General features: G+C 38.3%; 7 protein-coding genes and 1 long non-coding RNA gene across 9 annotated transcripts; 2 read left to right on the forward strand and 6 right to left on the reverse strand.

Moving 5' to 3' along the window:
- The first annotated feature begins 559 nt into the window (after positions 1 to 559).
- Positions 560 to 14,803, forward strand: LOC592954 (deleted in malignant brain tumors 1 protein-like). Its single transcript, XM_030978861.1, has 8 exons — positions 560 to 772; positions 4,803 to 5,135; positions 6,407 to 6,727; positions 7,254 to 7,559; positions 7,967 to 8,050; positions 11,594 to 11,908; positions 13,965 to 14,283; positions 14,722 to 14,803. The coding sequence occupies exons 1-8, from the start codon at positions 706 to 708 to the stop codon at positions 14,801 to 14,803; spliced, it is 1,827 nt and encodes a 608-aa protein (XP_030834721.1). The 5' UTR covers positions 560 to 705.
- Positions 14,804 to 28,018: 13,215 nt separating this feature from the next.
- On the forward strand, positions 28,019 to 50,493 carry LOC583227 (serine/threonine-protein phosphatase 2A 65 kDa regulatory subunit A alpha isoform). Of its 2 annotated transcripts, none has more exons than XM_030978383.1 (14): positions 28,019 to 28,174; positions 31,772 to 31,862; positions 33,153 to 33,253; positions 34,027 to 34,259; positions 34,852 to 34,999; positions 35,932 to 36,090; positions 36,633 to 36,818; positions 37,755 to 37,840; positions 39,609 to 39,831; positions 41,075 to 41,135; positions 41,923 to 41,996; positions 44,057 to 44,280; positions 44,930 to 45,021; positions 46,597 to 50,493. In XM_030978383.1, the coding sequence occupies exons 1-14, from the start codon at positions 28,094 to 28,096 to the stop codon at positions 46,602 to 46,604; spliced, it is 1,767 nt and encodes a 588-aa protein (XP_030834243.1). In that variant the 5' UTR covers positions 28,019 to 28,093; the 3' UTR covers positions 46,605 to 50,493. The 2 variants fall into 2 exon arrangements, with proteins under 2 accessions (XP_030834243.1, XP_030834242.1); XM_030978382.1 differs by lacking the exon at positions 46,597 to 50,493 and adding an exon at positions 46,487 to 46,572.
- Positions 50,494 to 55,263: 4,770 nt separating this feature from the next.
- On the reverse strand, positions 55,264 to 57,850 carry LOC100893803 (zinc finger protein 570). The gene has a single exon (XM_011664166.2). The coding sequence runs from the start codon at positions 57,442 to 57,444 to the stop codon at positions 55,390 to 55,392; it is 2,055 nt and encodes a 684-aa protein (XP_011662468.2). The 5' UTR covers positions 57,445 to 57,850; the 3' UTR covers positions 55,264 to 55,389.
- Positions 57,851 to 62,690: 4,840 nt separating this feature from the next.
- Positions 62,691 to 66,776, reverse strand: LOC115921401 (uncharacterized protein K02A2.6-like). The gene has a single exon (XM_030978862.1). The coding sequence runs from the start codon at positions 66,774 to 66,776 to the stop codon at positions 62,691 to 62,693; it is 4,086 nt and encodes a 1,361-aa protein (XP_030834722.1).
- Positions 66,777 to 85,391: 18,615 nt separating this feature from the next.
- Positions 85,392 to 99,048, reverse strand: LOC414056 (complement related-short precursor). Its single transcript, XM_030978386.1, has 11 exons — positions 98,871 to 99,048; positions 96,810 to 97,013; positions 96,019 to 96,225; positions 94,236 to 94,426; positions 93,796 to 93,913; positions 92,681 to 92,872; positions 90,240 to 90,425; positions 89,351 to 89,593; positions 88,140 to 88,256; positions 86,182 to 86,325; positions 85,392 to 85,655 (listed from the first exon to the last, which is right to left on the reverse strand). Exons 1-11 carry the CDS (start codon positions 98,941 to 98,943, stop codon positions 85,552 to 85,554), a joined length of 1,779 nt encoding a protein of 592 aa, XP_030834246.1. The 5' UTR covers positions 98,944 to 99,048; the 3' UTR covers positions 85,392 to 85,551.
- Positions 99,049 to 108,718: 9,670 nt separating this feature from the next.
- Positions 108,719 to 114,267, reverse strand: LOC589704 (SPARC-like protein 1). Its single transcript, XM_030978384.1, has 5 exons — positions 114,155 to 114,267; positions 112,935 to 113,126; positions 111,326 to 111,511; positions 110,743 to 110,985; positions 108,719 to 109,066 (listed from the first exon to the last, which is right to left on the reverse strand). The coding sequence occupies exons 3-5, from the start codon at positions 111,468 to 111,470 to the stop codon at positions 108,984 to 108,986; spliced, it is 471 nt and encodes a 156-aa protein (XP_030834244.1). The 5' UTR covers positions 111,471 to 111,511; positions 112,935 to 113,126; positions 114,155 to 114,267; the 3' UTR covers positions 108,719 to 108,983.
- Positions 114,268 to 123,704: 9,437 nt separating this feature from the next.
- LOC100891686 (coagulation factor X) lies at positions 123,705 to 134,972 on the reverse strand. The gene is made up of 4 exons (XM_030978863.1): positions 134,749 to 134,972; positions 132,615 to 133,697; positions 130,269 to 130,421; positions 123,705 to 123,859 (listed from the first exon to the last, which is right to left on the reverse strand). Exons 1-4 carry the CDS (start codon positions 134,948 to 134,950, stop codon positions 123,705 to 123,707), a joined length of 1,593 nt encoding a protein of 530 aa, XP_030834723.1. The 5' UTR covers positions 134,951 to 134,972.
- Positions 134,973 to 135,740: 768 nt separating this feature from the next.
- Positions 135,741 to 137,936, reverse strand: LOC115921511. The gene is made up of 3 exons (XR_004062921.1): positions 137,777 to 137,936; positions 136,342 to 136,476; positions 135,741 to 135,889 (listed from the first exon to the last, which is right to left on the reverse strand). It is a non-coding gene; the product is annotated as an uncharacterized LOC115921511 (long non-coding RNA).
- Between the last annotated feature and the right edge of the window lie 6,243 nt (positions 137,937 to 144,179).

Consider the following 144,179-nt stretch of genomic DNA (forward strand, 5'->3'; position numbering starts at 1 on the left):
TATATAGATCATGATTGAATGGTCATCTTGGATTTCTAGGTGTCCTGATGGCCATAACCCATTTAAGTAATATGGATGGATTCTTCGACCCCAGAGCCAAGGCATAGACACTAAAATACCATCACAAAGATGGATGTATCACGATTTGTCGCTAATTTAAAGTATTAGCGGCCCACTTAGACGCCATTTTGAAGAAAAAAGAAAAACAATTTTCGGGGGTTCGATTTTTTTAGATATTTAGTTTGTGTTCCTGATGTCAAACACTACCGAAACCGTTGTAAAACCATTTTTTGCAATATTTGGGCCGAACCCCATATTGACCCGAGTACCTGTTGTTGTTAATCTACTATCATGGCTCTGTGTTTTGATTTTTTTGTGTGTAATGAGTCTGTATGTGCAGACTACAATGTAATGGCAAAGTTTCTTTCCTCATATTTTGTTTTGAGTGTAGAGCATGCACAGTATCATTACCTCTAAGTATATCTTAAGTGGTTTGGCATTTTGATAATTTTCCCATTCCTCCAGATTATTATAACGCGTTGAACTCGATTGAGGAAATAAAGACTAAAATGTATTTAGTCTATTCTTGCCTTCACATCCTTGCTTTGATGGGCTGATAAACATCGAACTCGACCTTTCGGTAGATGTCTTATAATCTTTCTTTTTTTAATCAGTCATTCGGCATCTGATCTGATCTGGATTTTGATGAGGATGAGGATGAAGGCCTTGGTGTTTTATCCCGTGGTGATTATAATCGCCCTGAGCATGAGAAGTAAGTTTTAGTGAGAGTTTTGGTTATGAAATTATGTCAGCTATCAGTCCTATACGTGAGCTGATTGGGTTTGATTTTATTTATCATACGGGCAGATTTCTTTATTACAGGAGTTCTATTAAATCAAAGTCAGATTTATTAACGAGCAATACAACTACTTTTAACTGTTGATTACTGTTGTTAGTTAGTCTTGATTCCTCAATATTTAGTTTAATGTAAGATTATATCCTATTGATTGATTAAAGCTATTATTTATCGAATTAACGATCAAATAAATACGTGTATATTCCTTTTAACAAATGGTTTTGTTTATCACAGATGTTAATGTAAATATAAACCAACGTGCGTCACATTGACAAAACTGTGTAACCATTTAGCAATATTTCATCCTCTAGCAATTTTGCCACATTATTGCATGATCTCTGAAAGATTGACCTGCATATAATGCAGAAAATGATTTTGATTCGTCTAGAAAATAGAATTACTCACCTTCATACCATCAGTATTTCGTTCTTTAAATCGGTTAGTAGTACACGGCGTAGCTACAGTGGGGAGGTGCCATTTTAAAGGAGAGATTGGCCAACCAGGTTTGAGTTGGGCACACAAATATTGCTAATTTGTTGGGCAAGCACATGCGAATACTCGATAAGCTATCGTGTGACCAACCGGGGTGAGCGAACTGGCTCACAGTCCCAAATACACAATGACGGTCACCCAACGTTTGGTATTCAGAAACATTCTTGTCCACAGCCCCCATGTTTTGTAAACCCTGAGTATGCCTGGTATGTGGTGTTGAAAGTTATATGATATTGTTAAAAAAAAACAATTTAGAATCCCTGAAAGTACATATTTGACGGTTAGTTTCATTTCGGATATAGCTACTTCCGATATTGAGTTCCTTGATTTACTCGGGTAAAAATTCAAGTGCAATTCAAACTAAAAATGTTCAACAATGTTGGCTATAAATCGGACACACTCACGAAAATATTTCTTTAATCCCTTTTCGGAAAAATTAAATCTTGACTCATGAATGAAAGATAACAATAATTATCATTTTGTATCGAAAATTACTTTGTCTAATGTATGAGTAGTAGTAGTAGTAGTAGTTGTAATAGTAGTAGTAGTAGTAGTAGTAGTAGTAGTGTTAGTAGTAGTAGTAGTAGTAGTAGTAGTAGTAGTAGTAGTAGGCCTAGTAGTAGTAATGTGTGACTGTAGTTGAGGTCGCTGACAAAAAAGAGATAATATAGATTAACATTGAATCCGTTTAACATCGATTCCTCAATATAGACTGTAATCCCAACATACAGTGAAAGGGTCACTCATAAGATTAGGCGCTAGAAGTGGGGGGGGGGGGCAGGGGCAGGGGGTGCTCGCCCCCAGTAAAGATGGTTTGTATTTTGTAAAATGAAAAAAAACATTAAAAGAATAAAACCTGTATTGAATCATATATAAAATACATTCCTTTCAAAGAAAGGGAAGGTTAACTGGAATTAAATTTCCTAAACATTCCTGTATTTATCAATTGAGGTTTCTATAACAGCGATACGCTCATATATCGTGGAAATATTGTAAGAGGATGAGAAGCTGTGTTTTTTATTAAAGGGGTGAGAAGACACGAGCCCCTGAACACGTACTGATAGAGGGGGGGGGGTATTTCTAATTGGATACCAGTGATTTACAAATGTTGCTGAAATAACATGATTTGTAGGTATTTTTTGCAATTTTGTGTGAATCATACCTTTGTATGCATTTGTTGAAAAATTGGAGATCTCTAAATTTACAGTCGGGCGAAAAATATGCTTATTTAGAAGCCTTCATGTCAGGGCCAGCAGAAAGGCGGAGCTCGGGGGCTCAAGCCCCCCCCCTCCCGCCTCCATTAGTAAGAGAGAAAATGAATGACCTGCCAGTGTCACAAATTAGGTATCAAATATTGTCATCTGACCGTAATTAAATGCCTAAAACCTCTGAGCCAACCAGGGCGGGTCCCTGGATGCTCATCTGACCGTTTTCAATGCCTAACAACCCTGAGCGTCCGGGGCTCAGTCCCTTGATCCCCGCCGGGGTAAAGCCCCTGGACCCTAGGCCAATTTACGCGCACAACTAAATCCTCTCTTTCACTTTCACAACAGGGCGGCCGTGTGATAATGAAAGTAAATCCTTATTCTCATACTGTCATACATCCAATCAACATGTTCATACTACTTTAAATTGGGACTTTATAGACTGCCGTTACAAAAAGCATTTATGTACTATGATTTTTAAGATATTAAATAATTACACTCCGTCTTATATGTCAAATAATATCAAATATCGCACGTATAATTATTTATTTCGCTCGTCCCGAAATCTAGATCTCCCTAAAAAATTGCAAAAGAACATTCTTCTAGGGGGGGGGGGGGGCGACACAATGTAACCAACTACCAGAATACATCCGAAATGTAACTCATTAAGATCCTTCCATACCCTAATAACTGATTATTTTTCTTAACACACTTCCTTAAACTCAAATGACTTTTGCATAACTGTGTGTGTGTGCGTATGTGTGGGTGTGTGTGTGCGTGTGCGCGTGTGTGGGTGTGTGTGTTCGTGTGTGTGTGTTTGTGTGTGCGTGCGTGCGCGCGTATGATGTTATTTTAGAATTTTGTTGCTTTGGTATTTTTAAAAGCTTGTATTTATGTTTTGTTTCTATTATACTTTATGTTGCTTTTATGTTAATATTGTAGTGTAAGAAAGCCAAGGAAGAACAGAAGTGTTCTATAAACATTGCTGAATTGGGCTTCCCACCGGTTTTTGTCTATGTACATGTATAATTATTTCATTTTGTATATTTTACTATGTATAATATTTGTATCTGATTTCGGAAATATAAACAACAACAACAACAAGCATGTGCAATGCATTAATGCAGATAGTAGTTGCCTACATTACTGTATTACCTATGTCTATGTGCAATGTTCGCTGAGCTAAGACCAAACTAAATTTTCAGGCTTATAATTTGACATTTAATAATTAAGGATGAATCAATGTTTCAACTATCCTCTTTGCCTCCAGATTTGACTTAAAAAAAGCCCCATAATTCTGAATGCTCTGGATACAAGGAAGTTTGGTAAAAAAAAAAAAATATTCAGTCAAGATGTTTTTCTTATCACTTCAGATGGCCACTTGACTGCGTTATCATAATTTCGAACTCAAGGTTTCAGTACTTTGAATGTACATGTCAATCATAATTTTAACCTTTGACTTTAAGGGAAATATATGACCTTCACACATGAAATTCTTCATGATTTGTTCATTCAAGTTATAAAAGGATAAATATGCACATTTCCAACAACTTTCATTACAGATAATAATAATAATAACAACAATAATAGTAAAATTAATAATAATATAGAGTATTTGTAATGCGCCAACTCCACATGACTGTGTTCGAGGCGTATGGAGAAGAAAAACTATAAGTACACAAAAATACACAAAAAATGAACAACAACAATGTGAAAGTAAATTTAAATCTGCTGGAAAGCCGCTTTAAACAAATAAGTTTTGAAGGCATGTTTAAAGCAATCTACACTTGAAATATAACGAATATGTTGTGGCAATTGATTCCATAGGTGAGGTCCAGCGTGTGCAAATGACCGATCCCCCAGGATCCTTACTTTTCGGAACAACAATCAATTGAGAATCGGATGTTCTTAAAGCGTCTAGGAGGATTATAAAGCATTAACAAATTAGTAGTAGTACTAATGATAACAATAACATTAATAGTAATTGCAGTTGTAGTAGTAGTTTTAGTAGAAGTAGTAGAAGTAGAAGTAGTAGTAGTAGTAGTAGTAGTAGTAGTAGTTGTTGTATAAGAGGTAGTACCTATAAAAGTTGTAATAGTCGTGGCAGTGGTCATAGTATTTAATAGACGTATATAGAAGTATTGGTATTATTATTCATGAAAGGGAAATAAACGTAGTCCACTGATTCTAGGCACTGAGAGTCTCTCTTTTTCAAGATGGATTCAACATTCTTTCTTTTGTCTAACAAGTTCCCTGTGCCTTTGGTCTGGATGTACGTCTAATTGGAGGACCTGACATCTACAGTGGTCGAGTAGAGGTTCGTCATAATGGTGTCTGGGGTACTGTCTGCGATGACGGGTGGGATATCCAAGCTGCAACAGTCGTCTGTAAAATGCTTGGCTTTGAGAACGCATCGATGTCCACTGGTTATGCATCATATGGCGAAGGCTCAGGCAGTATCTTCCTGGATAATGTTCACTGCAGTGGACTGGAGACCGATCTAGGAGAGTGCAGTCACCGTGGGTTTGAAGTTCATGATTGTCAACATAACGAGGATGCGGGCGTTGTGTGCTCTCGAAACGGTATACCAATCATTCTCTTTTAACAATAGGGCTAGCTGATCAGACCCCAATCAAAACGATGAACTATATGCATGGTATAATCAATTAAACTAAAGATCCAAGTGCATGACCACATTTAAAAGATTAACACGTTGCAGTTCTGCATATAAATCATTCCGGACACTGATACACTTCTGAACGTAAGTTGCATCAATGAAGTAGAATAGTTAGCGTTTAGATGATATCGTTAAAGTCGAACCTAAAAACAATAGTAACTGAATTATTATTCTAACAATAAGACAAAGGCGTTGAGTGCATGTCATAAACTTACACGACTTTCCATGCCTTTTAATGATAATAAGCATAATAATAGTAACATTTATAAAACTTTAATGCTTATGTTTCTTAGCGCTGTACTATAATTACCCCGGCATTGCCCGAGCGGCCCAGGTGAGGCGTTCCGGCGCTCTGACACTGGAGGAATTTCCTCCTACCAGGTACCAAATTAGCTTACATCATCTGGGTGGAGAGTGGCAAACGCAGATAAACTTCTTGCCAAAGGATGTTAGTGCAAAAGTGGGACTCGAAACGTTTATTGTTTACTCATTAACAAAGGGGGAGCGATTTGGGAGCGAATTATCATTATAGTTAATGTAGTTATTGGTGAGCTCTAACCGGCATGTTGAACATATTAAAATACAAATTGTGACGAGGAGGTTTATATCAACATTATGTCCTCGAAAATATGGATACAAAATCAATTCTAGGCTAATGGCCGTCTAAGCTCTCAAAGATGGCGACCTTCTTCATTCCTGTAAGACAAGTCAGAAATCTTAGGTGTGATTATTTGTGTATCTATATTCTGTAGCTTAGTGTTTCCATCCCTTGTATATACGGTACATTCTTTTTATTTACGTTGCCATATTGTTAATGTATGTATTTTGTTCACTATAGGGCCCCGCTCACAAGCTTAGCTTCTAAAGAGTAAAGGGGTCCTAAAACTATTCATTGTTTATAAAGTAATCAAGTTAATATAATTTTGATTAATGTACTATTACCAGTTTCTTTTTTATGTAAAATATTACATGTTTTGTGTGGTTTTGAATGAAATGAACTTGTACTTGAACTTGAAATGAAGTAATGGATCAATAAATAAGTACACGGCATTTAGCAGGAACCTTTTTCCTGCCATGGCACAGAATCACATGCTTAATACGTGTTAATTACAGTTAGTCTAATAAGCCTAAATACTTACAACTCCCGCCCCATTATTTATTTATTAATTTGTTTAGATCCCGATCTTCAAGTTCGTCTAGTTGATGGACAAACCGCCTTAGAAGGTCGCGTTGAGGTGGTCTTTAACGGTTCTTGGGGAACAGTTTGCGATGATTTCTGGGACTTGGACGACGCCAGAGTTGTATGCAGAATGCTTGGCTTTCAGACCGCAATGAGAGCAGTCTCAAGTGCTGGATACGGTGAAGGTTCTGGAAGCATCATTCTTGATGACGTCGAATGCCTTGGGACAGAACGCAACCTTGCTGAATGCTCCCACAATGGATATGAGATTCATAATTGTGTACACAGCGAAGACGCTGGTGCTGTCTGCGCTAATGGTGAGATATTATTCTTGTACTCATACGGATTATGTAAAGTAAAGCGAAGGCAGAGGCAATTTATTCCTGGATCATTATCCACAGCAGTGGACCGGATACTGATCTAGGAGAGTGCAGTCACGATGGGTTGAAAGTTCATAATTTTCAACGTAACGACGATGCAGGCGTTGTGTGCTCTGAAAACGGGATACCAATCACCGTCTTCTAGAAAATATGGATGCAAAATCATTTTTGGTGAATGGCCGGCTAGGCTCTCAGGGATGACGACCTTCTCCATTCCTGTAATGTATAGACAAGTCAGAAATCTTAGAGCATAATTATACTGTGGATGAATGAGGTAATGAATGAATTAATAAGTTCACGCAATTTAGCCGGCAAGATTTTCCTGCAATGGCTCAAAATCACATTGAAATGCTTAATACATGTTAATTACAGTTAGTATAATAGCCTAAATACTTACAACTCCCACCCCCACCCCCATTATGTATTTATTCTTTTATTCATCATTCATATAATTTTATGCAAGTTCGTCTAGTTGGTGGACGAACCGCCTTAGAAGGTCGCGTTGAAGTGCTCTTTGAAGGTTCTTGGGGAACAGTTTGCGATGATGGCTGGGACTTGAACGACGTCAGAGTTGTATGCAGAATGCTTGGCTTTGAGACCGCAGTGAGAGCAGTCACGAGCGCTGAATACGGACCAGGTTCTGGAAGCATCATTCTTGATGAAGTCAGATGCCTTGGGACAGAACGCAACCTTGATGAATGCACCCACAGGGGATATGAGAATCATAATTGTGGACATAGCGAAGAGGCTGGTGCTGTCTGCGCTAATGGTGAGATACTGATATACTCATACTGATTATACAAAATGTGGCGAAGGCTCGGGCAGCATCTTCGTACATAATGACCACTGCAGAGTGATCTGATCTAATGAAGTTTGATCTAGGAGAGAGCATCCACAATGGCCCGAATTCTCAAAGGAGGTTTGTCGACAAACCTTGGTTTTCGTACGTCATATGACGCATTTTACGCGTTTTTTACAAACCTGGTTTGTAAAGAATAAAAGGAGGTTTGGCGAAACATAAGGAGGTTTGAGCTCAAACCTTGGTCTGAGCTCAAACCTTGCTTTGTGAATTCGGGCCAATTGCGTTTGAAGTTCATAATATTGTCAACGTAACGAGGATGCGGGCGTTGTGTGCTCTCAAAACGGCATACCAATCATTCTCTTTTAAATGGATAGCTGATCAGATTCATGATTCTGGACATAGCGAAGACGCTGGTGCTGTCTGCGCTAATGGTGAGATTATGCTCATGGAACTCAAAGGTTTTTTAAAGAGGGTGACGTATTCAAGGAAAATCCAAACTTAATAGAATACTCGCCTGAAAAGAAAGCAGGAAAAATAGAGAAGCATACAGACTGGTGAAAGTTAGAATGAAATTGGAGAAAAAGAAGAAAGTTATGATTGTTCGAAGTTGTAATCCTCAAATTTACCGAATCGCTAACGTCTACATTTGTTTCAACTCCCAAAATGACTAAAGTATCCTTTTGTATTCCAAATGTATAACTTAGGACGGTCTTTCTCTTTTTTAGAGGACCTATAATAATATGCTATATTTAGAGTAGTTTTCCAAGGGAAAAAGCACCATGTCAACGTCATAATCCATCACAAAATTCGTCGCTGTTTTCACGAAGTGACGGTAGTGAAAAAAAATTGCATTCACTTTGCGTTACGATTTTCCTCACTACCGTCACTTCGTGAAAACAAGAACGAATTGTTTGTTTTTATAATCTATCCCATTCAGTATGACTTTTGTCTATTCTAAACTAATTCAATACTATATACCTCGCTTCTCATAAATTATCTTACACTGCTTATGCTTTAAAAAAAAAAAAGCTGTCAATAATGGCGATATGTGTTCTCCTAAAGTCAGTATGCTTTAAATTTCCTTTATTAATGGTTCAATATATATCAATTACATATTTATTGTTCTTCCACTAAAGGGCTATATACTTTTCTAAAATTGTTATAGCTAAAGTTTTTTCAGCTTACACTAAAATAATCTTTTACCTAGCGATTTGTTCACGTTATTTCATGATCTCTACGCGATTGACCTGCTCATGATGTCTAGAATTACTCGCCTTCAATCCATCAATATTTCGTCCTTTAATACGTTTTATTACAATGGCGTAGCTTCAGGGGAAAGTGCCATTGTTCAAGAAAGATTGACCAACCCTGTTCGAGTTGGGCACGTGCATACTGCTTTGTTGGGCAAGCACAGGAATAAAAAAAAATACGTTTCAATTGTGACCCGCGGGAGCACGTGCCCCCTTCCCCTCTCCCCTTCTCGTGGTGGCAAAAAAAAAAGGATAAATAAAAGGCGAGGAAAGGGAGAAAGGAAAAGGGGAAATGGATGGGAGGAGGAGGTGCCTAGACCACCTGATATTCGTTTTTGTTTTCTGAATGAGGCGACGTCCGCCCCTCCCAAAATCGTCAAAATGTCCCAGAAGCATTTAGGTTATATAATTATCGGTGTGCTCTAACCGGCATGATCAACCCCCTCGTCACAAATTCATATATTATATGAATTTGTGACGAGGGGTTGATATAAACATCCTGTTCGCAATAATATGGATTTTAAAAAAAAATCAATTTCTGACGAGTGGCCAGCTAAGCACTCAAGGGTGGTGACCTTCTCGACTCCATTAATGAATAGACAAGTGAGAAATCCAGATCAGGGGATAATCATAAATGGGGAGCGATTTGGGAGCGATTTATCATTGTACATTTAGGTCATATAGTACTGTTCTCGGTTAGCTCTAACCGGCATGTTGAAACCTATTTATATGAAATTTGTGACGAGGAGGTTGATATCAACATCCTGTTGGGGGAAAATATGGATACAAAATCAATTTTTGGTGAATGGCCGGCAAAGCTTTCAAGGATGGCGACCTTCTTTACTCCTGTAATGTATAGACAAGTCGGAATACTCAGGGGATGATGATAAATGAAGTAATGGATCAACCAATAAGCACACGACATTTAAAGATAAACTTGAGTTTTGGTAATGCGATTGCATTGTGAAAGAAAAGGTGTGGAATGGATCGGAAAAGTTGATCATATAGCATGTAAGTAATGGTGTGTATATGGGACAACACACATGGTGTCGGGGCTAGTACTACCCTGATTTCCTTATCTTTCTATGCTCATTACTCAGCCAGTATACATTTTCTTCCAAAATTGTTTGGCACATGACCTTTATTTGTAATCTTGAACATTCAGTGTAAGTTTCGTTAGATTCTGTGAGAATTCATTTTCTTTTTTTACCAGAACTCAAGTTTATCTTTAACGAGCAAACATTTGCTGCCAAAGCTCAAAAACATATTGAAAAGCTTAATACATGTTGATTAGCATTCACTCTGGGGACCTCCCTCCTGCCCTTGCTCAAATCTTTAAAAGAAATAACAAAATTCACAGCTATAATACTAGACAGGCTTCTGCTCTCCATTTACCATATATGCAAGGACAAGGACTCTGAATACTCTAATGTCCACTGGCCCCAGGTTCTGGAATTCACTTGTTACTACTATAACAAATGCTTCAAGTATCTCAGTTTTTAAACGTAGACTTAAGCCATATTTATTTCACAAGTATGTCGATGACACATTAATGTGTTAACAAGCTTTATTTTTCGTGTACTGTAGCATATTTAACTCTACTCTCGATCTATTTTTTGTTATTTCTTGACTTTGACATAATCCCCTTATCCTTTTTCTTTTTTCTTCTTCTTTCTCATCGGTACATATACCATATATTCCTACTTGTCGTTCTTGACCTCTGCACTCAGAGAGCAATAACTAATTAATGTCTCGATTTGGTGTCAGCTTGGGTTTGTCCATATTAGATCGCCCTCCCATGGGTGGGTTGATTTTTGCTCATAATGATACATTTTTTTTCACATATACGGTGAGTTTGTTAGCTCACCCGGTGTGATGGGGATGTGTGCATCTTTAGGTATACTTGTTGTAGTCATCCACGCTGTGGTCGATGCTTCGTTTGGTAGTTGTTCTCTGAGAGTATTTTGTAAATAGTTTTATATATTCCATATTATATCCTGCATCAAAAATTTGTTGGCTTCTGATTGGTTGAGAGCTCGTCACATGACCAAAAATATTTGAGCTATTTTTAGAAAGTACTATATGAGAGTACTATTTTGGTTTACTATTTGGGAGTTGAAAAAAAAATGTGAATTTTTTTTTTGAATTGAATCAATTTTTTTTTAAAATCTTAATTCAATGAAAACAAAATATTTTAAATCTTTTTTAGATAAAAATTGACATTTTTTTGTTCTAAATTTTTTTTTCCCAAAAATGTTTTTTTTTTTTAGTTTTTTTTTTTAAATAAATTTTTGATGCAGGATATAAAACAAATATACCATGCCTTCTATTCGAGGTACTGGTTAAACTATGGGCCTCGGTGACTCCAAAAGTACCATTTGCTTCGGGGCTGCGCCCCTCAGCAAATAGTACTATTGGAGTCACCTCTTGCGCATAGTTTTAACCAGAACCTCTCAAGGCAGTGTATATTTGTATATTAATTTTGTTGTTGTATTCATGATCAGTTATCTTTGTCACATCATATGAGGGGGCCTTAACTTAACAAGCTGTGCTTCAACCAAGGTCTCCTCGTCTTTCTGTATTCTACATTATACTGTTATGATTATAATCTATTATATTTTGTCACATGTCTTTTCTGGAAGACAAATAAACTTGATACTTGATACTTGATACTTGATTACAATTAGTAAAATAAGCCTAATACCTACGACTCGCGACCTAGTATTTATTTATTCTTTTATTTAGATCCAGATCTTCAAGTTCGTCTAGTTGGTGGACAAACCGCCTTAGAAGGTCGCGTTGAGGTGTTTTTTAACGGTTCTTGGGGAACAGTTTGTGATGATTCCTGGGATTTGAACGACGCCAGAGTTGTATGCAGAATGCTTGGCTTTCAGATCGCAGTGAGAGCAGTCGCGAGCGCTGAATACGGACCAGGTTCTGGAAGCATCATTTTTGACAATGTCAGATGCCTTGGGACAGAACGCAACCTCGCTGAATGCTTCCACAATGGATATGAGAATCATGATTGTGGACATAGCGAAGACGCTGGTGCTGTCTGTGCTAATGGTGAGATTATATTCATGGAATCCAAACGTTATAGAGGGGACGTATTACAGGAAAATCCAAACTTAATAGATAACTCCCCTAAAAGAAAGCTGGAAAGTCAGAGAGGCATGTAGACTGGTGAAAGTTAGAACGAAATCGGACAAGAAGAAGGTTATCGGAATCGTTTGAAATTGTAATCACTGTATGGGTACGTCAAATTGACCGAATCACTAATGTCACTGTGACGTGTTGCCGGTCAATTTTCCCATTTGTTTCAACTCACAAAATGACTAATACATATTTTTTGTTTTAAGGGTCTTCTTTATTTATAGAGGACCTATAATAATATGCTTTATATACCTCACTTAAGGAATCCAGCCATCTGATTGGTCGAAAATGCATTCATAAACTTTAACTATTCCTGTAAAATTCCCGGTAAAATTCCAAACCCATGTAATAGTTCTAAAAAATAGTTCTAAAATCCCAGTAACCATGGTTACCGGGAAAAAAGTTCAGTCTTGGTGAAATACCCATAGGTTGACATGTTAAAAAATGGTCTGAGCGATCGAGGATACCGTACGTGTGCGATGAATTGGTCGGTAATTTCAATACAATTGCATTTCGATCGATCTTACCGACAATTTTATCTTGCATTGTTTACATGAAGACGAAAATAAACTTCCAAAAACAACATCTGCCGATAGATCTTGATCTAAGTTGGTGCCAATGCATTGCAAAAGTAAAAGAAGGGCTTTAATGGAGCTGCCTTGAAGCATCCAGCACGCGAAGCCGTTTTCAATCCATTTTAATGTATAGATCAGATAAAACTGCAAGATTTGGTATCAATGCGCAATGGCCGAGCGGTCTACGGCGGTGATTTAAGTCAAATCATCGTTGAGGCGCTAGAGATCGAGTCCCATCTTCGACAAAAGTTGTTTGATTTTTATTTTTTATTTTTTAGTCTACTCTCAAAGATACACTCATGAAAAACAACCGTGCAGATAAACTAGATAAAGGCCAAGGTGGTGTCATAAGTTGAGTCTTTTTTTTCGGCATATGAAAGTATTAATGACTGCTTTAATATTCGAGAAATAGTTGTTTTTATACGCTCTCGGGAAGGTTACAAGTGGGCTATTGCCCTCGGCACGCCTCGGGCAATAGCACGATTCTAACCTTCTCTTGAGATTATAAAAACAACTATTTCTCTCAAAGCAGTCATTAATACTATACTATTTAGAGTAGTTTCCCAAGGGAGAAGGTACCATGTCAACGTAATGATCCACTGACCAAATTGATTTTTAAAATCCCATTCAGTATAGCCTAACTTTCGTCTATTCTAATGTAATCCAATACTATACCCCGTTTCTCACATATAATCTTACCTGCTGACGTTAAGATAGCTGTCAATAATGGCGATGTGTTCTCCTAAAGTCAGTATGATTTAAATTCCATTTATTAATGGTTCAATTGATATCAAAGTGTATACATTTTCTTCCATTAAAGGGCTATATACTTTTCTAAAAGGGTTACAGCTAATAGTTTCTGAGATTTCAAAATTCTGTCCAGCATTTTAGCCCTATATACATTCGCACTTATTGCATTTATGATACGAAATTCAACTTCATCTTCTCTTTGATTTGTCGTCCCAATGATAGTCTCTTTGATTCATGAATATGTTATGTATTTTAGGAACAATAAATTTATCACTGGTACATGTATTAGTATTAGTATTATTATCATCATCATAATCATCACCATCATCATCATCGTTATCGTGATCATTGATATCATCATTATTAATGTTGTTGAAATTGTTGTTGTTGCTGTATACGGCACCTACGTCATTTTACCTTTCAGTATATCTGGTGAGTTTATCACGCTGATAGCCATACCTGAATCAGACAAAACACCAAATGAAAAATGATGTATTTTTTAAAAATGTCAACATATTATGTTTCACAATTCCATAACACATTTTCTAATACTTAGTAACTTGGGGGACATGCTTTGAACTTCCCCATGTGTGTGTCTCACACCACGGTTTGCTAATCTTTTAAAACGATCTGCTTTTCATTAGACACCACGATTGAGCATTTTGAAGTTCGTCTTGTCGATGGAAGAAGCAGGAATGAAGGAAGGGTTGAGATGTTCTACAACACATCCTGGGGGACGTTGTGTGGTGTTGGATGGGACTTGAGAGAAGCCGACGTGGTATGTAGAATGCTGGGGTTCACGGATGCTTCAGACGTGCTACATAATGCAGCGTTCGGTGAAGGAATCGGAATGGTCTTTCTGGAAGGTATCTCCTGTCTTGGATCAGAGAACATCCTGATTGGCTGTGTCTTCACATCTTTGGAAGCGAACAGCTGTCCACATAGTCAGGATGTCGGAGTCATGTGCAAAGGTACAGGTAACTGCAATGTTGTATTGTGGTCCTCGTCAGATCTTACATGATCGCAAAGACTTTCATTGAATGAACTCGTGTTCGGATAAGGGCATACGTCATTGTAGTTTCAAAAGATCAATGATAAGGGTAGGTAGATTTTTCGAACGTTTTTGCGATTGTGTTGTGTCAGGACTTCTCTCGGTAGCTACTAAGGTACTGAATGATGAATAATGTAATCAGGCACGATGGAATTGATTATAAAATATCCAATAATTGACATCCCCACTCCCCCCTCCTTCGAGGGTGGGGGGGGGGGGGAATATCTTGCCAATCTCGCCAACATCCCTACATTTGAGATTAAGAAAAAATGTTATAGGATTGTTAGCGACAAGATCATAAGCACAAGAATAATGTATTATAATGAAGCTATGTATTATTTTTCTTGCAGGTGCTTTGATATCGAAGGCCAAATTGACCCCAACATCCTCATTGGGACATCCAGAACATGTCTATCATGGTTCGACTGTTAATTCAGTGTCTTCCGCTCAAAACAGTCGCACAATCTCTCCTGTCTCAATAGTACTTGGAGCAATCTTGGCGGCGTCGTATGTACTGTTCCTGCTGTTAGGCCTCTATCGGTGCCATCGACTTAGAAAACTAGAGAGGATGACGATTAGTGACTCGAGTGAACAGCCTACTTCAAAGGGAACAGGTTCTCCTAAAACAGCATCAGCGTACCTTAATCTCACCTCACCTCCTAGGAAGTCCACAGAGACCCCTGGAAATGAAGCTCCTGGTGAACTGATATACATGAACTTGGAGGTACCAGAAAACATAATTGGGGGAGACCAGGTTTACACAGATCTGTCGTTTACGAAGGGCAGTGATCAGGAAGGTCCCAGTCCCAAGTATGAAGCTCCCATGAAGCCGCCCGTTGGTCGCAAGCCTAAGTCTGGAAGGCTTGGATATCCAGACAGAATCGACCTCTCACTCTTGACCCAACATGACCCCATATATAATGAATGTGACTGATTATAATAATGATTATTGAAGGAGAATTAGGAGGACGATCGCAAAGACTTTCGAGGAATCAGCCGAAGGCACTCTCCGATACCTTGTCAGTCTGCGAACATTACAACCATGTATTACGCAATCCTAACACGATTCCCATGAGATATATGTATAATAAGGTATTGAAATTGCCTTTGAGCTGGTTTACCGACAGTCTAACAGATTATGTTTTCCAGAAATTATAGCCGGAACCGTTACAAAAAGCTCTATCGCGGGATAATTTCCCCGGAGAGTCCGGATACAATAAGAATGTCTAAAATGGCTTTGATTTCATATAAGGTTTCCCGAGAGGAACATGCTTAAAGCTAATCTTGAGCTCTGGTATTTGCATCGTATGTCAAGAAAACATGGCTACAAAATGTTGTTAATCCTTCAGCAGATTGATTGTATGAACCAGTAAAATAGCATCAACCTCTAAAAATAATTCTGATAATCATCTTCGATGAAATCCACATCTCTCAATTGCACATAGTGACCTGTGTTAAGCACAGGATGTCGGGCCTGCTTACCTTGATTTCCTTATCTTTCTATGCTCATAACTTGGCCCCATACATTTTCTACCAAAATCGTTTGACACATGTTATTTATTTTTAATCTAAAACATTCAGTGTAAGTTCTGTTGGATTCCGTGTGAATATATTGTGTATTATTACAAGAACTCAAGCTTATCTTTAAGTTCGTATCATTATATGATTGATATGACTTTCGACCGAGTTAAACTTAATTTGTCCAGAAACAGAGCCAGGTAAGAAAGGAAATGATCTACTTAAAATATAACATCTTCCTCCTCGTTTCGAACTCGTAATAACAAGAAATTGAGGTTCTTTAGAAAGACTGAATGATAATATATTCTATCATGTGGACTATGAAAATGCTTTTGTTTGTTGATATATTGCCTATCTAAACATGTGTACAGATATGCAAAGCATGGAAAAGAACGTTAGGAGGTACACTAAATATACGTACTACATCGATGAGTCCACATTGAGAAAAGTGGTGGCCTGTCACTTTTGAATCGACAAGTTCTCTAGTCCATTTGTAATTTTCATGATATTAGTCCTTCGGCGTCTTCTGATATCCCCATCCCCTCTGACCATCCTAGATCCTGTTGCATAATTTTTTTTTTTCATCAAAGAGTTGTTATTTTAACGCCACAATAGTTGACTTGATATAATATTTGGAGTGCAGTGTATATGTAGATCATGTATTTGCATAAAACATGGCTCAATTGACTTATAACATATTTGTAGGTAAGTTTTACAACAGTCTTTTTCATCAGTTCTTTGTAGTCGCAAATTTGTTGTTTAATGCTATAGGATTTGTGCACTATGTGAGCAGGAAGGGAGGTCAAAGAAAATAAATATTTAAACAGATATTGATGTGTTAATTGTGACCACGCACAGGCATGTATAAAGCACAATATGCTCCTCTTAAAGTACATGTGTATAATGCAATACGTACATGTTTGTAGCTTGTGAAAAATATGATGCATGGAAGCTACATTTTTAGGAATGATTAGCTATTGTTAAAAGTAGATTGTTCGAATTTGTTAACATTACAAATTGTCGAATTGTTTCTACAGTATTAATAGAAAACGCGATAGTTTATGTAAGCCTAAACTTTGTTTCATTTGTAACCTGATTATCATATAGGAAGGTAATTGTTTTAATGTTTGCACATAGTATGCGCAACGTAATTTCATATCATATATTTATGTAAAGATTTTTATTTATAGAATATGTGATTTTGCCACGGCACCTTTGCAATAAATTGAACAAAACGTCAATTTCCTTGTTTTGCCTTCGATTTATGTGTTTCCTGGCCTTTCAACCCATATGGGGTGTATGGGGGAAGACAGTGGGAGGGTGATGTGAGGGGTAGCCGCGAGTGTGGGTAGGGTGGAGTAGGCCTCACGGGTGTGGGTTAGTTTAGGATGGGTGAGGGTGTAGTGAGTGGGAGTGGAGTGGAAGTAGGAGTGTGGGTTAAAAGGGTGGGGTAAGTGGTAGATGCATGGGTATGGGAGGAGTAGAGAGGCGTGGGTTAGTTTGGGATGGGGGTAGGGTGGGGAGTGTTAGGCAAGTACGTTGGTAGGAGTAGGTGAATGTGGGATAAGTTGGGATAAATGAGGGTGGGGAAAGTGGTAGGTGCATGGGTGAGAAGTAGAGAGGTGTGGGTTAGTTTTGGATTGAGGTTGTGTGAGGGTGAGTGGTAGACAAGTACGTTGGTAAGAGTGATTCTGGTTTAAGTTGGGATAAGTGAGGTTGGGGGTGATGGGTGGATTAAGAAGGCGCGTGTGCGTATGAGGTTTAAGGGTATGGGAAAGGGTGTTGGGCATTCATGAATGTAGCAACATAACCATGGGTGTGAGTTATGTGTGTGAAATATGGCCGAGGGAGGGGGCCGGTGAATGCTGATGGGTGAGAATGAGGTACTGTGGGAGATATTGTGAGAGAGGGAAATGGATTGGTGTGAGTGTGCTCTGAGTCTGTTTTGGGGTTGATTAAGATCTCCCTCCCCTTACTCTCTCTTCTCCCCTCTCTCTCTCTCTCTCTCTCTCTCTCTCTCTCTCTGTCTTTTTCTCTCTATACTTCATATATCCTCTTCATCCTCTGAGACGAAATAAATAAATAAATAAATAAATCAAGGAGGTAAAAGTCAAATGAAGTATAATTCGTATAATTAATCTGCAGTATAAATTAAAATGTTGTTCGCCTAAATTGATAATTCGTAATGTGAAACATAACATAAGAATGCATCTCAACGCTGTTTGTTTTAACGTTCCTCAACATGTGAATGTTTATTCTCGACGCCAGACCAAAACAAAATATCCCGGTATTCCTAATTTCACATTTGATCTATTTAAAAAACCATTATTTTACAGTCTCAATCAAGATGTTGGTAAACTTGACTTAATTTAAGATTCTTCCCTTAAGTACCTTATAACATCTAATCCGTTGCTTCCTAAAGTTTTGTGAAGCAAAGGGTGATCCCTCAGATGTAAATGTTTACTCTAAAAAAGCGGAAGTCGAAAAAAAAATCTTCCGGTATTCATAATCTCACATGTCAACTAAATATATACACTCATTCTTTTAAGTCACAATCGAAATTGTGGTAAACTTTATTTGATTACAGATTCTTTCCCAAAGTAGCCTTATAACTTCCCGTAATTTTGTAAAGCAAAGGGTGATCCCTGAGATATAAATGTCTGCTCCCGACGCCAGTCGATAACAAATCTTCTGGTAGTCCTTATTTCAAATTAAAACTATAATATAGACACACATTCTTTTTGCGAGGCACATGTTCAATATAAATGCAAGAGCCCGGGCCCAAAGCTTCCCCACCCTTTAAATGTTAACTAAAAAAACTTCCGGTATTCGTATCTCACATTTGAACTATTAATATATAGACACTCATTATTTTACAGTCACAATCAAAATTATGGTAACCTTGACTTGATTTAAGACTTTTCCTCAAGTAGCCTATAACATTTTATACGTTACTTCCCCTAATTTCGTAAAGCAAAGGGTGATCCCTTAGATATAATATTATAAATGTCTACTCCCGACGCCATTCGATACGAAAATCTTCCGGTATTCGTAATCTCACATTTCAACTAGATCCCTCAGATATAAATGTTTACTCCAGACGCCACTTGATACAAAGTCTTCTGGTAGTCCTTATTTCACATTAAAACTATAATATAGACACCCATTCTTTTTCCGAGGCACATGTTCAACATGAATGCAAGAGCCCGAGCCCCAAAGCTTCACTACCCCTCCCCCATAATAATTATAAGAATAACAAATTACTCTTTAACAACCACTTCCACTTCCGTCTCTTTAGCTAGTGCACCACTCTCAAATGTTCTGGTAATTAGAAAGGTCCAATGCAGTGGGAACGGGCCACTCGCTGCATCCTCTGTCACAGCATGTGTTATCAGCTAACTTCTGATGATGAGGATGATGATGATGATGATGACGATGTTCAGTGCGTCGCGGTACCATGTCGTAAGGATGATCGCGCGGAGAATTAGTGGAACCCGATGGGTGGTATGAATCATCAGTGAATCTTCCATCTGGGGGTGATGATGTTGTCATGGAAACCAATATCTTCAGATCATTACCCGGATCGACATCAACCCACGGCCCACCGGTATGAGAAAACTTCGTCACATCAAAGTACTCGTGATTGATCGGAGACCGAGAAGCATCGTAGTCGTGGTCGTGTGGGTGGTCGTGTATCAAGGCGTTCGTTTCGATTGTCATGGACGGATGATGTGTGGAGCTGAGGGGAGCGTTGATGTACATGTCCTGGTAAATTAGGTCGCTTGGAATCTCGTCATTACCGCGCTCATTGCAGTCACTCCGATTCGACTCTGTTTCAACTCTCTTCGATGATTGCTTGAAAAATTTCTTTCTCATCCGACTCTGCCGACGATGTCGACGCTGGCATCGGGATATTACGAACGCACAGCAAATCAGGATGATGAGTATTGAAAGTATGATTGTTATCACCTTATAAGGAAAGATGGTTGTTGTATTGTCCTGGAGTTGAGTGGGATCTAGCGTGCATTGGTTGCCATCCTGCATGCCCTGGGGAGATGATGCTGATTGGTCTGTTGTTTGGGTTGAAAGGTCAGCGAGACTCCTCTCAACTATGTCCTCGGTAACATTTGTTGCTATAATATATAGATAAGTACAAAATGATTTTTATTGGTCCAGATTATCTTCCTGAATACAATACTAATTATGGGCATGATGGGGGAATCCCCGTTCCTCGGTATAGTGGTGCACATGTGCATACAACGTACAGAAGTGCAGAACAAAAGATACAATACAATACAATTTCCTTAAGAAAATTAATAATTAAATTAAAATTAAGTTTTACTCATCCCTATTGCCATGCTCGTATAAACAGTAATGAAAGATTAAAGGAAATACAAGTTTCAAATTGGTATTCATTGGATATATTAAATAGCATGTAAAATAACAGGATTAGTATACTCCTTAATTTTGATATTATAAAAACCACTCACTAAATTCATCTGTTGCTAGATTTGTTTCGGTTGTCCAGCGCTTGACTGAAACAAACCAATCAAACAACAATATTCAATGAAACAATTAGATAATCAGTAGGCATTGGACAAAAATTGGAAAATTAATTAAGTTGGGGATGTGATATTAGATGCAATTGGTAAAATAGGCCATGACGTTAATAAATTTCACATTAAAATAAGTAAACTGATTGCTCGACTGAAAAGAAATCGTGACATATAGATAACATGACACTTTAGATCCAAAACATTTTAGACTTTCCATCACGATGAGTGTTTTTATCTTCAAACCTTCTCGAATTTGCTTGCTCGCTAATTCATCTCTTTGCAGTTTAACGCCTGCTTCATTTAGGCTTACTCGATTTCTGATTATAAAAAGCCAGTTACCATAGATGATAGAAATAATTCAATCAATAGGTAAGGGGCGCAGTAGGTCTAGGTCTCTTTGCAATGGCTTATACATTCTTGTCAAACTAGGTTCTGTGTGAAAGTACCCCTCTTTTCGACGACGCCCCCCCCCCCCTCTCAGTTTGTGAACAAAGTTCCATGGCGCCTGGATCAATGTTTGCATATAAAACGTTGGCAAATAGTTTTGAAAATCACCTGAAGGGCAATTTCAATACCCTAAATAGAATTATGTTCGGATGAAGTATACGTCAGTGTTTGTTTGTCCGTTTCACCTGACTGCTAAAACAACATTATGTATGCTGTTAATAAGCAACCAGTGGACCGATGGCTTTATGTCACCTCCGAGGGACTTGGCAATGAGGATTAATGCCATACCAAGAGGCACTTTTGACTAATTAGTTTCGAACCCGGGGGCCGGGACGCGAATTTGCGATTCCCAAACCATTCAGCTATAGGAGACTTTATGAGCAACGTGATTGGTCGAGAGAAGAAATAAATATTACGTCATTTACTGCACGCTCGGGCTCGCTCACAGCTGACACAGACACACAAACACTCACAATGTTAGTCTGCAAGCACAGACTCTAATTTGGCACTTTACGAAAGATATCATGTCTGAGGGAAGTCTATCTACATGAAATGGCCTACTGTAGTCTCACGATTCAGACTCTGTATTTTGCACAGGTATGTGCCTGCAAACTACTCACATGCCTTAGAATTCTGCTACTGAAGGTGTGTATCAGTAACGCATAGAGAGAGATGGGTCAGTGAGACTCGAGGCGAGAAAAAAAAGTGACGGGAATGAGAACACTGACTCAGGACTGCACATATACGCTATGTTGTTAGGTACAATGCACTTCACACGCGAGCTAGCTACAGGCACATACAGGCCCACTGTTATCCATTGTTTATGTGCAGCCCATTCATGCAAACATCTTTCCAAAAGTCATAGACATGGATCTGATCATGGCGACTTTATAATAAAATAATTAAATACAGGGTCTAAATATCTACTTAGTCTACATGCAGATTTGGAAAATCATTTTGAAGATTTGATGGTTCACTCGGACTTGGCCCCAGACCACTGATCTCTACGGAAAAATCGTAGAGTTCAGTGCCCCAGACACATTCGCACCGCCATGATGAGATGGCTCGCGTCGATGTGGGCGTGTCTTTATAACTTTTTTAACCAATCACGTTGCTCAAAATGTTTCCCATAGCTGAATGGTTTGGGAATCGCAAATTCGCGGCCGGGACGTCCCGGTTACGAGACCACTGCTCTAACACTGAGCAACCGGGTAATGTTCGCTCATGTCAAAAATGTAAATAGACAATCAAAGCTGTAGAATCGATTTTCAATTTGATTATTTATCGAAAATCTTTACAATCTTGTTATAAGTAATCCCCCTGCATGGTACTGACTTGCCTTCATAAACCTGTACATGCGTCCTGCCTCCACACAGCTGAAAATTGCCAAACTGATGTGTACCATCGCACGGTATACCACATAGGTTATCACATGCGCGTGTGTCTGCATGGGGCTGATCACATAAGAAACTTCCACATAGGCAAACCATTCCATGACGAAGCCCGGCGAATGCGCAGTTGGTCTTTGCGCATCTGTTTGTACAGGTAGTAATATCCATGTTTGAGTTGTTGTAGATTCCACAATCTGAGATTAAACAGCCAGAATGGTAGCAGCCGAGGTATGGAAACTCTGATAAATGAAGATATGAAGATAATAATAATCAAGATGAATATTCTCCTCCTTCTTCTTCCCCTTTTACTTCTTCTTCATCATCTTCATCCTTTTCTTCTTCTTCTTCTTCTTCTTCTTCTTCTCCTTCTTCTTTTTCTTCTTCTCCTTCTTCTTTTTCTTCTTCTTCTTCTTTTCTTCTTCTTCTTTTTCTTCTTCTTCTTCTTCTTTTTCTTCTTCTTCTTCTTCTTTTTCTTCTTCTTCTTCTTCTTCTTCTTCTTCTCCTTCTTTTCTTCTTCTTCTTCTTCTTCTTCTTCTTCTTCCTCTTCTTCTTCTTCTTCTTCTTCTTCTTCTTACTCTTCTTCTTCTTCTTCTTCTTCTTCTTCTTCTTCTTCTAGATAGCTTCTTCTACTTCTATTTCATCTTCTGCATCCTTTTCCCCTCTTCTTCTTCTTCTTCTTTCTATTCTCCTGCATGCTTTTGTAGCTCATAAATAGAATGGGAGATCCATGAAGCACAGCCGGGTAGAAAAGCCGAGGAAAAAAAAGTAATACTGAGCATATGAGTGAGAGTTTACACACAGCACGCCTATAGTGTCCCTTTATATAAAAGGGACACTACACGCCTACTACACCATACCCCCTCAACGGCCAAATATGAACCCCCTCTCCTCTTCGGTTATCTAAGAAAACATGTAAATATCATACATGTACAACCATCAACCCCTTATCCTCCCCGCCAAACCCTGACCACAATCATAATATTCATCATGACTAAAAAATAACACCACCCCAACTAAATTTATTTGAAATTAATCATTGGTATGATCGAATCTCGGTTTAAGAGAAAATGTAAACCTCATACATGTACAATCATCAACCCCATCCCCCCCCCCCCCCCCAAAAAAAAACCCTGCCCACAATCCCAATATTCATCAAGACTAAAAATTACACCACCCTAACTAAATTTGTTTGAAATTAATCATTGGTATAAATCTCGGTTATCTAAGAGAAAATGTAAATTTCATACATGTACGACCCTATCCTCCCCGCCACACCCTGCCCACAATCAAAATATTCATCACGACTAAAAAAATTACACCAACCTAACTGAATGTATTTGAAATTTAATAATCAATGGTATGAACATTGATCAATAGCATATTTCGTTATATTTTGTAATTATTTTTGAAATAAATCTTTATTCAGATACAACATCACCGCTAACATCATCATATTTATAACAAGCACTTCATATTTTAGTATGTGACTATATCATATACATTGCAACTAATTTGGCACAGACGATATATACAATTTCAGGACACTTTCTCACCTGGTGAAGATCGAGCGCCAAACTTATCATCATAGCAATCATCAGTCTCATTCCCCGATGCGAAAACATGGTTCGAACGCATGTGAAAAACAAGAATAACGACCAGTATAAATACTCTGGCCATCTTGTCTCAGGAGTTCTTCATAATTATTACTAGTGTTGCTTTTGACGTGCCTCTTATACGGAAAGTAAATATTCTTCAAAAATAGAATAGAAAGTAGAATTAAATGACAGCCTCTCATATTTTGTTTCCAATCCATTGTCATCGAGCAAGCTCGTATTATGAATAGGCACGTTGGATGTAAGTCTAGAAACAAAAAGTCCATTCAATGGTGTATCCAGGATTCTGGGGTGGAGAGGGGGAGGGGGGAGGGGGCAGAAGTCCGAACATTTTGTGACAAGGAACAACAACATCAAAAGGGGGAAGGGGAAGGGGAAAAAGAAGAAGAGGGAGAACAAAATGTGGATCCGATCCGCCGCAGTGACTGCACATTGATGAGATCCCTGCCAAGCATCTGAGTGAAACAAAGACGACTTATTTTTATCACGTATGGGTAATTTGTAAAATGTGAGAAACGACTGGGTCTATTGCAGTAAAAGATAACTTTTCTTTGAAATTTAAAAAATATTGCGATAGCATAATGGGAGCTGTTATTCTGTGAGTGAGCCTCTACAACCATCTAAAATCAATATCAATGAATTCAACATACACAAGATCTCTTCAGTGGCAGATCCATCATTCTCTGGCAGAGGGAGGGGGGGGGGGGGGTACAAGTCCAAAAGTTCCTTAACAATTAAGCAATATAGATATGGCCTATTATGATGGTAATACCAAAGTCGTCAGGCTTTGGGTGTGCGGTTTCGGCTCAAACATTCTCTGACAAAGTAATAAGGGGTCACAAGCTGTCTTCTTCCTAGTCATTTTCGGTCTTCTTTTACTTTTTTTTTTTTTGGGGGGGGGGGGGGGATTGGGAGCACTTTTCCTGTGCCCTCTGGATCCGCCATTGCTGATCAAGCCTCAAACCTTATTGTAGATGGGCCCCGTGTGGAAAGTAAAATAATTTGAAAGCTTGATTGGTTTTCACGTAATGCGATTCAAGGCACAACCTATCAAAATACAAGCAAACCGAACATGATTAATAGGCAACTTCAAGGAAGCCTCCTGTACACCATAAACCTAAGAAACATTCTGGGAAGGAAGATTTTTTTTCTCCCCCTTATTCTTTTTATTCTTTCTTATTTATGAGTGATTAAGTGGATTGGTTTCATATCATAATTGCTAGGAAACCATTTTAAGAGTTGTAAAAAGACACGCCTCTCATAAATCGGACGGGTATTCGTTTTTATATCAACTTTCACTCAGCAAGTAAACAAAGGCCTAAACAATATGAGCACAATTATAACAAAAACGGAGCGTTTGTCTCCAGTGGGGGGGGGGGGGGGGGGTCGAGGGGCATACTAAGTTTATAAGGGCGGGCGGGGACCACTTTATTCATCGTTTTGGGGGCTTGAATGGGATAGGACCGTTGTTCAATTTCTTGATTCTTCTTGATATAGAAAATGCTAATTCGTTATTTCGTGTCTCCCTATGTATAGTTATGCTAATTAATATCATATTTTTCTTTTCCCTTCTTTGATTGTGAAAAGTATTAAGATAAATATAATTTATTATCATCTCTGTATTAAATCACTGAAGAGGCATGTGGTAATTACGTAGATTTTTAAAATATATTTTTGTTTTTTGTAATTTTGACATTTGCACACAATCATCTTTGTTACACTATAATTTTGATTTTTGTTTTCGCTTTTTTTAACAAGTGGTAACTTTGAGATTTATCAATTTGAAACCGATTGTCACTCATCCACACGTATATAGATAAAACACATTAACGATTAAAAACAAAATATTAGTGGTTGTAGAGTTTTTTCTTCTTCTATTCTTCTATTTATTCTATTATTTATTTATTTATTCATCTATTTATGTATTCATTTTTTTGTGTGTGTGTGTGTGGGGGGGGGGGGGAGGGCTCAAGCCGACATTTCTTTAAGCCCCCCCCCCCCTACAAAAAAAAAAAAATCAAATCGCCTGGCACGTGTAGAAAGGAATGCAAGAACACCAAGCCCTCCCCCCCAAACCAACCCCACCATTATTCTTCTAAAAACTTCTTATGCCCCCACCTCTCCCTCTCTCTTCCCCCTCCAATAGCAGTTATAGTGATTTTATGTGAGGGGAGGAGAGGGGGGGGGGGGGTGCTCAAGGCCCCATATTTCTTCTAGCCCCAAATTTATTTTCACGGGACACATTATAGAAAATTAACGTAACTCCCAAAGCCCCCCTCCCCCCCCCACATATCTAGAAGCGCTCATGCCCCTCCCCTTTTATTGAAGAGATTGATTCCAAAAGGAGCTAAATCCATATTTTATAAAAATGGATTTATTTGTCTTAAAATAATGATTTCCTACATGGGGACAAAATGCACTATATCACATTCGAAAATTTTACCAGGAAGTATAAATAAAAATTAGGTACAATATCATGTTTCATTCCAAAAGGAGCTAAATCCAAATCGGTTTCATTCCAAAAGGAGCTAAATCCACTTTGAGTAAATGACCTTTTTTATTTCTCCATTTTCCCTTTAGCAATGTCATTGTTATACATGTTAAAGGTGTCGCCCTTGACCAATAATATCTGATAAGAAAACAAATCTACCAGTTATTTCTTATTTTTACTAAATTTTTAGATTTTGTGGATTTAGCTCCTTTTGGAATGAAAATGTGATATGTTGTTTACTTTCTTTTTAAAAGGTTTTTTTAGTTGTGATTTCACTATTATTTAAAAGGAAAGGTTTGCTACTAACTTTGAATACATTTCAGTGACTTTATTGAGAAAATATGAAATTTTCCAGGTACAATATCATGTTTCATTCCAAAAGGAGCTAAATCCACGAAAACAAAAAAATTAAAAATTTAGTAAAAATCAGGAAACACTGGTAGATTTTTTCTTATCATATATTATTGGTCCAGGATGACACCTTTAAAATATATAACAACATTAAGGTCCATGGCTTATGGGAAAGTGGAGAAATAAAAAAGGCGATTTACTCAGAAGTACCCAAAGTGGATTTAGCTCCTTTTGCAATGAAACTCTTCGTTTGTCTCTCGACCTACCCCCCCTCTCTCTCTCTCTCTCTCTCTCTTTCATTAGCTTACCAAGTTTTGTTTTGTTTTGTAGCATTCTTTATTGCATTTATTCAGTACAAAATATAAACATGAATCATACATCTTCATTGATTTACAAAACATATCAACATGCAAAAAGTAACATGTCAAAAGTTCCTCTCTTTTTTACGATTACTCGGCACTTGTTTTAATATGCCTATATATTCCGATCACCCCATTCCGGGGGCGTTATTTTCTTCTGCGGCACGGATTGGGGCTTTTTTGAAAAAGGGGTCTTGATTTAACCCTCACCCTAAAAATTTCCCATAGGCTCAACACGCACCTAACCCCAATCTGTGCCGCCGAAACAAAATAACGCTTCCGGGGGGGGGGGGGCGGGCGGGGGGGGGGGGGGGTGCCGTTCAAGCTTCCCCTGCCTGTGTTTACGGTCATTTAGGGGGTTCTTTTCTCAAAGTAAAGCTCATTTTTCACAATTGGGGGGGGGGGGGAGAAAAAAAGCGGAACCATGTTTAGGGATATTGTTGAAAATGGGACCCATGTTTAGGGATTTTTTTGTGTGAAAAAGTGACCCATTAGAGCTGCACACCCCCGTATGTCTTAATATGTGAGTCCCCCCCCCCCCCCCCCCACGGGTCCCATTAAAATGATGAGAAACTTTCCTTTTGCCTGAATGCGATGTGATTATATAAATATAATTAAAGTGAATTTCATTCTATAGGCCTAATAAAATTTTCCTTTTCTGAGCGATAGATAGATGGATTATATTTATAGGAGTGATATTTTGTCTTTCAATGTTGACCTGATTATCATGATAATAATATACCCTTTTGTCGAGGTCTTCCTTGCTTTCTGCCCTCTCCCCTAAGTCCTCCTCTCCCCCTATACTTCCCCTTTCATAATCAATTTCATTCCTGTTGCATTTTGATGCAGATGTGTTGTGTATGCAATATGCACGGAGTTCAAATTGCGTTACGCATTTAAAAACGAGCGTGCGCAACAACGCACTCGCATGCATCCGGGCGACTTCATTATTTGAAACCCGTCAAATCGACGATCACCGGCGAAAAAACAGACAAAATGGCGTCAAAAGAAACAGCAGATGACTCCCTGTATCCCATAGCTGTGCTCATTGATGAGCTTAGAAATGAAGATGTACAGGTAAGACGCTCTACTGTTCCATATCACCCTAAATTATGAAATTTGAGAAGAGTATTACCCTGTCGCTGTGCCACACAGCTAGACTCGACTTTACATGTTCACTGCCTATTGAATTTGTGTGTGTTGTTATGTGCAAATTGATCGAGCGCGAGCTTGTCTGTACTGAGTCATGTACAAAGTCAAGCGAAGTTTCAGGAACACCGCAGTGCACAGGTGCATGTATCATCATTATCATCATGTGTGGGATGTTGCAAACTTTCATTTTCATGTCGAACTGAAACAAGAGTTCACATCATGTTAGACTGCACATAAACAAAATTATCAGCACACCAGTTTGTTGATGAAAATATTGTGAATGAACTTAAAAGGCCACTTGCATTTGTTTTAATTTATAGTCGGTGCACTGCACGCCTGACAACAGATGAGATTGGCAAGAAGATTTTTTAAAAAGGTCGAAATGAAAAATGCTCATGACATGTAAAGAGACATGTGGAGTGAAAGAGTTGTCTCATTGTAGCATGGCACAATATTGTTATCAATTCAAAATATGATAACAAATTGAGTCTTGCCATGTCAGTTCACATTGTCTTCCAGTAACTTAGAGTTAGGCCTAGTCTAGACTTAGTTGCAGAAAAGATGCATCGGCCATCGCCTAATAATATTATGGCACTATAGTGACGGGGCGAAATATAATCTTACTGGGCCTAAATAACTACGGTTAACTACGCAATATGCTTAAACTACTATAATAAGGGTTTATCCTACCATATGCTGATAACTACTCGACGACGTCTCGTTGCAGCACCGATGAGTGGAGCTCCACGAAGCTACGTTGAGATCCAAAGAGACGGGCAGACGGCAGTGTTGTTGCTCGCATGCAGTCTCAAGTTCAATCTGCCATACCCAGTGAAGGGTATGATCGTGGAAACTACCGCGGGTGTCGCCAAATGCAGGACTTGCGCGCATATGGGTTTATACCCGCCAGAGCTCAGGCTGAATCACTACAGCACTCTGGAGACTCCCTTAATTTTGAGATTGGAAACGTAGCTTAAAAAATAAAAAGGACAGAAGAAACGGGACTAACAACTAGGCAGTTTTGTCAAGTCCATTCTTTTTCCCTCTCAGATGTCAAGACTAAAAGAGTCAAATTTGTTAAATTGTTCTCACATTTTCTCAACAACAAAAATGCTATGAAAACAAAATTAGATGGTGATTTTTTTTTTAAAGACGGCCTAGATGGGTGATTTTTGTCACAAGAAATCTGCTTATCACATCAAGTGATAAGCAAAGGGGCATCGTTCACTGAGTTGGATAGGGGATTCTTCTATGTGACAGGTGTACATGTAGGATTTGGGATAATATTTGGGTAATTTACATTTACTGCAGAGCAATTACCTCAACTTTTACTTGTAGAGATAAAAGTTGAGGTAATTGCTCTGCAGTAAATGTAAATTACCCAAATATTATCCCAAATCCTACATGTACACTTGTCACATAGAAGAATCCCCTATCCAACTCAGTGAACGGAAATACGCGCCGCTGATTGGCTGATAGCGCGACCCTCGCTTGTCTGCTAGCTGCGAGGCATGGGCGATTCGCTACACTGTGCGCGGTGAATTGTACCATGTATTGTAGCGGCCGTGTTGCGGGAGCGGGGCCCTGCACTAAACTCGAACACCAAGCAAAAAATGGCGACCAAAGACACATTCAGTGTATGTGGTTTCAATGATGTTGCTCACATACAATTTGCACGGAGCTTTACACACACTTCAACCTACACATACATATCCTTTACAAAAACTTCTGACGAAATCATCAAAAAATATGACTTACTGAAACAAAGAACCACCATACAATTTTGCTGAAAGTACCTAGAAATATCGATGACACCGATGGCGAAAAAAATTGTTAAAAAATCGAAGTTGGGATGGAAATATAACGAGTTTGATATCAACGTAATCAAGAAGTCGCAGGCAGAAATAATCGCACTCATAGGTTAAACATTGTGGGAAAATATGCAAATGAAATGAGTAAACACCCAATCAAGCACTTTTATGAATGAAAAATGACGTCGGGCTTGAGCAAACAGAAGAGACGCATTGTGCATGTGCAAGTTTTGTGTGTAATTCTTCTTCGTGCCTGTTAGCTGTCAAAAATCTTGACAATTGTCAATAGAGATGGTACATGTACATGCAGTTCTAGATCTAGGTCTAGAGTACCGGTAAAGGAGGGGGTTTTCGGCCACTTAAAACAAAATTTTATTTTTGGACTCTTTACTTCCTATTTATTATCATTTCTTGTTCAAATCATGAAGCAAATACTATTATTACTTAAACAAAAAAGGAATCCCAGAAAGAAATCATGAATTGCCATGACAATAGTCATTTTCATGTTCACTGTTTCGGAGGTAGTTTTCGGCCGCATGTACAAAGTCAATAGCAAGCAAGTACGCGCACCGTGTGTTCCCCTGCTAATCTATAGCACTAGCTGCCAAGGGGGGGGGGGGGGGGTATTCCAAGCTGGAGCTTGCCGTGCCGAAAACTACCCCTGCGGTGATCAGAAATTGGAATCTGAATTAGACAGAGATATCATGTGTGCGCTGGGGTATCCGGCTGCATTGATTTAATACATGCGATGAGATACTTTTAAGCTTGGACTCACACAAAATCGTGCTCTAAATCTGAAAAATACTTGAAATACAGCTCATTTTATGGTACCTATATTCCTTACAAACACCCGTAATATACTAGATTTTTCAGATTCAGGTAACAGGCCCACCGATAACATTGCTAAAATGTGATATTTAAGGATAAATTTTCCATTGCAAATGTGGTTCTTCAGTGGCTCTGGCATGTTATGGTATGTGTGGGATATCATATGTGATATGCTATTATGCAATGTATTTCAAAGGGATTTTAACATGCATCCAACGGACCGGCCAAAAACTGCAGACGGGCCGAAAGCCCCCTCCTTTACTCTATATAGACTACTCCAGTATTCCAAACAGGAAAGAGTCTTCTTCAGAATTTAGATCTATTAGTGATGCACCTCTTCTAACTTGTCTCATGCTGTATAAAAAAGCACAACAAATTAATGAACTCAGATATTGTCAAGTTGATGAATTGTCTTTATTTCCTGGATTTTATCATTTTTATGTGAAATTGCATGAAACTATCCATGGTATAATGGCCGAGATCATAAAATAGTCCTAATTAATTCAACATTTTCTTGTAAATATACTTCTGCTTTGGTATTGATGGACTAAACTCTTTAACATTATATCAATAACTTTGTTTGTGCCTCCAACAGGATATTATTATGCAGTTTTTATGTAGAAGACTACATAGCTGTATACAAAGACTTTTCTGTTTACAGGAGCCTTCTTGGGATTTGTTGAAAGTAAAGTGTGATTTTCTCAAAGCTATTTTAAAGGATTGTATTGTTGTTGCTTTTCTTTTTTTCTTCAGTTTATCAGAGTTTATAAATCGCTCCTACATGTATGTTCTTTTTTCAACCCTTGACACATTTGATTGTCAGTGAACACTTTTGTGTATCGTAATGCAATTTGTTCTCATTCTCTTTATTGAATTTTAACAGAGGAGACTCAACAGTATCAAGAAATTGTCCACAATCGCTTTAGCTTTGGGTGTAGAAAGAACAAGAGGGGAACTTATACCATTCCTTACAGGTAAGCTTACTACATGACCAGTAAACAACTCAATTATTCATACCCTGTGTAAATGTTGTGGTTTTGTTTTCGTTTTTCTTAACTCAAGAAAGAAGGTCGACTATTTGATTTAGGCTTTCGTTGAATACTTTTAGATGTCACATTTTGAAGAAACAAATCAGGAAAAATCAGCTTTTCACATAACAACAACATGTAAGGGTATGAATAAGTTAGTCATTGACTGTAAGTTACTTTAAATCTGAAGGAACAAAGAGGAGAAATGTTTACTTCTGTTTGGTTCTTTCGTTTTACATGTACATGTATGTTCCATATTGGACAGAGCATTTATGAGTTGACCAAGCATTATCGTGACGAATTAGTCATTATGGCCGAGCATGATTTGTTTTTATCTGTGAACAAGTGGGTGTTTCACAAAACTTGTCATCAGTGACAAATGACAGTTTTTGTTATAAGCTACTGAAATCCTTGCTTCTGATTGATTATCAGCAGATTTGTCACTGATTTTTGTCATTTGTCATTGAAAAAAGACTTTGTGAAACACCCCCAGGACTCTATTGCACTTAGTTTAGATTCATTAATGCTATTCAGACACAGTGATTTCTACATGTGGGACTGTAGGATAGATGTGGAATTTAAATTATGGACTGTTGATGACAGTTGTTCAACGCTATGATTGAACAAATCTTTTACAAATATTAATATGAGGAAATGACTTATATATCTTAATAGACCAGTTCACGGTTAGCACATGGCTGCAATGACCCTGAATATCCACAGATCTTCAAAACACGAAGAGGTCCCACTTTGTACATTTTGAAATAATCACTCCTACAGCGATGGAGATGCTACATACTTGGCCTTTGTATCCCCTATAATGATTACAAAACTTTTATGAGCAGTTGAGCACGTATCCAGTATTCCGTCTCCGTGTATTTCACAATTTGTTCTGCAATGGCCTTTATCTGCTCATGCTCAGACTGCAACCGTGAACTGGCTTATTCAGTTTGGACTTTGGACATAGGGAAGGTCTATCATGGGCTTTTGTGGCTGGACTCAAGGACATAAAATGGAACATTTCCAAATAAACTTTATGACTATTATTTCAAATATATTTTCAGTTGAGAATAAATACTTACCTGTTGCTGATTTTCAAACCTATACCATAAACATTTAAACCTGTTACATGTTAAAAATCCTTGTGGGCCACCCTGCTGTAGTGTACATGTATGTACATTTTATGTACATGTATTTTTTTCCCAATAATTAAATAGTGCCTATTTTTATTTTCAGATACTATTTATGATGAAGATGAAGTCCTCCTGGCCCTGGCAGAGCAACTTGGTTCTTTTACTCCCCTGGTCGGTGGTCCAGAGCATGTATTTTGTTTATTGGTAAGTTTGAAATAATTCAAACACTCTTATTGTTCACCATTGGTGACAAATGAAGTAAGAAATTTTGTTTCTAAAATATGATTTTGTTTCTAAAATATGCACATCCAGCATGAATGATGCAGTGTAAGATGTTTATCATTGTTGTAAGCAGAGATGCCCTAAATCAGATGCATGCTTATCTCAAGTGCATATCATCATCATCATTATCATCATCATTATCATCATCATTACCATCATTATCATCATCATTATCATCAACATCATCATCATCAACATCATTATCATAATCATCATCAACAGTAACAGTAGTACCATGATCATATTCACTACCACCATCAAAAAGTTCGATAAAATGATGCAAGTTTCGCCAAATCTTTATTTTTATTTAAAGAAAAAAAAACACAAATGAAGCTTTGTACATGTATTTAAAAAAAAAAATTGTTATGAGTGTAAAATTAATCACAGTCACTACAGCTGTGTGAGAACAAACAAATCTACACACTGACTGCTTACATGTACACTTATTGCATTGAACATGGGGAACTGTTTTAGCTTGAAATGATAAAGGAAATTGAAATATCTGCCAAGGGATGTGCCCCCTGGAAAGTTGATGCCCAATGTAACATGCTCTGTGTCTGCCTAACAAACTGCTTAAAAAAAGTTATCTTTGGTACAGCCTCCCCTTGAAAGCTTAGCCACTGTAGAATGATGCCCAATGTTACATGCTCTGTGTCTGTTTTTAAGGACTGCTGTTTTTATTGTCTTTGGTACAGCCTCCCCTTGAAAGCTTAGCCACTGTAGAAGAGACCGTTGTGCGAGACAAGGCTGTGGACAGCTTGAGGAAGCTCTCGGAAGAACACACCCAGACTGACCTTGAGAATCACTTTGTACCGATGGTCAAGCGTCTAGCGGCGGGGGACTGGTTCACCTCTAGGACATCAGCATGCGGTCTGTTTAGCGTCTGTTACAAGAAATGCAAAAACACAACAAAGGGAGAATTACGAGTGTGAGTACTCCACCCCCAACCCCCTCTTGACTGCTACACAGGCAACAGAACAGAGCTTGAAATTAAGCAATGCCCTGATACCTTCCCATATACATGTATACATGTACATACATTCTTTGGTACTCAGGGATGCCAGATTTCAGGGTTCAGGTCCAGGGTTCAAGTCACTAAGAAGAATTTGGTTAGTGTTCACAAGGAATTCACCGCAGATCAATTGTTGCTGGACCATGCGTCACACAACAACCAAACTAGGATGAGCGGGAAACACAATATATCCAAATATCTTTTGTTATTATGCCTCCGCCAACTAAAGGTGGTGAACCCAATACATTTTGGGGCTAGTACATCAAGATTGTAGTCGTCGTTTTGCATTTTTGCTATAGGCTTTTTGTTTTTGCTTTGTAATGAAATGTGTCACAAATAATTCCATCATTTTCCTATTAAATTAAATTAATTAAATTATACTTAAATTAGGGCAGAGGCATATAAGAGCCCCAGTCTCATTTAACTTGTTGCTAATGTGAAAAGAAAGTAGAAAAGATCTTTAGTGGGCTATTCACTTATCTTTCCTTTTTCTTTCTTCACTCATCAGGTTGTTTAACAACCTATGTAGCGATGACACCCCTATGGTACGGAGAGCTGCTGCTAGCAAACTTGGTGAATTCGCCAAAGCTGTAGAATCTGAATATGTCAAGTCGGATCTTATTCCTATGTTCAACAGTCTGGCTAGCGATGAACAGGTAACGAACTGTCAGGTTTATCAACCTTTCCCCCTCCCCCCCCCCCCATCACCTCTATCTTAAAGAAAAGAACATGAACAAAAGAAAAATATACAGTATGTGTTGGTTACTTATTTTTCTTTTAAGATATTGTACTTGAGAAAGCACAATTATAGTAGAATGTACATCCAATTTGAACTTGAACTTAAATGATGATTTGTTGGGTGCACATCACCTGTATTATTAAGCTCAACTCATTATTTACAAGAGGGCCCTTGACCTGATAACTATTGATAATCATGTAGACGTGCCACAACTCAATATGATATGGTTGCTCTTGTCAAGCGCCCTCTACAGCCCAATTCGTCGCGGGTTTTACGAACCGACGTAATACGTAATTTTGGCCCAATTTTTCGATATCAACTTTTTGTTATAAATTGAAAGTACTATGAAAACTCTACCAAATGGCAAAATTTGGGAATTTAAAAATACATATATTTCAAGAAATTCTCAGAACTACGCTTCGAGAATACCCGAAACATCATGAAGTCGCGTTATTGGGTTTTACGAACCGACGCGCATACGATAAGCGTCAGTTCGTAGAATAGCCAACATGTAATATAAAGGAAAACATGATGCGCGTATAGGGATGGGATTTACGAACCGACGCAGTAAAGATTACGTCAGTTCGGTATACCCGCGCTTAATTACATACAACACACAATACCATGCGTGTGCAATAATATAACGTTGGGTTTTCCGAACCGACGCAGTAGGTTTCAAGTAAGAAATTTCACGTATTACAAGAATGTACATCAAAATTTAAAAACGAAAAGCAAGGGCAACTTCCACTTTCATTACTATATCAAAATGTTAAAAATTGGATAGACGTAAGACATAGCTCATGACCTGATCATCCCCATCACCCTTGTGTTTTTATTTGCACCTTGCAGCAAGACTCTGTGCGATTGCTGGCCGTGGAAGCTTGCGTGAGCATCGCGACCCTGCTCTCCCACGAAGATACAGAGCTCCTCATCATGCCCACCATGAGAGGCTGTGCTGAAGACAAGTCATGGAGAGTGAGGTACATGGTCGCTGATAAGTTCACAGAGGTAGGTATCTGCTCCGAAAGTTGCTTAGAACTGCATAATGTATTGATTAATGCATAGTTTTGTTGTTGTTTTTTCTTTGTTGGTTGCTATAGATATGATATGCGCTGTTTATCAACATAGTGTTATGATTCTCCCCCCCCCCCCCCCCTCTCTCTCTCAGTTGCAAGAAGTAGTAGGTCCAGAGATCACTAAGCAAGACCTGGTCCCAGCATTCCAGATCCTGTTGGAGGACTGCTTTACACATGATGTGCACTTCATCAAGCAATAGTAATAATAATATTAAAACGGTGCCGCCAAAGTCTCTAAGTGCTAAGTCTCACTATTCTCCACTCTCTTTTAGTTGCAAGAAGCGGTAGGTCCAGAGATCAATAAAGCAAGACCTACATGTAGTTCAAGCATTCCATAGTCTGTTTGAGGACTGCTTGGCGCATGATATGCACTTCATCAACATATAAAAATAATAATACAACGGTGCTTATAAAGCGCTTTCTGCCAAAGTCTCTTGGTGCTAAATGTTACTATTCTTCCCCACTCTCTTTCAGTTGCAAGAAGCGGTAGGTCCAGAGATCACCAAGCAAGACCTGGTCCCAGCATTCCAGAGTCTTCTGAAGGACTGTGAAGCAGAGGTCAGGGCTGTGGCTGCTCACAAGGTCAAATCATTCTGTGAGAAGCTAGCTCCTAACTCTAGAGAACAGATCATCATGGCCAGCATCTTACCCTGCGTCAAGGTCAGTCCAGGTTTCAGTTCTTCATAGGCCTGTCTTTATCAGCTCGAGATTGCCAAATATACCGCTAGTTCAACTATCTCGATCGCAAAGTATCCAGTTAGTTTGTGTCTTCATCAGCCCGAAGTTGCAATTTGGAGGATATTTGGTCGGGATAATCATCCCGAGATATATTGTAATTCTGTAATTCTGAGCATTCTGGATCAAAAGATGAAAATATGCCATTGGAATAGCTTTAGCTTCCGACAAATTTTAAATTTAGAAAGGCAAGCTGTATTTCAGTTCATAGTGTTTTTCTAAACCATTTTGTGACACTATGAATATGACGGACTAAGAAAGAGGACGAAATATGCAGTTCCTCATTCTACCCTCAACAATTGCTGTGGTAGACAAAGGAACATCCCTTTACTGCTATTATGTAAAAATGTGTAGAACAGTTGTCACATGCATATTCACCTGTTCTACTTATTTTTACATAATAGCAGTGAAGGGATGTTCATTTGTCTACCACAGCAATTGTTGAGGGTAGAATGAGGAACTGTATATTTTGTCCTCTTTCTTTGTCCGTCATATTCATAGTGTGGGAAGCTAGGTATCCAGAAATTGACCATTGTGACCGGTATCTTACCCCTTAGGACCTGTCTCACAAAGCGTTCTCTCAATGACAAATGACAAAAATCACTGACAAATCTGCTGATAACCAATCAGAAGCAAGGATTTCAGTAGCTTATAACAAAAACTTCCATTTGTCAAGGTTCTAGGAAATATAATTTTTTTCTATTTTCATGAGTATCATTGTCAATTTGTCCATTGCCGACATATCGGCAGAAGATAAGCTAAGGTGATTTCCTTATTTTGTCAAAAAGTAATTGTAAAGGGGAAAGGAATCTGTACACATGTATTTAGACTTGTGTTATTTGCTCTCATTCATTCATGTAGGATCTTGTGTCAGACGCTAACCAGCATGTGAAGAGCGCCCTCGCGTCCGTTATCATGGGCCTCTCTCCTATTCTGGGCAAAGATAAGTAAGTAGTGCTCATGAATCTTCTGGGGGATGTTTCACAAAGATTCTAAGTCGAACTTAATAAGTTGGACTTAAATATTATGGAGAGCCATTTGTAGCCTTATTTTGAAATATATTCAAAAGCAAAATTTTAAGTATTTTAGACTTTTCATAAATTCCACCCCATGAACATGATATCTCACATGATAATAAAAAGTATGAATGTTTTGAATCAACATTTTATTCCTTTTAAAATATCTTTCACCAAATTTTTTCAAGGATGCTAACTGCTTTCCGTAATCGTTAAGTCCAACTTAGAGATAATTTCAACTTAGGATCTTTATGAAACAGGGCCCTGATTGACTAACAACTAAATTATTTGATCCTCCTCTTCTACCAGATCCCTCCGTTCATCTTCCTCCGTGCAACTTATTCACGGTCCATGAACAAAAACACGTTTATGGTGACCGTGCATTTTCATCAATCGCCCTGCCCTCTGGAACAAACTCCCACCCCATATTCAAAATGACCCATCCATTGAATCATTCAAAACCCTTCTCAAAACCCACCTTTTTAATCAGTTATAGTATACTGGAGGCGCACACAAGTAGTTAATTCTACTCAACTCAATTGTATGGTATTAGTAAAAAAAAAAAATTATTTTGCTGCTTTTTAACTATTGAACATGTTGCGTAATTATACTGAGTTAGACGGTACCACCTGTCCGCTTTGAAACGCCTGTATAAAGTGTCCTATAAATGTTATTATTATCATTATTATTATTATTATACATTACACATTTTTTTGACCGATTTATTTTTCTAGAGAATGTAACATTTTAAAACTTGCATCTAAAAGTATTCAACAGAGGCCCTAATTTAGCAAGTCCCCCTTTCATTCTTGAGTTACGAAAAACACAAATAATTTAGTTGTTATTAAACTGTATTTTCTGGTGCTACATGTACGTCGCAGAAAGTGAAGTTTAGAACATGGGAAAAGTTGATGCTTATTGCAGCTAGAGATGAAACTTAAAAAAGATCAGGACAGATAGAGAGTGAGGGAAAGAGAGAGAGAGAGAAAGAGAGAAAGGAAATGGGGGGGGGGGGGTAGATAGAAATAGAGAGAACGAAAATATGTAAGGAAGAGAGAAAGAAATGAGAAAGAGGACTATAGAATATAAAAATGGAAGAATGGATACATGAGGCGGAAAAAAAAACACACCAATGAATAACAACAAAAATGTTAAAGGGATCATTTAACAATGTTAAATCTGAGATGCACGGCCCTACGTGTTATCATTGTCTGTGATATGGTGTAATATTGAAGCCCTAAAAAAATTGCACTTCAAAATGAAGATGTGCCTCAATAAAGTAAAAAACCTTTGAGTGACCGGTTTTACCATACTTGTTTTCCCCTATAGACTGTAGTGTTATGGCAAACGCAAAATTTGATTTCGATTTTCAATCATAAATATCTTGATAATCAGACAGGCGATTGGCTTGCAAAAGTCATGGGGTTCCTGACTGACCTAAAGGTTTATAATCACCTATTTATGATTATCATTGCAGCATGAGCTAAATCAAGGATTAAAAAAAAAAGGATCTAAGACAAAGTTACTGGATCCCTTTAAGTAGCACAAAATTAACTCGTAGAAGGTATTACGATTATCGGTCATGGTGCATGTTCAGCAGTGAAAATGGGATCTGTTAGTAACATACTGTTCAATAGTGGCTTTAGTTCATGCCACAAATAATGAATGACCTCTAAATGAACGACCTTCTCAAATCCAGCACCATCCAGCACATGTTACCCCTGTTCCTGGCTCAGCTGAAGGACGAATGCCCAGAGGTCAGACTGAACATCATCAGTAACCTAGACTGCGTTAACAAGGTGATCGGCATCACCCAGCTCTCACAGTCTCTACTACCAGCCATTGTAGAACTAGCTGAGGATAACAAGTGGAGAGTTCGACTTGCTATCATCGAGTACATGCCACTACTGGCTGGACAATTGGTAAATTAATGGCCCACTGTTGTAATAATAATAATAATAATGAATTATATTTTCTATAGCGCATTATACAAAATATGTCTCTATGCGCTTTACATTAATAATAATAATACACAATATTTATAAGGCGCTTAATACTGGTGTCTCTAAGCGCACCATATTCTGACTTAACAATTATTTACCACAACTTATACATCTGTTCTTTATTCAATAAATCATGCATATATAATAATAAAAATAAGATAAGAGTGAGATGAAACATACATACAAGAGGTCACATTGTGTTATGTGAAAGCTTAATTAATTATCTACTTTTGAAGTATCCTCAAACAAAAATACTGACAAGATCTCAACTAAAGTAGTACAACAGTAACTAAATAGAACAACATTATAATTCATTCTTGAATGATGACACAACAATTAGCTACTTGCTCCCTCTATATAGAAAACAATGCCTAAGCAGTGACCATTGGTCCCCCATGATCCTCTTTCTCTTATGTTAAAGATGAACTTGAGTTCTGGTAAAAAAAGAAAATGAATTCTCACAGAATCTAACGAAACTTACACTGAATGTTCAAGATTACAAATAAATGTCATGTGCCAAACAATTTGGAAGAAAATGTATACTGGCTGAGTAATGAGCATAGAAAGATAAGGAAATCAAGGTAGTACTAGCCCCGACACCATGTGCGTTGTCCCATATACATCTTTCTGTGTAAGTGATTGTTACTTTACCAAGACTCTGCCAAATTTGTGATGATTTTGATGACTCCAGAACCTTGCATTACACACCATTACTTACATGCTATATGATCAACTTTTCTGATCCATTCCACACCTTTTCTTTCACAATGCAATCGCATTACCAGTACTCAAGTTTATCTTTAATTGAGAGCTGAGTTGATTAGATAGTCACCTGTCAGTGACCTTCCTGGGTGGTCTAATCCCTCCTAGCCAAACTAGTACAGATGGGCTTTAAACTAAGATTATAAGAAAATATTGAGTACATGCCACTACTACCTGGATAATTGGTAAATTGAATTTAGATTATTAGAAAACATCAAGTACTTGCCACTAGCGTGACAATTGGTAAATTATTCAAAGATAATGAAAACATCAATTATAAACTAGCAAGACACCTAGCAGGACAAATTGTAATGTTACTGATACTATCCTACTAAAAATGAAATGCATTTAGTGTACATGTAAATTACCCTGTTTGGATATTTGTGATTTGTTTATGCAGGGTGTAGAGTTCTTTGATGAGCAGCTGAATAAGCTTTGCATGGCATGGTTGGTGGATAATGGTAAGTCTATTAACCTATCTATGTACAACGTATGATTCTACATAGTTGAACATGTTCACCTGGACGGTGTACATCATTAGGAAATTAGATTTATGACACTTCCAAAAGAAAGTATCAATTTTTAATAGTATTAATATTCTGGGTTTATATAGCGCTTAATACTTTGATGTGTCTAAGAACTTTACAGATGTATTATTGCCCTGGTCATTGGATTCAGGCTTGCCCGCACACAATGTATGCACATTCTCTACTGCCTGGGTAGCATTCCAGCCAGGCATCAATTTTCAGACACTCACAATGCTGAGCAAACTACAACTACGTTGGTATCCTATCAGGTACCCATTTAAAGAGAAAGTTGAGTTCTGGGAAGAGGTGAAAAATAATTTGTGAGTGTTATCATGGTATTATGCAAGTGTGGAAGAACATCAGATAAAAAGTGTTCCCTTAAAAGCATGGCTCTTCAAATGCCTTAATACTCTAAATATGGCATGTAACATCATAAAAATTGGGACAGATTTTTTATGCCACATGTTTGTGTAGTCCCATATACATTTTTTGTGCACAATGCTTGTTACTTTACCAAGACAGGGCCAAATTTCTTATCATTCTGATGATTCCAGAACCTCTCAGTACCCCCTAATACTTATATGCTAGATGATCAACGTTTTTGTGATCGATTCCACACCTTTTCTTTCACAATGCAATCGCATGACCAGGAATCGACTTTATCTTTAATGTTGCATACTGTTTTTGATTTTAATTTGAAATTGTGTATTACTTCCTCTAGTATTCGCTATCAGAGAAGCTGCCACAAACAACCTGAAGAAGCTGGTAGAGAAGTTTGGCACAGCATGGGCTCAGGTAAGCTGCTATTCTATCCCAATCAGTCTACTAAGCTTCCATGCTACCCTTAAAGACCTGCTGTACTAGTTCAGCCAGAAGGGATTAGACCACACAGGGAGGTCACTAACAGGTGGCTATCTCATCAACTCAGCTCTCGATTAACATAAGAAAAAGAGGATCATGGGGACCAACAGGCACCGATTTGGGAAGTTTTCTATATAGAGGGAGCAAGTAGCTACAAGTAGGACAGTGTGGCTTTAATGAAATCACATACGGGCATGTTGGAAGAAATCATCGTTAGGCAAAGTTTGTTCACATGCTCACATCCCATTGAATGAAGCTGGTTCAATGGGATGTGAGCAGAGTTATGGGGTGTTGCAAGAAAGTTGCAATCAATTGCAAATCCCCAAATTCAAGCGTAAGTCTTGAGATTAATTGCCATTGTGATGGTTTTCATTACACTGGTGTGTTCAAAGACATGGTAAGGGGGGGGGGGGGGGGGGTGTGAGGGTGCAATGGCTCAGTGGTAGAGCAGTGAACTCTTAATAGGGAGGTCCCAGGTTCAAAACCAAGTTGATGTGCCTTTGGTAAGGCATTAATCCTCATTACCAAGGCCCTCGAAGGACTTACAGCCACCAGTCCCCTGGTTGCTTACTTACACATGCTTTCGTAGCAGTCAGGTAAAACAAACAAACAAACAAGACCAACATTTAGCTTGCCAATTTTGATTTTGTACCACCTCAATGCATTGTGATCAGAATGTGTTCTTTCATTCCTTTTTTTTTCTTTCCGTCTCCCTCTTGCTCTATCTCACTTTCTCTTGCGCTCTCTCTCTGTCTGTCTATCTCTCTCTGTTTATGTGTCTCTCTGTCCATCTCTTTCTCTCTGTCTATATGTTTCTCATTTTTCTCTGTCTCCCCCTCTCTCTGTCTGTCTGTCTGTCTCTTTCTCTGTTCCCCATTCTTTTCTGTCTCTGCCTCTTTCTCTTTCTCTATCTCTCTCTCTGTCTCTCTCTCTCTCTCTCTGTTTCCCATTCTTCTCTGTCTCCTGTCTGAAATTGTTTGCTTTATTGTTTTGCATGTTTCATATTATTGTACTCTGTTTCTTGTATTATTGTAATGCTGGTGGGAAGCATATTTGTTCAACACATTCTGTTGAAATCCCCCCGGCACCGGGATCTTCTCCCTCCCTTACGTAGTGATATCTCCCGTCGCCTATATTCTTCACATCTTCTCAACACCCCCCCCCCCCCCCCCCCCCCCCCCCCCCCCCCCCCTCTGTCGGACTACCCGGTATTATTCCTCAACGATACCCACTATTGTTAGACTGCTTAATTTACCTTGAATCTTTGAACTAAAACTAACAAATATTGTGTCAACAAAACAATGTCTTTGTTTATATTTCCACATGCATTTGCATCTACTGATTGCTACTTTAGTATCTCTTTTATGTGCAATATCAATTAAAAACAGAACCTGAGAATTGTTTTTCCAATCAATGTGAAATAGTCTATTTACTTGTTAATATTTATCTTTGTCGATGTCAACATTACATCTCTATCATCACTATACTTATTTAATTAATTCAAGGTTTCTTCACTTTTTTCTCTCTGATGTAAGATTAATTTGTCAATTTCGTTGAGTTCAGGAACATCACTTTGTTTAACCAATATTGAAACTTAGCTGTAATATCTTATCTTTTATTGTGTTTTATCTGTATAAACATCTAAATGTTATCCCACCTACGTATCACTGTTGCATTAAACCTGTAAATTGTTGATTATCAAATTTCAATTTCATGTAAAACGAATGCCAATTTGATATCATCAATGAAACTTGTAAATCGTATTTAAATATACACAATATTTGTTAAGTGTTCTATATATTTTGATGTGTTGTCAATGCAATGTTATGCCATGTACTTTTTACTCTGTAAATCGAACAATTTCAGCTTTTAGCTGCAAATCCGTTGATTTTTATCTGAATAAACGAATGCAATACAATACAATATTTCCACATTGTGGACGAATAAATAAATCAAATGAAATCAAATCAAATATCTCCATCTTTTCCACACAGAGGACCATCATTCCTCATATTCTTGGGATGTCTCGTGATTCTAACTACCTGCATCGTATGACCTGCCTCTTCTGTATGAATGTCCTCATCGATGTGGTCACTCCGGAGGTTCTCAGTCGGGAGATGTTGCCTATCATCAACTCTCTCGCTGAGGATGCGGTGGCCAATGTACGTTTCAACGTCGCTAAGACTCTCCAGAAGATGGGCCCTTTTATCGAAGCAAGGTAAGCTCATTGTTGGTCAAACACTTTTTTAGCGTCAAGTAACGCCTGGCTGGAATGCTCCCCAGGGAGTGGAGATTATGCACACCGTGTGTGCGGGCAAGCACTGAATTCAATGACCGGGGTAATATTTGTAAAGCGCTTTTAGAGACATTTGTCTTTAGCGCTATATAAAAGCTAAATATTATTATTAAAGGGATTGGTTATCTTTGTCTCAGATTCTGAAACAAAATCCTGGATTTAGCTCTCGCTGCAATGATAATTATAAACCTTTAGGTCAGTCAGGAACCCCATGACTTTTACAAGCCAATCGCCTGTCTGATTATCAAGATATTTATGATTGAAAATCTAAATTTCAAAAAAAAAAATTCTAACGGTTTCTATAACACTGTTTTATCAGTGTCTGTGATATGGTGTAATATTGAAGCCCTAACAAAAAAAAATCACGCTTAAAATTGATCATGAAGTGCGTCATAAGAGTACAAATCTTTGAGTGACCGGTTTTACCATACTCATTTTCCCCAATAGACTGTATTGTTGTGCTGTGAGCAGATTTGTCATCTGTGGCAATTGTTATTGATATTCTTTGACAATATATAATGGCCTGATCAGAACTAAATTTCATCTCTGAATATGAATTGTTTCTTTGTAGTTTGTGTCAGACTTCAATCAAGCCAGTGCTTGATAAGCTGAATACAGATACAGATGTCGATGTCAAATTCTACGCCCAAGAGGCAATGGCAGGTATGTATATACACTATGAACATCACAGACAAAGAAAGCGGACAAAATATACAGTTCCTCAGGTAGACAAAGGAACATCCCTTTACTGCTATTATGTAAAAAGGTGAATATGCATGTGACACCTGTTCTACACATTTTTACATAATAGCAGTGAAGGGATGTTCCTTTGTCTACCTGAGGAACTGTATATTTTGTCCGCTTTCTTTGTCAGTCATGTTCATAGTGATAACACCCTTTCACACTTGACACTGTCAAACCGCACTAAAAATGCAAATTGCATATATTAATTGTTGCTAGGTAGGACAAACAATTATTCGAACAAGGCACGTTAAAGGTAATACAAAGTTTTGGTACGGCGTCGTGAATTTGGTTCAAATGTACATATTGGAAGCATATGCGATCCTACAATATTCAGTGATCATTGTGTGGTTGAAATCGTGTGTAAAGTGATGAAATTATAGATAACAAAGTCTTTATGTTGGACAGCTCCCTCTCAAGGTTAAGATATTAATTTACCTTTAAAACAATGTTTCTTGGCTAAAATCGCCCGCTTTGCTTTCCAGTTTGGTAATTATATATCACAACTACATATTCTGAGATTCTCATGGTCGCATCTATCATTGGATGGCCGTATGAGCTATTTGAAATTTATCAAAATTTACCGGGAGCACAGGTAAATTTTTATATTCAATTTTTCTTGAAAGCAGCAGTGTTTTAGGGGCTTATTTTTCTAGTGCTTATAATACATCCTCAGGGGCATCCAAATATATCAACATTTTAAAGAATTGCTATCCGTCCATTTTCCAAATTTCCCAAAACTTTGTATTCCCTTTAAGTTTTATGCATTAAATTTGATTACATAACGAAAATAGTCCAGTATCATCAATCAATTATTTGTTATCATTGATCAAATAGAAAAATTATATCGCTGTATGAAAATATATTGTAGTAATTTAAAAGTATTGAAATCAAATTCATATTTAGATTGTTGTACAGTCCAACCTATCTATAGCGACCGCCCAAGGGAAACACAAAAAGTGGTCTTTGTAGACAGGTTCCTTTAGTACATGTTTCAATGAGAAATCATTTTCAAGGGAAACACAAAAAGTGGTCTTTGTAGAGAGGTTCCTTTAGTACATGTTTCAATGAGAAACCATTTTCAAGGGAAACACAAAAAGTGGTCTTTGTAGAGAGGTTCCTTTAGTACATGTTTCAATGAGAAATCATTTTCAAGGGAAACACAAAAAGTGGTCTTTGTAGAGAGGTTCCTTTAGTACATGTTTCAATGAGAAACCATTTTCAAGGGAAACACAAAAAGTGGTCTTTGTAGACAGGTGGTCATTATAGCAGGTTTGACTGTATTTTATAATTGAGAGATAATTTAGTAGCCCACCATCATACATCGTGCAGTTTGTCTGTACATACACATGTATGTATGTGTTTGTCTACTTCTTCTTCTACACAGCACTCTCTATCAAATAGAAGTGCACAAGCATCGGAGAGAAAGAAAGAATGGTGCCCAACCTCTTCTTACTCTACTTAAACACCTTCTCCTCATTCTCCCAATCTGCACAGTCATTTAAGGATGGAAGGAAGACAGGACCGGCTACCAGCTCGTCTGCTGCCCCAAGGCTATAATGGTAATTCCTAGAAATACGTTTTGAGACTTGAGATTTAAAATAAACCCCAAACAAAATAAAAGGCAGTCCCCAAAGTGTTGTTGCAAGCCATTGTATTTGGATGATAGTTCAAGCAAAACACATTTTGATAAAAGTAATGGCATAACACATTAAACTTTTGTAGATCACTTTGACATTGTGACAATTTAATAGATGATATGTTAGAATTCATTGTTTTTTTCAAATATTTATCCCGATGATGAACGTGGTTTAATGGTAAACTGGAGTAACCACATCTGCTGTGGCATAGGGATTGTATGTGCTGTGCCGATATTACCAGATATCTGCATTCAGTTATAGAGAGATATGTATTTGGCTTCTGCTATGTCAAACACATCGCAGGTCTCATGTTCTTTTCATATTGATCAGCCTTAAACACCCTATCCGATGAAAAAACAACTATATATAAGTGGAAAACTGAATGAACGTAGAATTCAAATATAAAGGAATAAAACAATTTCCCTTTCAGTATTGCTCAAAGGCAAATTGAAACCTTTTTTTTCATACCCCTCCAAATTACGGGTCAACAGGGGTCAAATTTGCAGAAGTTACAATGATGACATAACATGTGGACCCGATCGGCTCACCTATACAGCAGAGGCGATGAGCTGTGCTTATTTAATGCAAAGCCATTGTGAATATGCGTACTCCACATGATGTCATTAAGTCGATATCAAGTTTTTAGGTCGACAACTTCTGATTCTCAAAGCGTAAGATTTGAGTTTTCAGAGAGCCGTTTCTCCTCTGACAAACACTAAACTGCCATGTAATTGATAGTTCTTTAATCTATGGCTTATAAACTTTCCCTTGATATATATAATTCATCTATTTCATTCATTTTTCAGTTCGGATATGGTCTTTAACATCTGATGTCTTAGTGTGACACTGTTTTATTCAACTACCCGATTTTAGTTTTCATTGGGCTGATGTAGTAGATGATTGAGAAACCCACTGTCTTGAGCAATTCAATTTCTTAATCTATCTTTGATACCAAAAATGAAATAGGACAGTGAGGTCAAAAACATACTTAAAAATCCTCTTAAAGTACAAAAGAAATTGCCTTTGTATTGCTCTGTTTGATGTGATTTTATTGTATTAATTGAACCAATAGGAAGAATGTCGCACAGTTGTCATGTTTAAAGAGAAAGCAAAACTTATCAAGCAGATGTTGACTTGTGTCAAAGCATCATTTGTGTCTTGAAGATGTCTTGTATACTGTGTCACTGTTGTTGAATAGTTGTGTTTGTTATTTAATTTTGTCTTCAGTGCTAAAAATGTATGGGCAGCCAAAAGGGCCAATATTAATAAAGGAAAGTAAACAAACAATGATAGAAACAAAGATTCAGAGATAGACATGAAGATAATGCAAAAGTAAAGACAACCTCACAATTTAAGATCACCTCAAAAATAAATCAACTTTCAAAATAAATGTAACACAGGAATAAACAAAACTTCAGAATTAAAGATAACTGCAGAAATAAGGTTGGCCACGGAATTGTTTGTTTATTTTTCTTTATTAATTTTGCTGCCCATAAAAACCAGGCATCCTGTGTGAATATTGTACATAAATACTTGGTATGAAAGAAAGGAGAAAGTATGATGGAGATGAACTTTGCACAACTATCTATTCTTGTGTATCGGAAAAAAAATCTTTAGACATGATTTCTTTTTATATTTCAGATATTTGCGTGAATAATGCTGAAAGCATTCTTAAATTGGAAGATCTAGACGTTAAAAACTAAGATGTGTTTTAAAAATCATCATGAAACTATTAGTGGAATATTTGATTGGGTTTTGTGACTTACAGGAATTAATGAATTTTATGAAAATGCAACAATTATTTTTGTCATCATCAAATGCGTTGGAATCAAGATGTTTGAATGCTCTTTAAGCATACCGTGTATCTGTTGTTTCCCCCACCACACTAGTCGGGGATATATGTACTGTATGCAGAGATTATTTGATTTTTCAAGTCTTGTTTCCTTTCTTGCTTTATACATGTACATTAAAGGCATCTTTTCAACATGTATTGTGCAAGTTGCAAATAAACTTAAAGAGATCTGTTTCATTAGTGAGCATTCTAGGTATACAGAGATTTAGTCAGTTGTGGTCCTAAAGGGATTGCACATAGGTTGTCATTAGACATGTGAAACTAATTTGAGATCAGTTTTAAACTTTTTTTCCAAGGCTACACCTCCTTGTATATGCAGTTATCGCACATGATTATTACACATGTGGATATTTACAGACGTAAACGGAGGGAATCAGACTGAATTCCTGCAGTGTTTATAGAAAATATCTAGAAATCTGAAAGTGGATGCAACTCTACAAAGTTGATTCTCACTGGGCTTGACCCTTGTACTGTGATAGGATTAGCTCTGTTCTTTACTTCACTTTTCACAGTGTGTTCAGGCTTGTTCACATTGCTGTAGGAACATAGAAACTATTTTACTTGTAGATAATGGCAAGTAATGGTGAGGGTCAAGTATCTGCAAGTCTGAATGGAAAAAATGCCTCTAAAGCCCTGTTGAGATGTGATGCGGTAAAACAGCAGCTTTTTGTTTTGTTATGAAGATGTCGTAAAGTGTAATACGTTTGACATTTCTGTGTCTTATAACACAGATCTTGAGTATTTTATCTTTCAATGGATTTGGCTCCATGAGAGTGTGATATTATTATGTCATTGAGACATACAGGACCTGTGTTGCGCACGTTTGCCATTCATTTACACGATTTACAACATCATATCTGAACGAGCCCCAAGGCAAGCGTTACCATTCCCCTGCATCTTATATGATAAGGGAAAGTGAGACGTCCATTACTTACCAATTTTTCAACAATTTAAGGGGTCAGTGACTCCAAGACGTTACTCCATTTTTGCCATTTTGAGAAAAAATAGTTTATGTGTCACTGAGCACTTGGGCCTCATGGAGTCAAGTCTATGTTTCACTAGCCATTGACTTCAATGGGGTGTTGGGTGGAGTTACGTCTTTGTGTTTCCTGGAAAGCCCACATTTTCCTGAACATTTTGATATCAAATACTAATTTGGGCAAAATATGGACTTACGTCTTGTTGTCACTGAAACCTCAAATTGATTCCTTGAAGTGGAACGATATTCCGTTCATGAGATATTAAATGCTAACATAGGATTAATCAGGAAGCTATTTGACGTGTGTTGTTTTGTAGATTTTAAAAGTGAATAACGAGGGAAGAACTGATGTGGTAATATATTCAGTTATATTAAATAGATGAATTATTCAGTTCAATAGTTGCTAAAAGTCATTCATCCAGTATATTTGATATTTCAGGTACCTGTGTTTGTATCTTAAACAATCACCAGTGTGTTTTTTCTTTTTCTTCATTTACAAAAAAAAAATAAACGAAGCATATTCATCACCCCGTATACTATATGTTAACCATAAAATATGTAAGTGTTCGTCTTTTGAAACGCAACTGTATTTTAATGCAGCAGCACTATACATATAGCAAGAGAAAGCAAGTTGTAATGCTATCAAAAATATAATGCGCAAGGTTTAACAAAGAATAAAGAAAATCAGAATTGTGTGGATAAGTGGTGGAAATAAAAATGCTGTCAAATATGTTTGTAAATTATTTGGGCTTGTGATGTTACTTTAGAACCAAGCCCTCGCTTGGTTGAATGGACAATTTTGTTTGTGTTTATAAACACCCTTGTGAATGAGTGGTAGTCGTGTATTAGTATATAAGCACACTGGTCTATTTGTAATAATGACTTCATTATCTAAAAATAAATAAATATTCTGTCTACCACCACATCGCTGTCTTAAGGGAAATCATTTCTTGTTTGTCTGGTCTGGATAATGATAACAAATTACAATTTACATGTCTTTTCAGGTACATTAACTTTGCTCATGTCGAATCTGGTAGGACAGCGCCCCCCCCCCCCTAAAAAAAAAAAAACAACAACAAACAAACAAACAAAACTGATGCAACATTTGACTAAGGGAGAGAAAATAACATGTTTTGCCTAGTTTGGTTTTGGTAGGGTAAAAAATTGACTTAGGGGAAAGTCTGATTTGTCCGACTTTGAGTTGTGCAGAGTTACCCGTCATTATACGTGTAGTTCCCAGAGCACAATGTGTCTAATGGAGAAGGTTGCCATCATTTTCTGTATTATTCTATAAGAAGGAAGATTACAATTCAATTATAAATTTCTTAGATATATATATAGGGCCAATACCAAGTGTTATATTGAATGAAAAACATTGGAATAAAAAGTTATAAAAATATTAAAGCCCCTGTTGGGAGACCTAAAAATATGATGGCAAAATGTCAATTCAATTTCACTCTATCATAATGTGAAGAGGTCATTTAAGACACATTTCTGCGAGGATTTTCAAAACAAATGTGTTTGAACTTTGCAGTCACATATTGATGAAAGAATACAAAATTTGGGTTTTCCGAGTACAACAGAAAACCCAAATTATGTATAATTTTATCAATATTGGTCTCCAAACACATTTTGTTGAGGGAAATCTTTGCAGAAGTGTGTCTTAAAGGCATCGGTCAACAATGTTAAATCTGATATTCATGGCCCTACGTGTTATCAATGTCTGTGATATGGTGTAATATTGAAGCCTTAAAAAAATTGAGCTTCAAAATAATCATGAAGTGCTTCAAAATAGTAAAATCTTTGAGTGACCGGTTTCACCATACTCATTTCCCCCAATAGACTGTAGTGTTATGAAAACCATTCAGAAAACATTTTGAATTTTGATTTTCAATCATAAATGTCTTGATAATCAGACAGGCCATCGGCTTGTAAAAGTCATGGGGTTCCTGACTGACCTAAAGGTATATAATTATCATTGCAGCATGAGCTAATTCAAGGATTTTGTTTCAGACAAAGTTACCTGATCCCTTTCAAATGACATCCTCTTTCACATTATGATACAGTTTAAATTTGATAAGTTTAAAATTTGTAATATTGGTTAGGTAATAGACCCCTGGAATATCATTGCAGGTACATGTATAATCTCAGTCCTACATGTACCTTGCTGCAATTAATACATGCAATTATTTTTCTGACTACAGAGATATTGTACATGTCCAATTATTCCTAACAGGTGAAATACATTTTTTGTAAAGAGGCACTTAAGAAATATTTGTGCATTAAATATGATTACATTACGAAAATGGATCTCTTAATGTCAATGGAGGAATGGATCGTGTAAAGAAAGAGGAAACGCAAGTTGTATGAAACACATGACCCACATGACAAAAGTTGTTATTTTAATATTGAATTTTATTTTGAGCATGATGAATGGGCATGAATACATTTTACAATGATAATTAATCCTATAAATTATTGAGGTCTGTGCATTCAAGTGATAGTCCCAAGATATGTATATGAGTTGAGAAATTGAGATGTTGTACATGCAATTATGCTGCCCTTCCACAACAAAACAGCATAACTGAGATATAGGAAGAAATGTGCATGGAATTCCTGCTAGATTCATTTAATATGTTGAGCTGTTTTGACATTCTAATATCTATACAATGGAACAGTTTTTTTAAACCCTAAATTGTAGTTTAACATGTGGAACTTGATGTTCTGAGTCACCCACACTAAATAACTAAATTTTGCAAGAAATGTCAGTTATGCTGTTTGTCATGTAATAGCAGTATGGTCCTTACCTTTAAAGGTTTGTCAAATAACATCATAATAGTCCCAATACATGTATATGAGTTGAAAATTGAGATGTACGTGCATAATGGTCCTTACCTTTAAAGGTTTTGTCAAATAGCAACGGAACTGACATTCCTTCATCACATTGTATTAAAATGACTACTTTCGAATGCACCAATATTAGAACATATATACATTAGCACTACGTTGCACCGACCCCCTCAAAAAAATATCTACTAATCACAACTGCATTCCAATTTCAGCAAGAATTTTGGCAATTACACAACAATTTTAAAGTTGCTCAAGCATGGGTATTTAGAGGGCAACACACAGACGTATGCACATTGGCTTCACGAACGACTATATAACAACGCATGATCATCTTTAAAGGAAAATTACTCAAGTTTTGGTCTTGACAAAAATTGAATCAAACAAAACTTATATCACATTTTCAAGAGTATAATGCTGTTTGTCTAACAAATTTGGTAGAAAATGTATAAAACCTGAAAAAATTAAAAGAAAAAAAAATTGTTAAATGTACTACCTCTGACCAGCGGGTTAATGACGTTTGATCTACAACCAGTTCGTCTATTAACTAATCGGTCGATTCCCATATGATCTGCTATCATTTGATGATTATTATCATTTATGATTAAATTCAAATTCAAATTCAAACTTTATTGATTTCAATCCAAACAGATAGGATCATTCTCAATTTTTGTACATTGGATTAAAAAAAAGGGCATTAGACAATCTAGGAATAAGACTAAATGAACAATAGACCAAATGGGTGGTGGACATATTTGAAATTGAATAGATGGTTATTGGACCTAATGATAAGAAGATAAAATGATTATGAGAGCATGTGGATAACAGATGGGCTAGGGGTAGACCATGCATATAAGGGAATAGACCAATTGGGTAGCAGACAAACTTGTAGACTAAACGGCAATAAGCGAGTTCGTAATTAGGATTTGCGCATGGCCAGATAAAGGTCAATTGTACCCAAATTGTAAAACCATTGAGATGAATAATGACTGGCTTAACTTTCGGGAGATACCACACATTGCCCTCACAAGACATATATTGCCCTCGTCTTTGACTCGGGGCAATATGAGTCTAGTTTGGGAAATATATGTTGTAATTTGTATCTCCCTCAAGGCCACTCCATATTATATAAATAGTTCATGATCTGATGGTATAATCTACACATTCACTGTATAACATACAATTCACAACTATAATAAAGCCTCTTTGTATAAAAATGCAAATCCATCACCTAAACTCTAAATGAACTTAAAGCTAATGTCAGAAATGACACAGACAATCCCACCCCTCCCCCCGAAAAAAAAAAACCCTGACAAATTTTTGTGTGAAAATGAACCTGAGGGGCCATTCTAGTGGGTGCATGTGGAGAGGGTGGGGAAGTAGCATAATTCCCTTTCATTCTTCTTGATCTGTGTGATACGAAATAGAGAAATGTGTAGCACATCACATCTACACTGACAATTATTGTCTGATTTTGCCATTTTTTAAAGGCACACTGCCATACTTGTAGCTACTTGCTCCCTCTATATAGAAAACTTCCCCAATCGGTGCCTGTTGGTCCCCCATGATCCTCTTTTTCTTATGTTAAATGAGAGCTGAGTTAATGAGATAGCCACCTGTCACAGTGACCTCGATGGCTCGCTGTGTGGTCTAATCCCTTCTTGCCCAGTAGTGGTGACGGTCTTTAAAGGCAATTTACTGCCTCTTGTCTAAATGGCCTTATAGCGGGTTTTTCTAGAAATTAATGTAAGCTCTGCCTGTTTTGGGTAAAAAAGTCATCCCTATTAGCTGTATTGTCTGTACTCAAGGCGCTGTGTCAACATATAGTCTACCAAAAACCTTAACAAATCTGCTAAAAAGACAATAATGAGAATAGAAAGGTATACTAATGAAAAGCTTTACATGTAGCAAAGAGAATTGTACTAGCTAAGAGTGTGATTTCAAGCTAATTCTTAACGTTTGCTTATATTTTACCAAAACAATGAAAGATAAACACTTCAGGACAATTTTAGCTACTTTCTCTTAACATTCTATGCCATTACCATTGCTCAAGATGAGATACATCATACAAGGGGCGTTCAATAAGTTCATAGCTAGATAAATATAAATTGAAGCACATGAGAACGCGTTTTCAACTTACTTATTGTCCCATGGAATTTTAATTGTTTCTAGTTTTTATCAACAAATGAGCATCGCTTACTTTCCAAGCACTAGATCTTTCCATGGAATTAATAAAGTAAAATGTGTCTGTACAGTACAACAAATTGGGAAATCTTGAGCCCTTTTATCAATAACCAAGAGTTTTTAAATTTAAATAACATAAAGCATAGAAACTATAATGAAACTGATTTTAATTTTAGTTTTAACATTCTGCTAAATTGCTCAAATTCAACCTGAAAACAGATCCTGTGCAAAATAATTTTAAAATAATTTTGACAAAAGTGAACTGTATCTCTTAGCAAATTAGAACAGCGTTTGCAGACTGCCACCCATGGCAAGTGATAACCTTATTTTTCTACTTTACATAAGCATTGTGGAAAGAAAACAAATTCCACTAGATTAGCAAAGTAGGTGTAATGCCAACTTAAATGATCAAGCGATGCTCCTTTCAAAACTACAGCGTGTTTAGAACTGTTTTTGGGTAAAGGTTTCTCAAATGGGTTTTGTTGCCAACCCTTACATGTACCACACATTATTGAAGTCAGTGGCGAGTATTTTTTCAAGGAGGGTGTTTGAAAATCGCGCTGACCGATATTTCGCTCAGTGGAGGTGGGAGGGGGGGGGTTAGGTTTTTATTGACTTAGCACATCCCCCCCCCCCCCCCCCTTGAGCAAAAAAAAAAAAAATTGAGGGGGGAGGGGTTTAACCCCCAAAACACCCCCTCCCCTGCCTGATTAAAGTCCAGTTTGCAGCTCATTGTGATTCAATTTTTTGCATAGTGCATACCACAAGTCCAATCTTATCTATTTCAGTTATTTTAGCTCTGTTTCATCACCAGGTTGTTTCACCTTTGCATGCGTTTTGATGTGTCTCTCCAAAGATGTACTCTGTCCAAAAGCCTTCCCACACTGCTGGCACACGTATGGCTTTTCCCCAGTGTGAATACGCTCGTGTCGCTGACAGGTCGTCTTCTGAGTGAACCGACATTCACAGAAGCGACATCCATATGGTTTCTCGCCAGTGTGAATACGACGGTGCTTTTGAAGGCCGCTCTTTTGGGCGAAACTGTTTCCACACTCGGTACAGATGAAGAGGAGTTCACCTGAATGGGTCCTCTCATGGCGCAGGCATGTGGACTTTTGAGTAAAACCTTTGCCGCATTCCTTACATTTAAAAGGTTTTTCTCCAGTGTGGCACAAACTGTGGCGAAGGAGATGACTGCGTAGGAGAAAGGTTTTCTCACAGACAAAGCATGTGTATACCTTTGGTTCTTTAGGCTGTTCCAAGACCGATGACTCCATATACATTTCTGTATTAGTATCTACTGCTTCACTCTCCTTCCCCAGTGTTTCTTCTTCTCCAAGAACACAATCAGTTGCTAGAGATTCCTCAGGTTTCGGTGATTTCAAAGAGATTTTGATAGGGGGTAGATCTGATTCCTTGCTTGATGCTCTGTGTCTTTCTTTCACATGCCTCTCTAGCCTTTGAGAAGATGAAAAGCCATCACCGCACTCATTGCACATGTACGGCTGGTTCCTCCCATGCGTCTGTTCATGGCGCTGCAGAGAGGCCTTCTGACCGAATCGCTTCCCACAGTGCTTGCAGGAAAACGCTTTCTCCCCGGTGTGAACTATTTCATGTCTCCGGAGGAAAGATGGCAAGCTGAAGATCTTCCCGCATACTTCACATGGATATCCCTTTTGATCTGAACAAGACTCTTCAAGATCAACTTTTCTTATTTCAGGATCAAGTACTTTTCGCTTCTTTGTTGTAGCTTTGACATGGTTAGCACCCTTTACATGCTGTTCAGAAACCTCCTGTAAATAATTCCTTGACTGAGTCACTTCTTCCTCTTCCCCTACACCCGATTCCTTCTCATAAGCACTTTGAGCTTCAATTTCCTGCAAGCATGTTCTTGATTGAGCCACTTCTTTTTCTATCTCTTTGCAGAAATCATTTTTCTCACTTTGAGCTTCCCCCCGCAAACCAGGTTCTTGTTGCCCACTATGCTGTCGAACTTTTAAAGTCTGTTCCCTGGAACTCTGCTCATCGTTTGGGAGGAATGGTGTCCTTTTGACAGTATGCATCTGTTGATGCATGGTTAGAACTCTTAGCTGGTTGAAGTTACGCCCACACTCACTACAGGTGTGTCTCTTGCGATCCTCCATCTTGCTCATCATTCCAAAGAGCTTGCCACTTGTCTTAAAGATATTGCGTTTTGCATTCAGAGCTTGAAACCTTCCACCAACTGAAGGAATTCCTTGTGGTGCCTTCGATGATTCAGCAACTGTTTCTTTATCAACCGCAGCATCCATCATCTCCTCTATTTTGATCAAACCTTCTTTATCAGCTTCTCCATCATAATGACTTCCGGTCACTTCCTTATCACTTACACATTTTTGTTCTCTTTGTGTAAACTCATCCGTTCTTTCAGTCTTAAATTCTTGCTCTCGACTATTACCATTCCAGAACGAACCCTGAATACGTCTACCTCTTTTCCTCTTGTTCATTTTTCCTACCACATTCTCACCAACATACTTTTTGTCTCCGCACTGTTTTGTTGCGAACGAGTCTTCATGTGCATCCCTTGTCTCATCATTTTCTCCAACTTGTTCTTCTACAGATTCTGTCGTTGTTCTGCAAAGATCACCACCCTGCTTCTTGTTCAGTTTCATCAGCACAATCTGATCAAGAATGCTCTTTTTCCCATGCTTTTTATGATGGTGCAAGTTGGCTTTGCTGTCATGTACGGCATGTTGATCTTCAGATGATGCTGATCTCAATTCATGATTTTTGATAGAGGGAGGTTGATCAGCTAGAGCGATTGAGGTTTGGGTTCTTCCTGTCTCCACTGGGCACTCCTCCATCGCAATCAATAAACTTCACAACAGAGATGAACAGTTTGTTGACATAATCCTCTCTCTGGACTGTCACGTATACAGAGTCCATCATCTGAATGTTAAAGATTAGTCATTCAGAACTTCAAAAGGTTAAAGGTTGCAAATGGAGATTAAGAAAGACTGCTGATGCATGTGATATCAAAGCATCTAGGTCTATCAAGGTAGGTTAACAGCTTCTCTCTGCCAATTGGTTATTCCTAGATGTAAATCAGTTCAGAGGATGTTGCGAGGAGAAAGGACGCATCATGGGAGTGTTGTCAAAAGAGTCAGTCGAGAGCAGAGACTAGGATGATGTTTCCATTTACAGTCTTCCTGGTTTATGTATCAACCTACAGTAAAAGAACAAGTGAAGAAATAGAAACAGTGAGCAAATGAATCTACATCTCAAAGCAATTACAGATTTTTTTTAAATTTCATCTGTATGCAGCCAGAAGGTCTGTGACTCTCCAAAAAGACAAATTCTTAATTAAACAGGAGCCTTCCCCACAATTTGTTATAAAGATTTTCCACACTCCTCATAAACTTTTATATTTGATCTGTAAAATTTGATGGTTCACAACATACTGTACCACATGAGGCAAAGAAAACTATCCTACTAAACTACCCTACTTTTCTTTTTCAAAAACTAGTGGGACAAAAACCTAAACAAAGATAAAAATTTGGACAATAATAATGTAGACTTTATTGCCTTTTGTGCATGCAGCATGACTGAACTTCGCTTACAGTTCCATATCTAAAAAAATCTATAATATTTTGAAAATCTGATACCACTAATGGAAAGAGTAAACTAAAATTAATTGGGGACAACATTTTCTTTGGAATTGGCTTCAAAATTATGAACATATAAAAAAAAAAAGATTGGCAAAATGTTGTGGTCTTTTGAGTTTTTGTTACAAGAAGAGGCATTAGAATAACGGTATAACCCATAAATGTGTTAGGAAGTACTGTACAGTATCTGCATATTTATAATTAGAAAAATAAGAAATTCGTACAACTGGACACAACATCATAACCATTTATCATACTGTATACACCTGCACAGCACCTAACTTGAATACATCGTGTCCAGAGTCCAGATGCTTAACACAAATAAAGATGTCGCCTTTGCCTTAGTATTTATAGAAAAGTATGTATCAATTAGCACTAACCATCATAAATAGTAGCCTTTTATATTCTTTTCTTACATATACCGGTAGGTCTTACAAGATTTTATAAAATATTGCATGTAAACTTCTTCAAATCAACTGTCCGGGTACACAATGTCTGGCCTGGGTATAGAGTTCTTATGCATTGACGTCCCCGTTGTCTGGACGACCAATTATGCCGCCATCTAAGAGGGTGAACAATAGCTTCACGACCCACTTGAGTATGCGCGAGAGCGCTGTTTGCCTTGTATACGATGCTTTACTGTTTCTTTGTCTAGCCAAGCAAGAAGCCGGCTTGACATCAGGACAAACCTGGGTTTTTAAATGAGTCCAATTAGTTTAATGTTGTATGGGATTTTGTCAAAGGTTGAGAAATTAGAACAAGTGCCTATGTACACGTTAGTATTTATAGTATAACAAATGTACCATTTCAAAAGTTTTTTACAACACTGGGTGGGATTTTGTGAAAGAATGAGATTGAAAAATTAATATATGAAGAAGAAGACCGAAAAATTCAGTCTCTGATATCAACGATTGTTCTGCTGAGATTACATCTGGCTCCTCTGAGCTAGCTCTGACCGCCTTAGACCGAAAGCTTCAGTCTCTCTAATCGTCGGTTGTTCCACTGAGACTACGTCTGGCTCCACTAGACCTCCGATTATAGAGACTGAAGTATGTCCCATCGGGACTGTACGGGACTGTACAGAACAAATGGTTCGGTCCGACCGGACCGCGATGAATGAGATATGCAATGAGATTTTCACTCTTTACATCCTCATAACTGCTGCAATTATAATAAAAATTAAAAATAACATATATATAGCTTATTTGACTTACGATAGCTTGCTCATTTAGATCCTAAATTAATGATTAACCCGAGAAAGTCTCGTCGTCAACATTATCCGTCTTGGTTTTAGTTGATGAATATTCATTTTTTCTTTTTGAACGTCCAATAGCTACCTTAGCTACGTACGAGTCAGCCCGGCTTGACCAACGAACTCCCACGAAACGAGTGCTCTGATTGGCCATTGGCTATGTTTTGGTAGGAATTGACCCGGAAATATATATCGGCCGCCGGGTCATATAGCTCTATGTTCGAGTGCATGAACGTGCATGAACCAGTTCAAAGATACAAATTGGATAATTCATATAAGTAAGTCCGAAAATTTCACATTCTATGATAGGTTAGCAAATTTTGAAAACTGTAATTAGGAGATATATAGACCGACCTAATTTACATCTAATTTAGAAATCAGAAAATTAGATCTAAATAAAGAAAATCGGGAAGAAAATGTCGTGAACGAAAAGATGTTCATAGCCACCCCCACGGTCTGAGATCTCTGGGTTACCATCTGTATTGGGGAATGACAACAAATGTCAGTTTTATTAAAGAAATGACCCAAATCAGATGGTTATTTCTGTCTATGACCGCCTCTACTACTGTAGACTCTATAGTACATACTGTAGAGTCTAGATTGAACTAGTACATGTATGGCGTATCGGTGTACGGGTAGTGTATGAAAGGAATGGTTCAGTTCAGCCGGACCAAGATCATATATCCACTTTGGCTGCAATATTATTACACTCCATCTTATTTTCCAAAATATAGATCTAAACAAACAGTAAAATCTAGATTCTATGAAATTTGCACAGTTTAATTGCCACATACAAAAACAAAGAACTTGTCTTCTCTGAACGACTCTGCTTCTTCATTAGACAGAAATAACCGTCTGGTATGGGTCATTATTTAATAAAACTGAATTAGCCTACATTCGTAAAATAACAGCACTGCAGCTGCAACACTAATGCTATTTTCTATGTTCATGCTATGCAATTAATATAAACCATTGTCCCATATACTGAAATCCATGTTTCCATTTATTCTTTCAAGAGCTATTCATTGTTATTTTCGAGCTGATTTATTGTCCTTTGGGAGAGTAAGATTTCATAATGTATGAAATATGTTCACAATTTCTATTTTTGTTACAAAATGAATAAATACTCACAATGATCATCAACAGCAGGTAAAAATCTCACAACAATCAAGACGAAGAAAAGCTTCAAAGTTAACGTAGCGTAGGCCTGCATTAGACTTCCGGTAAAGGTACCGGTATAAACAAAAACTTTGCGCCTACTTGACATTGGCTTTGACACTGACAGCGTGCAGATGACATCATTGCATCAAAGAAATGATCACCACGTTCCATCATCATCACCATCATTATTATCATTATTATTAGAATTAGTACTTACAATTACCGGTATATTTAGATATCATTATTATTAGTCTATGTACCCTTTATTATAAAAATATATTAGGCTCTAATATTTTTTTTTAAATATTTTTTTTTTAATTATTTATTTATTTATTCATTTTTAATTTTTTTTTGATAGCAGACTGACGTCTTAAAGACGTCATAAATTGGTCGTAAAGTGGTAAACACGTCGTACGTCGTATGGACGACGTCATTAGGACGTCATTATGACGTCTTTAAAAGACTAATTTGTCAAGATATTTTTTGTCGTATTGACGACGTCATAACGACGTCTTTAAAAGACTATTTTTTCCAAGACAATTTTTGTCGTATTAACGACGTCTTAAAGACGTCATTTTGACGTCTTCAAAAGACTATTTTTTCCAAGCTAAGTTTTGTCGTACTGACGACGTGATAACGACGTCATTATGACGTCTTTAAAAGACTAATTTTTCCAATGAAATGTTGTCGTATTGACGACGTGATAACGACGTCATTATGACGTCTTTAAAATACTATTTTTTCCAAGCTTATTGTTGTCGTATCGACGACGTCATTATGACGTCTTTAAAAGACTAATTTTTCCAATGTAATGTTGTCGTATTGACGACGTGATAACGACGTCATTATGACGTCTTTAAAATACTATTTTTTCCAAGCTTATTGTTGTCGTATCGACGACGTCATTATGACGTCTTTAAAAGACTAATTTTCCCAATGTAATGCTGTCGTATTGACAACGTAATAACGACGTCATTATGACGTCTTTAAAAGATTATTTTTTCCAAGCTAATTTTTGTTGTATCGACGACGTCATTATGACGTCTTTAAAATACTAATTTTTTCCAATGTAATGTTGTCGTATTGACGACGTGATAACGACGTCATTATCACGTCTTTAAATTACTATTTTTTCCAAGATAATTGTTGTCGTATTGACGACGTCATTACGACGTCATTATGACCTTTATTTATTCCAAGATAATTGTTGTCGTATCGACGACGTCATTACTGTTTTGATAGCTGTTGGCCTAGGGTTGATTCACTCAAATCCAACTAAACTAGTACAATACAAGACAGGGACTACATCGTGTTCATGTGTCTAAACCAAAAACTGATGAGTCTTAAAACTCTTTATTACGTCACAATCTTTCGTGCGCGCTTACAGTGTAGCTGCTCCTAATGAATATTTATACATATTCTTACATCCTCCCTTTTTTGTAAAAGATGTGGAGTGACATGATTATTTAAAGGATATAACCATATTACTGTCATGGATACACAAAACAAATAATTGTGGTTATTGAAATTTCTGTCTTAGTGCAATCTTTAACTTTAACATATCAAAATCATAGAGCATGGAATATATAGTCGAATGTTGAACTAGAACATGACTTTGGTGTACAAATAAGATTAAATAGCTCGAAATACAATCTTTGCTATGTAGTATATCAGTTGTAACCAGTTTTATGATTAAAATATCAACAAATTAAATGCTTTTTTTTCCTTCATTTTGTTTTGTTTTTCTAACACAACACTAGAGTACTTATTTACAGCTGTCTATTATACATAATGTAAGCATAACACTTTTCAAACTAACAAACTCAATCTGATCAAACTCTCTTGGGAGTGAAATCTTAGCAAAATAAAACATTATCAGGATATTTTTGACTTAAATTCTTGATCATACTAAAATGTTCCGCAAAACTTTGGCTAGACATCTTTGTCAATCAAATAATTTCAACACATATGTATATTAACTTGCATTAGTTTTCAACAAAATCACAGAATCATATTTTTTGCTTCAAACATCTTACTTGTCAACATAGTCACCAAATCTTTGGGGTGGCTTGCTTACTCTACCAGATCTGGTCTTTAGGAAAGAATGAGTGTCATTTTTGTCTACCTGTTCTGTTCGAGTATTTTGTGTTCTCTGAGGTTTGTTTTCTTTCACGTGATTTTGAGTACTTTGAGGGTGTTTAGTCATGACAGTGTTAGATGGTAGATACGCCTCTTTCCTTTCAGTCCCATGAGCACGTGGTTGTGGCTGTGGCTTCTCAGAAATTGTTTTCTGTTGATCTTCCTCAGTGTTTGGTGGGGGTTCTTCAGTTCTCTTGAGGTCGACCCTGTTTCTTCTGAGGAGTAATCCAGAGTCGGTCTCCACCTCGTAGGACCTCTCGTCGAGCCGTCTATTTACCACTGCTCTTTGCCAAACTGTGCTTCCTGATTTGTATGGCTTGAGACGTACGATATCTCCTTCTACTAAGGTCGGCAGATCTTTGGCATGTAAGTTGTAGCGTTCCGACTGCTTACGTTGTAGCATTTTAAGCTTTTTCCTGTCTTCACTGAGAACCTCTGCACCTCTTGGTTTCAGGAGACTGGATGAAGTGGGAAGTAGTGTTCTCGTCCTCCGTCCATGAAGCCTTTGCGCTGGGCTACTGTCAACACCTTGGTTTGGGGTATTTCGGAGTTCTAGCATTGCTAGGTAGGCGTCACCCTTAGACTGTGATGTTTTCTTGAGGAGTCTCTTTGCAGCCTTCACTGCAGCTTCTACCTTCCCATTTGCCTGGCTGTGTCTTGGGGAGATTGTGACGTGATCAAACTGCCATCTTTTAGAGAACTTCGCGAAATCTTCGGATGAGTACTGTGGTCCATTGTCACTGATTACAGTGCTCGGGATGCCATATCGAGCGAAGTGGCTCTTCAGTTTCCCAATTACTGCCCGACTGCCAAGGTCATACAGTCTGTCGATTTCCCAGAAGTTGGAAAGGTAGTCGACGGTAACGAGGTAGTGTTTCTTGTTAAGTTCGAACAGGTCGGTACCTACTTTCTCCCATGGCCTGTCTGGGATGTCGTGTGGCATGAGGGTTTCCTTCTGGTTCTGCAGCTCGTACATTCTGCAGGCTTCACATGTCTGGATAAACTGCTTGACATCCGCGTTCATCCCAGGCCAATAGATGATTTCTCTGGCCCTTCTAAGGGTCCCTTCAATTCCAAGATGAGAAGTGTGAAGAGTTTCCTTCATTTCCTTGCAGAGGGTTATGGGGATGACTACTCTTTCTCCCCTGAATACTAGTCCATCTTGCACGCTTAGCTCGTCTCGGATATTGAAGTATGACTTAGCCGCTTCGGGTACTTCTGCTTTCTGTTCCGGCCAACCTTTGTGGATGACCTTCTTGACGGTCTGTAGAACCTCATCATTGTTAGTATGAGATTGCAGTTGTTTAACCCTCTCCTCTCCCATACTCAGGGTTTCAACGATGTTCACCTCACCAAATTCAGTGGCTCCTACAGTGGTGGGTAGGTAAGCTCTTGACAGCATGTCAGCCAGATGCATGTCCTGTCCCTTTACCCAGGTGATGTCGATGTCGTAGTGCAACATCCTCATTAACATTCCTTGAAGGCGTCTTGGTGCCTTATGGAGAGGTTTCTTGACGATCGCCTGTAAAGGTTTATGGTCACTCTCGACTATGACCCTTTGTCCAAAGGTATATTGGTGGAATCGTTCGAGAGCGAAACATATGGCAAGTGCCTCTTTCTCGATCTGGGCGTACCTCTGTTCAGTTGCTGTTAGAGCTCTGCTAACGTAGGACAACGGTTGTCCCTTCTGGAGAAGTACTGCTCCGAGCCCTGACTTGCTTGCATCACACTGGATGGTCAGTGGTAGGTCTGGTGAGTAATATGCTAGGACAGGTGCCCTGGTCAAAGATTCCTTCACTCTTGACATTGCCCTCTCGTGCTCCGATGTCCATTCCCAATCGGCATCCTTATGTGTTAGTCGTCTCAACGGCTCAAACATATCGGACAGCATAGGTAGAAACCTTGCGAGGTAGTTGACGCTGCCTTGTAGGCGTTGCACTTCCATAGGGTCAGAAGGGTTGGGCATCTCTAGAATTGCTTTGACCTTTTCAGGATCTACCTTCAGTCCCTTGTCTGTCACTATGTGTCCTAGAAATGGAATGCTTGTAGCCTTCAGCACAGATTTCTTCTGGTTGAGTTTGATACCTTTATCTCTGCATCTCTGGAGCAGAGCTTCTAGCTTACGATCATGGTCCTTCTCTGCTTGCTCTCTGTTGTCTCCAACACCAAACAGGATAATGTCGTCAGCAACACACTCAATTCCATCAAGGCCATCCAAAGCCTGTTGTAGCTTCTTTTGGAATATTTCCGCTGACGCATTCAGACCAAAGGGTAGTCTTTTCCATCTATATCTCCCGAACGGGGTGTTCATTGTTGTAAGGAAGCTACTCTCATCATCAAGCTCACAGTGGAGGTAGCCTGATCTCAAATCAAACTTGGAAAAGATCTTAGCCTTTGACAGCTCCGGGAGAATGTCTTCCATGACTGGCAATCTGTGTATTTCCCTTTGCAAGGCTTTGTTGAGGGGTCTTGGGTCAATGCAAAACCTCAATTCATTCTTGTCTTTCTTCTCAATAACGACCAGTCTGCTACACCATGGGGTTGGTTCCTCAACCTTTATCAAGATGTCTTGGTCAACCAATTTAGCAAGTCCATCCTTGACTCTCTGCTTCATTGCAACTGGTACTGGTTTGGCGTTACACTGTGTTGGGGTCACTTCTTCCCTGGTCACCAACTTGACCTTGCCAGGTAGTTTTCCAGGAGTTTGCTCGTCAAAGATGTCACTGAAACTCTCTAAGATGTTTTCAGGGCTTACAGCACAGACCTGGTTGAAGTTCTCATAATGTACAGTTATGAATTTCATCTGTTGTGCAGCTGGACCGCTCAGGAGTGGTACTAAGTTCTCCTTAACAACGATGAAGTTGACTCTGTACTTCTTGTTGTTCTTAGTGTTACGCAACACGACCTTAGCCCGACCTTCTGCTTGAAGACGAGAACGGTTGTACATCTTCAGTATGATGTTCTCTTTGACTATGTCTTCTGCACTCGGGACAAGGCTCTTTGAAATAACATTCACACTCGCACCTGAGTCAATCTGGAAGTTAGCTGGCCTGTTCTCAACCAACATCTCCGCAAACAGTCCTTTAGATGGTTTGGTGCCTGTAGCGTACACCTCTATCTCTATGTGGTTCACAGATTCCGTTTCCGACTCTGTCTGGTTCTCTGCTGAATCCTCAGACTCTACGTTATGGATCTCCTTCTTGTACTTTGATCCCTTCTTACAGCATATGGCGAAGTGGTTTTCTTTCCCACATTTCTTGCACATCTTCCCATAGGCGGGGCACTCTTCCTTTTTGCGTCTATGAGTTTTTCCGCAGAACTTGCACTTTATGAGATTCTCTCCTTCTGGCTGTCGCCTTGGACTCTTCGTCCACTGCTTTCTTTCATGTGACTTTTCTACCCTGTGGATAGAAGGATCATCTCCAATGACCTGCATTTGGGAGGCAGTGACTTCAGAAGAACGGCAAATGTCTATAGCTGTCTCCAACTTCAAGTCTTTCCTTTGGAGGAGGATTTTCCTTGTTGCAGTATCAGCAATTCCCAACACGATGCGATCTCTGATGAGGCTTTCCCTCAGGCAGTCGCAAAACTTACAGGTTTTAGCGAGCTGTTTCAACTCTGTCACATATGCTTCGATGCTTTCACCTTGTTTCTGGTCCCGCTTGTTGAATATGAATCTCTCATATATCTCATTGGTTTGTCCGATGATGACAGAATTCATCTTCTGGATAATGACATCGACTTTCTTGTCATCTCCATCTCTTTCAAAAGTAATAGCATTGAAGATTTTTAGACCTTCAGGACCTACTGTATGGAGAAATACAGCTCTTTGGTACTCACTGTCCTGTTGCTTTAACTTAGTGATAACCTCATAATTTTCATACATTTGTTTAAACATCTTCCACTCTTCCACCCTATCTTCTTTATGCCTTAGGGGTGGCGGTGGTGCAATATGAAAGGGAAGTTGAGCTTCAGCCATGTTTGTAAATGTGTACAATCCAATCTGTTATATGTAATGTCACTGAACCTGGTTCTGTCCTAGACAAAAAGTACCATGCATGCAGAGTTACTACAACAAATATAATGCATTGGACCAATACTTAAAATCAGCACATAAACAGAAAGAATGCACTTGTATACTATCAATACTGGCAATCAGTATGGTACACACAATGTCCATACAACTCTTGAACCAAGACTATGTAGTTTCACACCAGTAGGTCACATTACAGGGATCTACTAAAGTAATGACAAGAACGTCCCTGCCTAGGCCATCTAGAATACTAATGTGTCATGAACTTAGATACCATCAATATTATTGAATACACATGACATTATCATGAGACCTCCTCGTGAACTCTTACAATTCAGATTTTAAGTCTATCTCACTTCTATACATGACTAACTTCTAACAGAAGACAATGGTCAAACTAGCTAGATCTAAATGTAGATCTGTATTACTATTACTAATAATACTAGTCAGGACTCAGATGGGTACCATGGAATCCCCAATTGGTTGAATATATCATACAACTTACAAGTATATAGCTCTCAAACCTATAAAGTACAGAACAAGGGTTAGGCATATTGCTTATCAACAATAATCAAATTCAAAACAATTCCACACTTGACCCTCCTTACATTCAGCTCAGTCTTATAATATTAATAGCTGATTGTTGTCCAGTCCAGTAGGCCTATATAATTATAATTAACTGTTCAATCTCTTCGAAGTATACTGAAGCTATATGTCCTGAATATCAGTTCCAACTCAATCCGAGGTAGATATGGACCTATCGGCGATCGTTAAAGCTCAGTTTCTAGACTAGATCTAGAAGTCTAGATCTGATATTGATCAATCATCAAGTCCCTTTTTCTTGTGAAGACAACACATCTGGAATAGATTCTGGATACACCTTGTCGTCGTAGTGTAGATCTGGCAGTGATACTGGAGTCCAAAGAAGTCTGCACATCAAGAAAGGCTCACTCAGTGACTGATGTTACAATAGTTGCGCAGTAGTTCCAGTTAATAACACAGTCTCATAATGTAGGTCTAACTTGTTACATGTAGGTCTACAAAGTCAAGTATGCTCCCATCGCGTGAAGTTACTTTTCTGCTTCACTGCTGCAGTGCTGGGCTCACCTGTAGTCTAGTCTCGGAGGGTGCTTACACCATGTCCATGTCCGCACGAACACACACAAATACACTGTAGATCTAGGTCCTATCTAGACCAGAGTCGATCTAGACTAGCTTGTGATCCAATAACGATAAACTCCAATCAAGAGTTCGATTACACACATCATCGCACGACGACGTCGAAGTGGTTCCAGGTCCACATGCACGCGACACATAAAAGTTCTTTCTCGTGCACCGCGGAATACGGATTCACAGAAGACACACACATGTAGTACAGAATATACACGACGACGCACTATAGTACATACCGCACCGCACTGCGTTGAAGTCGCCAAACTAAGTTCTCGGTCATCAACAATTCTGTCTCACAAAGCATGTCCAAAATCCGCTATCACTACAGTGATCAGACTCAAGATCATTTCAACGGCAAAAAAACATCTATCCGCCGCTGCCACCATGTTTTGATAGCTGTTGGCCTAGGGTTGATTCACTCAAATCCAACTAAACTAGTACAATACAAGACAGGGACTACATCGTGTTCATGTGTCTAAACCAAAAACTGATGAGTCTTAAAACTCTTTATTACGTCACAATCTTTCGTGCGCGCTTACAGTGTAGCTGCTCCTAATGAATATTTATACATATTCTTACAATTACGACGTCTTTAAAAGACTTATTTTCAATATATTTTTGTCGTATTGACGACGTCATTATGACCTCTTTTAAAGACTATTTTTCCAAGATATTTTTTGTCGTAAGAACGACGTTATAACGACGTCATTATGATGTCTCTAACAACCTAATTTTTTCCAAGATAATAATCGGGTAAAGACTACAACATCTAATAAGTCAAAGTAAATAGGGCAATTATCAGAATTGAGAATAGGGAACAACTCCCTCCCCCCCCCCCTCAAATGTCATTATAGTGGACCAATTTACAGATTGTGCACCAAGGTCTGCAATATCGATCAAGACTATACATCAAACGGGAGTCGAGTGTGTACGTACGTGTGTGTGTACAGGTACATGTAGATACAGTTACTCAAGGCAAAGCGTAGGGACTACATGCGATGTGTGTGTGTGTAATGTATTTGAATTCAGAGTGAAAAAGCCGTTGAATGAAGTATCATCCTCCTGAATACTCTCGTTTTCTCCTGCAAATTTACAGTATGGGTAAGTCCTAGAATTACCTAATTTATTTACAAAAAGTACATGAATCTATAGTTACTGTTTTTCGTTCTGAAAAGTTGATATGTAGACTCTATGTTACTGTAATGTATGATCTTATGTCAGTGATAGTGAGCTCGGACTTTCAACACTTGCTGACAAGATAAAGATTTGAAATGTATGATCCCATATTTTATGTAGGGTCTTGATTGATGGGATGCATGGCATGGGGCATCATTTAAAAGCAAAAAAGTTTACTCATTTGCCGACACATGGGCTGCATGGCTTTAAAGGGAAATCTAACTCGAATATACAACTGCTCTAAAACTAAAAGAAAGCAGAAAAATAAGAGAAGCAAACTGATATGATGTCTGTGATGAAAGTTTTGGCAGTAGTAGGGTGTCTGATCGCGCACCCGATGTTGTGTGCTAAAATCTTTCCTATAGAGATTGCACACATCCCTATGTGGTCTACATGCATTGCGCGACCAAGCAAAATTGGTCAATGATTTTATGAAAAATTTGAAATTCAAACCTTTATAACAAATGATCCTGAAGGTGATCCTGTAGTACTGCCACTTACTACATATAGAAGTTTACTGGCTATTACTTTACTCTTTGTCCATAAAATGCACCTATCGCGATCGACTGCTATCAGTCCATTACCTTGATGTTTACCTTGTGCTCCTGTTTTGTTATATGTCTTGCGGCCCATGGGATCGCTGATCTCCGAAAAAGCGGAGGAAGAACAAGAAGAAGAAGAAGAAACTCAATAAATGTGGTGTCATATGAAAGAGCAGGTTTTTCTCCATATTCCCCATAGGGGGCCACCCCCGGAATTCTAAATATATCTTGCTCAAAACAGCGATTTAAACATCGTTTCCATGGTAACTCGGAGATTTACCAATTTCACGAACTGCCCCCCCCCCCCCCCGAGGGATAAGTTGGGCCAGCTGTAAAGAATATATCCATGCACTTATTTTTTCTCTAGTCCCAAGGGATCATTTGTTACAACAGTTTGAAAATACCCTTGCTCCACGCTTTGCATATCGTGCTGTGCATTAGCTGTGCAGCTTTTGAGCAGAAATTATAACTCTGCGTGAACCACTTTTCTGTCCATTCTGACCAAAATGCTATGAATACTGCACAGTTTTTGAGGGGCTGTATCTTTTGATAGAAACATCGGTGAGTCTTGAAATTTGAAAGGTATTATTCTGATTACATTTTTTACTCCAATATCCAACAAAAATGGTGAAAAACGATCCCAAATTGAAAATTGAAAAATCGTTCAGACACCCTAGCAGTAGATCTAGGTCTACTGCCTAAGTCACACCAAAGACGGATAATACATGCAGTCACGCGTACGCAACACAGTGTGAGAGTGTCTACTTTATTCCAAGCAATACTGTAGATCTACTACTAGTTCAGAATCATATATCCAGACTTTCTGACCAGTGACCCATAACTCTGGCGTCATGGAGAGAGTCCTAAAAATCTAAAACATATAGGTCAAGATCTAGGCCTACCCCAAATCAAGCAAATATTCATGAAATGTTCAAATAATGCCGGTCATGATTTAAAATTCGTTATGTTTCTAACCTGTTTCTGGTCAATTTTCTTATTTTGGGGGGAGTATTTTTCGGAAAAACGTTGATAGTAGTATACACTTTCTCACAGGTTGCACGGCAAATCGCTGCACAATACAAGTGCATACAGATGGAGGGTTGCGGGGGCACGTAAGTCTAGTGATCTACCTCCTCATTGTACGGTAGATAACATATATCACACAGGCGTGCGCCCGCCCGCAACCACCATCGGTATGCACTTGTAATGTGCAGCGGTTTGCAGTGAAACCTGTGAGAAAGTGTACTACCGGCCCGGGCCCAGATGTCTGGAAATTGAGCATTGCGTGTCGATACGTAGAGGAATAAAGCAGTGACTTGTGTCACAAACATGTAACCTTAAACAAGTCGTTTCTATAGTCTTTAGACAGCAAATTTATCTTACAGCTAGGCTACCGTATACAGAAATCTTTATCTGGAAATAATTGGTTAGACCTGATTGATTGATTGATTGATTGATTTTTATTCGACAAGCTTCCAACATACAACAATATACAATAATAACAGATCAAAAAAAGTCAGCTTGAACAGGATAACCCACGAAAGCTCGAGAGCTTATTTCCAGTGGGGTCCCTTACAGACATGTATAAAATTAATAAGTTAAAATAGTAATATTTACAGACAGATAAGAAAATTAAAAGAACTACTTATTAAAGATAATAATAATAACAACATTAAACTGATGATAGAAATGATATTAAGTACAAGAAGAAAAAGAAGAAGGAGAAGAAGAAAAAGAGGAGAAGGAAGAAGAGGAAAATAATGATGAATTTGTAGAAATTCTATAACGTACGAAAACATAAGTATATACAACATGAAAAAGTATGAACCGACAGAAGAATAAAAATTTCAATCATATAACATGTCATTCACTTCTCTTCTCTGACTGTCAAGTATTAGGTATTCCTTTAATTTCCTCTTAAAATGATCATAGTTTCCTATTTCTTTTACACCATTGGGAAGGGAATTCCAATGTTTTATGGCATTGTAATAAAACGAATTTCCAATACTACCTACTCTTTCAGGTAAGTTAAAGTTGAATCGTCTATTTCTTGTATTATAATCATGTACGTCAGTAACAAGATCGAAGTTGGATCGAATATAATGATTCGACCTAGTATGGTATATTTTATGCACATGATGCAATACGAGTTGTTTTGATCTTTGGTCGACTTCAAGAAAACCAGCTTTAGAAAGTTCGCTGTAGCCAACATGAGTTCTTGGACCAGAACAGTTGATAAATCTCACCATTTTGTTCTGTATAATCTTCAACTTCTTTTGATCTGACTTGTTTATGTTACTATACCATGCAGGGTTAGCATAGTCAAATAAACATTGAATAAGAGCAAAACAGAGTGTACGTCTTGCTTTTAAATCCATACAACTTTGATATCTGTACAAAAATTTCAGACGAGAATTTGCTTTTTTTACAACTGATTCTACTAAAGATGAAAATGAAATTGCGCTAGCCAACTCAATGCCTAAATACTTCACAGACTCTTTTCTCTTGATTGCTTGATTATTGTGTGTCACTTTGAATTCAAATGACTTTTTAGAACTACTTTTAGAACAAAATAAAATGCTTTCTGTTTTTCCCAAGTGTAAAGAAAGCTTATTATCAGTCATCCAATCGACACACGTAGACAGCTGTTCACTGAGCTTTTCCTCAATATATTTAGGATCAGGATTTGAATAGAGTAGTACGCTGTCATCTGCGTACAATAATAGTTTGAAGTCTTTTATACAAATACACATATCATTTATATAACTTGAAAATAGAATTGGGCCTAAAATGCTTCCCTGAGGAACACCGCAAGTTATAGGCATTAGTTTGGAACGAATATCATGAATGGCCACTACTTGGTGCCGATTAGATAAGTAGGATCTAAACCAATCTAAACTTGCCTTATCAAAACCCATTAGTTGTAACTTCTTCAATAAGACGCAATGATTAACTGTATCAAAAGCTTTTTGCAGATCAAGGAGCACCATACCAACAAAGCGCCCTTGGGAAGTTTCTCTCCTCAAATAATCAGTCAAATGAATTAGACATGTTTCAGTCGAATAATCATGTCGAAAACCAGATTGAAATTCATAAATTATATCATTTTCTTTGAAGTATCTTTCAATTTGAACACAGACCGATTTTTCTAGAATCTTTGATGCTACGCTTAAAACACTAATAGGTCTATAGTTGCTAACATCAGTTTTATCTTTCTTTTTATAAAGTGGAGTCACTTTTGCTATTTTCATATCCTCTGGAAAAGTACTCGTCAAGATAGATAGGTTCATTAAGTAACTTAGAGGCTTAAATAAAACCTTCGCACCATCTTTTAGAAATTTAGCTGGAATCAAGTCTAACCCAGTACTTTTTGATACATTCAACTTACGTAACTCTTTGAAAACAAATTGTTCACTGATTGGTAATAACTCGAAGCTGTTTTCACGTACACCTTTTCTTTCGTAAAAGTCACGAATACAATCATTGTCTGCGCTGAAAAAGTCTTTGGAAGGGGGAAGTTTGTCTACTAATTTGGCAGCCACATTTGTGAAATGAGCATTGAATTCATCAGCGATGGCCATCTTATCATGACATAATTCCCATCAATTTTAATGACAGATTCTTGTTCTTTTCGCTTCTTATTTTTCAATCCTAAGCTTTTTAGATTCTGCCAAAGTTTTTTCGAATCTTGTTTATTTTCTTCTATCTTGTTTTGTAAGTAAACGAGTTTAGCCCTTTTCACCTCTCTTTGGACCATATTTCTTAATACTCTGTATCTTTTATAGAGCTTCTCATCTTTTGCTCTTTTCCTCCAATTTTTGTATACTATATTTCTCTCTTGAATTAGGGAAAGAATATCTTTAGTCACCCAAGTTTCTGATCTTTGTTTTATTCTTATCCGTTTCAGTGGCGCTATCATATTCAAATTTGAGATAAAAACATGTTGAAATATTGACCATGCCTCATTTACATCTGTACAGTCAGTTATTCGTGACCAATCAACAACAGATAGTTGAAGATTGAAAGACTATTCTGTATATTTTTTCATGGATCTGATATCATTAGTCCTGTGATGACCTATAGCCAGTCTAACATTTTTCCGTGTACAGAAAGTAAAATAATGGTCGCTAATACCTAGATCAATGACACCACTTTGACTTATTTTATTTTCTTTGGTACAACCAATATGATCCAATAGAGAAGAACATGTAGGTGTAACGCGTGTTGCCTCTTTAATGAGTTGACTAAACCCATGAAGACTCAACAAGTCAATATATTTTTTAGCCAGTGGCGATTTGCGAAGAAGACAAATATTCATGTCTCCTAAAAGAATTATTTCGTCATCCTTTTTTAATGTATCAAGAATATTGGACAATTTCTCGATAAACAAATTGTTTTTCGGAGGTCGATACAGAACGCCAACAACAATTGGTTTTGATCTTGGTATAAGCAAATTTATCCACAGGGATTCCGTATCTCCAGTACTTATAGCATCCATAATATTAAATGCAATATCATTTTTGATATAGAAACATACACCACCTCCAGAGCCAGAGGATCGATCATGGCGTATGATTTTATATCCGTCTATTTCAATTTCTTCATCATTTATGGAATTGTTTAACCATGTTTCAGTGAAAGCAATAATAGACAGCCTTTTTCTTTTAAAAAGAATTCTAAGTTCCGATATCTTGTTTAGAATAGACCTCACATTGAGGTGTAAAAAATGAAGACCTTTAATTTTAAACTTTTCTTCAAATTCTTGAAAAAGAGAAGTGTTTTCATCTTTGAGGTTTGGCTGAATTATTCTTGCTATCGCTTGCTTTTCAGGTGTAACGCGCGTTACCTTAAAATAGTTTTCTTTTAGTCTATCCTCGTTTTGGCTTTCTTTCTCTAAACAATCGTCAGTAAATATTGATTCACAAAAAGATGGCAGACAACATGTTAAACAATTCCACTTCTCATCAGGGCATTCATAATATAACCTGCGGTACTCTGAAAAACTGATAGCTTGACAATTAGTGTGAAACCATTTTTTACAATAAGAACACAGAAGGCCGTGTTGATTACATTTGACTGGCTTATCACAGTTCCCACAAGGGAACTTATATTTTCGACCGTCAACTATAATTTTCGGATCATCACTAGATTTTGTCAAACTTTCACTTAATTCAATACCCTTCTTACAAATTGAAGATAATTCGCCCAGTCTTTCATGTCCACCTTGGATGGTCTGAAGGCTGGTTTCAGTCGTGACCTCTGTTTGACTGCACTGAAATCCAAAGATCTCCCAGAAACAGCTTCGGCGTAGGACTTTACGGGGCTGCTTTTTTCCTCATCAGAATGAAGACTCTGGTTTTCTCGGTAGATGGCTTGATGCCGCCTTGCTCCAGGTTCACTGCCTGTAACTTGATCGGACGACCGTTGAGTCCAGCCATGGCCTCGTGTTGTCGATTGGTCAGCACTGTTGATGAGGTGTTTCAGGTTGCCTGCCAAGATTCGTTGACCGGCTCTGTTGAGGTGAACGCCATCACGCCCGAGATGCTGCTCGCTGATATCATTGTTGATGATGAGGCCCCATCTGTTCTCGCTGGCTGCCAACTCCATCAGATAGTTGATCTCATCAACCCGCTTCTTGTCCGCTTCACTCTCCCCTCTACGATGGATGATCGTAGAGACTGAGACGTTAAACCCCTCGGCAGCAACAGACTTGCCGAGGTCTGTGATTTGGTGGCAAACTTCACCAGCACCCTCAGAGATGTTGTTGGTGCCAGCGTGGATGATCAGTTCTCCCCCTGGCTTGAGAAACTCGCAAGGTGAAGAGGTGAAGATGTCTCTCACTTTTGCACCGGGAAAAGAGACGCACTTCACATTCTTGCTGCGGGAGAGATGTCTTCCGTCAATGTGTTTAATCATGGAATCACCGACCACAATTACATCTCGTTTGTTGCGGATCACACTATGTCGGTGGCGGTATCCCTCTATCTGCTCATGGTATGGTGGTGAAGTAGAAGTAATACTAGTAGGTGTTGACAAAGATCGGCCTGAGCTGTCATCAGTTGCGTCGCTGTCAACAGTTGCGTCGCTGTCATCAGTTGCGTCATCAGAGAGAACTTCAGGATGGGTGATGTTGGTTTTGGAGAAAAACTTCAGGTGCTTGGCCTTGTATTCATTAAGTTGATCTTTCATTGGCATTGATACACTCTTGGCACTGTTGTCTGATTTCGTGTTATCGGATAATATTTCAAACCGGTTATGCGTAGCAATTGTCGGGAAATATTTGGTGGTAGGCCTAGATACTTGTTGTTGTGCCTTCAGATTCCCTTGCTCCTTCTCCTTCTCCTTCTCTGTCTCCTTCTCCTTCTCACTTGCAATACATCCTGACTTATGGATCCTGCTGAGTATCGTCGTAGAAGTAGAAGTAGAAGTATGCTGTTCGAATAGATTGTTGAACTTCTTCTCGATAGTATCGAGCCTACTATTCAAGCCTTTCATTTCACTCAGTACATTATGCAGTAGTTGTCGGCAGTCTGCGTCATCATTGAAGACATCATCAGGCTTTTCATGTTTATCTTCATCTACATCACCAGCGGCATTCGTGTTCCTTATTTCGTCTAGGCCTACTGCATTTTCTAGTCTTTCAAGAAGGATCGCCTTTACTCCGTTTGTATGCATACCTCTTTTCTGTAACTCAGCACGTAGTTGCTTCACGCGGAGTCCACGTAAATTTGTTGGCAAAGTTTCCATGGTAAATGGTAAACAAAATTCTTTCCCCACAGGCTGTTCAAAGAAGTTTGTAGTATATGTGTTGCACATGCATACATTATCAACCATTCCTTTTGTTTTAACTTTATTCATTTTCTCATTTATTTGTAGGCATCCTTTTTTAACATCTTTCGTCAAAGAAGTGGATTCAAAGCACATTGTGGCCTCAGTATATTGATGTGAAACCATGCAGAAAATGCTACTTTCTCTCAACCTTGTGGATGTTCCCTACTTCCCTAAGGATCAGCAGCCTCTTGAAACAGTTGAAGCCATTATCGGTAAATGTCTATTATTTCTGTACATTTATTTGTCATATTGTGCATGATCACTGAGACACTGACTAATTAGACACTACATGGTTCATTTCATTTGAAAGGCTTATTTCAGTTCTTTGTCCTAAGTTTCAAATATATTTATAATTCAATTAATTTTAGATCACTAAAACCTGCAGGTATGTTGCAATAGCCGACAATATTATGTGAGTTTCAAACAGTGTTTTGTTACCCTTCAGCATAGGTCAAGGAGCCTTCATTCTACCCTCATCAGCAAACTACAGGAATGCCAGTTTTCAGGCAATAGCCTGAATTCAGGCCCTGGCGAGTTATTTTCATACCATAGTTTAGGTTTTTGTGTACAAGCTAGCTCATTCTAGGTGATTTTTCAGGCCCTCTGATCAATTCGAACTGGCATCCCTGAAACTAGAATTGTATTGATAATTTACCAAACAAAATCCTGAATCACGTTTTGCATTTCTCACAAATGTTTAAAATCCAAAGGTGTGTTGACTTTATTTTTGTGAGCAATACGAAATTATTTCTGATAAATCTTAGCAAGCAGTACTTTTTTGACAGAATTCATTATTTAATTCATTATTTATGTTCCAGTTTTAAAATATATAAACAAGTTTTCTTAAATTGTATTCCTTTCATTTTGCTTTATTCATGCATTAGAATTCCTTGCGTCTATGTTCTTTGGATCTGAAAGCAGTGCATAATGCAGGAGATTCCACCCCAAAGCTAACCCACAAGTCCAAGCTGAAGTGGAATATCATATCTGAGCGAGCCTTAAAGGGACTTGGTAACATTGTTCAGATGAGAGAAGATGGTGCTAAGGTAGTGAATTCAATGCTAGATGTACACTTAAAGATAATCTGAAAGTTTGAGTGAAAAAAATACCATTATTGATGATAAAAATTGGGAACAACTGATCTGATCGATTCCTTAATTCTCCCAACTATATTATTATAATTGGCCTGTTTTATATCTTATTTTCATGGAAAAACGGTTGGGGAGAATGAAGTGTTAAAGAGTGACACAGTGGCGCCTTCAAAGAAAACCATAAATATCTTTGTGGTTTGAGAATTTTTTGATAGTTAAAAGTATAAAATTCTTGGGTTGTATCTGTGATTTTAAGAGCTCTATATGGCTTACCTATATTAAATTCGCTGTTACAATTTAAGTTAAATTTATTTTTGTGAAACTCCCACTAATGCCTTTTCTTGTATTTAAGTCATGTGCCAGTAAGAAGCAGGTTTCTAGCACAGAGAATAGGTACAGTTGAGCTGATTTCTGCACAGTTTTCCAATATGCTGTATCGCCAAATGTGAACATCGTGGTTTCAACGGGCAAGCAACCATCATCAGAAAACTCTGCAGGTATCAGTGAAGCTGTCCCTGTTCCCCTTGCTGCCAACTTGTTCCTTTTGAGTGTAAGAAATAGCTTATATTAGCTAAGCCATGTGTTTATCATTTGCACAATTTTTCTCTTGTGTGTGATTTAGATTGTATAGTTTTATACTTTATACTGAATTCTTGCCATAAACTTAGATATTCCCCTTGTATGTAACAAGTATTGATCTTTCATGCTCAGGAATTGTTTCCAACAACCTTTTGTTTTATGTGATAGTCTTTATCTGCATTAAAGTCTTGAGGTTGTGAGGAGCAGTGTTGCAGCACGGAGACGAGGTAGAGCTGCACTGATGAATGCCCAGCTTTCCACTATGCTGTTTTGCTGAATATGAGGAACTTCCCCAGTCTGCTGTTTTCTTGTCTACTAAACAACTGCGGGTATCAGTGTAGCTTTACCTAGTCTCTATGCTGCTAACCTGCTTCTCACAACCGCAAGACTTATAAGTTACCAGGTAAGCCAATATATATGTCATAGTTTCTTGTAACTGAATTAAATTTGAAATGAAGTAGCACAATTTATAACAAAACAAATATCTTTGTGATGGCCTGTTAACTTTCTTAAAATCAATTATGAGACCGACAGAAATGCACTGGGTTTTTATACAGCATGTTTTGGAAGAAGTGTCAGGATGGTGATGGAAAGATTCTGTATGTATAGAAGACAAGTTAGACAGAAGAAGGTATAAAAAATAAGTATTCTATATTTGTATTATCCATTTTCATACGATATACATGTACATTAAAAATATGAAAATTACTTTCTGTCTGGCATGTGTATATATTATGTGATGCAATATTTGTTGCTCTATTTTTACTGTGTGAATGTTCAGAATGTATTCATGAAGTGACTTATACACTTTCTTCCTTGATCAGGTGGTCATATAGATGTCATTTAGAGGACAAAAAAGACGTACAGATCATGTAAGGATAAAAGGTACATCGAAATGACCAGTAAGATGTAAATCACGTCAGAATTTGATGTCCATACAACGTATACACGGCGTCTATAGGACGTCTTTCTTGGGTAAAAGTTGACGTCTTAAAGACGTCTTTCTTGGACCAATAAGACCAGAAAAAAATATGACGTCCATACAACGTCTTCCATGGTACAAGTTGACGTCTTAAAGATGTCTTTCTTTGACTAATAAGACGTTAAAATCACGACAAAATATGACGTCCATACGACGTCTTCCTGTAGTACAAGGTGACGTCTTAAAGACGTCTTTCTTTGACTAAAAGATGGAAATATGACGTCCATCCGACGTCTTTCTATGGCACAAGTTGACGTTTTAAAGACGTCTTAAAGACGTCTTTAACTAATAAGACGTAAACATCACGTCAAAATATGACGTCCTCACGACGACGTACGCGGGTGCAAAATCATGTCTTTTTGACGTCGTGTTATGTCGTCTTAAAGACGTCTTTCTTTAACTAAAAGACGTAAATATGACGTCCATACGACGTCTTCCTAAGGTATAAGTTGACGTCTTAAAGACGTCTTTCTTTGACTAATAAGACGTAAAAATCACGTCAAAATATGACGTCCTCATGACGACGTGCGCGGGTGCAAAATCATGTCTTTTTGACGTCGTGTTATGTCGTCTTAAAGACGTAGTACAAGACGTAAATAAGACGTGATATTTACCAGTCTCTGCTATATGCCCTATATAGGTCTTAATTATTTTTGTAACAATATGATAATGATATTAATATCATTATTTGTGATCATATATAATCATAAATATTATCATTATTATTATCATTATCATCATCATATTTCCCTCTGAGAAAATATCTTTTTTATGGATTGGTCAATTAGAGCTGTTCATGTGATCATGCTGGACCCTACTACTCCATGATGTGATCAATCAATATTCTACACAATTCTTTTGCGCGGAAAATATGTTTGCATGATCACGTACGTCAGGCTTTCTTTTTTGTGGGGGGGGGGGGGGGTTACTATTGTCCCTCCGAGCAGGGAGGGAGATGTTAGTTTAAACTCATGCACGGGGGGGGGGGGGGCAGAAAAAAAATCTGCATCATCATCACCACCACTCTTACATGTTTTTTAAAGTGGGGGGGGGGGGGGAGGTTAAAGTAATTACGATCAGGTAGAGCAAAGCGAACGGAGCAAGTGGAGCGTAAATAATGGGTTTGGGGTCCAGGGGCAAAGCCCCGGCCGGCTCAGGGGTTTTAGGCATTTAATAACGATCAGATGAGCATACTTTGATATCTTATTTATGACACTGGCAGGTCACTGATTCGATTGGGGTACAGGGGCGGGGGCCCCAGAAGCTCAGGGCCTTTAGGCATTAATTGAAGATAAGATGAGCATTCAGGGGCCCGCCTTATAGGGCCACTGGTATATTGTTTTGTGACACTTGTAGTTCACTAGTTGGAGTGGGGTCCAAGAGGCAGAGCCCCCAGAAGCTCAGGGGTTTTAGGCATAATGCCCTTGCCCAGGGAGTAGAGCTAGGTATTTCCCCCTCTTTTTCTCCCCCTTTTCTCTTTCTCCTTTTATTCTCTTCTTCCTCTTTTTCTTTATGGCATGGAACTATTTTGAGGAAGGGCAGAAGCCCATCCCTTCCCCACTACTAACGCAAACAACAATAAATTCCTTAAATACCGCTGTTAATACTTCATATCGAAATCAAATAAGGCAATTTGAATAGCCTTAAGCGTCACCCATTGAAATGTTCCGTATTCCAAAAATGATTTATGTTAGCAATATCAGAAGATTTAAGAAGATTTTTTCGAAAGTATTTGCTTTTGCGATATAATGAGGAAGAAAGGGGAAGCAAGAAAAAGGGGGGGGGGGGCGACGTACAAGAAAGATAGTACCTTACTCGACATGTGATTTACTTCTAAGCCATTCTCTTCTATTTGTTTGTCTACCTCCTAGCTCCCCTCTCTCTCTCTCTCTCTCTCTTTCTCTCTCTCTCTCCTCCTCTGTATCCCCTCTCTCACCTTCTCTCTTTTTCTCCCCCTCTTTCTTCCTTTTTGTACTCCCAAAGGTATAGGCCCTCCGTTCCATTTGCAGGCCAAAAGAATTATAAGGTTAAATTCCAACGGCATTTGAAAGACAATACTAATTTATAACTTTCCTCAAAAAAAAAAAGGGCTTGAAAATGGCTTTAAGTGAGAAAATAACGAGCATTTGATATCGGATCGACTTAAAGGGATAGTTGAGTTCTTGTTTCAGACCGCAAATGTCTTCAACGTGCTTGTTATTGCTCTGATTCTTATTCATGACATTTCTAGTGCCCTTTTAGGACGTAAAATGGGTATGAAGGTAATGTTAGACGCCTAAAATGTGTGAAATTTAGCCAATACGATCATACCAATTCAACTCCACTTTTAAAAAAATACGGGTGTGGTGCCCAACAAATATTAGAAATTGTTATATTTATGGATATTTCAGCCGTCTCTGTACCGATTTTGATCAAACAAAAAGATGATTTTGTCTTTCTAAATTGTATGTTCTTTCAAATTTGACACTCAGTTATCTCACCAAAAAATTATTGTGTTTAGCGCCCTCTTCAACGAAACTCAACTATCCCTTTAAGTGATTGCAATCAACTAAGTAATAGTCTGATTTTCAACCCTTTTACCGAGTGATGGTACGTTTTGTGCCGCACCAAGATTCAATCAGTTTAATAATTGATGTCATTCACAAGATGTCAGTCAGTCACTCAATATATAGGGTCTGACAGTGAAGTCTAGAAGATAAATGCGTTGCGTCTTACTTTTTCGCTGGGGTACGAAAAATAGGACGCAGACGGGTTTTCTTGCATAATTTGAATAATATAGGACACTGCTAATGGTTAAATTTCACCCTAGAGGACATACATGACAATATTCATAATTCCTGCAAAGTTCTACAGAATTTGATGTTGGCTGCAAAAGGAACATTATATCTTTGACTCACATGTTGGGTGGTTCATCACTTCATCTATATATAATCTTCACTTGGTAAACCATTTGACTCCAGACAGTGGCAGTGTTTATACATGTACATAATAGTATCACCTGTACTGGAAATGTAAAGGTCGTGGTTAAATAAAATTGTCCTTTAGCAAGAATTGGCAATAAAAATTGCTACTCGTTACCCAGGAGAGAATGGGGACCCGGTGCGATGATGAAAGCCTTTATGATACTAACCTGCCATTATGCCCGCAGGGTGACCAACCATATGGTAGAAAACTTCCCAGGGAGTGGAGATGGTGCACACTGTTGCGTGAATGGATTCGATGACCGGGGTAATAATTCTGTACAAGTGCTTAGAGAAAACATTCCGTATCAGGCACTGAATAAACTCTAATTTATTATTATTAAGGAAATAATAATGTTTTTCAATGCTGGAATATTAAAACTACACACCAAATAGTATTGAGTATTAACAAACCGTTCCCTCTCAGAATACCATTGTTTTTTTGTCAGTAGGTTCCTTTCCTTGGAGAAATAACGAATTACTGTAACAAATTACTCAAAAAATAACAAAGTGTGAATGTGAATTTCAAGTTTGTTTAATGAGACAAGTATGCTTGCATTACCATGAAACGATCATTAATAATTGAAACAAGGAAAGGAAACTGTGTTATATACGTTTTTAAGTCTGGCCATTTATTGCTGAATTTAGAAACGCACATGGTGTAGTTTTGACCAGGTCGTCCTCTGTTACCATGACAACATATTCCTCAAAAATCGTATCAAAATAATTTGAAACCATGTCACATACAGTCTAGTTTGTAAAATATGAACAAAGGAAAAGTGTTGCATTTTGATTGACTCCATGGAAGGCAACATCTTGCTATGAGTTTTGTTCCCCTTAACTCCCGCCGTGGCATGCAAGTCTAATAGGAGGTGTCGTGGTGTAGTGGTTCATTTAACTTGACTCCCAATCGAAAGGTTGAGGGTTCGAATCCCAGCCTGGCATTAACGTCTTTTTGGCAAGACCTTTACCCATCTCCACCCACTTGTCTAGTGGGTACCCGATAGGACACGAAAGTCAGTATAGTTTGATCAGCATTGTTAGCGTTTTTAAAAATGGGACTTGGCTGGAACTCCCCACAGGGAGTTAAAAATAAGCACAAGTTGTTACGGTAGGAGAACCTGAATAAAATGACCGGGGTAATTTTGTGAAGCGCTTACAGACTTCGTCGATGTGTTAAGTGCTATATAAACAGAGATTCTTATTGTTATCATCATTATTATTATTATCATTTCATACAGTATAGCCTAGTCTATTTTTTTGGGGGGGGGGGGGGGGTGCCCCACAAATATTAGAAATTGTTATATTTATGGATATTTCAGCCGTCTCTGTACCGATTTTGATCAAACAAAAAGATGATTTTGTCATTCTAAATTGTATGTTCTTTCAAATTTGACACTCAGATTTTCATTATCTCACCAAAAAAATATTTTGTTTAGCGCCCTCGACTGCAACAAAACTCAACTATCCCTTTAAGTGATTGCAATCAACTAAGTAATAGTCTGATTTTTAACCCTTTCACCGAGTGGTAGTACGTTTTGTGCTGCACGAAGATTCAATCAGTTTAATAATTGATGTCAGTCAAAAGATGTCAGTCAGTCACTCAATAGTGTCTGACAGTGAAGTCTAGAAGGTAAACGCGTTACGTCTTATTTTTTTCGCTGGGGTACGAAACATAAGACGCAAACGGGTTTTCTTGCATAATTTGAATACTATAGGACATTGCTAATGTTTAAATTCACAGATAGGACATACATGACATATTCATAATTCCTGCAAAGTTCGACAGAATTTGATGTTGGCTGCAAAAGGAACATTATATCTTTGACTCATGTTGGGTGGTTCATAATTATTGTCACTTCATCTATAATCTTCACTTGGTAAACCATTTGACTCCAGACAGTGGCAGTGTTTATACATGTACATAATAGTATCATCTGTACTGGAAATGTAAAGGTCGTGGTTAAATAAAATTGTCCTTTAGCAAGAATTGGCAATAAAAATTGCTTCTCGTTACCCGGGAGAGAATGGGGACCTACATGGCACGATGATGAAAGCCTTTATGATAGTAACCTGCCATTATGCCCGCAGGGTGACCTCCATATGGTAGAAAACTTCCCAGGGAGTGGAGATGGTGCACATTGTGTGCGTGAATGGATTCGATGACCGAGGTAATAATTTTGTACAATTATTACCTCGGTCATCGAATCCATTAGTGCTTAGAGAAGGCATTCCGTATCAGGCAGTAAATAAATCCTAATTTATTATTATTATCAATGTAGTTATAATGTTTTTCAATGCTGGAATATTAAACCAACACATTGAGTTCTAACAAACCGTTCCCTCTCTGGAGGTTCGTTTCCTTGGAGAAATAACGAATTACTGTAGCAAATTAATCACAAAATAACACAGTGTGAATGCATTTCAAGTTTGTTTAATAAAACAATTATGCTTGCATTACCGTGAAACAATCGTTAATCATTGAAACAAGGGAGGAAATTGTGTTATATACGTTTTTAAGTCTGGCCATTTATTGCTGAATTAAGATACGCAAATGGTGTAGTTTCGATCGGGTCGTCCTTTGTTTATTCAACCATGACAACATATTCCTCAATGGAAACGTGTTGCGTTTTGATTGACTACACGGAAGGCAACATCTTGCTATGAGTTCTGTTCCCTTCAACCCCCGCCGCGGCGTGCAAGTCGATAAGAGATGTCGTGGTATAGTGGTTCATTTAACTTGACTCCCAATCGAAAGGTTGAGGGTTCGAATCCCAGCCTGGCATTAACGTCTTTTTGGCAAGACCTTTACCCATCTCCACCCACTTGTCTAGTGGGTACCCGATAGGACACGAAAGTCAGTGTAGTTTGATCAGCATTGTTAGCGTTTTTAAAAATGGGACTTGGCTGGAACTCCCCACAGGGAGTTAAAAATAAGCACAAGTTGTTACGGTAGGAGAACCTGAATAAAATGACCGGGGTAATTTTGTGAAGCGCTTACAGACTTCGTCGATGTGTTAATAAACAGAGATTCTTATTGTTATCATCATTATTATTATTATTTCATACAGTATAGCCTAGTCTATTTGGAACAAGCAATAATTTGTCATTATCAATTGCATCGTCCTCCCAAGCTTATACTAATGACGACTCATTTTCTTTAAACAATGTAAATCAAAGATTACATTTTTTAAGTACACAATTTTGCCCCCCCCCCAAAAAAAAAAGAAGAAAGAAATGTGCATAGAATAAGTAATCATTAAATTGAATTAAAACGACAATTTTGAGTAACTAAACAATACCATCGCATTTTCCCCTTTCTTTTTGCTTGATTAAAACGAATGCAATAATTATATCTAGGTAAAGTATTGTGTTCTTTCCTCAGTCTTATTCAGGAATTAAAGCCTCCAATGTTGGGTCTAAAAAGGTTGAGTTAAAAGGTGTTAACTCAGCTGTTTCATTGACATTTCCAGCTGGTTGAGTACGAGTCGCGGGTGGAGGTGGTGAAAATGTTTCATTAACATTTCTAGCTGGTTGAGTACGAGTCGCGGGTGGAGATGGTGAATATGTTTCATTAACATTTCTAGCTGGTTGAGTACGAGTCGTGGGTGGAGATGGTGAATATGTTTCATTAACATTTCTAGCTGGTTGAGTACGAGTCGCGAGTGGAGGTGGTGAATATGTTTCATTAACATTTCTAGCTGGTTGAGTACGAGTCGCGGGTGGAGATGGTGAATATGTTTCATTAACATTTCTAGCTGGTTGAGTACGAGTCGCGGGAGGAGATGGTGAATATGTTTCATTGATTTCTAGCTGGTTGAGTACGAGTCGCGGGAGGAGATGGTGAATATGTTTCATTAACATTTCTAGCTTATTGAGTACGAGTTGTGGGAGGCAGGCACGTATAGCCAGAGTTTGATGTTTGGGGGGGGGGGGGGCACATACATGTAATCGATCGAGGTAAAAAAAAAAAGGGGGTCTAAAAAAATGCAACCGATCCAGTGGCTACGTGCCTGGTGGGAGGCGGTGGTGAATTTCTAGTGTCTTCGTTGTTATCATCAGCTGGAGCGACCATGACCAGGGAGAGGAAAGAGTTATAGTCAGCAGGAGAATCGCTATCGGCTGCTGACTCTGTCGGCATGTGTGCTTCGTGTGGAGGCTCTAAAATAATTAGAAGAAATGAGAACAATTTAGAAAAGTAAATGCTTGGTTCTCCTGAGGTAATGCCAAATAATAAATTCCTGAATACCAGTATACATGGAAGTCTCAATAATTGCTCGTCCTCATGTGACAATTAGGGCGATAGTGCTGTGGACGAATGTCCCCACGAGAAGAGGATCGATTTAACCCTAAAAAGACCGAGCTATTTGAGGTCATAATACGGCCGGCAAGGGGGGGGGGGGGCATTATGGCCCCCCTAAGATCTTGGCCAAGGAAGGTCCAATAATTGATGTGAAAATTAGCATTGTGATAGATTGCAATATATTGAATAAGATGGTAATACTTATTTTCTTTTATGTTTATTTATTTATTTTGTATTAATATTTTTATGACAATATGCATATTTGTTTGGGAAATATAATAACACACTCACATTTGTGAGAATTACATATTTTGATAGACATGTGATGCTATTTTGTCACCTAACACCCGAACCATATAGGTCCCCCCCATACCAAATTTGGTATCAAAATGTGCGGGAGAAATGAGGGAAAAAATATCAGTGCCAAAGTTTCAGGGGTTTTGATGCAGCGGCAAAAAATCGACAGTGGGAGGAGGGGGGGGGGGGTGGCATTATGGCCCCCGACTTTTTTAGGGTTAAGAGGGAGTTCGAAAATAGAAGTTTTTTTGACCCCATACTATGGGATGGCCGGCTTGTGACTTGGATGTCATGTCACCAAGATATCTCCATAAGGACCCTCAGCTGTAACAAGCATTAAACCGTACATCATACTACCAAGTAGGCCTACCTTATTTCATTTTTTAAATGTATTTATTTTTGTACAAATGGTCACTACCGGTGTTAGAATTCAGCAGATTTTCAGGCTTGTCAGCGCATTTGATTATAAAACTGGGCATTTGCGCTCTACAAATATCGAGATTTGATTGGGTTGGATATCCTTCCAATATATGGAACGGACGAACTCTCTTAACAAAAGTTGGTTTTCAAAGAAATCTAGGAACGAGGAATAAGGAATGGGTTCAATTTTACTTTTCAAAAAAAAAAAGAGAGAGCAAGGGGGTGGAGAAAAGAAACTTTTCGCTACTTAGCCTATACTATCTACGTTCCCATTGCAGTCGCTATACTCAATAGCCTCGTAAATTCGCATTTCATCTCTGTACAAGTACTTGTGCATTGAAATAATCCAAGATTGTGAATTCCGTTTCAATAAATTTAAATTTGAATCCATCGAATGATACCGCCCCTCCCCACCTACTAAATGTCGGTGCCCCCCTCAATGCCTCAACTCTTACTACACCATTGATTAAAATTGGGCAGCCCGATTGATATTTCAGATTTATAGGGACCTTCCATGTTAGCTACTCTTGAGATCGTTACACTGGCTTCCTTTGAACAAAGAATGATATTTAGATTACTCTTGTTTGTCTACAACATACTCAATAATCCAGCCCGACAATATTTAGATACCTGCTTGAATTCATATGCACCTACAAGGGCATTGAGGTCAGCCAGTGATCTTCTCCGTCTCATATACTCATTTACTCGCACATTAGCCGGTGATAGGACCATTTACTGTATCTGTTTCAAAATACTGGAGTGATCTACCACTTAGAATTAGACCTTCAGAAAGGCCTTGAAAACACATCTCTTTTGCAGTTTGTAGTTGTAAGATTATTGTTTCCTTTTACAAGTATTTCTGTAATTGTCATGCACTTAAGCACTTTGGGTCATATGGAAAAAGCTTGGTATAAGTAATTAAAATAAACTTAATAAGAATGATAATTGAGCTTACCAGTAGGAACGCTCTGAGCTCCAATGAGAGTCTCCTCAAACGAGGAGAAGGATGAGGAGACTACCGGACTGTCATCAGGAGTGGGTCGTATCGTTGGCTGGTCCTCATCAGGAACCCCTGGTGAAATTAGAAAGTACTGAGTTATTACATACTCAATATAAAGGCCTACATTTTAACTAAAATTGAAACCAGACGCTGGGGTTTTAAAGTTTCTGTCCAAAATCAGGCATTACAAAGGAAGTAAGTCAGAGGTCTACCTTTTAATTTGTTCCACGTGATTATATGTACAGGGTCCGGCTTAAATGAATAAGTAGAATGCAGAACAATACTTTTAAATCAAATGTCAAAATATTGAAATAGATACCTCAAACCAAACTCCCAATCTTTGCTTGGAAAGCAAATCATATAAATTGCCACTCCGGCACGACATGGCTAACATTTGTTGAAAAGTGTAAAGACCTCCGTTAGTACCCCTGATGAAAATCTATAGTTTTACTGATTAATTAATAGAGGTTTTTATTTCCGTACTAAAATAATGTAGATATTGACATCAGGCAAGTTCCTTGAACATTTTTTTTTGGGGGGGGGGGGGGGATCGAGGGGGTCCTGATTTTTGTTGTTGCTACATGTACATCGCTTAAATTCATTAATAATAAAGTATGGCGGCCTGAAGATTTTTTTTTAATTGTGAAGAGAGGCTTCATCTCCCAAGCTGAAGATGAGATTCTGGATATAGCAATCAAAAGTACCATGCACTGAGAGATTCCAGTTGAAATTATGAACTAATATTCGTATTCTTTCCCCTTAGAGTTTATTTCTCTTATACTTCTCTGGTCTCTTCTCTCGCTCTTTGTCTCCTTTTCACTTTTTCATTTCCTTCCTAATCTCCATTAACCTTTTTTCTTCTATACTTTCAATACTCAATATTTCTTCTCATCCTTCTCTTCGGAATATTTCTCTGCTCTTTCCTCTGTCCATCATAACAGCTCCTGCTCTCTTTCGCCCCATCACTTCTTTCATTTTCCCAAGAGCCTTATCACAACATTTTCCTCAGTATTTGACAAACATGATAATATAATAACCATTTGATAATTTCATGTATTTTGTTGTTTTCCTTGTCAGTGTTTATTTAATAAGGATCAGTTGAATACTTCTTTCATATTTTTACCGCGTACATAAACGTTTCATTCAAAGAAAACCAATATCCATACCATAAATGCATCCATGGTGGGTCTCTGCGATATCTAGCTGGAGGTCATGTAAGCAGGCATGGGCCTTGAGATGGCATTCACTTCTGTAATAGTCTCCGTTTGTTCCGCAGACAGTCGGCCCTGATGTCAGGCATGATGCTGGATTGATACAGCCACAGATTGTAGTGTTTGGTCCCGTGGCTTCACATCGCTGCCATGATTCACAGCGCACGCTCGCACACGGTGACACTTGATGAACAACAGCTAGTCAGGAATATGCACACAATTAAGACGAAGTTTTAACCTACAAGCTGAGCTTTTTAATAGGTTCCTCACATTTTACCCCGTATAACCTTCTACTCAATAAAATTAATTTCGACGTCTTTACAAAGAATTGATTATATAATACTTTTTAGTATATTTCATATTATGTTCTAATTTTGTCAATTATGTGAATTCTATTTGTGAAATGTGAAACAAAATAAACTTGAAAACTTGAAACTTGAAGTTCACATCTAATATTAAATTTTAGATATTCCAATAACTAGTATGATTTACGTAACGGATTGCATTTTACAGACAATGATTACCATGAATCCCAGCCTGTTCATGTAACAAACACAATTATAAATAGTTTACGTTTCTTAGCCTCCAATGTATTAAGGCCAGCCGCTATATATAGGCTATGCCAGTGTTTATAATTCCAAAACAGCCAGGGTCTATCAGGAAAAAAACCTATTAATTGCGATTTCAAAAGTTAAATATCTCTCTAATTTTGGACATGAAGAAGAGAAGGAAACTGGCTAATAGACTGAGGTGATAATCTACAACGATCAAGGAAGGATTGGAGAATTGTTATGGAAAAGGATACCCCAGTAGGCAATTGGTTAAAAAGGGTCATGTGACATACCTTCACAGGTGGGTAAGGGATCCGACCAGACCCCAGTCTCCAAGCATCGCAGGTTGTTTGTATCACCCCGTAGAACATAACCCGTTCTACAGTAGAAGATCCTCTCATCTTGAATTTCCCTCCCGTAGCCATAGACACCCTCCATGATTGCATTGTCTGGTATGGTTAGCTCCGGACATCTGCTCGCTATCAAGTATCAATAGAAGATGTAAACGCTAGATTCGAATAGACCGATTTACTAACATATTCAAATGTGTAGTGGTGGTTATTTTACCTGACTGCTAAGAAAGCATAAATGCTTGTTAGTAAGCAACCAGAGGACCGACGGCTTTAGGCCCTCTCCGAAAGATCTTGTAATGAGGATTAAAATGCACTAGCACATCGCTTTGGTTTCGGATCCGGGTCGCCGGATAACAAGACCGCTGCTCTACCAACTGGGCTATCGCACCTCGTATTGAAGTTTCTTTCCTATAGGGACCTAGTAGCGCTTAGAGACTTCGGTGGTAAGCGCTTTATAAGTAACGTTTTTATTATTATTATTATTATTATTATTATTATTATTATTATTAGTGACGAGTTATTACATTAACCTGTCATTACTGAATGAAATGCAATACTCGTAATCCAATCTGTATATCAATTACTTATTGCTATGTCGGACAAGCCTCGGGCAAGCTTTCAGGTCGTCAAGAACAATTTTCAATGCATTAAATGTGGATATGTTAGGGTGCGTTCAATCGAATTTTCGAAGCTAGAATCACAAACATGAATCACAATTCAAAACGCCGTTACAAAAAGCAAGGTCACTGCGGTTTGCGTTCAAGCGATTTTTCATCAACGCTGATTCTAGCTCATTGCGAGCCAAACCACAAAGAATGACATAAGGAAGAACAGAAAGAGAAAGTGATAGAATGATTAAAACAAAGAATAACATAAGAGAAGGTGAAAGAAGGAAGAATCAAAGAATAACATAAGGAAAGATAGAAAGAGAAAGTAACAGAATGATTAAAACAAAGAATAACATAAGAGAAAGTGATAGAATTATAAAAACAAAGAATAACATAAGAGAAGATGATAGAAGGAAGAAACAAAGAATAACATAAGGAAAGACAGAAAGAGAAATTGATAGAATGCTTAAAACAAAGAATTACATAAGAAAAGGTGATAGAAGGAAAAAACAAAGAATAACATAAGTATAGAAGGAAGAAACAAAGAATAACATAAGGAAAGACAGAAAGAGCAAATGATAGAATGATAAAAACAAAGAATAACATAAGAAAAGGTGATAGAAGGAAAAAAAACAAAGAATAACATAAGAATAGAAGGAAGAAACAAAGAATAACATAAGGAAAGACAGAAAGAGAAAATGATAGAAGGAAATACAAGGAATAACATAACGGAACAGGCCACGATGGTATAGTGAACGCAAATTGCATGCAAAGCGGGCGCGCGGTTTTTCCCAAACCGGAAGAGGCTTCGTCATGCAATCATGATTGAGAACTCCGTCCGTTCAATCGAATTTTAGCGACCGTGATTTCTTTTGAATCATGATACAAAACGCATCTTTTTCAGCGTTTCATGTTTGTGTTTTCAAACACGTTTATTTTTACGACCGACGAAAACATCGCTTGAACGCATTGCGTTTTAAACTAAACGTCTTTAGAAACCGTGATTCTAGGGTGAAAAAGTGTCGATTAAACGCACCCTTAGTAAGGCGGTATATATTGTGTTAGGTTTTTAGGTTACGTTTATTGTTGGGTATTGGCAGTGGTTCATCCAAACAAAATTCAAACTCGTATAATTTCTAGGGATGTTACGTTCTTAATATCTATGTTGTTACCAAAAAAACACAATGACGTTCAATTTCTAGGTTCGGCGTATAACAGCATTCATAATAACGGGTACTTTTATACGACGAATTCGAGTACAGCTCATATATTTCAAAAGGAAAAATGGACCATGTTAATGATAACTGCGTGCTATTCGGGGAAGTACCCGGACCAAAAACTATTTGGGAATAATATTGATGAGATATTTCTGAATTGCTAAAAAGGCTGGCACTCTAAGGATGAACAGAAAGTTAATTAGTTGTTTGATCGGAAAATCATATCGTGATTATTGTAAACACGGAAAACACGGACAAAAACGCAACATCTTCGTATATAGTTCAGCGAAACATATTTGTGAAAAAAAAACTATTAAACATTTATGAGAAAAGCCTCGAAATATTATCTTTCTCGTAAAAAATGCTTAACTGCACATAAAGTGGATGATCGAGTGCGCAGACATGAATGAGAACCTTTGATTATGCAATGTCAAATGACACCGCTGCCTTTTCTTGTGAAAATGATATATAATGGTTCTTATTCGATTTTTTTATCTCATTATTTTCACTTTCAAATGTAATGTTAGGTGCGCAGACATAAGGTACTCGAACATACCTTTACATACGGGAGGATCATTCGACCATTCACCCTTATGACATGTGATTCTCCTGGATCCCACCAAGCTGTAGTCATCTTCACATTCGAATGAAACCGAAGTTCCAGATGGAAAGATATCTCGAGGCTGCTGTCTGGAACCATCTAGTAACCTCCCGTGCTCTGGAGCCGCAGGGACGTCGCATTCAGCAGCTATATCACGGTCAAGAGAACAAAATCATTTACTCAATTTTAACTATATGATAGATTTTATTCTGTATCTTATTTTAAAACTCTTAGTTAATGTATTGAAATATTTCAATTTGTTAACATTTAACACGGTGTAGTGTGTTTTTTTCTTCTAAATCATAACAAAATACAACAAAATTGAAAAGGCCGTAATTATAAAATCAAGAATATAAAAGTGAATGGCCAAATAGCTCACTCGGCTTTGTCAACATGAAAATTAATACATTTAAAAAAAGAATACAGCAATACGGTGAAGTGATGGACTTAATTTAACTGAATAGACGTCTCTTGAGGATCGTTTCAGCCTTTAAATTAAAGGCTCCAATAAGGTGATGTAATTAAATTTTGTTTTATTATTGATAATTTCAGATATTATTATCAATACTGCATTCATTAACTTTTATGAACAAGATATAACTATGATAACATTCCACCATGGAAACAGTCTTCATTTCATTCGAGGCTCTATTCCTCTTCATGTTAATGACATTGTCTCAAAACGTGAGATACACATCTGCCCCATGTGCATGTACATGTGCGTCACCAGCATTTCTGCTGTAGTTTTCATTTTGTGTGGGTATGTGTGCGTGTGTGTGCGACAGCGCGCACACATGCATATATTTCATTTTGTATTTTGTTTTTAAAACCCTCAGATAATGTATTTAAATATATATTTTTGTTTTGTTTTACTTGCTCTAATTATTGAATGTTATTATTATCGTTATTGCATGTTATTATGTATTAATTGACTAAAACATCGGTGCTTAAAATTCAGTTACTTCTTTCAGTTTCTGTATAATATTTGTTATAATTCAGAGTGGAATATAATTAAGGTTGAATAGAATCAAATAAAGATCGCGTGGGATATTTGTGTAAGGTAAGCATACCTTTAAAGAGCACATGTACGCTGTGAGATGATGACGACCCATCGCATGTATATATGCCAGAGAAATCAGTAGAGACAGGATCCAACCGTTTACCATGAGAGTTTCGCCTGTGCCAATGCTGAAAGATAATAGAGAGAAATATGACCAACTGACATTTTTCAAAAGAACATCCTATCATGTCAGTCACCACAATAATTGGGTAAAATGTATTTGCCTTTTCTTTGTAATCCCTCTTTGTTTAAACTTTGGGACATCCAAAAGATCGACAGCTCTAGAGACCGAAAATGTAGGTCTAGTACATAATGTTGTCGGAATAATGGTCTGTAGCCTTCGTATACTTTCCTGAAGTCACTTGTGGTGGTATTTCGTTGTCTGGTCTCCATGCCTAATATTAACCATGTTGCTAACCCTGAAAGCACTTTTATAGGAATTAAATTTACATATAAGTCTCCGTCATTCACAAGAGGAGTTGTCAGTCGAGGAGGTCCAAACCATACACTTATGTCTCTGCAGACTACATCAAGACGCCTGGGTTTTCCAAGTTGCACGTACACCACGACTGTCCCATTACTTGCTACATCACGCCATTTATTGTCTTCTTGGTAGAATAAGACTTGTGCTTGAACAAGTTCTATGAAGAAACAACATCGAATCAAAGATTGTTAATCGATAAATGTATTGATTAATTCTTATTTATTCATTTGCAACAGAGCCGAGTATTGGCCCGCAGCTATAAAGGAAACAGTAATCAAAATGGTCCGTAGATATTCAATTAGACCCCCTTGTTAGATCCGGCCCTAGACCTTAAATCACATTTAAAGGAAAACTTAGACATCACACTAACTTCGATTGTTAGACTTGGGCCCGTCTTACAAAGAGTTGCGATTGATCCAAATCAATCGCAAGTTTGCAGTCTCCTATTTATTATGTACATAGTTGCGATTGGTATCAAGTTCAAGTTCAGTTTATTTCACATCCAATACAAAACTTACAGCATTATAAGATTCAAAATACAATTATACAAAATGCAATATATATAAAATATAATAAGAACAAACACAACAACAACAGTAACACTAACATTGATAAATGGGTGCAAATAAGCTGCGATTGATATCAACTCTTTGTAATACGGGGCCCTGTGCTCTGTTTATTTGCAATTGTTTTGGATCAACCACAACTCTTTTAATCAAGTTTGCTGTCTACTATTTCTTATGACGTACACTGTTGCTCATAAAGTTGGAATTTTTTTTTTACCCCAATTTATGGAATTATTTTGACAATGATTTATTCCTAATAGATCTAGATAATAGTATACATTCTCAGATTTTATTGAATACTAATTTGCCAGTGTTTGTTTTGCGTGACTGCTAAAGCATCTGTATGCTACTATGCTTATCAACTAGGGCTTATCAACTGCTGTCTACTATTTCTTATGACGTACACTGTTGCTCATAAAGTTGGAATTTTTTTTTTTACCCCAATTTATGGAATTATTTTGACAATGATTTATTCCTAATAGATCTAGATAATAGTATACATTCTCAGATTTTATTGAATACTAATTTGCCAGTGTTTGTTTTGCGTGACTGCTAAAGCATCTGTATGCTACTATGCTTATCAACTAGGGGACCTACGCCCTTAAGTCATAAATGACAGTAATGAGGATTAATGCCCCACAAAAGGGCACTAATATAGCACATCGACACGGTTTTGATCCTGGGGCCTCACAGTTACGAGGCCATTAAAATAAGTTATCCATAATTCATTGAATTTCCCGCCGGTCCCCAACAGAAACAAATCTTCTGTGTGCCCATGCCTTAATTGAGCCATAATGTATGGCCGTACAGAGGATTTTTGTTATGTTGGGGACCGGGGTAAAATGCAATGCTTTATTGATAATTTATTGCATTTTCTTTCTTTTCTTTCTTTCGTAGACGAACCGGAAGCTGGAATAATGCATGATGGGTAAAACCATATAGATGAGACCCTTTTTATTTTCTGTGAAGGCTTGAAGTATTTTACTGCAAGGTCTTCATAGAAGAAAAACATATGTTTAATAAAATATTGATTACGGTCAGGCCTTAAGAAAGAGGAACGAACGTGGTTTGTGGAATATTACGCCTTGCTAAAACCCCCAAAACAAAGAGGCGATCTTTGTTCCATCCTTCTAGCCTTTCCTTATTTGCTCAAAATCTTCGGTTGAAGCGCTTTCATACTCACGGCATTCTGGTTCTACTCCGGTCCACTGTCCTCCTTGACAAGTTCGTTTTTGATCGCCAATCAGTCTATGCTTTCCAGGATCTCTACATCTAGCAACTATCTGGGTGCCATCGGGCAAGGTGGGACGGTTATAGTAGCTAGTCATTCTTTTATCATTCACAAACTGGCGAGCCTCTCCTATGTTCCTTAGTACCGAACAAGGTTTTTCTGGAGCAAAACGCCACAAAATACAAACAATATTGAAGTTAGTCGAAGGGCCATAAACATTTTGCTATTATTAGAAGTTTGAGGAATGCAAATAAATGTTATTGCTTGCAATATTTTTTATCATCGTGTTGGGTGAAACTGTTTCAAAGTTCATATCCTTAGAGCTGAGAGTTAGACATAATTAGGGCCGTAGCCAGAGTTTGATGTTTGGGGGGGGGGGGGGGGCACAAACATGTGATTGATCGACGTCCTGGGAAGGGGTCTACAAAAGTTTAACCGATCTTGGAGGGAAAAAAATGGTGGGGGGGGGGGGTTACGTGCCACCCCACCCCCGATGCCCCCCCCCCCCCAACAGTGGCTACGGGCCTGGAAATAATAGATAAGGTAACTTTGTAAGATATCCTTTTCATAAATCAATTAGATTTAGATAAAAACATTAATTGAATTCACTCTAAAGACCCTATTAAACCTGATTAAGCCTCGCCCTACCCTGCCCCCCCCCCCTCCCCCTCCACATTCCGTCTACTAAAAATTCGATATCAGTCATGGAATGTTAAAGTGAAAAAAAAATATATATTGTTTACCACATCGAGGCCAGGGAGGGATCCATGTTCCATTAGAGCATTGTGACGTCACAGATTGTTGTGCCATAGCACCCGCATCGCATCTTACTGAGGCTTGAACCCTAGATCCACTCGGAACACCCACCGACCAGAGGTTACCGCCACCGCCTATGACCGTGTAGCGCCCGAACTGATCGCTTTCAGGCATGCATGGCGATGAACCAACTAGAAGGGATACACAACATGAATACACAAACTTAATTCCTTCAGAGAAGATATAGGACCGTGCATGTTGAGGAAGTTCGGATTACCAGTTTTGATGTCATGGCGTGTTCATACATTAATTTTATGTCACATAGTATAGTTAGTAAAGTCATGCTGTGGTAAGAGATATAACAAAGATTACCCCTCTCCCTCCCCAGTTTTAGACAACCAGATTTCACCGTGTCTATAAAGGCCTACAAGAATCGTAAGCTTTACGAACAACAATTACTTTTCTTCAAGTCTGAACGTCGTCTAAGGAAACGTCGGACATCGAAACGGGTTTAACGTACGTTTGAGCATCGTTTCGAAACAAACTCGATGACGAATTAAGTACGAAAAAGTGTATAAATGGACGGGGCTTTTTATGAGCGCGCACCGATTGGCCAGTTGTCAATTCACTCTTTAAATAATTTTGTGTTTGTTAATGTTTTTATTCTAGTGTTTACATCACTCTAACGTTATCATTATTTTCTATGCGACGTTCTTTATACAAGTTTCTTATAAAACAATTAATAGTTTCAACAGAGTACTAGGCGGTTCCGGTATCCGGGTCAGGCTCTGTTTATGCAACAATTATTTTCCTTTTTAATATCTAATGGTTTGGTCATGACCAATAACAGTGTACAAAAAAGGAAGGTCTAATTTAACCTATTTCCTGACGCTTTGGATCAGTTGCAACATACATGCTCTAGTGGACCCATGTGACAAAAGCACTGTTGATGATGAGGGTGCTCCATTCGACAAGTTATAGATTAGTAAATAAATAAATAAAAAAGTAAAACATTTGCTCTGCGGTAGATTCCTAAGCTGTCTTAATTCTTGAATTCATCTCTGGACCCAACGCTATACATTACCATAAGTCCATAACCCTAAACCTAACTTGAAACCGAACTGCAACCCTAAACCTAATCCTATACTTTTGAGAAAATAGGTCACTTTTGGATCACATACACTTGTTAGGCACACACACACACGTGCGCACACACAAACACACACACGCACACAAAATCTCCGTACTCAAGAATATCAAGAACATTCTACATATGAAATGTGTGATTAATCTGCTTTTCTCTATGTACATTTATATGTTAAAGTTGTGTTGATTTGAGGGATAATGCATTTCAAAATGCGTTTCTAAACTTAAATACTATAATATATTAGTAACCACGGTAACTAGGAATTGCAAACAATTAAACCATTAACGATTCATGCTGTCTTAGGTTACATAAATGCCGTAAAACACTACATGAATGCCAATTAAGTGTGCAAATACGTGGCCTAAATCAGTAGGGCCAAAAGATATAGACGAGGTTCCTAGCAGCAAACAAAAAGGCGTTTATATTATAAGCAACAATAATTAGAACAAACATCGTAGAGAAAGCCCCATGGTCTAGTAGAGGCGGATTATGATGATGATGATGAACAGCATTTGTATGGCGCCATATATCTGTTTCAAAGCACATTCAAAGGCGCGAGCCGTCATCATCATCATCTTCTTTTGGGAACCGTTTCACGAAGACTTTATTCAATGACAAATGACAAGAATCAGTGACAAATCTGCTGATAACCAATCAGAAGCAAGGATTTCAGTAGCTTATAATAAAAACTGTCATTTGTCACCGATGACAAGTTTTGTGAAATGGGGCCCTGTGTGCTTTCTTCTCCACATGAGATTTGATATTAATGAGATATCTTGGATAGTTTGTTTTGTTAATAGCTTGTTCAGCAAATATTTTATAACAATGTCGGATGATCTCATGTACACAATCTGAAATGTACTTATTTAAAACAGATAAAACAGATAAAACATCTACTTACCGCAAACTGAAGTGAGGAATAGTTGAATATATATCAATCTTCGGACAATGTCTTCAAATCGCCTTCCTTCCATCGTGGCCAACTGGTTTGACTGCTTCGAGGTAAAATGTGAGTTTATATCTTTTGTTAGTAAGACCTACATGATGGCATCGTGCTTATCAACGACTTATGTTTATTTATGTGTGTTCATTTCAGGATGCCATTGGTATGGATCTTCTCTGAGGTTCCGGTTCACTTTCCGATTTTTCCAGGAAGCGAAAAGAAAAAGTCATTGACCTAAAACCATTCATCGTCTCTATGGCTGCAAGAATGTAGTTCTATAAACACGTAAACCGTCCCTCTATCTGTTTCCTTCCTATGCTGTAGTCTATAAACACAGACACTATATTTTACACTATATTACAATCATTACTGTGTATTGAGTGAAGCCTGAAAGCGTCTTGGAAAAGAACAGGAAAATGAAAAAAGACAGACGAGATAAAGCTTGAAATAGAAGAAGAGAGAGACATTTAGGTGAAGTAATCAAAATAATTTAACACAGAATAATTACAATTGAGATTTTTATGACAAGGAAATGCCTGGCTATCATTATTTGCAAATCGGAAAGTAGTTTACAGACTGGAAAATCCTTGGAAAGGATTGTAAAGAGCAAATAAAAAGAAGGGAGGAAAAAAATGATCTGAGTATGGACTGTGGTCTCGGTGTAGATCAGACCCTAGCTCTCTTATGAATTAAGACTGACAAGTGTTTGTTCCCGCAAACTACAGATGTTCCTATATTACCCTTACAAACTTTCCTCTTTCGTTCTGTACCTCTCAACACCTTTTGTGATAAACTTTCCGGAATGTGTCATGAAAGAACAAACAAGCTCTTCCCACCTTGCTTGCCGATAGTTCACTACATTCCTAAACGATACTTGCCCTTTTGTGTCGATGACATTAGCAATGAACCATTATACAAATATTGTCTTTTTTGACGGGCAAGGATCAAAACTTTTTGCATCTCGAAACTTTAATGGGTACATAGTACAGTCTGGAGATCAACCAAAGAGCTTTATTTTAACCTTGACCCGCAAGAAGCAGCTATTACTTTGTCTATATCCGCATCCGCCCGCCAATTCACAACAAAGAGATATTATAATATTTCATATCAAAATCAAATGAGGCAAAAAGTCTTGTGCGAACATGGCAATTTCATATTCCGTCATCCGAAAATGACTTCTGTAGGCAGTAGCATAGGATATAGAAATTGCCCTTGAGAAAATTTCTTAAAGGTCTTTGCAATTGCGATATATAATAAAATGAAGGAAAACAGAGGGAGCGAGAGAAAGGGCGGGGGAGGCAATGTAACAGAAAGATAGTACCTCATTCGACATGAAATTTACTTTTAAGCCATTATCTTCTATTGTCTTCTAGCTCCTAGCTTCCCTCCATTCCCTCTCCCCTCTCGCTCTCTCTCTCTCTTCTATCTCACTCTCTCTCTTTCTCTCTGTATCTTCTCTCCCATCTATCTGTCTCTCCCTCTTTCGCCTTCTCTCCCTCTCTTCCTCCCCATCTCTCTTCCTTTTCTTTTCTTCATGTTGTCATTTCATCTATACCGTGTGAGTCAAAAAAGTTTAAACCTAGAAAATTGCTAATTATTTTAAAAAAAATCATCCATGAACAGTAAATCAGTATACATCTTATGAAAGACTGTTTTATCACATATCATTTGGTATCAGTTTTGAGTGGTATGTGTTCACGCTTGGAAGAACAGAAGGCATTGTTTGCGAGAATGCAAAAATCGACTTGCGCAAAGGTGATGCCTACAGTATGTATTATGTTGGGATTAACGGAGTGAGAGAATGAATTGAATGTATCAAATGAATTGCATTGCATATGCTTTTTGCAGAAACAAAGTCACACACACATACACACACGCACGCACACACACACACACACGCGCGCGCGCGCACACATAGTTCGTTGATATTTTATATTCGATATTTTATATGTGTGGCATGATTAATTTTGTTAGGGATATTGTTTGGATCTTCAAAGACCGAATTAATACCCAAATCCCTATTGTTTCATTCAAACATCACATAAGCAACTTTGGCCGATTTTTGCAGTCTCACAAACAATGCCTCATGTTCATCTAAGCGTTAAAACATACCACACAAAATGATACTAAATGATTCGGGATAACACACTCTTTCATAAGATGTATAATAATTTACTATTCATAGATGGTTTTTTAAAATTCAGCAATTTTCTAGGTGTAAACCTTTTTTTGACTCACACTGTATAATTTTCCCTGGGCAAACGTAGAGGTGTCAAAGTCGAGTCACCTGACTAGAAATGCACAGGTCGTGGGTTCGATCCCCGACACGTCATTAGATAAAATGTTCCTTTGACAGGGTTTTGTAAAAATTGCAACCCCTTGCCCAGGAGAGAATGGGGACCTGGCAGATGACGATGATGCCCGCAGGTTGACCATATGGTAGAAAACTTCCCGGAGGGTGGAGATGGTGCACATTGTGTGCGTGAATGGATTCGATGACTAGAGTAATAATTCTGTAACAGTGTTTAGAGAAGGTATTCCGTATCAGGCGCTTAATAAACCCAAATGTATTATTAATAAAGTAATAATGTAATAATGTTTTACAACGCTGGAATATTTAACCTACACACCAAATAGTACTTGGTTCTAACTAATCGTTCCCTATTAGAATACCATTGGTATCATTTTTCAGTAGGTTCGTTTCATTGTCCAAGCTTTCCTTGCTTAAATAACAAACTACTGTATCTAACACACAAAATGACGCAGAGTATATGCAATTCAAGAAGTTTAATAAAACAATTATGCTTGCATTACCGTAAAACAATGTAAATGAAAGGAACATGTGATATCCCTGTCCGGCAGCCATCACGATATACCTTGTTTTAGGGTCTATAGTTTTTTTTATTTTTTATTATAGTTCCTTAGACCATCAATTTGAAGAATCCGATTGCTGACACTCTGTCAGCCTTGAGCAATTTGAGATATGTGACGTCACACAAAATGGCCGCCAAAATACCCTTTTTTACCAAAATTAATGATAAAAAAATTGTTTACAGTATTTTGCTACATTAAATGTCAGTCAAATATCTTGATTTTTTTCTAGGATCACCACTAAATAAAAATTGACGATGTTGTATGATAAAAAATGGCATGTAAATTTGCATAATTCAGATTGGCGCCCTCTATAGACACGTTAACTTGCAAATGTTAAATGATGGCCAAATGCCAATTTCTAACATGAAATTAACATTTTTTATAAGTCAGACGCACTGAATACAATAAGTAAAAATTGTGCACCACATTTTGGTGTGATTTTTTTGTTATTTTGTACTTTAAAGGTAAAGATCAGTTTTGGAAACCCCCCCCCCCCTCTCAAAAAATGAAATCGAAGCTCTTATCACCAATCATGTGAAAGAATATGTTTTGACTAATACGTGATGAAACAAATTTTGCCGAGAAACCGCCTACTAATTGATATATTTGGTAAATTATTATATCTATTTAGACCTGATAGATATCGCGCACGTGTCGCGTAGTCCCATATACATCCTTCTGTGTACAGTGCTTGTAACTTTACCAAGACTGGGCCAAATTTCTAATCGTTTTTATGATTCCAGAACCTTGCAGTACACAACAATACTTATAAGCTAGATGATCAACCTTTTCTGATCGATTCCACAACGTTTCTTTCACAATGCAATCGCATGACCATAACTGGTCTTTATCTTTAATACTTGAAGAAAACAAGCTAGAATTTCATGCTCTCTGTCCCATAGATATGAGGTACCATATGGTTATAAATGCCCGTTTTTAGTGACAGCATTCCGAAATTTGATTTATATTTTAAGGTAATACATTCTTTTATATGAACCTATCATGAAAAGGTTCCTCTCTTACAAGGGAATTTATGAGTTTAATAAAGCGAAATATCCACCCAAAATGACCAAACATGGTTACCTTCCAATGGCTATCATTTGCTGCTTTAGTTTGATCGTTATAACACTCGACAGAGGCGCGAAAACCACAGAAAATTGTGCATGCTAGTTTTGCTTTGTTGCATTGGCACCGTGATGATTTACATAGGCTTCCACTCGCACAAGTGCACCGTATTAACCTTAATATGTTGTCCGGTGCGAGTTGTACTTTGTAAGTACTGTGACAGGGATCAGGGATTTGGTTTCCTCTTCTTTTGCATAGCCATAATTTGTAGGATCCAATGATGTGGGTCGTGACTGCAAGGCGTGCTTCCACACACATGTTTGCAGATGAGCTCTCTTGCCAACTGAGTCCAAAGGGAGTCAAATCTTCTGCTTCATCACTTTCAGCAATGCATGTACCTTTTTCAATCCCAAAGTATGCCCAAATAGTGTCGCATCCCCTCAACGCATGTCCTGCCAACATCGATGGAATGATATCTTCTAACTTGTGTACAGTGGCAGGAATGTCACTAACCGTTCGCTTTTTGATGACGCCATGATCATTGGCGTTCTAAGTTATTCATGTAGATAATGATGGACCCTAACAGCCAGGACCCTAACATACCTTTTCTCATTAGCAGCAATTTGAATCGCTTGCTGTACTATGATGTTGTCTGCTTCTTCATGTGTTATGGAAAGATCTTCCCTTGGCATGACATCGCTGCCTGGTATCACTTCAACAGATACCTCATCTTGACCGGTAATGACCAGCTTGTGCTTTTGCCTATTTCTGAACACCTCATCATTCGGCAGAATCACGCATACCGGTATTATGATGTCGATCAACTGTAGTTTGTTGTCAGTAGTTTCTGGGAGGGAAGCAGTGAGGTGGGAAGGAAGACTCTTTTCGATGACTCTCGATTCGTCATGACTTCTAGAAACCCTGGTGGCACACCAACCAAAGATCATTAGATTTTAATCCAGAGTAGAGCACAACCATCAAACGGGCTGTACAAAGGTTGCTCAAGTGACACGTCAACCTTTGTCAAATTCTTCAAGTTCGCCTTTGACCTGGTGAAAGCTTTCATGACAAAATATTCTTGATATTGACATATCTTCAACTTGCCTGCAGTCCTATTACTCTAGAGTAGATCAATTTGGTGCCATAGACTTTTGAATCCTCCAATGTTAATTAAACTACACCCTCCAAGTGGTTGAAAACTTCACCTACCTCGGCTCCATGTATTAAGCAACCTCTCCCTTGATCTCGAGCTCAACGTTCACATTGGCAAGGCAGCAACCAAGATTGCTAGACACTCAAAGCAGGCCTGGAAGAACACTTTACTATAAACCACCAACACGAAAATGAAGATCTACCAGGTCTATGTGCTCAGCACTCTCCTGTATGGCAGTGAGTCGTGAACCCTGTATGCAAGTCAGGAGCGCCGTTTGAATGTTTTCCATTTCCGCTACTTGAGGCGAATCCTAGGCATCAAATGGCAGGACCACATTCCAAACAAGGATGTCCTCAAAAAGGAGGGATGATGACCATCTACGCTCTTCTATCACAACGACGGCTGAGATGGCTTGGTCATGTCAGTCGTATGGAAGACGGCCGCATTTCAAAAGACATCTTGTAGGGAAAGTTAGCGACCAGAACCAGGACTGTTAGAAGACCTGGCCTTCGCTTCATGGATGTGTGCAAGAGGGATATGGAGGCCAGTGAAATCAACCCTACAAAATGGGAAGCCTATGCTTCAGACTGCCCCAAATGGAGATGCGCTGTGAAGACATGTATACAGAGGAGTGATCAGAAGAGAGTAGAACAGTGGGAGGAGAAAAGGCAACAAAGACGGCAGCTAGCCACGGCTTCAACAGCACAGCCACACATTAAATTTGTCTGCAGCAACTGCAACAGGACCTGCCTGTTTAGTCATAGCAGGAGCTGCACAGCAAGAAACTCTTGCTTGAAGCTGTTAAAAAAGAGGTACAATTGACGGTGTTCAAAGGGAGGGAGTTCCAGAGTCTTATTGTATCCGGGAAGAAGCTCCTCTTTTAGACAAGCATTCAGGCAAAATGAACAATTATCTTCTTGGAATGCCCTCTGTGCAGGGATGTTGATGGAGTGAGGAAAGTATGTGAAAAGTCTTTCAGCGGGTTGTTGATGCGAAAGATCATCACCACCTGAGCCTGTACCCTGCGTTCTTGTAATGTTGGCCACTTTAGCTGGTTCAGGATGGCTTCTACTTTGCTTGTCCTGCAGTAGTCATTGCAGAAGGAGCGGACATAGCGCCGTTGACCCATTTCAAGCTTCTTGATGATTGCTAATTGTTTGAGTGTTAGGGTCCCATATAATTATGATGATGGCATACTCCATGATTGGTTGAAGGCGAGTATCGTAGCACAATTATTTAACTTTTCTAGGACATGGTTGGATATTTCTTTGAAGAAAGGCACGGGTGGAGTTGGAGTATTTGCTGATAATGTTGATATGTGGGTTCCAGCTGAGGTTTTTCTGTGACTCAACACCCCGATACTTTGCTATATTTTTGTCATCTAGGGTCTGTCCGTGAATTTGATGATGGATTTGCGTTTATTGGTGACATGTAGAACCTGACATTTATGTGGGATGAATTCCATCAGCCAATAACGCTCCCAGCGTTGCAGTGAGTCAAGATCCTCTTGGAAACGTTAGGCGTCTTCCTATGTCTTGATGTTGCTGTATAGCATGCCATCGTCAGCAAAGAGCCTGACTGTTGGGTTTGGGGAGAGGTACGGTGGCAGATCATTGAGGAAGAGGAGAAACAGCATCTGGCCGATAACGCTGCCTTGCGGGATGCCAGATGTTACTTGGCTGGTGTTGGAGATGGGTCCTTCCAGTAACACCTGCTGGGTCCTGTAACTCAGGAAGCCAGAAAACCAAGCATGTGTGGGTTCCCAGATTCCATAGAATTGGAGCTTGTGTAACAGCTAGCCTTCCATGGGGAACCTTGTCAAATGATTTGGAGAAACCAAGGAGTGTCATGTCCAATTGGTCTCTGGCATTGATGCCTTTGGCAAGGTCCAGGACAGCAAGGACAAGCTGTGAGACACAGGGTCGCTTCTTTCGAAAGCCATGTTGTGCATCAGACAAGATGTTGTGGCTTTCAAGGTGGTTCATGTTGCTGCTAAGAACGATGTGCTCCAGTACTTCACAGGTTACTCACGTCCGAGAGACAGCTTTGTAGTTCTCTGGCTTGCTACGGTCACCTTTCTTGAAGATGGGATCAATATATATATAGCCATCTTCCATTTATCAGGTATGCACGCTCTGGTTAAGGGAGGCTTGGAAGAATAGAGAGAACACAGGTGTCAGTTTGGTGGTCAGAAGTCTGGCTGGGATTTGGTCAGGACCAGTGGCTTTATGAACATCAAGCTCAGACAGGATCTTCAGAACACCTGGTGGCGAGATAGTAATGTGATCCATGGTTGGGTAGGGGCTTCGTCCTTTGTCTCTCAGACTAGTCATATCTTCATTGCAGTTGAAGATGGATGAAAACTGATTACTTAGAATGTTCGCCTTTGAGAGGCTATCTGAGTAAGTCATTCCATTAGATTATTTCAATGGAGCCAACCCTGAAGCATCGAATCGCTTGCCGTTTATGAAACTCCAGAAACACTTTGGTTTACAGTTGGTGTCTGGGCTGACAATTTCTGTCAGGTACCCGTTGTAGACTTTCTTGGATTTTTTTTTATAGAATCCACCAGGTTACTTCTGTTAAAACTCATGCATCTGTCTGGTACCGATGCCAAATGCTTTATCATCATTCACTGACGCTGGATCAATGCTGGTCTAAATAAAGCCTATGAATGGAACAATAATGTACCGTAAAATCACTTCTCACTGATTCTCTTGTAGATCTTGGTTTCTTTACATGTATCTTAATTTAGACCAAAAATATGTAAGATAAATGCAGCACAATCGTAATTATTTCATGCATACGAAGCATATAATATGTGTTTAACGTCACGTAGATCTAAGAAATTGGCATTTGGCTGGCACACCTATTTTTATGCAAAATTAATGTATTTATAGAGGGCGCTATTTCAAAATATGCAAATTAGCTTGTCATCTATGGCCGTGCAACATCACGAAACAATTTTTAGTGATGGTCCTAGACAGATACAGACATTTGGCAGCCCAAAATTGTAGAAAAATCCTTGTTTTATATTTATTATACATTTTTAGAGAAAAATCATGTACTTTGGCGGCCATTTTGTATGACGTCACATATCTTAAATTGCTCAAAGCTGACAGAGTGTCAGCAATCGGATTCTTCAAATAGAAGGTTTAGGCAATCATAATCCATTGAAAAAAAAACTATAGACCCTAAAACAAGGTTAGGCCAATAATCTGGATTTGGCTGCCGGACTATTTATTGAACCATTACAAGATATTCCACAAAAATCGTATCAAAATGATTAGTAAGAGTTACTTTACCTTACCATGTCACATATTCAGTCTAGTTTGTAAAATATGAAAAATTAAAAAGTGTCCAATTTCGATTGACTCCATGTTAGGCAATATCTTGCTATGAGTTTTGTTCCATTCAACCCCCGCCGCAGCGGTCAACTCTAATAGCAGGTGTCGTGGTATAGTGGTTCATTCACTTGACTCTCAACCGAAAGGTTGATGGTTCGAATCCCAGCCTGGTATTAACGTCCTTTTTGCAAGACATTAATCCAATTCTAATCCAATTTTACCACTCTCTTCCCAGGTGTTAAATGGGTACCCCGGTAGGGTGCGAAAGGCATTGTAGTTTGATCAGCATTTATAGCGTTTGTAAAATATGGGACTTGGCTGGAATTTCAACAGGGAGTGGAAATATATAAATCAAATGACCGGGATAGTTCTATGTAGAGCGTGTATATACATCATCGATGTGTTAAGTACTATATAAACAGAAAATATCATTATTATTATTATCATTATTTTCATTATTATTTAATACAGTACTCTAAATGGAACAAGCAATTATTTTCATTAGCAATTTCAATTTTCAAAAGGGCCGTCCTCTGAAGCTTACTCTACATAGTGACTTATTCTCTTTATAAGACATTGGTCTAAATGCCACTCCTATAATACTCATAATGGTATGCTTCCTATTTACTAATTTGATATATTAAATACATTTTCAATATTTAGCTCCTTTTATTTGATCTATTGCTAAGAATAAATCCTCAGCCCTCACTATGTTGTAAGTTTTTTATATAACTTTTTATGTACTTTAAATGCACTGCATTTTCCTTTTAACTATTGTATCTTCTACTTTGTTGCGCAAGTTTAAACAGTAAAGTGATGTTTTAAAAATATATATTTAAAGGCTATATATTTATACATAATTTTGCCCTCTAAAAATGTGAAAAAAATGAAGTAATCATTTAAACAAATTAAAACGACAATCGTCAGTAATTAAAAAATTCCCCCGAGCTTTCCTTTCATTTTGCTTGATTAGACGTCCCTTCCTCAATTTATTTAGGGGGGGGGACGTCCCTTCAATAATTTATGTAGGGGGATCTTCCCCCCTCCCCCCGGAAATGTTGTAAAAGTGCAAACTAAAATGTATTGCAAATACTTACTAAAGACTGCAGCACACTTGTAGGCTCTGGAGGGCCAGAGTGTGCAGCGTTTAGACTAATACAAATTCAAAAATCTTCTCGATCACTCACTATGCTACTTCGCATAATATCCTTCAAAATGTACAAGCAAATAATGTAGAAATTCTGTATTCCTTTTTTATACTATAGTTTTGCTAAGGAATGTAATTTTTTAATACACCAACAATTTGAGGGGTAGTCACTTCCGTCATCTTCGCCCCTCTCGTTCACTATGCTCCCTCGTCCCTCGCATTTCGTCCCCCGATCATGAACAGAAATCGCCCCCACTTACTGTGTTACATTGTCTTTTCCTGTATGATTACGGGTTGTATATAGGAGGAGGTGGTGAATTCTTTGTGTCTCCGATGCTTCCATCCACGATCAAGACAGCTGGATCATCCATGGCACGAGAAAAGAGAAGTAGTCGAAATAATCGCTCTCCGCTGCTTATTATCCCTCTTACTACGCCCTAGAGCTTACCAGTAGGAACGCTCAGAGCACCGAGGGGAGTCACATATTAATCAAACGAGGAGAAGGATGAGAAGACTACCGGACTGTCATCAGCAGTAGGTTGTATCGCCAAGCCCTCATCAGGAACCCCTGGTGAAAATTTAAAATGAAGAGTTAATCCATATTAGATATAAAGGCCTACATTTTAACTAAACTTTAAACCAGACATGGCTTTCATCGATGAAAAGGCCTCCGTTATTATCCCTGATGAAAATCTGCATCGCTTAAATTAATTTATAATAAAAAAAATGGGGGTTTGAGGATATTTAGTATAAGTGGTGAGGGGCTACAGCTCCCACGCTTGCTTCTAGAATCCCTACTGATTTTCAGTGTTAAAGGGCAGATTAATCATTCCAGCCCCTGATATTATCCTATTATCTATACATGTCGATAGACTGATAACACGCAGACACTATATATATTCATTCATAGGCTTATTCTTCTACTGAGCGGAAAGAGCCCATGATGTCCTTAAAAATTCCATTTTTATCTTAGCTTGTGAACTAAATCCTACAAATATATGATTATCAACTCATGATATGCTAACAATCGGGCAAAATGCAGAAAGCCTTTGATTATTAAATCGAATTATCTCAAGTCTTAAGCTAATAATATTAATGTGGTCTTACAAGATTAAGCCCGGTGCGAACGAAGTGTAATTTTGTTCCAAACAAATCACCTATTCTTACAACAACTGTTCACTTTAATTCCCTCACACGCATGATGGTAATCTGATACAATAGTATAGCTTCGGCCTCAATTGCCCCAGGCTGTATTACGTCAAAAGTAAAGGGTTAGCTTAAGGGTTAAAGTTGGGTTTTAGGTTGGTTTTAAGTTTAGTGTTAGACTTAGGTTTATGTTGGGTCCAGGGCTGAAGTTAGGAATTCGGTGTGAGAAATTACCGCTGAATAATTATCGCAGGAGCATGCAAGTGTCGTACAACTCTCTCACACGGTGCGTCGAGGACCGCACCAGTTACTGACGCAGGCTTACGTAATCAAACGACGCCTCGTGTGTACGCATTCCAGCAATAGACCGGTTTACTAACATATAACACATGTTGTTCTTAACAACCTGGAAGCTTGTCCGAGACCTGCTCCGACAAAGCAACACGTAATGTATGCAGAGTGGATTCCATGTATTGTATTTCATTCATTAAAAACCGGTTAATGGATATCGTCACTATAGGTCCCATGGAAAGAAACATCATCCGCAATTGTGTATATGGTAGTAAACCGGTCTGTTATCATAATGATTGAAAATGTCAAAGAAAACCAATATTCATACCATTAATGCATCCATGGTCGTTCTCTGCAATATCTAGCTGGAGGTCCTGTAAGCAGGCATGGGCCTTGAGATGGCATTCACTTCTGTAATAGTCCCCGTTTGTTCCGCAGACAGTCGGCCCTGATGTCAGGCATGATGCTGGATTGATACAGCCACAGACTGTAGTGTTTGGTCCCGTGGCTTCACATCGCTGCCATGATTCACAGCTCACGTTCGCACAGGAAGACACGTGATGAACAACAGCTAATCAGGAATGTCACAAAATTAAGACAAAGTCAAAACAATTTTCCAACATTAGATTTTTACAAATTACAATAAATATTATTTTATACGTAACGGATTTAATTTTTCGGACGGTGATGACCATGAATCCCCGCCTCTTCTTGTATACAAACACTGTTAGAAGAGAAGAGTATATGGTAGTAAACCGGTCTGTTATCATAATGATTGAAAATGTCAAAGAAAACCAATATTCATACCATTAATGCATCCATGGTCGTTCTCTGCAATATCTAGCTGGAGGTCCTGTAAGCAGGCATGGGCCTTGAGATGGCATTCACTTCTGTAATAGTCCCCGTTTGTTCCGCAGACAGTCGGCCCTGATGTCAGGCATGATGCTGGATTGATACAGCCACAGACTGTAGTGTTTGGTCCCGTGGCTTCACATCGCTGCCATGATTCACAGCTCACGTTCGCACAGGAAGACACGTGATGAACAACAGCTAATCAGGAATGTCACAAAATTAAGACAAAGTCAAAACAATTTTCCAACATTAGATTTTTACAAATTACAATAACTATTATTTTATACGTAACGGATTAAATTTTTCGGACGGTGATGACCATGAATCCCCGCCTCTTCTTGTATACAAACACTGTTATGAAGAGTATCATTATAAAATATATAATGTTTCTTCTTAGGGGTAATGATATATATGTATAGAGCTTAGAAACATCGTTGATGTATCAAGCGCTATATAAAAGGAGAATATCATTATTTATTAATACTATTATCGTTTATACCCCAGTAGGCAATCGGTTAAAGAGAATCGTGTGAAATACCTTCACAAGTGGGTAAGGGATCCGACCACTTCCCACTCTCCAAGCATCGCAGGTTGTTGGTGTCACCTCGTAGAACGTAACCCCCTCTACAGTAGAAGAGCCTCTCATCTCCAATTTCCCTCCCGTAACCATAAACACCCTCCATGACTGCATGGTCTGGCCTGATAAGCTCCGGGCATCTGCTCACTATCAAGTAACAATAGAAGACGTAAACGCTAGATTCGAATAGACCGGTTTAATAATAATAATAATACATTTATAGAGCGCAGAAACTATCCAATATTAAGTATATATTCTACTGCGCTACAAGAGCTCCTGTTTTGCTTAGATTTACAATTAATTGAAAAGATGTGTTTTCATTTTTGATTTAAAGATATTTACAGATGGTGATTTCCTGAATTCAAATGGCAAGTTATTCCAGAGTTTTGGGGCTGCAAATGCATCAAATGCTCGATCACCTAGCGTTATTTTTGTTTTGATAGATGGGATCTGCAGCAACAAAGTATTTCGGGAACTGCACAAGTTGCGATTGTGTCGATTAAGTTTGAAATTCATCAGTTCTTTGATATAAGTGGGAGCTTGACCAAGAAGTGCTATACAATCAGCAAGATTTTGAATGTTATTCTCTGGCGCACTGTTAACCAATGTAGATTTCTTAAAATTGGGGTGATCCGTGTGAATTTGGAACAACCACAGATCAACCTTGCACAGGTGTTTTGAACCTGTTGCAATATCACTATTTTAGAGTCAGGGATCCCATACAGTAGACCATTACAATAGTCCAACTTATTGGTGATACATGCATGAACAATGTCTATCGTAATGTCCTTATCTAAATATATTTACGAATACGTCTGATATTAAAGATCATGTAGTATGCTGATTTACAAACATTTGTGATGTGCTCTCTCATATTCAAATTCGCATCGAACTGTACTCCGAGATTCTTTGCACTAATAGATGGTTCTATTACAGAATCTTTAATTGATACACTGTTTAAGTTGATTTTAGAGGTCTGTTTAGGTGTGCCAATGATCATTAATTCAGTTGTACCATCATCAAGCATGAGCCTATTTTGCAACATCCATCCACGTACATATCCAACACATGTTTCAAGAAGTGAGACACATCGCTCTTTAGCATGTTCATCAGGTCTGAGTGATACATTAAGCCGTGTGTCATCTGCATATCAGTGACATGATATATCGGGGAAATTCGTTTGAACATTTGAAATGAGATTAGAAGTGTACAGAGTAAATAACAAAGGACCCACCCGAGAACCTTGTGGAACTCCAAAAGGCACTGATAAATCACAAGAGATCACATCATCTATTTTGACCTTTTGATATCTATTCGCCAAGTACGACTCTATCCATTCAAGAACAGCACCTTCTATGCCAAAACAGGTCTTGGACGTTTCTGATAAGCAAGAATGATCTATGGTGTCGAATGCACTACTTATCCGTAATAAAAGTAAAAGAGTGGCTTTCTGGGAATCCATAGCCATCAGTAGATCACTTTTTATTCTTAGCAGTGCAGTTTCGATTTTTGTTTATTGTCACTTTTAAATGAAACGTTAGGTGCGCAGACATAAGGATCTCCATCATACCTCTACATACGGGTGGATCATCCGACCATTGACCCTTTTCACATGTGATTCTCCTGGATCCCACCAAGCTGTAATCATCTTCACATTCGAATGAAACCGAAGTTCCAGATGGAAAGATATCTCTAGCCTGCTGTCTGTAACCATCTAGTAACCTCCCGTGCTCTGGAGCCGCAGGGGCTTCACATTCAGCAGCTATATCACGGTCAAGAGAACGAAATCATTTACTCAATTTAAACCATATGATAAATTTTATTCTGTATCTTATTTTAAAACTCTTAGTTAATGTATTGAAATATTTCAATTTCTTAACATTTAACACGGTGTGGTATGGTTTTTTTCCTTCTAAATCATAACAAAATACAACAAAATTGAAAAGGCCGTATTTATAAAATCAAGAATATAAAGGTGAATGGCCAAATAGCTCACTCAGCCTTGTCAACATGAACATTAATACATTAAAAAAAAAGAATACAGCAATACGGTGAGGCGAAGGACTTACTTTAACTGAATAGATGGCTCTTGAGGATTGTTTCAGCCTTTAAATTAAAGGCCCCAGTAAGGTGATGTAATTAAATTTTGTTTTTTTATTTATAATTTCAGATATTTTTTATCATTACTGCATTCATTAAATTTTGACAAGAAGATGTAACTATGATAACATTTCACCATGGACACAGTCTTCATTTTATTCGAGGCTCTATTCTTCTTCATGTTAATGACATTGTCTCAAAACGAGCAGAATAACGTTTTTCCTACCCATGTTCCTACACATCTGCCTCATGTACATGTTCATGTGAGTCACAAGCATTTCTGCCGTTGTTTTCATTTTGTGTGGGTATGTGTTGGTGTGTATGTGTGTGTGTGTGTGCGTGTGTGTGTGTGTGTGTGTGTGTGTGTGTGCGGGTGTGTGTGTGTGTGTGATTGCGCACACATGTATAGATTTCATTTTAAAAAAAACTTCAGTTACTGTATAGAAATATGTCTTTTATTTTTTTTTTACTTGCTCTTATTATTGGATGTTATTATTATCATTATTGCATGTTATTATGTATTAACTAATTGACTAAAACATCGGTGCTTGAAATTAAACTTACCGTTTTTCAATTTATATATAATATTTTTTTACAATTCAGATATTAAAGTGGAATATAATTTATCTTGAATGGAATCAGATAAAGATCGCGGGAAACAAAAAAAATCATTTTGAAAGGTTAGTGTACCTTTAAACAGCACATGTACGCTGTGAAATGATGACGACCCATTGCATGTATAAATGCCAGAGAAATCAGTAGAAATCGGACTCAGCTTTTTGGTATGAGTGTACAACCTTTGAAAATGCTGAAAGATAATAGAGAGAGATGACCAACTTACATTTTTTCAAAACATTCCGAAATATGCACAAGTCTCACGAATTAAAGCGCCGAATCGACCATCACGAATGGTTAGAATGTATTACCTTTTTCTTTTTATTCCCTCTCTGTTTAAACTTTGCTATATGCAATAGACCGACAGCCCACAAGACCGAGAATGTAGGTCTTGTATGATGTCGGTCAAGCTGTCTGTAGCCTTTGTATACTTTCCTGAATTCATTTATGGTGGTGTTTCGTTGTCTCATTTTCATTCCCAATGTTAACAATGTTGCTAACCCTCAAAGCGCTAGAATTTACCGGTAAGTCTCCGTCATTCACGAGAGGAGTTGTCAGTCGAGGAGGTCTCAACCATACACTTGTGAGTCTGCAGAGTACATTAAGATGCCTGGGACTTCCACGATACACGTAAACAACGACTGTCCCATTACTGGCTACCTCAGGCGACGAGCCGTAGAATAATAATTGTGTTGCAACAGGTCCTATGTAGAAACAAAATTGAAACATTGATTATAAATTGATTAACCAATCAATTCTCATTCACTTGCAACATAAATGCGTATAGGCTTACAGATAATTATTGTCTGCACCATCGAATAAACGGAAGCTGCACAGTACATGATACCCACTGAAGAGGAAAAGAAACAGCGCCATCTTATCATCAGTGATGAACAACTAAAAAAAAACGGCACAGCCAGGCAGAAATAATCTTTTTAGATTGGTCAGCCTAATAACCTAACAACAACAAAAACAACAACCGCCACAACAACCGCCACAACACCGTGCCCCAAGACTCAGGACTATACATCAACGACATCTGGAAACCTCTCATCAACAAGTACCCGGTCACTCCTCCTCCAGCACCGCCTCCAGCACCGCCTCCAGCACCGCCCTCACCACCACCCCGACAGACACCCGTACATCAACCACCGTACATCAACCACCGAACCCTCAAAGCAGCCGCCAGTCTCACAGCTACAATGCACAGCAGACGACAACAGACTACAACGCCGCCTACGTCGGGGACACACACAGCGTCTCGCCGACAGCACTTCCCACTCATCGACTCGAAACTCTCCTAAGTCCGCAACCCGGAGCCTCCAGCCCAGGCGGTCAGTCAGACGAATTACCAGACGACCATCCATGCCCACTCCCCGATGACTCAAGCCGACACGGTCTACTATTTTTCCCTGACGTCCACACCCCGGTGACTTATACCCCCTTCACATACACGGATTTTCCTTACGAGTCCTTACGGATCGCCAACTCGTAGTCAATCGCAAGCATCCGTAAATAACTCGCTGGTATCCGTAAATAGCTCGTCACAACTCGCAACAAAGTATCCGTGAAAGGAGAGCCAAATTTTTTGACATGTCAAAAATCTTCTTACGATTGTCCACGGATTTATTTGTCCGTAAATAACTCGTAAATAGGTCGTAACAATCCGTAAGTATCGTAAACCGCTCGCATGAACACGTTACCATCCGTAAACTGCTCGCAAGAATCCGTAAATGACTCGTAAAGATTTCTTTAACGATTCGTTTCGGTTGGTTTACGATTTGTTTACGGATTATTTACGAGTGCTTACGTGTTGTTTACGATTTCATTGAAGTCGTGTTACAATGGCTTTACGGATTGTTACGAGTTATTGCGAGCACTTTACGTGTAGTTACGAGTACTTTACAAATAGATACGTATACTTTAAGTATTCTTACGTATCGTTTACGTTTTTGGGGAAAGGTATAAAAGCTGCAAATTTGAACACTTCATTTTCAGTTGTTATTTTTTGGTTAAAAATCGTAAGGACTCGTAAATACTCGTAACTCTCTCGTAACGATTCGTAACAACACGTTAACAGGTCGTTAGTAACACGTAAGTTGCTCGTAGTTATCCGTGACAACTCGTGAAATTCTGCCGTAAGTATACCGTAATAACTCGTAATAATCCGTAACAAACCGTGAATAGCTCGTAATAACTCGTAACAACTCTTAAATCGGTCGTAAAAGTGGCCAAATCGTAAGGATCCGTGAAAGATCCGTGAATTTGTGCGATCCGTAAGGATTCGTAAGAAAATCCGTGTATGTGAAGGGGGTATTAAGCTCACGCACGCCAGCTATTCTCCACTCCTGACGACGGATAGTCAACCTGTTCGAAACGTCGAGCCACTCATCCTCTCCAAGCGCTATAGTTCTCCTGAGAACTATATGCTAAGAAAGATAACAAACAGTCCTTTTCAGGACTACACTCCTCCAAGAAAGATTACCGAGTCAGAGTCCTTTTCAGGACTCCTCAAACCTCTCTCTCTCTCTCTCACATGGTGCAACCGCAAACATACTGTATATCTACATCACCATGCAAGCCGACACTTACAAGCAGCATCTAAAAACAACAAGGTAAAGGAAACAGTAATCAAAATGTTCCAGAATTCAGTTAAATCCGGCCCTAGATCCACATAAAAGGGAAAGTCTAGCCTCAATTGTTGGACCTGGGCCCCATCTTATAAAGAGTTGGCATTGGTTTAGATCAATCGCAAGTCTGCTGCCTCATATCATATCTCTATAGCTGAATCTCAGAATCAGGTTTAAGGGTTAGTAGAATACGGGCCTTGGAGTTGGAACCAGTTGATTCTGGATGCCCATTTCTTCCTCTATCTCACTCCTTCCCTTTCCTCCTCCTCCCCCTTCTCTCTCTTTCTCATTCTCTCTCTTTTCCACACATACTCATTCACTCAGTCTCTTTATCTCTCTCTCCCTACCTCACTCAGCTTTGATACTCACGGCATTCTGGTTCTTCCCCGGTCCACTGTCCTTCTTCACAAGTTCGTCTTTGATCACCAATCAGTCTATACTTTCCAGGGTCTCTACATCTAGCAACTAGCTTGGTGCCATGGGGTAAGGTGGAAGGGGTATAGTAGCTAGTTATTGGCCTCGTCGCATCTCCATTCACAAACTGGCGAACCTCTCCTATATTGATCGGCACCGAACAAGGCCGTTTCTCTGGAGCAAAACGTCACAGAATAAACACGATATTAATAGTCGAAGGGCATGAACATTTTGCTTTAAAGTCTTTTTCTTCCCCCTCCCCTATTTGTTTTGGGTAAAGTTGCGTATGGCAAAAGGACATTGTCAGAGGGATGGTTTGCTTTGCTGAAATGTAGTATATAAACCAAAGAAACGAAGAGGCGATTTTTGTTCTATCCTTTTATCCATTCCTTATTATTTTTCTCAAAATCTTCGGTTGAAATGCTTTAATAGTAATACTCACGGCGGCATTGTGGTTCTTCCCCGGTCCACTGTCCTCCTTGACAAGTTCGTCTTTGATCACCGACCAATCTATGCTTTCCGGGGTCTCTACATCTAGCAACTAGCTGGGTGCCATCAGGTAAGGTGGAAGGGGTATAGTAGCTAGTTGTTGGTCTCGTCGCATCTCCATTTACAAACTGGCGAACCTCTCCTATATTGATCGGTACCGAACAAGGCGGTTTCTCTGGAGCAAAACGCCACAAAATACCCAAAATATTAAGATTAGTCGAAGGGCCATAAACTTTTGCTCTAAATTATTATTCTTTCTTTTTGTTATTGTTAGAAGTTTAAGGAATGCAAGTAAATGTTATTGTTTGCAATATTTTATGAAAGATATACTCGCAGTTCAGCTGAGGGGATATTTTGTTATCCTTGTTTTGGGTGAAAATGTTTCAAAATTCATACCCTTAGAGCCGAGAATTAGAAATAATAGGTGAGATAACTTTGTAAAATATCCTTTTCATGAATCAATAAGATTTGGCTGAAAACATTAATTAAATTCACTCTAATTTTACTTTGAAATGCTCTCCAAATCTAAGAAAAATATCCTATAACACCCGATTAAGCCTCGCCCTATCCTGCACCCCTCCATACTCCGTCTACTAAAAATGCAATATCAGTCATGGAATGCTAATAATAATAATAATTGAAAAATTGTTTACCACATCGAGGCCAGGGAGGGATCCATGTTCCATTAGAGCATTGTGACGTCACAGATTGTTGTGCGATAGCACCCACATTGCAGCTTACTGAGACTTGTACCCTAGACCCACTAGGAACACCCTCCAACCAGATGTTACCGCCACCGCCTCTGACCGTGTAGCGCCCGGAACGATCACTTTCAGACATGCATGGCGATGAGCCAACTAGGAAGGATATAAAATATACACATTCATAAACAAACTTATCTCCTTCATAGAAAATATAGGGCTATGTATGTCGAGGAAGTTCCGCTTACCAGTGTCGATGGCATGGCGTTATTAGATTTCATATCATGTAGTATGGTTTTTGGGGCTTCACACACGTACACACAGCGCCTTGCCTATATCCGCATGCATGGTGTGCGTGCATAGGCATAGGCTTGCAAATGTTTCATTTCTGCTCTAGCATCTCTACCTTTAGCAAATTGATTACAGTTCTACAAATATCAGCTTATCAAATTGCTGTGAAAAACTGTTACTCAGCACTAAGTTACAATTACTCTAGCAATCAAGGATAGACCTTTCTCGTCATCAAAGCCACTATATATTATATGGACTCATTTCTAAAGATTTTACGGTTGAGAATTTAATATAGATCTAATATACACCTCTTAATGGCTCTAATATAATATCAGCTTATGACATTGCCGTGTAAAGTTATTACTTAGCGCTAGATCTAAATTTAAATTATTCTAGCAATCAATGATAGGCCTTATCGTCATCGAAGCTACTATATATAGGGACTAATTTCTTAAGATTTTATGGTTGAGAAATTTATTATAGATCTGCACCTCTAAAAGGCTCTAATAATATCAGCTTAAGAAATTGCTGTGATGTTCTCAGGTGAGAATTCCTGCAATAAAAGAAGTAACAAATGAAGCTGATATTATTAGAGCCTTTTAGAGGTGTATACAGTGTGAGTCAAACAAAGTTTACACCTAGAAAATTGCTAATTATTTTATTAATCATCTATGAACAGTAAATTATTATACATCTTATGAAAGAGTGTTTTATCCCGAATAATTTAGTATCATTTTTGTGTGGTATAATGTTCACGCTTGGATTAACAGGAGGCATTGTTTGCGAGAATGCAAACATCGACTTGCGCCAAAGTTGATTATGTGATGTTTGAATAAAACAATTTGGATTTGGGGTATTAATTTGGTCGTTGCAGATCCAAATAACATCCCTGACAAAGTTAATCATGCCACACGTTTCAAATATCGAATATCAAATATCAACGAACACGTGTGCGCACGCGCGCGCGCGCGCGCGTGTATGTTTGTGTGTGTGTGTGTGTGTGTGTGTGACTTTGCTTATGAGAAAAGCATATGCAATGCATCTCATTTGATACATTCAATTCATTCTCTCACTTTAATCCCAACATATACTGTAAACTATCTATCACTTTGGCGCAAGGTGATTTGTGCGCTCGCGCAAACAATGCCTCCTGTTCATCCAAGCGTGAACACATACCACATAAAAATGATTCCGAATGAATTGGGATAACATGCTCTTTCATAAGATGTATAATAATTTCCTGTTTATAGATGATTTCTTTTTTTTAAAGCAATTTTCTAGGTGTAAACTGTTTTTTTTTACTCACTCGGTATAGTCTAGATCTATAATAAATTCTCAACCGTAAAATCTTTAGAAATAAGTCCCTATAATATAAAGTGGCTTCGATGACGAGAAAGGCCTGTCCTTGATTGCTAGAGGAATTTTAACTTAGGGCTAAGTAACAGTTTTTCACAGCAATTTGATAAGCTGATATTTGTAGAACTGTAATCAATTTGCTAAAGGTTGAGATGCTAGAGCAGAAATGAAACATTTGCAAGCCTAGGCCTATGCACACAAACCATGCATGCTGATATAGGCAAGGCGCTGTGTGTACGTGTGTGAAGCCCAGAGCTTTGCACCGTTTCGAATTTTCGCATCTTTAGCACGCCTAAAGCTTGTTATTGACAAGATGAGCTTTGATTGGCTTATGCAATTAAGTTCATACTGGGGTCCGGAGCTCAAGTGGTAACAAAATTACCACCCCCCCCCCGCACCTCCCCTGCCATGCTACACACACACACACACACCACCCGACCACACTTCCACCACACACTGTTCCTAGCCTCCTCAGAATAACCCAAATTGGAGCGACAGACAAACAAAAACAATCTGTTTAAAACATTTTTTTAAAATCATTTAAACGAGGCTACAATAGCCACAATAGCCCAGTGTTAAACGTTCATAAAAAACTTCACTTGTTCCCACTTCTGTAAATGTAAGGCCAATTTACCTGCCCTCCCTGCAATATTCTTTTCTTCTTCCCTAAATTCCAACTTACATTTTTTTTTTTAAACTCCCCCAAAGACAATATTACGGACTTTCCCCTGCATCTATATATCCAAGATTTCATTTAAAAAATAATTGTATTAAAAATCTTTATTCGTGGATAATTACCGGACAACCCTAAATGAATATTTATCCAGTCGATAGACCTTAATTCCCTTGGCTCAAACTTAGCTATTACATGTTGCCATAATCTTTGAACATGTACACACTACCAGAACAAGTGTAAATATGTTTCTATCCTTTGCTTACAAAATGAGCACAAGTCATCTACAACAAAGCCGAATCTGCATAAATGTTCTCTAGTACATATTGCTCCATGAAGCAGTTTATACTGAATTTTTCTTAGTCTGTTAACAAGAGTAACTTTCCTAGGCCTACTAAACATATCTCTACATACCTCATTTGAAAAATCTGAAAATTCCCGTCTATCATGAATCTTCAAGACAAATACATTTTGTAACTTCTCTATCAAATATTCATAAACCTTCCTCGATAATACATCTCTGAGAAGCTTTACAGTACTGTTAACCTGCATCAACATATCATACTCTTTTACATCCACTAAACTCCAGTTATCCTTTTTCCGCTTCTCAAAATAGCTTACCCAATAGTCCATGCATCAACATTTTTGTTTTCTTTTAACCCCAAATGTTGAAAATGAGATATTGCCCGCATGTCATTTTTAGCAAAAATATCTTAAATTGTAATTATAATGCGTGTAAACAACTCCTCATCAAAAATCATTTTCTTTTTCAATAGGAAATCTTTATTGTTAACAATAATTGGATTATTCTTTTCTTCAAAATTCCTACAACCTTCTAACTTTTCCCATGCTTTGATCATTTTTAAAGACACATATAAACACGCACCCACACACACACACACACAGATGCACAGCATATACTTCAGAGTACCTCAGAATACCCCCAAATTGGAGCGACAGACAAACAGAAACAATCTAATGCTAAATATATTACTCATTGCGGATATAGTATCGAAAATAATATCGCTAGTGATATACGTTTGTCTCGCAATGTGGTCAATAAGGAATCTAAAAGATCACGACGTTTCGTATGCTACTGCGATACTTCGTCAGGTGATAAAAACTACTGTAAGCAAGGGTCTTTTATACTCTACGGGAGGACCGGCGGAGCGGTCCATAATTCGATCGTTGGAAAATGCAATCAATGGTTTTATCAAAATATCCTTTTTCTTTCATTAAACTAGGAACTAAATAAAGCGAATTATAGCGTGTACTTGTGACAGGGAGAGAGAGAGAGAGAGAGCGAGAGCGAGCGAGAGTGAATGTGCCATCGGTGGATGTAATTAGTGTATAAATTATACAGTGTTCCGCGAAGCATTGAATGTGTTGTCACGGTTTACTGTTTGAAAAGGTTGAGACTACCATTGAAAGGAAAGTGGAATGGCATTACACCTGTTATAGACAGGAAGTGTTTTTTTGTAGTTTTGACTGTATATAATGTACTGGAGTAACACTGGCTAGGGCCACACCCAAAGAAGCTGGCTTGGTGTACGGAGGTCTTGTTGTACGTAGCAGCTTGCTTCAAAGCATTATAGTTAGCTGCTTGTACACACATTGTAGAAGACAAGTTGAGAAAGATGTGGCTTCTGGCTTTATAAGTTTTGCTACATGAGAATTTGCAGCTTTAAGTAGAACCGATACTTTCCATCGGTAAGTGAAATCATGATACTGTATTATTGTACTACATTGATGATTGTATTATCTTGTACTTTAATGAAGGGTGATTTTATTCAAATGACAAATTGAAGTACGAGAAAGGTATAACATGTTGTTTCACCTTTTGTTATCAATTATATTTTGGGCAAAGAAATTAATGATTAAGAAGAGGAAAATATTTACAATTTGTATTGATGCATGTTTCACATATAAGAAGAATCTATAGTAGAGAAATGTTTGTGCCTGAACTCTTTACATTTTAGATGGCACAGGGGCTTGGGAGACAAGCTGATATTTCTACGGCTACGAGAGTTGATGCGAGACGGGACATCCGGACACGTGACCGACCGATCACCAAAAACATGGCGTCTTCAGTAGAGAACGCGATATGAACATTATGGTGAGCGATAATGGTGCCGAGAATGTTGACGAGACTATTATGGAACTTGAGATAAACAGTTCGATGAACTTGAAAGTCACATCTGAAAAGATGTCAAAGGCTTAGCAGAGCCATATGGACTATTTCGTGTTTGAGTGTGTATTGTTGATGCATGCTTTGTATAAAGACGACTTTGAAAGATGTAATCAAGGGTGAAGTTAGCTGGACAATACAGGTCTGGAGTTAACCGTTCACGTGACAAGAAGTTAGTTGATTATTGTGAGAAGAGAACATGATATTTTTGAAGGTATAATTTGTTAAAGTTGATAACTAAATAAACGACAATATACTGGTCTGTTTATTGATGTTAAGGTAAAGTTTCTCAAGAACGAGATGTGTATGAGTGAATTGATTAAGTTACAGATGTGCTATATATTTAAGACAATTCAGGTCTGTTTATATAGAACATTATTGTTGTAGACTTCATGTATAACAAATTATAGAAAGATTTGATACATGTTACAAAGGTGTTGATCATATATTTGATTGACAAGGTTGATTTTATTTTGCTGGGACAGAGTGTTTTTGGAAAGATATTGTAAGAGGATATTTATTTCGTTCGTACCATTCTCTTTTTGTCGGAGAATGGTACTATTCTTTGCTTTATAATAAAGCTGGATATTAATTACGAGTATCGTAAATGGCATGTGTTTAGTTTTCTTTATTTTGAGTGTACCATGTGACAAAGGAATCTAAAAGATCACGACGTTTCGTATGCTACTGCGATACTTCGTCAGGTGATAAAAACTACTGTAAGCAAGGGTCTTTTATACTCTACGGGAGGACCGGCGGAGCGGTCCATAATTCGATCGATAATTGGAACAATAACGCACAATGCCTATTGGTCGACGCACACGGTGATCGACCAATCACCAGGCCGCTGGATTCGGCTGCTGGTTCGGCTAATGCACCAGGCCTATTGGCCGACGCATACGGTACTCAACCAATCAACGGGCCGCTGGATCGGACCGTCTGCTGAATGGAATCGACCGGTGTTGGCTGGCAGGACGGCGAGTGTCATGGCGGCGTATCGTCCGCATCCAAAATTCGGGGATATCGATCCCGTTGTCTCTGTTGAAATTATTAGGATTGAGACGGATATTGATAGCTTCTTTCACCCTCCGTGTATACCAATGCCGTTCCTGGGAAAGGCACTGAACCCCGTCCCAGTCTGGTTGATGCTGGTTATCCCAAGCATGTTCGGCTACGGCTGAGTTGTCAGTTCGACGGAGTCTGACGTCCCTCTTATGCTCAGTGATTCTTTCTTTTATCGGACGGGCAGTTCTACACATTTTTACATAATATCAGTGAAGGGATGTTCCTTTGTCTACCACAGCAATTGTTGAGGGCAGAATGAGGAACTGTATTATTTTGTCCTCTTTCTTTGTCCGTCATGTTCATAGTGCCTCCCATTAGAGTTTATTTCTCTTATATTTCTCTGGTCTCTTGTCTCGCTCTTTGTCTCCTTTTCATTTTTTCATTTCCTTCCTTATCTCCTTTGCTCTTTTTTCTTCGTCTATCCTTTCAATACCCAATATTTCTTCTCATCCTTCTCTTCTGACTATTTCTCTTCTTCCCTCTGTCCATCATAACAGCTCCTGCTCCCTGTTGCCCTATCAGTTCTTTCATTTTCCCAAGAGCCTTATCACAAAGTTTTCCTCAGTATTTTGAAAAAAACATGATTAAACAATAATCATTTGATAATTTCATGTATTTTGTTGTTTCCCTTGTCAGTGTTTATTTAGTAAGGACAGAGGCGGCGGACCCGGGGGGGGGGGGGCAGGGGGGGGGGGGCATTGTGCCCACTTTTTCAAGTACCCACAAAGTGCCCCCTTTTCCATAGGAAAAGTGCCCCTTTAACTTTGTAAGAAGCGCCCCTATTCCTTTAATATGTGCCCCTTTTAATTGTTTAAAGTGCCCCCTCCCCTTTCCACCTCTGATATGTGCCCCTTTTGTTTTGACACGTACCTCTTTTCCCTGACAAGTTCCCAGTTTCCTTTGCAATAAGTGTCTATTTTCCATTCTCATAAGTGCCCTTTTTAATCTCTAGTAGGTGCCCCTTTTCGGGTACGAGAAGCGCCCCTTTTCACTTTTGTTAAGCGCCTCCTTCACCTCTGATAATTGCCCTATTCAAATCTTAGAGGTGCCCCTTTTACTTTGACAATTGCCCTTTTTCCTTTGTAAGAAGTGCCCCTTTCCCTTTTAATAACTACCTCTTTTTAACTCGGATAAGCACACCTTATATTTTCACATGTGCCCCCTTTCCTTTCTAATAAGTGCCCCTTTTCCTTATGATAAGTGCCCCCATTTAACAAATAGCCCTTCGCCTTTTCATCAATGCCCCTTTTCACCTATGAAAATAGTCCTTTTTCATTCTCCTACTAGTGCGCCTTTTCATGTCTGGTAAATGGCCCTATTCAATTCTGAGAGATACTCGTTTTATTTTGACAAGTGCCCCCTTTTCCTCCTGATAAGTGCTCTTTTCATCTCTAATAACACCCCTTTCATTTTGGCACGTGCCCCTTTTCCTTCCTAATAAATGCTCCTTTTCCTTCATAATATTCGCTTTTCATAAAAGCCCCCTTTCACCTCCAATAAATGCCCCTATCAAAATCTGATCGGTGCTCCTTTTCTTTCAACAAATGCACATTTTCCTTCATTATTAGTGCCCCTTTTTTCATTCTCATAAGTGCCTCTTTCATATATGGTGTGTGCCCCTTTTCAGATGCGGTAAGTGCCCCTTTTCACCTCTGATAAAGTTAACCTTTTTAACAATGATACGTGGCCCTTTTTCTTTCTTATGAGGAACCTATCCCTTTTTCAGAAATGCCCGTATCAAAATCTGATGGTTGCCTCTTTTCCGTCGACAAATGCCCAATTTCCATTCTCACAAGTGCTATTTCATCCCTAGTGAGTGCCCCATTTTCACCTCTGATAATAACCCTTTGTACTGTGACACGTGCTCCTTTTATTTTCTAACTTTGATGTGTCACATTCAAAGAAACATACCTTGGGACAAATCAATTGTACACGTACTTCACAAAATGACAACATTTGGTAATGGTTACAATTAAGCAGATTTGTGAATTTTGAACGGAGAGGAAGTATGAATTGATGATATAATTCACATACACTGTCGCTCATATAATTTATGGAATTATTTTGACAATGATTTATTCCTAACAGAACTAGATGATAGTATACATTCTCAGATTTTATTGAATGATAATTTGCCAGTGTTTCCTTTGCGTGAATGCTAAAGCATGTGTATGCTACTATGCGTATAAACTAGGGGACCTACGCCCTTAAGTCATAAATGACAGTAATGAGGATTAATGCCCCATAAAAGGGCACTAATATGGCACATCGACACGGTTTTGATCCTGGGGCCTCACAGTTACGAGGCCATTGCTTGACCACTGAACCATGTCTGTGCGCACTTGGGCTAGGGTTAGGGGGCAGTTCCCACAAATAAAAATAAAAAACGAAAATTCAATAAATTTTCAATAATTCATTGAATTTCCCCCCGGTCCCCAACAGAAAAAAAAAATCTTCTGTGTGCCCATATATATAAGTGTATATAATCGACTATATTGATTTTGTTTGAAAGATAATATTCTTATTGATTTATAATATGGATGAAGAAAACATCATTCTACTTCTTACGCTTTGTTGAATTACAAGATAAAGTTCTTTCTGCAACTAATAATAAACATTTGATATAGGGGTATTTATGAACCTGTCAAAGGCTTTTGACATAGTTGATCACGAAATATTATTATCAAACTTACAATATTATGGAATTAGAGGAGTGCCTAGCTTGCAATGGTTTAAAATTAACCTAACAATAGGGTCCAATAGCTACTAATCGTTTTATATTGTATTACTCACAACGTACCCCAAGAGTGAATCCTGGTTTCCTATTATTTTTGCTATATATAAATTGCATAAAGCTTCTGATAAATTTGAATATATGATGTATGCAGGTGATACTACAGACGCATCCAAATATTGTTGAATTAGAAAGTAATATCAATGATGAATTGGAAAATATATGTGTAAGGTTTAAATCAAAGATACTGTTGATAAACCTAATTAGTAGCACAAATTAGGTGACATTCCATAATAAGACTTGTAAAATAGCCAATATACTAAAGTGGTATCATTCTCAAAATTGATGATATTCCTTTACTTAAGACTAATACCGTTTATTTTATCTTGGTGTACTTATAAGTAGTAATAATCTTTTGTCATGTATGAAATTTGCAATGATTTGCTTGTTATATATTTGTGAAAATGCAAAAGAAAAAGAAAATCAAACAGAATTAAATTAATCAAATCAAATCATATCAAATATGTACTGGGAAGTTTCTAAATGTATCGGTATACTCTATAGATTGAAAGATACGATTCCTGCATTCTCTTATATAATGCATTTATGATGTCACTTTTCAATTATTGTATTGTTGTATGAGGTAATAGTATCAAACAAAATTGGATAAATTATTCAAACTACAAAATAAAGCCCTTAGGATATGCTTAGGCTGTCATTATCGTACTCACTCTGCCCCATTGTTTATGAAATTGAAAACACTGAATATCATTGATTTGTCTTTTTTATTCGATTGCACTGCTTGGATTTAATTTCCAAATAAATATTTATAGAAGGTTTACTTTGAATAACGATGTTCATAATTATTATACTCGTGGGCGAGACTCGTTTCATTTTTGGCCAGTAAAGACAAATATATTTTTTTTAATCCGTAAGAAACAATTTCCCTGGCATTTAGAACTCTCTTTCTCCTGAAATATCCTCATGCAAGTCTTTAACATTATTAAAAAGAAGCTTGAAGCAGCATCTTATATCTAAATATCAATGATTCTTGTACCAATAATTACATTATTCAACGTTACCTAATTTTTTTTCTTCAAATGTATGATGTTGTAATGATTACTTCCACTTGTGTTACCTGCCATAAACGATGCCCCTGTCATGTTTTGTCATGCATGTGTCTTTGTTTAGTTTTTTTTGTATATGTAAACTCTTAACTACCGTTCGGGGGACTATGCCTCCACAAGTCCATTTGACCTTTTATTTCTAGTTCCCTATTTTAATTTTCTTATATGATGCAAATGCTTATTATTGTATATATCTTTGTATCGGTTTTTATTGAAAATGGAAATGAATAAAAGTGAATCGAACTGAATTAAATTGAATACTTAGAATCCAGTCTGCCTACAAAAATTGTTGCTATGTCGGGCAAGTCTCCGGTTATCTTTTAGGTTTACAAGAACAACCTTTGTTTAATATGTTAGGAAACCGGACTATGGCCCATGGCCACAAGCACACAATGTACGCACCATCTCCACTCGTACTCATGATCGAGCGTACGTTGACTGTACCGTACCCCGCGGGACGCCTTTTTTTATTTTCGAGAGAGAGAGAACGATGAGGCGGGGGGGGGGGGGGGTCGCAGTATGGTGCACACACACCTGCGCGGAAGCAAGGTGTATACAATTATCGAAGTTCTGTGGGTCGAGGATCGAACCCTCGACCATATCCATTCAAGCGTTTTAACCACTCGATCGGATGCATCCGGACGCATCCGATGAAACGGCCAGTATGAATGCTACAGAGGAGAAAAAGGCGATTAAATAGCCGATGAAAAGAAGAGAAATAGGCGAATTAAATTCTCGTTCTATCGGTGTGACACCGATGAAACAGCCACTGTGAAAGCGTTCAGGAGAAAACAGCGATTAACACAGCGATTAAAATGGTCAAAGGTCGCAGTGTACCAGATCGGGATTACAAGATGGAACGGTTCAATTCCTAGCATCTGCAGAGGATAGATCATTAAAAGTGTTGATAAACGATGTTAAAAATATCACAATCATGCAAATATGATTCCTTTTCTTAGCCATTAATGCATTCTAATACTTGAACTTCACAACGGATTAACCAATAATGCATTCTTCATTGTCATACACTCTTTACACTCATGATTATTGAGCAATATCGTGTAGGTCATACGTTTGTGTCTAGGCTACTTTTTAGTCAACGACCACTTATTACTGATATTACCATTTCCCACAAAATTACGCCAGAAGATATAACCATACGCGTGTTTTGCCGTGTTTTGTCGAGTAATATTTCAAAATTATAGTTCCACCCATAGCTGGGAGAAGAGAGACAATTGTATGTGATCGGTCAGTGCTTTCATGGAGTCTCAAAATAGTGCCGTCCCATAGAGATTGTAGGTGAGAGGGAACTATAAGCCAGTTCGTAGATGCAATCTACGCATAGGCAGATAACGGTCATTTGTACTAACATTTTAAAAACCCATCGAGACAAATACTGGATTCGTGCTCATGAATTTTATGAAAATCATTATTCATTTATTCACCGACAGCACGTTCTCTGATACACGGCCGGGTGGGAGTATTCTTCTCAAGAGGTCAAACAAACGGCAATCATGAAGCACCTCCATTACTTCGGCAGTGAGTATTCCGAAATACACACAGCGGAACGCATATTTTTTATTTTTCCAATAGCCTGTGATTGTACGGCTTTAATTTTAATAAACCCACTCTCGAAGAGTCTAGCTAGCTACGAAAGCTTGGAAAGAGGTCACAAACAATTAGACTTTGATTATTTATTGATTTGCCTCCCTATTTATGAAGGCAAACAATAAACTGTATAAATACTGAGATTCGAACACACAACTCCAACGTTGTATTACGCTGTCCTTACCGATTGAGCTGATGCAGTGGCGGATCCAGCCGGCGGGAAGAGGGGGGGGGGGGGGGCCCAATCCCTGAGAAAATATTAGTTGCGACTCAGCCACCGGTGAATAAGCGGGGGGGGGGGGGGTAGGAGGCACTTTTTTTTTGGTCCAATTTTTCAGGAAATATTTTGCGCCAACTCAGTCTTTTTTTTTTTTTTTTTGTGGTTGACCCGTCAGCCCCCCCCCGTGGATCCGCGCCTGCAGAGGATCCAGGGGGGGGGGTAGCCAAATCTTAATACAAAATTTAGTGCCGACTCAGCCGGCCGGCGAATAAGCGGGGGGGGGGGCGCTTTTGTTTTTGTTTTATAAAGGTAAACTTTACGTTATTATCCTATTTTTTATCGTTTTGGGGGGCTAGGGGGGGGGGGGGGTCAGGCCGGAATAATCGCTACGTGGATCCGCCCCTGAGCTGATGAAAGGTGGGCTTGCATTATTATTTTAACCCTATCACCAACCTAAACGGTTACCATGTGCGCACAATTCAAGCTGTAAGAATCACATGCCGCTGTGTAAATAAAAATTACGCCAGCGGGACGTCTCCATGTGTAAAAGATCTGTGGATATTTGGGGGTCATTTGTAACAAAGCTAACGTACTATAACCTGTTTATTCGTAGCTTAATGATTTTACCTATGACCGCGCACGTGTGAAACAATTATCTGTATTTATTTGCTATGGTTCCACTAAGCCACTTACGTATTTGGAAGTTTGCCCTGATGACTTGCTCTCCCTCCTCATCATTGACCCTGGCCTCGCACGAGTATACTCCAAAGAAACGATCCTCTACGGCGTCAAAGTGAAAGACTAGTCCAGTAGGTAGGATGCGCACTCCTTCCACAAGTTGTCTCACTTTGAATAACAAGAGAGTAATTAAAAGGATTTTACTAGTATTAAAGTCAAATTGGAACAACAAATATTTAGATACAACATTAAACATTACAAGGGTCAAGGGGGACAGTATTATGGTTCAATTAATTTCACGTTACTATAAAAGGCGTCATAATTTTTGCATCAAACTTTAAAGACAAAGTTGAGTACCTGTCATGCAATAACATCCTAGAAGTTATTCTGGAGGATTAATAATGTTGTCAAAAGGAACAATTCTGCGGCAAGAATTTTAGAATCATCAAATTATGACAGATTGACTAAAATCACAAACATTTAAAATCAACGGCCACTAACTGAGACTACACATTAAGAAGCTTCAGACTCTGATCCAAAATGAGCACCTATTTATTTCTTCAGAATCTATCTGTTTTAGGTAATCCGCCGCGGAGCGAAACAGAGCACCTATTGATTTTGTCAGAATCTATCTTTTCAGGTGATCTGCCGCGTAGCGGGACAAAGCACCAATATATTTCGTCAGAATATTTCTTTTTAGGTGATCTGCCGTCTAGCGTAGCAATGCACCTTTTGATTTCATCAGGATCTTTCTTTTTTTGTTCTTCCTTTTTTCCCCTTTTTTCCGTATGGAAATTGTTTGGTTTATATCTTATGAATGACATGGTTTAATGACGATGAAATTGTCATGACATGTGCCATATGCATGATCATTGAACCTAGTGAAAATATTTTTGATTCATGTTAATGATGCGTGGCGTCATCTAGGCGCCATTTTGTAAAAGGCCACTGAAGGAAAACAATTAAATTTGATTCGATTAGGTAATATTTGGCATTGTTGTTTTGAATATATCTCGTCTATCTCTATTCTGATGTCTCCCATATTTTGTTATGTTGTAGCTGAGACTTCACTCTACAAATAAACCTAATTAATTAACAAATGATTTAATATTTGATCAGAAGATGGGATCGTGGTCAAAATTCCGATTTAAGGTGCCATTATGGTTTTTACTTGTACGTGTTATATGAATGGAGGGTGTGATTTTTTTTTCAAAGTCCTAATTTTTCATTGACTATGTGTTATTTGATGTCAGATCAGCTGCATAGTGTATCAAATCTCACAATGAGCTTGTAAATAGGCGTGTTATATGCGTGGAGGGTATTTTTTTTTTTAAAGACCAAATCACCCATTAAGTGTCTTCATGTGATATGTCTTGATCAAAGCGGCAGATCACCTAGTTCGTCTCCGTGACGATTTCAATGTCTAGTTGTGAATTATTTCTTGTCCTTTTCGATGCATGAATACACTTCAAATCCAATCTCTGTATCATGGGACATTGCTTCCTAGGGATAAAACAATGAGAAATGCTCCAAAACGCCTTTCCCACTTTTACAAGACGTTTCCTTAAAGAGAAGGTTGAGTTCTGGGAAGAGGTAAACAATTATTTGTGAGCGTTATCATTGTTATTATGCAAGGGAGGAAGAACATCAGATTAAACATGTTCCCTGAAAAGCATGGCTCTTCAAATGCCTTCATATTCTAAATATGACATGAAACATCGTAAAAATCGGGGGGTAGGTTTTTTTCGCCATGTGCTCGTGTAGTCCAATATACATCATTCTGTGTACAGTGCTTGTAACTTTGCCAAGATTTGGCCAAATTTCTTATCATTTTGATGATTCCAGAACCTTGCAATACACACGAATACTTATATACTAGATGATCAACCTTTTCTGACAGATTCCACACCGTTCCTTTCACAATGCAATCACATGACCAGAACTCAACTTTATCTTTAAAGAAACAAAACAAAACATAACATTGCTCTAAGAATAAAACAGAATGATTAATCTGTTGAAGGAGTATGTCACATGCAACGGCGTCAATTTCTCCTGAATAAATTTTGGCATACTAGACAATTTTTTTACTTTACATCTAATAATGCTATAACCAAAACGAATTTACACTGACTCCAAACCGACCACTTTTTGACTAATTGGGGGTAATTTAATTGTTTGTTCTCCTGCACATGGTCTAGCTGATATCGGTCTGGTGTGGTGTCGGCATTACCCTCCTTATTTGACGAACATGACGCTGCATAGACCAAATGTGAGTGTTGTTACCAACCCATCTCGTAGTGTTTGGAATCAACACATGTATTCTGACAAGGCATTTTCTGTATGTAGAGAGTAACATGTTACCTGGTCTGATGCTATTCCCAATGAACCACTGAACAGACGCATCATCTCTGTTAGGTACACACTCTAGGTCGACCACGCTACCTGCTGCAACATTCAAAATGCTAGGAGATCTCTCTGTAAAGGCCAGTGCCTCACTGCGTCGACTCTCGTTGAACCTTCTCTCTACGTTTGGAGAATATGCAACTGTTACATTCTTAGAACGTAACCAATGAAGATATCTTGACACGCTTGTGTAGAACCCGTATTCCCCCTCCTTATTACACCCGACGCCCCAGCTTACAATACCCAGTTGATACCACCGTCCATCATCATGACGAAAAGCAAATGGACCCCCACTGTCGCCTAGGCAAGCGTCCCGCAGCGGACTGTGGTAACCTGCACAAAACATGCTGTCAGTAAACTCCCCTTCTTTTTCGTGAACACTCTCCTCGCAAGTGTGCCGGTCAACAATAGGTAACTCCACCTCCTTCATAAACTGGTTGGTTGGACCACTGAAAGTCTCTTGTCCCCATCCGGTCACGCGTCCGGTCGTGCGTTCGTTGATACTGGTCTCCATGAGACGACTGGCTAGACCCCAAGGGGCCAGGCAAATAGGACGAATGTAAGGAGTGAACTCCCACAGTGGTGGGTCGATACGTATCAGGGCAATGTCATTATCATAGTTTGTCTTGTCATAATCTTCATGCACAATTATTTCCGCTGGCTGTCGGCTCTTTTCGGACTCTTCTTTTACGTATGAATCATGGTCACCGAAAAATAAATTAATGTTTTCCTTTAGAATCAATTTTTTGTTCTTGTCAAGCATGCAATGCGCAGCAGTCAAAATCCACCTCTGGTCCAGGAGTGTCGCACCGCAGGTGAAGGTCCATGAATTCACAGTCCTTTGTTCCCAAATTCGGACCATGTAGGGCGCCGAACCATGATTTGCTATAATTCCTCCGACCACACGGCCTGCTTCGTTTAAATTTTCACTGCTCCAGTCGCTTGAACTTCCAGCGACCTCGGGTTGAGCAACTATTACTTGCGCTGGTGAGGGAGTAGTTTGTGATTTGCTCTCTTTCCAGTAAGTAATTGTGCCGCAAACTAGGAATAAAACAATACAAAGAAAGTACTTGTAGTCATTTTAGTAAGAGTAGAGATCAATTAAGCTCTTTTCAGCATTTCAATATATGACATTCAATGATTTAGAAGCGAGTTATTTCCATTGAGTGAAAAAACATATATTATATATACATAATATTAGCTTTCCGTAACCATGTTTATAAGTCAATAATAGTAGAGGCTGGTAGTAGTAGTAGTATAGTAGAAATAGTAGTAGAAGTACCGTGAGGAGTAGTAGTAGTAGTAAGCAGTAGCAATGGTAGTAGTTAGTAGTAGTACTAGTAGCAGCATTGGTGGATCCAGGATTTTCCACAAGGGATGCCAAAGCCAACGTGTACGCTATAACCTACGGACGCTCTCGAGTTTTTTTCAATTCAGCTTATTTCAGGTTTTTTCTTTTCTTTTTGGGGGGTCTTTTTTCCCCCTCTTTTTCCTTTTCTCTCTCTCTCTCTCTCTCTCTCTCTCTCTCTCTATCTATTCTCTCTTTTCCCCTATTCTCTATTGTCAGGCCGCCACAAAAAGGGGAGGGTCGCGGTCGATTCGTCCCCTCCCCACCCCTCCCCCACTCATCACATCCAATATAGCCGACCCGTCACTCAGGATAGCAATTTGTTTTCTACACTGTTAAGGTGTTCTGCCGCGTAGCGTAGCAGAGCACCTATTGATTTTGTCAGAATATATGTTTTTTCTTCTTTTTTCCTTTCTTTCTGTGTGGATTGTTTTCGCTTCATATCTCATGAATGACTTGTCATTTCTGAATGATGATATGCATATATACACTTCAGGGCTAGTTGTCCTAGGGGTTGTTGTCTGGGGATAGTTGTCCGAGGAGCAGTTGTCCTAGGGGATAATTTTCCTAGGGGGTAGTTGTCTGGGGGTAGTTGTCCTAGGGGGTAGTTGTCCTAGGGGACAGTTGACTGAGGGTGGTTATCCGTGGGGTGGATGTCCAGGGGGTAGGTGTCCGGATACGGTCTCAAAGGCTTTGATCCTAAGAATGAAACGCCGATAATACCAAACAACAACAACAACCTACCTGTAGAAATGTCAATCTGAGGTGGATCAGTCAAATAAAGCCAGGCATGTACTCGACCCTTGGTTCGCCCGAACTGGTCACGAGCAACGCAAGTGTACTTTCCTACATTTTCATCCCTTATATCTTTCAGATATAGGTTTCCTCCAAGCTGCAAGATAAAAGAATCAAATAAATAGAACCACTTGAATGTATGGAAATACATCTTATATATAAGCCTTATTTAATTCATGAAAAGATCAGGGGCCCAAGTTTATTCAAAATAGTTTTTATTTATATATATTTTTTCTTTTAAAGAATGTATTCACATCCCCGGAATATAATGTTTAATTCATGAAAATGATTTTATTTCGTTATTTCTTGGCGGCCGAAAAATTAGGACGGGCTTGAACATTTCTTCCTCTCATTTTCAAACGTCACGTTTGTTCACAAATTTCCGGAGTTTGTCTCGTTAACGGAGGACATCCAATATCCTCCAAATACGTCCATCTCTCTGACTTATCAATCGAAAGTCACTGTTTGTGCAATATCATGGTTTAACAAAAGATTTCAGCTGTGAGAACATGGCCTTTTCCTCAATAAACAGATAATAAGAGCAATAATAGAAGAGTTCCTATATATTGCATTATTCCTTTGAAAGGGGTCTCAACACGCTTAGGAAAAGTAAGAAATAAATCAATTACAAAAGCAATTTTCATCAATACATTTGGCTCATGAAGGATAAAACCGGAATAACTTTTCTTTGAATATTTTTAAAAATATAGAAAAATGACAATTTTCAGTCTTTTTTCATTAGCTAATTGATTTCAACATTCTTGCTTCGAACACGCACATAATTGAATTATTTCTTGTATTCTTCCATACGATAGCAAGTGTATAACATTGATCCCAGTTCGAAAATGCGACAAATATGGGCCATTTAGAAAAGCTATTGAATTCAAGAGACCCCAGTGGGCAACTGCCCTTAATTTAGAAAATTAGTAACTCACGATGAGAAGGTTTCCTTGTTCCAGCGGTCGCCCATCCTTCTCCCAGATGACAGTCCATGTGTTTTCTATGGGAGAGCACAGGAACTGATGATCGTCACCGATATCGACATACGCATTCACGGGAACGAATTCGAAGTAGCTTCGGGGGTCGAAAGCTGTCAGCAATGCAAATTAAGGCAATGAAGGAATTAAATGAAGGAACAGTGGCTTATCTAGACATTGGCGTGGGGGAGGGGGGGGGGGGGTCGGAAATGTCCATGCAAAACCAATGATGATCCATGTAATTCAGCAAGAAAATCTTTTTCCCGACCCTGTTTTTTATTCCGACAGACGTTATCATTTTGATTTATAAAATTGTATGATTTTAATATGTATCATATACAAGTAGCTGTGGTAATTTTGTTTCCTGATTGGACGTTTTGGGGTGGTGGCTCTCCATTTGCCCTTTAAAATGCGCTTGTGTGAAGGAGGTAGAAATGAGACAATTCATACAATTTACTTCGTTTTGTTTGTATGAACAATAAACTTAACTCTTAGTATTGACAAACCAACCTGATACTAGGCAATCTATTCTACCAGGAATGATATTTGAGAGGAAGGAACTTACTTATACTGGCCTCTGATCTTATGCATTCCCTGTCTCCAGAGTATACAACGCACGAGTAGTTTCCTCCGTGTCGTGCATCGAAGCTTGGAATGATTAGTTGGTTGAGATGGTTGATGAAGATACCGTCTACAGCACCTTAGGACGAATTTGATAGAAACCAACCATGTTATGTTTTGTTTTTATGGTCTCGAATTACTTTGAAAATGTATCGCTATGTAACACCTTTACCAGATTGGCAGGGACGCAAAATAAACACATATTACCTACTCACGCCGCCAAACGGACTCAATACCGACTCTTACTACCAAGAAAGACACTTAATTGTCTTTAAAATGGCATTCCGTCATAAAAATACATAGCGGTTTGTAATATCTTGTTTCCACAAAATTGACGTTACTTTCAAAACGGATAAAAAAAGGATCTTTAATTAATCTTTCACCCGGCACCCCTAGAGAATTTATAAAAACGCTGCACTAGACGACGAAACCTCTACATATTTCGTGGATGTGTGTGGAAATTGTGTATGTGTGCATAGGAATTTATTGTCGTTGTAGAATTATCTGAGACTATTATTGTTACAATATTTCTTGCCCCTTGTTGAATTTTTCTCGGGCTTTCACTGGTCTGCTTCTCTCTCTCTCTCTCTCTCTCTCTCTCTCTCTCTCTCTCTCTATTGTGGGGGTGTTTTTCCTCTTCGTTCTCGATTTATTTGTATCTAGTTAATTTAATCGAAATTATACAATGCAAAATGTTACTATTCACTGATTCAATGCATGATTTTACTATTAGTTTTGTTTTGGTTCATTGATCGGCTTCCCATAAGAAGACCGTAAGTGTCATGGACAATACAAGGCTCTTATCGACTTATGAGGAGAGCCGAAGATTTACTTTTTATTTACTATTTTGATATCAAAACTAATAGTCAAATCATGCATTGAATCAGTGAATAGTAACATTTTGCATTGTATATTTCGATTAAATTAACTAGATACAAATAAATCGAACAAAAATATTATTGCAAACACTGTTTCGTAAGTTTGAATATTCGAGAACGAAGAGGAAAAACACCCCCATAATAGAGAGAGAGAGAAGCAGACCAGTGAAAGCCCAAAATGTTATTTAGGGTACGCATATGCTCGTTCCCTCTTTTTGAAAGCACCCCCTATCTGAGGACTGCCAACATTTCCGAACCCCCCTTTAGCGGGCTTTTCGCGGGCTTTTCCTGCCTTGGAGACCCCCCTAAATCAGGAAAAATGCTCAATGTACCCCCCTAAATTCGGAATAATTTCTCAGGAGTCCAAAGAGATGAGAGAAAAAAAGAAAAAACATACCCTTTTTAAAGAAATCTCCGGGTGAAAAGTAAAAATAGCCCTCTTGTACCATGTAACTAAACCTGAATTGTTTTTTTTTAATCGGTTTTTGATGATGTCCCCACCTGAATCCAACCTTTGCCCATCTTTGAGCCATGTCAGGGTTGCATCTTGGTCGCTGACCCGGCACCCCGGCTGGAATAGATCTCCTTCAGCTACTTCTAAATTCTGAGGTTCTTCAAGGAAAACCAGATCGGGATTACAAGAGGGAACGGTTCGATTCCTAGCATCTGCAGAGGATAGATCATTAAAAGTGTTAATAAACGATGTTAAAAATATCACAATCATGCTAATATGATTCCTTTTCTTAGCCATTAATGCATTTTAATACTTGAACTTCACAACGGATCAAGGAAAGCCAGGTCTTGATTACAAGATGAAACGGTTCGAGTCCCAGAATCTGCAGATGATAGATTATCAGAAACGAAATTATGATTCTTTTTTTATCCAAAAACATTTTTCCTTCAGCCAAATCTTTAGAAATTCAAGAGGTTGCATTATTTTGTAATGTCAATGTATCATTTAAGGTATGACTTATTAAAAGATGTCTCATATTAACCGCGAAGCTGTGAAAGAGATATCAGACATGTAATTAATACGATTTTTTTTTTTTGGGGGGGGGTATGGCTTGCCAGAAGTTCACATTGTCACTGTATGCAAATCGTCAGGTATATCTTTGAAATTGAGGTCGCTATCTATGACTAGGGATTGAAAAACTAACCCTGTTCACAGTGTATGGGAATCCCAATCCATTCACCATGCTCGTCACATATTCTCCTGTCTTCTCCTCCAACACTCACAACCGCAGAAAAAATTGACCAGAATTAGATTTTGGTTTTCATAGTAATGTTCCTTTTTGAGTGTATCCGAGACTAAAATGAACATGTGGCATTTTCTTTTAAAGGGTCTACACACTTTAGCTATTTCTTGTTATATTTTTTAATATGGTATTTCAGCAGAAATCCTTTTCAGTGGGCATTTTTCTGTACGATATTCTTCCACACTAATATCAACAGAATGAACAACGCTCACAAACTATCTGTCACTTTTCACAGAACTCAACCTTCTCTTTATGAAATTGATACATAAATCGGAATGTTCCTTACTGTTTGGGATGCACACGATTTCGTTTCCTCCACCCCACTGTCTGTTGCTCATACACCGTAGCCTGCGGCTTCCAGAATGATAAATGTAGCCCTCTCCACAAGAGAAATTGGCGTAGCCATTGAATCGCCGTTCAGGGGGGTCGTAGGTCACTGAAATACCTGCTTGATCAGCCACTTCCGGGCAGAAATAGTCTGGAATAGATATGTCTAAATGCTCATTTTTTAAACGAATTATTACAGGCTGAAAGATCGAGGTGTATAACTAAAGAGATATTATAACCGAGTATTTCCGGTACTTCAGAGCAGGGGCGAATAGCTTGGGTACATTTACTTAGGGGGTCTGATGTCACAAGAGGGTAGGGGCATGACCGTTCTTGATATGCAAGGGAACATGGCTAAGAATTGGGTAGGGTGTTTATTTCCCTGGCCATCTCCCTATCATTCTTTTACACCTCTCACCTTCCCATTTGCAATTCGATTCGGGGGGGGGGGGGGTGGTGGGGTGGTGGATGGGGTCACGTGCCTCCCAATCCACTCACCGTGCTTAAGAGCGTGTATTCTTAGGTAATCTTTATTTTCTTAAAATCAACTTCAACAAATATGACTCAGGTATTTGGATAGATCCAGGTTTGTAAACCAATGTAGGACAGCGGAGAATGCCTATTATTATAACAGACGGAAATAGAGCAGAGTTTATAAGAATTCGAGTATTATTATCTTGTGCCACATTATGACAACGTCATTTTTCAAATGTCATTTTATCGTATTCTTTTTCTACTATAAAGGTAGTCCTGATAGTATGCCCAAAACGTCGTTGTAAATTACAGTCTATACACATATTGTTCTCTTTTATTTTAGTTACGTGTATTTCAAATAGATTTGAACGGTTTGTTTAGATATTGACGAGAAGCGGTCAGTACTTACAAATTGGAATACAACTCCATCCACACACCCCGTCGCAATGACATCGCCTGTCTCCAGGACAAGCCCCCTCAAGACGATTCCTGCATTTGGTCTGACAATCCCGTCCGTAGATCTGGACCAAGCCTTCATGACGTTGACAATTTCTCGCTGATTAAGGACAAAACAATGTAAAAAATAAATAAAATCTAGCCTTTTATATTAATACTCCAACCTTAACTGTGTTCTTATTCTTTATTTACCATCATCTGTTTTACATGATCTACATAATTGCGCACAGGCGTCTGGTCTTTGTAGGTGTGCCTCGCAAACTACTTCTATTGTAGAACACAATATCATTTACCCCCTACTATTTATTTGGCCAATATTGTTTGAATTACTTTAAAGTAATTCATAAAATATTGGTCAAATAAATAATAGGGGGTACATTATATATGCACATTCGTTTCATGTCATTTCGTCTTTATTTCACAAACCATGATTAGAAAAACATGTTATTAATATAACATATAATACATAAATCTGGTGGTATAGAAAGTAAGAAATAGCATTGAACAATCTAATAATTGTTCGATGCTATTTCGTACTCTCTATACCACCAGATTTATGTATTATATGTTATATTAATAACATGTTTTTCTAATCATGGTTTGTGAAAAAAGACGAAATGACATGAAATGAATATGCATATATAATCTTATATACACTGTCGCTCATATAGTTTTACCTCAAGTTATGGAATTATTTTGACAATGATTTATTCCTAATAGATCTAGATAATAGTATACATTCTCAGATTTTAATGAATAATACTTTGCCAGTGTTTGTTTTGCGTGACTGCTAAAGCATGTGTATGCTACTATGCTTATCAAATTTAAGAAAAAACCCAGAAAATGCAATAAATTTTTAATAATTCATCGAATTTCCCCCGGTCCCCAACATAAAAAAATGTTTCTGTGTGCACATGCCTTAAGCCATAATACATGGTCGTACAGAGGATTTGTTTATGTTGGGGACCGGGAGAAATTCAACGAATTGTTGACAATTTATTGCATTTTCTGTTGTTGTTGTTTTTGTTTTGTTGGGGGGGGGGGGGGACTGCCCCCTACCCTAGCCCCCGCTGCGTACAGCCATGGTTCAGTGGCAAAGCAATGGCCTCGTAACTGTGAGGCCCCAGGATCAAAACCGTGTCGATGTGCCGTATTAGTTCCCTTTTATGGGGCATTAATCCTCATTACTGTCATTTATGACTTAAGGGCGTAGGTCCCCTAGTTGATAAGCATAGTAGCATACACATGCTTTAGCAGTCACGCAAAACAAACACTGGCAAATTATTATTCAATAAAATCTGAGAATGTATACTATTATCTAGATCTATTAGGAATAAATCATTGTCAAAATAATTCCTTAAATTGGGGTAAAAAAAAAATATTCAAACTATATGAGCGACAGTGTATATAAATATTTACCGTGATCTAAGATCCACACACTTTGTTTGAGCCCTTTCAAAACTTCCTCATTCTTACTCATACCTACCGACATGACGGACATCTCCTGCAATAATGACTCTACAACATAACTGAGCCAAGCCCTTGTCCAGAGTAACTTGATGCACCCAGGAGTACTTAAGCCATGGTATCATCCGACCCGCGTGTGCATAGGGAGGGGTCCACGTAGAGATTGAGGGGGGGGGGGGGTACGTGGCCCGCGCGCACTAATCAAGTGATTTGAAGCTACGCGTACCTGACCTCCGCGAGCCTTCATTTTCCTACGTGGAGAAAAAATGGACATGCGCAATCATGGCTGGTGCGTGGCTGGTGCGTATGGGGGCCTGTGGGGGGGTACACAGGGGTATAATACTTGCAACTTTTCATCGTTATTTGCAGGGTAAACAAGTTACAAAATAGGATTTGTGCATCAGTCTTCGTTTTATCGGACCTATGTAGTCCACCGTACCACGTACTGCCCACGAGAACACCTCGAAAAAAAAAGCATTTTCTACGTGGACCGGACGCAGGTGATCATGTGACCACTCCGAGGTAAAATTTGCCCACGTAGAAAAAATGGCCACATTTAAAAATGTACTACCCTAAGTGGGTCGGATAAGACCATAGCTTGACGAACACGTCCGCAACGGGGATCAAGCCCTTGTCCAGACTTTCATGATCTACGTACAAACATGCATGTCTGTCGTGATGGGCCACGTCCATGTCAGACTTTCACGATCTCCCTACGAACACGTCCGCAACGGGTACAATGCCCCTGCCTAGACTTTCATGATCTACTTACGAACATGTCTGCATCGGGGCAACGGTCCTGTCCACGATCCATTGGTGCATGTTGTTCTCTCAAAAGCCGTGGGCACGATCTGATATAAGACACCACACTCAATAAGTGCAACAGTCCCGTCAGGGTGGGGTGCTAGACCTTCCGGTTCATACGTGAATTCCGCAAAATCAATCTCATTGATGTTATCGCAGCTCGATGATACCCCTGATTAAGACAGGATGAGGCAGATAATAATTGATAGCGCATTTCATCAATATTTACCGGCTTATGCCAAAAGGGTGGGTAGCGTCGCGTCGCGTTGACTTGAACGCGACCATTCGTCCAAAGCCCCCCCCCCCGGTTTTGCCGAAAGGGTGCGTTGACTAGTCTTCCACATCACTCGTTTATAATATAATTTAAGGAATATAATTTAAGTTGTGTAAACTAAAATAATCAAAATAGAAACAGATTAAAAATTAAATAAAACTAGTTTTTACGTAGTTTTGCAAATCAGGTGTTTATAAGAATTAAATCAACTAATGAATTCAATAAATATATAAACATGTCAAATAGAAATAATATCCATTTCTTTCTTTGTATAGAATTCTTTTTTTGATGTAAACTAGTCAGTTAGAAAGACATCGCCTCAAGTGAAAGGCCACCAACTTTACCCAAGCAAAAAGTCAGATCGACGTTGCTCTGTCTCTTATTGTTGAACGCCAAACAAGGTAGCAGCAACTCCCGTCTTTTAACGTCTTTGGGTATGACGCGGCCGTAGAAAAACCTTTATTTGACATTTTTAAATATCGGTGATAATTATTTGATTGCTTTTCTTGTCATTTATTGATTTAATTCTTATAAGCGCCTGATCTGAAAGACTACGTACAAACTAGTTTAATTTAATTTTTGAATTGTTTCTATTTGGATTTGTTCAAACGACCTAAATTTCTATTCCTTAAATTCTATTATAAACGACTGATGTGGAAGACTAGACAACGAACTATTTCGGCATAACCGGGGGGGGGGGGGGCTTTGGACGAATGGTCGCGTTCAAGTCAACGCGACGCGACGCGAAGCTACCCACCCTTTCGGTATAAGCCATATATCCCTATATGCGCTGCAAAGACAGTAATCAAAGAGTGAGATTTACATGTACACCATCAGCACCACCATCACCATCACCATCATCACCACCACCATCATCATCACCATTCCGACTACGTACACTATCATCACCACCATCTTTAACACAACTACAACCATCAACATCACCACCATAACCACTACCAACTTTACCATCAGCACTATACCACTATACGATAGTGTTGGTAATTTCATGAATTTAATGGAAATTATAATATTTGTTTTGTGGAATCCATAAGGCCCCCTGTATACAGTGCGTCCCAGAAAAAACAAAACTGAGAATTATCGATGTTTTATCATAATTTAGTCACATTTATAATTAATAAATGACACATTTTTAGAAAAGCTTAGATCCTCTTCTTTCATTCGATGCAACTCATATGATGCACAATCCACGCATGAGTGATTAAAATGAATTTGAAGAGAGGAAACCAAAAAGTCATTTGGAAGACGGTATCTTAATTTCAAAGAGAAAATCACATTTATAGAAAGTTGAGTTTATGGCCTTTCATCTGACACCTCAATCAGGAAAAATGAGCAAGGAATGACAGACAACGTTCTGTTTGTTTGAAGTAGTGCTTGCATTTCCATGACTTTATCAAACGAATTAGTTTTTACTGGCTGACTGCAGTAGCAGCAAGCAGAATTGACAAAGGCTTAACTCCGTTTCGTTGACAATCAGCCATGCATGAAGTCTTTCGTCTACGGCTGATTGTCAACGAAACGGAGTAAAGTCTTTTGTTAATTTCGTTATGATAAAACATCGATGAATCTCGGTTTCTTTTTTTTTCTGGGACGCACTGTTTATATGGCATATTAGACATGGAATGAGGGAGGGGTGCGCATGCTCAAAATGTATGAACTAATATGCAATTGGCCACGTTGTATGGTATAAGTCTTGACAAGATTGTAATAACCCACTTACCGCCACTGTGTAACAGGCAAATAAACAGTCCTACGAACAGGACAATATAGTGAGAACTCTTTTCCTCCATTGCTCGTCAATCTACTGGACTCTTGATCCAATACC

The sequence above is a fragment of the Strongylocentrotus purpuratus genome, unplaced genomic scaffold, assembly GCF_000002235.5.
Source record: "Strongylocentrotus purpuratus isolate Spur 01 unplaced genomic scaffold, Spur_5.0 spur5_scaffold_1, whole genome shotgun sequence".
Classification (NCBI taxonomy): domain Eukaryota; kingdom Metazoa; phylum Echinodermata; class Echinoidea; order Camarodonta; family Strongylocentrotidae; genus Strongylocentrotus; species Strongylocentrotus purpuratus.

What these genes read in the sequence shown, in the direction of transcription:
- LOC100891686 (XM_030978863.1), bottom strand. Translation starts at nt 134,950, where the DNA reads ATGTATTTCCATACATTCAAGTGGTTCTATTTATTTGATTCTTTTATC. An exon ending in TGGGAATAGCATCAGACCAG is followed by an intron (nt 130,422 to 132,614) that starts GTAACATGTTAC and finishes TGTTATTCAAAG; the next exon opens with TGAGACAACTTGTGGAAGGA. An exon ending in CAGGGCAAACTTCCAAATAC is followed by an intron (nt 123,860 to 130,268) that starts GTAAGTGGCTTA and finishes TAATTTCAACAG; the next exon opens with AGACAACGGGATCGATATCC.
- LOC115921401 (XM_030978862.1), bottom strand. Translation starts at nt 66,776, where the DNA reads ATGGCTGAAGCTCAACTTCCCTTTCATATTGCACCACCGCCACCCCTA.
- LOC414056 (XM_030978386.1), bottom strand. Translation starts at nt 98,943, where the DNA reads ATGGAAGGAAGGCGATTTGAAGACATTGTCCGAAGATTGATATATATT. An exon ending in CCCTCCCTGGCCTCGATGTG is followed by an intron (nt 96,226 to 96,809) that starts GTAAACAATATA and finishes GTTTTGCTCCAG; the next exon opens with AAAAACCTTGTTCGGTACTA. An exon ending in TCCCTTACCCACCTGTGAAG is followed by an intron (nt 89,594 to 90,239) that starts GTATGTCACATG and finishes ATTCCTGACTAG; the next exon opens with CTGTTGTTCATCAAGTGTCA.
- LOC583227 (XM_030978382.1), top strand. Translation starts at nt 28,094, where the DNA reads ATGGCGTCAAAAGAAACAGCAGATGACTCCCTGTATCCCATAGCTGTG. An exon ending in TTAGAAATGAAGATGTACAG is followed by an intron (nt 28,175 to 31,771) that starts GTAAGACGCTCT and finishes GAATTTTAACAG; the next exon opens with AGGAGACTCAACAGTATCAA. An exon ending in GTCTGGCTAGCGATGAACAG is followed by an intron (nt 35,000 to 35,931) that starts GTAACGAACTGT and finishes TGCACCTTGCAG; the next exon opens with CAAGACTCTGTGCGATTGCT.
- LOC100893803 (XM_011664166.2), bottom strand. Translation starts at nt 57,444, where the DNA reads ATGGAGGAGTGCCCAGTGGAGACAGGAAGAACCCAAACCTCAATCGCT.
- LOC592954 (XM_030978861.1), top strand. Translation starts at nt 706, where the DNA reads ATGAGGATGAGGATGAAGGCCTTGGTGTTTTATCCCGTGGTGATTATA. An exon ending in TGGTGCTGTCTGTGCTAATG is followed by an intron (nt 11,909 to 13,964) that starts GTGAGATTATAT and finishes GCTTTTCATTAG; the next exon opens with ACACCACGATTGAGCATTTT. An exon ending in AGTCAGGATGTCGGAGTCAT is followed by an intron (nt 14,284 to 14,721) that starts GTGCAAAGGTAC and finishes TTTTTCTTGCAG; the next exon opens with GTGCTTTGATATCGAAGGCC.
- LOC589704 (XM_030978384.1), bottom strand. Translation starts at nt 111,470, where the DNA reads ATGGAGGGTGTTTATGGTTACGGGAGGGAAATTGGAGATGAGAGGCTC. An exon ending in TCCCTTACCCACTTGTGAAG is followed by an intron (nt 110,986 to 111,325) that starts GTATTTCACACG and finishes ATTCCTGATTAG; the next exon opens with CTGTTGTTCATCACGTGTCT. An exon ending in CGACCATGGATGCATTAATG is followed by an intron (nt 109,067 to 110,742) that starts GTATGAATATTG and finishes AATTTTCACCAG; the next exon opens with GGGTTCCTGATGAGGGCTTG.